Genomic DNA, 135,367 nt, shown 5'->3' on the forward strand with positions numbered 1-135,367 from the left:
AAGAAGCACGGGAGTCTTTGAGGAAGTGTCAGGATCCAGTCCCCACCTCCACGACTGGGCTGGCCCGCAGGGTGAGTCCCAGTCCTGCGTGCCAGACATGGGAGGAGCCGGCATAGGCTTGGGGAGGCAGGCTGGGTGTGGGAGGACAGGACCCAGAGGCAGGGCAGAAGGCGAGCCCCCGGGTCACTCAGCAGGCGGTGAGTGGTGTGGCGGCCTGACCCTGGGGCGACAGGCCTGAGAGGCCGGGACAGGCCATTCTGTGCGTGTGATGGAGGCAGGCCCTCAGAGCCAGTGGGCCCAGCCTCTGGGGTTTTCATCTGGTCAGCGCTCTCCCCAAGGGTGCTTCTCACAAAGTCACACACGTGTGCTGCCCCCTGTCCCAGGTCAGAGTGTGGCAGGGGCCCCCGAGGTCTGGGGGACATGTGGGGCCCTAAGAGCCATGCAGTTATGTGGGAAGGGGAGGCTCTGCTTGGGCCTGAATGGTCTCCCGGGATGGCACGGGAGGCCATGGGGAGGCGTGGCTCTGGGGGTCCCTCTCCCCGAGCCCCCTTCCAGCCTAGGAGAGGATCCCCATGGGTCGTAGGCCAGGCCAGAGGGACTGGGAGATTGTACAGGGAGATGGCGCCAGGGAGACCCTTGCAACAGGAGGGCAGGGGCCCACAGGGAAGACTGGGCACCAGGTGTGGGTGGCAGGGGTGCTGAGGGGGGGGGCGCATGGAAGGGGGGACATGAGGGCAGGCTGGGGTCATGGACAAGAGGCACAGGCATTCCTTCCAACACGAGGCGGGTCTCAGGCAGCTGGTGGTGACGGGGGCCTGGGACAGGATGACAAAGGGTTGGGGTTCCCTCTGATCGGCCAGCTCTCAGAGGATGCAGGGGCAGGAGGGGGCCCCTGCCTCAGAGCCAGACTCCAAGAGGGGTCCTGGAGGGCGGGTCTGCTCTGCTTCGCCTCTTGGCAGATGGCCAAGTTGAGGGCAGCTCTAAGCAGCGAGGCCAGGAGTGGCCCTGCCTCCTCTCTCCCGCCTTCCTCAGGACCAGAGCTGCTCTGTGGGCAGGGGGGTGATGCCCCTGGGGGCTGGCAGCCTGGTGGGGGGTGGTCTTCTGCTTGCTGGGTCAAACTCCGAGGCCTCCCCTCCTCCCCAGAAGCCAGAATCCCCACAGCAGGCTGCGTCCTTTAATAGACATTGGAATGTGGCTGGGATGCAGGCAGGGGCTGGCCAGCATTGCAGTCTCACACACACACACATGCACGCACACACACACACTCACACGCTGGTGTTTTGAGGAAAGAGCGGAGATGCCTACGTGCTCAGTTGCCCTTTGCCCATGGTAGGTTTCCCCCTCTTTTCTTTCCTGACACCAGACCCTGAAGCTCCAGGAATGTCCGGCTCACAAGTCCAGAGCGCAGCGTTTTCCTAGTTTAATGGGTGAGCTCAGTTTCACAGACAAGGCCCGTTCCAGCCTTCCCCGGATAACCTCTTTCTTCCCAGTCCAGAATCGACCACCCCACCAGGCCTTCTCCCTCTGAGGATGTGTGGGAGGGGTCTTTGAAGATGAAGACAGCATTTGGGATTTAATGGGGAAACGCAGAGATCCCCTGGAGATGCAGCCACTGCCGTGTAAAGGGCGTGTCTGTCTGGAGCTGGGTGAATTCCATATGGGGGGCCCTCTGCGTTCCCGCACCAGCAGGGAGGCCCCATGGTCCCGGCGACAGAAACACCAACCTCCCTGGAGAGACGTGTTTGGTGAAGACCAGAAACTGGACAACACGGTCAGTCTCGGCACACGAGGACAGACGGAGAACCCACACAGACTGGGTCCCGGAGCACATTCCTGGGTGCATGCCGCACACACCGTACCACGCAGGATGGGGCTACAATGCCCACCCTTGCCTGACAGCAGGGGGGTCTTTGTCGAGAGTCCCGTACCCTCCCATCGCCCTCCGTTTCTCAGGGGGATTATCCCCAAAGGACAGAGCTGGGGGCCTGGGGGGCCTGAGGCTAAGGCTAACAGGGGTTGAAAGGTTGGCGCCTGGAGAGGAGGTGGGGCTGGCCGCACCCTGAGTGGTCTCTGCAGCTCTTTGGGGGCCGGCCCATCCCCTCCTCTCCACTCTAGCCCCCACTTCTGTCTGCTGGCACAGCCAGAGACGTCTCTAGCTGCAGGTTACACGCTGAGCTCTGGTCCCCTGACTGTGCCGTCAGCAGGCAGGTGAGCCATCTGAACCCTTCCTGGCCTCGGGCACCTGCCAGCACGGTTCTCCTGGGCCACAGGGGTCCCTGCGAGCTGCATCCACCCACTAGAAGCAGCAGATCAGGAGAGAGGGTGACTTGGCGGGCAGCCCCAGGCAGAGGCAGCCTGGGTTTGAGTTTTCCCCTCTCCTATCTCATCTTGATTTTCCCGCCAAGGGCATCTCCAGCTCCTGCCCTGGCCTCCCTGCCACCAGCTCTGTGCCGCACCGCCTGCTGGGAAGAACTTCTCCCCCAGCCCCGAGCCCCAAGACCCTCTCTCTGAGCCCCGGCAGAGGCACGCAGGTGCCTGCTGCACCCTGCAACCGGCAGGACCTGGGGCCGTGGCACATTTCCCCCAGAAGAAGATGGAAAGTCTTCACAACCCAACGCCTCCTGTCCACTGGCCAGCCCTCAAGCAGAAACCAGCGCATCCAGGCTGCGAACAGCTGCACATGCCTGTGCCCCTCCCCGAGGTCCCTGAGCTATTGGTGGCACCCAGTGTGCCAAGGACGCTTCTGGGGTCTCCTCGACCATTCAGGGGGTCTTCCACATTCCCTCCACCCCCAGCGCTTCCCAGCCCCCTGTGTTGACACTGGGAGACCCACATGCTCAGCTCTTTCCAGTCCAGAGGTGTGTGTGTGAGTGACAGTGTGAGTGTGTGTGTGTGTGGGGGGGGGTGTCCCCGGCTCGTCAAAGAATATGCTGGAGGTGGGGCAATGGGGGTGAGACTCCCAGCAGGAGTGTGGCCTTTCAGAAAGTCTGGCCCAGCAGCTCAGGGCCAGGCTCCAGAAGTTAGGCCCTCAGGTGCATGAGGTGGGGTCTGGGGCCAGAAGTCTGTCCTTCCATGTTCTGATGTGGAGAGAGGCTATGGACAGGGCAGAGCAGAGCTCCCCACCTTCTCCACCAGGGGAGGCGCCTCCTCACCAGGCCCTCTGTACCTGGGCCGCCCACTCGCATGTCCTCCCACAAAGGGTCACTTAGAATGGCCATTGTTCTCCGGGTTGGGAGCAAACACTGCCCCCTCCCCTCTGGGCACCTCCGGAAGCGTGCTCCGGAAGTCAGGCACTTCTGAGAACAAATGGGGGTCCCTTGGGACTGCCAGTGGCCAGAGGGTGCTGGCGCAGCCAGGGGCGGGAGCCAAGGTGGGGGTGGGGGCAGGGAACACACTCAGAGCTCCTCTTGGGGGTTCCCAGACCTTTCTGCAGGCAGCCGCTGGGGGTACAGGGAGAGATTCCCATCTCCAAGAGGAGTGCGGGGGCCCTGGCTTCTCTGCCCCAGCTGGGTGGGTGAGAGACTCCCCACCCACCCCCACCCCCAGCCCTGGCCCTGCCCATTCTACGTGGCTTCTACCTCCCGGGGCGTCCGGTTGCGCTCTGCCTGTGCCCAGCTCTGGACCTTCTTACCCAGGTCCAGCCCTGCCCAGCTCTTGGCCTTGCCCGCCTTGCCCCGGCTCCGGGGGCCGCCCCAGCGCTGCCCCCCGCTGCCCGGGCCCCATACTCGCTCACAGTACTCGTCCACCCGGGGCAGGTTGGCAAAGCCGATGAGCTGCAGGATGTCCTTGTACCAGGCTCGGGATGGGGCGGCTTGCCCGCGGCCCCTCACTGGGGGCACCTCCAGCTTGGACTCCCGAGGGAGCAGGCTGTGCAGGCCTGCGGCCGGGATCACCTCCAGGGCCAGGCGGAGCACGGTTTGGGTGAAGCCGTGCTCCTGCGTGGTGCACCAGTAGGTGCCTGCATCAAAGCGGCTGAGCCGGCGGAACAGCAGCCCCTGCTCTGTCTGCAGAATGCGCTCGTCTGTCTTCACCTGCAGGGCAGGGCGGGGGGCAGGGAGGTGAGGGCGGGGCACACACACGCCCCTGGCTATCCCCTGCCTTCCTCAGTTTACCCTCCTCAGGGATGCCCGGCTCGCCCCTTCCCCAGTCTGCCCTCTAGACCATGTGTGAGCTGACATGCAGGCCAGACCCCCTTCCTCCTCTCCCAGGACAGGGCCACCAGCCCCGCTTGATCGTGGCAGCCCTGGCACAGATTCCCAGGGGGCAGGGGGTATTGGTGGCCTTCACCTGGGGCAGTGCTACACTTTTAGCATGAACACACACACACACACACACACACACACACACACACAGTTCACGTCCCAGTCTGTAGCCCTGACGCAGAGGCAGGCAGGCTGAGCGCCTATTCCTGAGTGTGGGGGGTGGGAGTGGGTTCCGACCGGCCCCTCTGGGGGGGGGGGCTAGGATTCTGGGCTTTTCCTCCCTGTTCTGCAGGGCCTCCCACTCCCTCTTTGCCCGCTCCTTCCTGGGAGCCTTCTCCATGCCAGCCCAGCAGCTGGACCCAGGCTGGCCTCCCTCAGTTCTCAGAGGGGAAGCCCCTCCTGTAATCAACCCACTCCCTTCCCTCCCTACCCGTGGGAGCCACTCCCCACCCCCCACCCCCTCAGTCCCAGACTGAAGGCATCCTTGGAGTTGACAGATCTTTCCGGAGCAGGGAGGAGAGGGTCTGGCAGACAGCTGGACTCCAGAGAGGAAGTGTGTGTGTGTGTGTGTGTGTGTGTGTGTGTGTGTGTGTGTGTGTGTGATGTCTGGGGGAGGGGAGGGCAGGGGGACAAAGGCCAGCAGTCAGGGACCCAGCCTGGGCCTGAGGACCAAGTATATAAGAAGGGGGTGGTGCAGTCTTGTGGCTCGGTCTCCATGCTGCCAACCGGCTCACTTCTCAGAGCTCAGCCCTGAACCTGGGCAAGTAGTGAGCACCCTGTCACTGGAAGAATTCCAGCCACCCCTGACCTGGGCAGTCCCAGGAGACAGGAATGGGCACCCCAAGGGTCTGATGCAGCCTTTTCTGTGGTTGAGAGTGGGCCTGCCCCAAGGGGTCAGGGCTCTGGATCTCCGGGGGATGCCGCCAGAGGTGGGGTCCTGCTCACCTGGTCGGGCTCCTGGGCCCCTGGCCTCTGCAAGAGCCAGTGCACGGTGGCCTGGGGGGACTTGGGCTGGCACTCCAGGAAGGTGCTGTTCTGCTCTGTGCCATAGACCTTGGCGGTCGCCGGGGACCCCACAGCCTCCCCTGGAGAAAGGTGGAGGTTGGCTCAGTTCGGGGAGCTAGGGACCCAGGCAGGGGGCAGAGGGGAGAGAAGGTACACACGGCCCCCACCACTCAGTGTGGCTGGGACCTTGGCATCCACTGGGTCACCAAGCCACTGGCCACAGCTGCCCAGAGAGGGCGACCCAGGACTGGTCACTCCCGCAGCATGGCCCAGGCCACCAGGCCCACTCACCCTCTGGGCCCTGGCACTGAAGGGCAGGGTTGCCATGCCGAATGTCCTGCCTGCGGAACCGGCGTTTGCCAGTGCCGGTGCCGGGCCGGTAGCGGGTGCAGGAGGTGCCATCCCAGGCGCAGTAGGGGTCCCGGGCCAGGCAGCACTCGGCGCAGGCGCTGCCATAGGTCTGGCACTGGTGCAGCCGCAGCTGGGCCACGCCCAGCGGTGAGCCCACATACAGCATTTGCTGTGGGGACACAGGGAGCGTGTAGGGGGCCCTGGCTGCACCCAGAGGCCCCCCAGCCCCCTGGTGTTTCTGAGTTCAGTTGAAGAACTGACACAAGTGCGACCCCTTGAAGGGACTCCCCAGAGGGGACGAGGCACACTGGGTGTCTGTCCTCCGGGCCCGCCCCTGCCCATCCTTGGGCTGAGAGACCACCTTTGTTCCCCCTTGCAGGAGCTCAAAAACAGGTCTGCCCAGAGACAAGCCAGGCGGGTAAACTCGGGGAGACTGTCCTTGCCCCTCACTAAAGGCGACAGGGGGCACCCCAAAGAGCCAGATTTTGTTGTCTGGCGTGGTGCTGCCTCCCCAGGGGGGGCTGGCCTACACACAGCCTCTCCTCTCCTCATCTGACACACACACGTGCACAGGCACACACACATACTACACATTCATACACACCATACACACATGCATACACACCACACATACACATAGAGACAGCACACGCATACACATGCTAAACACATAAATACCACACACACCACACATGCATACATACACCACACACATAAACACACCATACAAACAAATATACACACCGTACACGCATACACACACCACACACATACATGCACACGCCACACACATACATACACCACACACATGCATACACACCACATACATACACACAATACATATACACACACCACACGCACACACATGCAGAGCCTCTGGGCTTTCACTGCACAGACCAAGGTGGAGCAGCCCCAGGACAGGAGCAGGTTCAAGCCCACAGCAGGTGCTGAGGGGTAGGCGTGGGACAGAGGCAGGGGTGGGGAGGGGACAGGGGTGGGGAGGAGGTTGGGGGAGGGGCACTCTGTTCTTACCCTCTTGACAGAGAGCTGCATCTCAGTGATGGGTGTTGGCACCTGGGGGGGGGAGGCAGGGTCTCAGCATGGTGTGGGGCCACCTCCAGTTGGGAGAGCGTCCCAGCTCCCGGTCTGGTGAGTCAGTCACACAACAGCCAATTGCAGGCCCCAGACGTGGGGCTGACGAGGAAGCTCCTTCCCCCCACCCCACCCCCGACTGACCCCAGGAGGCGGCGGGGCAGAAAGTACCAGCTCCCTCAGCTGGTCCCCCTGCAGTGTGGGCACGCACCCCCGGCCATGCTTCTAGGCCGACCCACAGGACAGGGCAGCTCTGCGTCTGGTGGGGGTTCTGAAACTGTCGCTCTTGACGGCACTAGACAAGCCTGCTCGCTCTCCTGTGGAGCGCCTGGTGGTTTTGAACCTCCAGTCTTGGACTTGGCAGCACAACACGTGGCTCACCATGCACCGGGCACTTCTAATCCTCTCGACTCAGATCCCCCATGCCCGGAACTGCAGCAGGACCCCCGGAGGACTTGGGGGACTCAGCCACAGACGCCCCACTGGGGTCTTTCCGCCCAGGCGTACAGTCCTGCAGACCCACAGACCTCTCCCAGAGCAGCACCCCGCGGCTGTTGGTCAGTCAGAGATGGCTCCCGGTGTCAAGCCCAGGGTTCCAGGGATGCTCACCTTAAACACCTGCAGCTCCTCCAGCACCACCTCCTCGGGCTGGGCCGCGCCCTCCACATGCAGGGCGATGACCTTGAGCACAGAGCCGGAGTCTGGGTTGGGGAGAGGGGTCAGGGGTTGGAGGGAGGGAGAGGGTAGCCCGACATCCCCCTCCCCACACTGGCCGGCCCACCCACCAGTGCCCAGGAAGATGACGTCGTAGACCCCATCCTCTGCACCCACGCGGTCCACCGCCACCTGGCGCAGCTGCTGGGCCAGGTGGGTTTTGACGAGGAGGGGACGGCCATGCCGGGGCCTCACGGGCTGGAACATGAGGGGGTGGGCCCTGGCAAACTGCAGCACCTCGTCCGGGTAGTCCTTGGTGCTGCCAGATGGCCGGCCAGGCTGCGCCGTCACCTTGCTGGGGCACTGCGAGGGAGAGAGGGAGAGGAACCCCGCTGCGCACCTGGGCCCTGGCCCCCACCCCGCTGGCCTCAGGAGGGGGGTGCCCTCTCTGCAGGGGGCCCCATAGGGCACAGAGCTTTCTTCCCACAACCCCTGCTCACAGGATACCGGCTCTTCTAGCATGGCGTCTGCCAGTCCCCACCTGGCTGGCTCTGCAGACTCACCACGCCTGGCCGGGGAAAGGGCACCTTTCCTGAGTAGGGCCCCCATGGATGCTGGGGACCTTCTCGGTGTGCAAAGGGCCCGTTGAAGACCTCCCAGATGTCAGCCATGCGGTACACACAGACTGCGGAGCCCTGGAAAACAGCGCTGCGGGGACCCGTGAGCACAGTTAGGCTGGGCCGGCGGGTGGGGGGCAACAATGTCCTGGGCCAGCAGGATGAGGAACCACCCAGTCAGAGCCTGAGATGGATAGGGGACAAGCGGGTGGAGGCTCAGGCGGGGTCCGGGTTGTGGTGCGGGGTGGGGTGGAGTGGGGTGTGAAGCGGCCCACCTGACGGTGCTGAACAGAGCGTACACCTCCGGACCCTTCCCCGACTTGGGCCACAGCAGAAACACGTCTTCTGCGAGACACAGGGACACAGCGGCATCAGGCCTCTCCCACGCCCCACAGGTCCTCCCTCCTCTGCCCCGCCCTGCCGGGCCCCCTTACCCAGCTGATTGAAGTGGGTCTCGGCGCCCCCAGGGCCCGGAACGGAGCACAGCAGCCTGGCCTTGAGGAAGGTGCTCCACTTGTTCACCAGCACCCGCTGCCCGCCCGCGTCGTTCTGGGTGGGGGTGAGGAGGGCAGGCAGTGGGCACTCGGGGTGGGGGGGCAGAGGGGTACTCGCAGGCATCCCCACCACTGCCCATGTGGGCCGGCCCCTTCCTGGCCCTCACCACGCAGACTCGGCCCACGCGGCTGACGGTGACAAGGCCCGGCCCGCCATCGGGCGAGGGTTCCATCTCCGAGAAGAAGAAGTAGACTTTGTCGTCTGCCGGGTCGGGGCCGTCGGGGATCCTGGAGGCCGCCACAAACCGGGGCTCTGCAGGGGCGACAGGGCGGGGCTGGGGATGAACCATGTGGAGAACGGTGGGGTGGGGTGCGGGGGTAGACCCCACTGCGGGCTGGAGGCCGGGGGAGGCGCGCAGGATGGGCTGGTCCCCGGGCTCACCGTGCAGGAGTTCGGAGCCTGAGCGCAGGGCCGGCCGGGCGCCCCCACTGCGGAAGATCATGGCTTCTCGACCCAGGAAGTCGGCCACCAGGCCCGTGTACAGCTCGCTGTCTGCGGCCGCGGGGCAGAGTCAGGCGAGCAGGACGCCGCAGGTCGTGCCCGCCCACCCTGTGCCCACCACCAGGCGTCACCCACCTACGAAGGTGCTGGCGAAGGCCCTGCTGGGTTCGTGTGGACACCGGCCACGCCCGCCTTGCACGGTGCTAGGCTCCAGGTGGAGGACGTGCTGGGGGCAGAGAGGGCACGCTGACACCTGGGAAGAGCCCCCCCCTAGATGCCCCAGAGCCTGGCCATCACATGCAGCAGGGGCGGGGGCGGGGCAGGCGGCGCCCGCATTCCAGGACTTGAAGGGTTGGTTCCTGGCACAAAGGCGCCTTTCAGGGCCCTGCCCCTGTCTGGCCCTGCCAGAGCCCTTTGACCCCTTGTTCAGTGGGAAGTATTCAGGCTTGGGGTGGCGGTCCTGCCCCCCCCCACTCACCTCCCCGCGGTGCCCGACAGCGATGAGGGCGCAGACGGGCTGGAAGGCCCCGGTGCCGCAGGCCAGCAGATGGGTGCGGTTGTGGGGCTTCAGCACCCGCACAAAGTTGGCACAGTCCGTCTGGCAGGGCGGGAGAGGGTGGGAGGCTCAGGAGGGGGCCCACGGTCTGCCCAGCCCCCAGCCTCAGCCCAGCCTGGCTCTGGTCTTAGGGAAGGGAAGGGTGGGGGGGGTCATCTTTACTGACCTCCCCACCGCCCAGGATCTGTCCCCAGCGCCCCAGCAGGACACCCCAGGGCCCTGGCACCCCACCAGCACTCACCAAGGGGTCCCTTCCCTTGCGGACACACTCTTCCCTCTGTCCGGGCTGCGGTGGCCACAGAACCTGAAACGCAGCTGGCTGGCCCCAGGGAGCTCTCCACGCTCACACGCTCCGTGACCCCATGGAGACTCCCACTGTGAGGCACCCAGACTCTTCCCCTCCCTCCCACACCCTCCTGGCCCACCAGGCTCACCTCCCGGGGGTCTGGCCATGCCTGGTCCAGCCGAAGAGAGTAAAGGGCATCGCGGCCCCCCAGAAAGAGGCGGTCCCGGTACTCGTCCAGGTACATGGTTCGCAGGTCCAGCGAGCCGCGGGGGCCCAGGAAAAGCGAGGAGCGGTTAGCGGTCAGGAGGTCTGCAGGAGCGCAGACTAGGGTCAGGGCACCTGCCCAGCCCACTTCCCCAGCCGGGGGTGGAGGAGGTGGAGGTGGGGGTGGAGGCTCCAGCCATGCAGTGGTCTCCTGCCTGCCCGCCCCACCGCCCAGCCACACCCCACCACACACACGAGCACACACACACACATGCACACTCACACACGTGCATCCTCACACACTCAGATAAATGCATGCACATACCATATATACATGCACCACACAGGCACACTTATACACACATTCACTCACACGTGTACATATACACAGCACACTCACATACACGTGCACACGCGCACACAGAGACACAGTTAAAACACGTTTCCACCCGCAGGGCAGTGGCAGGGCCTCAGGGAGATGACTCCTGGGGAGCAGGGGGCACTGAGCCCCCTGTAGGACAGGCCCCCACCCCTCCCCCCTCAGACAACATCGCCTTCCCAACACCTACAGCTCTACCCCCATCCCTGCCACTGGCAGAATGGCAGCAGCAGCCGGCAGAGAGCAGGCAGACTGGGTCGGAGGGTGACAGACAGGGGGCTGGACTGGACTGTGAGTGTCTGGCAGGGGTGTAGAGGGCCCAGGCTGGGAACCTGCAGTCCAGATCCTGGCAGGGTCCCCGGACTCTCACTGGGGAGTTAGTTGTGGATGACAGGCAGACACTGGGACAGGAGACAGGCCTGAGGGACAGTAGCCTGTCCTCTTATCCACCCCCAAACTCGTTAGTGGCCTCCTCCAGGAAGCCCTCTGTGGCTGACAGCACCTTGGCGGGAGAAGTGGGGACAGGGGGTGGTTTTCCCCAGTGAGCCTTTCCTTCCAGTGGCCTGGCCGCACCCCTGCTCCCAGGGCAGGACCACATCTCCTCAAGCACCCTCTCAGAACCTTCAAGGAGAAGCACATCTCCCCACGCAGACTTTCCAGGGCAAGCTGTTTCCCTTCCCTGGCTGGGGCTCCCAGGGGGACACAGTCACCCCTCTGGCTTCCCCAGGAAGAATCTTCCAGAGCCTGGGTCTTGCAGACCTTTCCCCACGGCCCATCCCCACAGACTCAGAGGCTTGTGCTGGCTACAGTACAACACATGGAGATTAGACCTGAAGAGGAACTTCCCGGGCCGGATTAGAGTCTTCTCTGGGCTTTGAAGACCTTCCAGGATGGAGAACCAAACCCCACCCACCCCCTGCCACTCAGTGATTCCCACCCCTGTGGGTTTCTGAGACTGAGACCTTTCATGGGAGCCTGCAGCCCACACATCTTTGCCCCGCAGAGCGGCTGGGGGTTCAAACGCCCCACAGCCCCCGAATGTTGCTAGGATGAGGACGAGGGTGGAGCAGCTGATGCTGGGAGGTGTGACGTGGGCACTGGTGAGGGAGGGCAGGGATGACAGGGCTATGGAGACAAGACCAGGACAACCTGTAGGGTACCTTCCGGACCTGGAGACTCCTCCCCAACCTGTGGCTTCAGGACCTGAGGGACACCATGCTCACCAAGCTCAGCCCGGAGAGACCTGCAGACCTGCCCTTCCCTCCGGTACCCTGCCACCGCTCCCTCTGCCCCCATCTCTACTGGCTCTCTCTGCTCTCCATCTGTCCCCGCCCTTCCTCAGCAGTCCCCTTGGGTCTTTCCTGCAACCTGGCTCCATTTCTCCACCCCATCCTGGTCACGGCGCCCCTAGGTCCTGTCCCTGCTCCGAGCCCTCCTCCCAGGCCCCTGGTTGCAGGAGCATCCAACCCTGACCATGAGCTCCTCGCTGGGGTAGACCAGGGAGTGACACCAGCCCCTCCAGTAGCAGAACACCCCCTCCCCCAGGCTCTGAGATCCTGGGCACCTCCCCCCCTGCCAGTACCTCTGTAGGAGAGTCTCAGGCGGGGCACACTGGGGCCGGGGCTGCCCTGGCAGAGGCAGAGCAGGAGGTGCCCCAAGAGGCAGCAGGCGGTCCAGGCGGAGAGGGACATGCTGGGGCCCAGGCCACCACCACGGTCCATCTGACCCTCCGAGGGGCCGGGACGGAGCCGCCCTCTGGTGCCTGCCTCAGCTGCAGTCTGTTGTGTGGCCACCAGGCCTCCTGTATTTATAGGGCGTCAGCTCCACCCTGTCCCAGCCCGGAAGGCGGGAGGAGGTGGAAAGGAGACCAGAGGAGACTAGGGGCGGCCACCTGCAGCCACTCCCTCCCCCTTGGTGCCCTTGGGAGCCTTTGTGCTCGGCCTGCTGGGCCCCTCCATGGAGGAGGAGACGGTCCCGGGTCCCCGACGGCCTGTGGGTGGGGTTTGCAAGAAAGGTGCCCCCAAACCCAGACCCCAGTCTCCAGCAGAATGGCAAGGGTCAGAGTCAGAGGTTGATGGGCTGCATGGGGGGTTGGCTGGGCAGTTTTGCTCCCTGTGTGGCCCTTGCCGACAGTGCCCATGCCAGGGACCCCTACAGACTGGCCTTGGCCCCAGATCCCCCACGCCAGGGTGGCCCTTCCCCTTTGAAACCTGGCCAGACCCCCCAGCAGTTCCAGAAGGCCTCCCAGCAGCCTAGGGGCGGGGACTCTCTGCCCAGAACATGGGGCCCCATGTTCTGGGCGGGAACCTGAGGTCTGGAATTGGCAGGGCCCACCCAACCCTGTCCCCGTCTGGCCTCCAGGCCCCATGGCTCTCCCCCAACATCTACCCAGCCCCGGGGGCATCCAGGCAGAGACCAGAACTCCACAGCCCTAGAAAATCAGGGCCCAGAGTATCTCTCCAGTGGAGGGCCTGCTGCTCCCTAAGCACTGGAGGGGTGGGACAGGAAAGCCACATGGGACAACCAAGGTGTGGGTGCGTGGGGGACAGAGCCCATGAAGGTGCCCCTGTCCTGCCCTCAACATGCAGCTCTCAGCAGCAGTCCCTGCAGCCCCCACCCCCTCAGACCCCACACTCAGACTCTTTGGCCCTGGAGCGGGAGTGGGGGAGGCGGGAGGGGGAGGAACTTGAGCTGGAGGTGCAGCCCCCATTCCTACAAACTGGACCCAGTAAATGGGCCAAGCTGGACGCTCAGAGAGTGGTCAGGAAAAGACGTGGAGACTCAGAAACCCAAGGAACTGGCTGAGGGTGGTCACACAGCAAGCAGGGCGCAGGTCCAACTCAGGCTGGCCACTATTGGGCCATCCCTGCCTGGGGGCTGCTGGGAAGGAGGCAGGTTGATCACAGGACCCTGGAACTGGGGCCCTCTGACCCCATTTCCTCTCCTGACTGGCAGTGGGTGAGGAGTCAGAGGCCGGCAGCTCTGCTGGGGGACACTGGCCAAGGCTCCCCCTTCTCCCCTCCCTGCCCTGGGCCCAGAGACCAGAGACAGACAGCCTGGGGCAGGGGAGGACCCACAGGGAGGTGGTGGGAGCTGTGCAGGGGCTGCTATGACGGTGATTATGTCCAGATGAAGCCCCCTGACTCAGTTTCCCTGGGAGATGCTTTGGCAGGTAGCGTGGGCTCGGGGCCAGTTTCTGGGTGGGGATTGGGCCTGGCAGCCACTCTGTCTGCATGTGGTCACCAGCTGTGGGTGGGAGGCTCGGGCACGCCTAGGCTGACACCCCAGCCTGGGGGTCTCAGCTCAGTCAGGTCCCCAGCTGGCTGGCAGAGCGGGCAGGCCTGGGTCCTCTGAGTCACTTTCGGGAGACAGCTGTGCCCAGGTACTTCCCTCGGCTTACTGTGGGGCTCCCCTGGAGCCCAGTTTCCCAGTCTGGGGGCAGGGGAGGGCGGTGGTGTGGGGTGGGGTGTGAGCATCCTCTTGGAAGGGAAATAGGCGCCAAGGCGCCCTGATTCCTAGGGCACCAGAGGCCCAGCCACGAGCATCTTATGCCATCTAGTGGTAACTGCAGGCAGCCCCAAAGCAGGCAGCAGTGAGGCCCTAGAAACTGCGGCCAATGGGAGGGGTGGTCGCCAGGGACCCTGATGCAGGGGGGCAAGGGCAGCGGGAGAGGCAATTGGAGCTTTCCTCGACGCACGGCACGCACGCAGACTCCTCGTGACTGCCTGTGAGTCGGGCAGTGGTGATCACTGTGTTCAGAAGTGGACGGACAGGCCCCTCTCTCTCCAGTCTTCCTCTAAGCTTCCTCTCAGCATCACCCCAACAGTCTGCCTGAATGGTGGTTGTGCACGAGGCTCCCGGGCCTGGGATCAAACCAGGATCTCTGCCCCTTTCTCTGAGAGCCAGCCCCAAATTCATGACCTGAATCTTACCCTGAGCATACGTCCAACACATTCAGGCAGAGTGAGATTCTATAGCCTCCTGGGACTCCTGTCAAGGTCGGAAGTACCAGAGAAGACAGAGACCTAGGGAGCGAGTGAGGCAGGGTGACCAGAAGCTCCTGGATTAGACACTGGTCCAAGCAGGGGTCTGCAGAGGGCTCAGCAGCGCTGTGCATGTCCTGGCTGTCCCATCTAAGACACTAGCACTTAGGGAAGCTGAGTGGGCGTGAAAGGGCTCTCTGTTCTCCTTTTGCAACATTTTTGCAAGTCTGGAATGATATCAAATGGAGAAGCTAACAGCAGTTCAAATAAATAACTAGCAAAAAAGGAACCTCCCATTCCCGGACGCCTCCAGGTCAGCCGCTGAACCACCTCGCCCCGTCTCTCACTCGGTTGTCTTCCACCGCTCAGAAAAGGGCTGTCGTTTGGCCCAAATCCACATTGAACCTTCCAGCAAGCTCTCTCCATTCTAGTTCCAAACACTTCAGGGAGCTGAACCCTCGCCCCTCTCTCCTGTCTCACCCCTGCTGGGCCCAGAGCACCAGGCTCTCACCTAGAACTGCCCTGGCCTTGGACTAGCCTGCCATGCGTCCTGGGGGTGGCAGCAGCTGTCCCTCTTAGCAAGTGCCCCACTGACACCTGCACTCCCCTCCCCTCTCCCTCAGAGCCCCTCACCCCTGGTGCTCAGGATGTTCGTGTGCCCCCTCCAAGCATCCTGTCCTGTGGCTTCCTTTCTGTTCCTGGGTGTTTGCCCAACACACTCCCACCCCTTTCCCTCCCATGGTTGGTGCCCTGTGGATCTTCGAACCTCAGATCAGAGTCACCTCCTCCAGGAAGCCTTCCCAGACTCCTCCTTCTCCAGACCCACTATCCTCGCCTGCCCCCCACCCCCCCCCTCCGAACAGTAACTTCCTCACAAAGCAAGCCCACTGTCCTGGAGACCCCCCCTGTGGTTACATAAGGGGGGACTGCTCCCTGGGGAGACAGGCAGCCCTGTCCCCTACTATGCTAAGTGCCTACTCTAGGCCAGCGGTCCATGTACATGGGCCTTGGTGCAGCTGTGGGGGCGTGGCTGGCCATTGCAGGGTGCACTGTGGCGGGGCCATCCTTTTTGGCCCTGTCTTCTCCCCGGAGATGTCCCCATCCCTGGACAGCGCAGGGTGTCCATGAATGCTCCCAGGGCAGGCCTGAGGCCTCACCCTTCTCCTCACTCCCAGTGGTCGCCCCAGGGACCAGGTTGCTCACACTAACTCTGGTCCCTGCTGAAGGTATCTCTGGAATCCCAGGACCGTCGGGAATGTCTGTTGGGCTGAGGAGCAGGTGGGAGGTCTAGGCTCACTGGGCGAGGAGAGGACAGCTGTGGATTCTGCGGGAGCCTGGGGGTGGTGGCAGCTGTCCCTCCTCCTAGTTCCCCGCTGACACCTCCACTTCCTTGAGGCCCTGCTGTCCCCAGGCCACCGTCACTGGCTGGACTGCAGCTCTGGCCAGAGCTGCACGGAGCCCAGGGCCGCCAGCCACCCGGACCTCCACTCGTTAGCAGGGAGGCAAACTGTCACTGGAGGCACCAGTTTCTAGGCTCACAAAGCCTGGCTCACCTCTCCCCAGACACACCTGGCTAGGTCCTGGCACCTCTCTGGCCCCAGAGGCCTCACCTGCCATGAGACAGAGCAGGGCAAGCTAACACTAGGCCCCTCGGTCCCTGGGAGTCCCTCTTGGTGGTGAGACTTCCAGGGGAGGGGCGGTGGGCTGGAGGACTTCACCATGCCCAGGCTGACCTCCTGCCTCACTGGGTACTAGAGCCAACTGTGCTCTGCAGAGATCAGGCCCCAGACTGCCAAGCGGACTGACCAACACAATAGCCCCACAGGGCTTGTTTCTGCACAGGGCCTGGGCCACCAGTCTCCCAAGGTTGACCCACGGGGGAATGGAGCCTTGGCTCCAACCAGTGTGCAGGGAGGCCTCTGTCTAACCCAATGGGTGCCTGCAGGAGCGTACAGACAGCGCTGGGCGGTGCCAGGGCAGGAGTGGGCCTTGGCAGAGAGGCAGCTGCAGCAAACAGCAGGCATCCAGGAGCAAAGTTTTATTTCCGCTGCCCTGGGTGGGTGGGGGCTGGGGCGGAGGACATGGCCAGGTTCCATGCAGGCCCTGGGAGGCTGGCCCTCTGCCCTCTCCCAGGGCCCCGCTGATGTGGGCACAGGCAGGTGGCTCTGGCCAGGGTCAGCTCCTACTCCACTCCCTTCATGAACTCCAGGAACTCTGGGGAGAAGAGAGGTGTGGGGTCGAGGGGCAGAGTTAGAAGGGGGCCGGCGGGGGCAAGGCAGCCCACGCATGCACATGCATGTGCGCCTCTCACCGTCGTAGTCGATGCGGCCGTCGTTGTTCTTGTCGCCGTCCTTCATGAGCTCCTCGATGTCGTCCTCCGTGATGGTCTCGCCCGTGGCCTGCAGCATCATCTTCAGCTCCTCCAGGTCGATGTAGCCGTCCGAGTTCCTGCGGGCGGGCGGGAGGGGGCACAGCGGGGGCCTCGGAGCCAGGTCAGGCAGGCACCCAGGGCCAGAGAGCAAACAGGGGTGGGGGGCGGGGGGCGCGCCCACTCCGTCACGCAGACTGGCAGACCCCGGCCCTGGAACCTGGCCGCTGCGTGGGTGTGTGTGGCTGTGTGTGCATGAGTGACAGGGTTGAGGGTCACGGCTCACTTGTCAAACATTCGGAAGAGGTCCGAGAGCTCCTCCTCAGACTTCCCTTTGCTGTCATCCTTCATGCAGCGGACCATCATGACCAGGAACTCATCGAAGTCCACCGTGCCGCTGCCTGGGGCGGAGCAGCAAGGGCCCATGTCAGACGGGCGGGGGGGCGGGGCCAGCACAGGGCTGCTGTCAGACGGGGTGGGCCGGAGCAAGGTGGCAACACTGGGGCGCACCCACCAGGGCCTTGTGCCAGCTCAGGGAAGTCCACTAGATCTTTATGCCCACTTGACAGATGGGAGGACTGAGGTTCAGAGAGACTAACTCAGTCCTCGAGCTGGGGGTGATGTGCAGGAGTGGGGGGCGGGCGGGGGCTCACCATCCTCGTCCACCTCATCTATCATCTCCTGCAGCTCCTCAGGCGTGGGGTTCTGGCCCAGCATCCTCATCACCTTGCCCAGCTCCTTGGTGCTGATGCAGCCGTCCTCCGCCCCCAGCACGAAGATGTCAAAGGCCGCCTTGAACTCTGGCCCATAGGACAGAATCGCTCAGGGCCCGGGGGGAAAGAGCCCTGGGGCCCCCTGCCCGCCTCCCTGCAAGGTGTTGGAGGTCACCAGCCTGGGCCCTCAGGCTGGTCTGCAACCCCCATTCCACTGGGCCCCCTGTGTTAAAGGGGTCTCACCATTTTTCTGCTCTTCTGTCAGCTGCTCGACCTGTCAAAGATGGAAGGTCTCAGGCCTTAGCCCAGTCCCTCCAGGAAGTCAGCCCATTCTACAGGTGGCCGGCTCCTCTCTGGCCCCAGGTACCAGAAGCTGATCTCCCTGAGACTGGGCTCAGGGTCATAGACACAGGTGGGGACCCTCCCCAGGGCCAAGGTGACCCTGAGTAACAATAGCTGGAGGCCAGTCAATGCGCCCCATTCCCCTGCTGAAACCCAAGCTGGGTGGACCAGGGACAGCTGTCTCTCCAGTCGGGACAATAAAACCAGCGGGCCTTTGCCCACCCACTGTAACCTGACCAGGGCGGCCACTGAGCTATTTTTAACGGGTGACAAAGTTAAACCTGGTGATTGTTCTGGGAACACTGGCATGCAGGGGTGGGGGGTGGGGCAGCGTTATCTGCACCCCTAGCCTGCCTGTGCTGCCTCAGTAGCCAAAATTAGCCCCCAGCCCTGCCAGGCCTTCTATGGGCACAGGGTGGAGGGCTGCTTCCCCACCCAGTTTCATAAAGTCCTAAGGACAGCCAGCTGTGTCCCCTCCTTCCCCAGGATCAGGTCTCACCCTGGAGACTGAGGGAGGGGTTCCTGTGGGGTGGATGGCCTTAACCTGAGGAGGGGTGGTCTCTGTCCCAGGTGGAACAGCACCGGAAGCCCCTCAGTAAGCCCGGCAAGGTGCAGGGACTGAGGTCAGCCACTTCTCAGTCTGCCCGTCCTCATTCTCGGTCTATGCCTAGTGAAGCCACGGAGCATGATCGGAGCCTCCAGGCCAGATGTAACCTGGGTCCCTGGGTGCCCCTTCCCTTGTTCCCTCCTTCCCTCTTCCTACAGCTTGTGCCAAGCCCAGTCCTCGGTTTCAACGTCCAAGCCCCTTATTAGCCCAGGGTTTCTGTTCTGTGGCCCCCTCTTCACTAACCCCCTCCAACTCTCCAGCCCCTTCAGCCAGCCGAGGGGTGGGGGTCTGTGAGCGAGAGAGGAGCAGGGTGTGAGGAGCAGGAATGAGGGGCCAGGAAGGCTGGGACAGGGGCTCAAAGACAGGGGGAGGGGGGGAAATGACACAAAGAGGCTAAGGACAGACCTGCAAAGACCCAGACACACTCCCTGACAGTGAGTGACACAGGGGGTCATGACAGCAAGGTGACAACCTCCTCACTTAACACCTCCTCCCCAGACCCAAACAGTTCCCTGAGGGAGGAGGCATGAAGGTACTCAGGTACTGGATGAAGGTACTCAGGTACTGGGGGGGGGGGTGGCTTCCTCCTGGGTCCCCACCACTTCCCTCGCCCCCATGCCCAGCTGAGAGTCCAGGCTCCTCACTTAACACCTCCTCCCCAGACCTGAACAGCCCTGAGTTCCCTGAGGGAGGAGGCATGAAGGTACTCAGATACTCAGGGCTTCCTCCTGGGTCCCCACCACCTCCCTCGCCCCCATGCCCAGCTGAAAGCCCGGGCTCCTCACCGCGGCCTTGTAGATGTCGTCCATGCTGGCAGCAGCAACTCCTGCCGGGCTGCCAGTGCCTGGGCTTATATAGATAGCCCTGCCCCACTGCATTCCCACCACTGGGCCCAGCCCACCCCTGAGAGCAGCATCCCCTCCCCCCAGTGATCTCACTCCCAGGTCTTCTGCCCAGGACAGTGAGCAGAGAAGGGCAGCGAAGACCAGGTCTCTTACCCTCTGCCATGCGCCACCCCCCACCCATTCAGAGGGCCCCCGGGACTCTAACAGGAAGCAGTACAGAGCAAGCACCCATACTCAATTAGGGAAGGGGCATTACTGCCCCTACTCTCCAGATAGGGAAACTAAGGCTCCGGAAAGGGCGAGGACTTGCCCTAGTTCTGGGCCACGCCTGTGGGGGTGGAGGCGGTCTGCAGGGAGAGGCTGGGAGTGATCGGCCAGCAGGGCCCAGAGGAGCCCTAAATGCCAAGCTCGGAGTATGGGGCTAGAGTTGGTGGAGGAGGGAGGCACTGGGTGCCTTAGTGCACAAGGTGATGGAGCAGCTTTTATCCAGGTGGGTGGGAGAGAAGCCCCCCTCCCCAACGCCGACTTGCCCCCTCTGCAAGGTTGAGCTTTGGACTTGGGTCCAAAAACACGCTGCCACCGAGCCAGTGCTGACTCACAGCAACCCTATAGGGCAGAGTAGAGCTGCCCTGTGGGGTTCTGAGACTGTTACTCTTCACAGGAGTAGAAAGCCTCATCCTTCTCGCAGAGAACAGCTGGTGGATTCCATCTGCTTGACCTTGAGTAGCACATTGTGCTGCCAGGGCCCCTGGATCCACTGCAGGCAGTCAACACATTGGATGACAGCCCCCTCTTCTGGGTCTCGTCTTCTTCTGGGCAGGGGCTGTGCTCTGCGGCTTGCTCGCCTCTCCAGTCCCTGTGCCAGGCCGGCCGGTCTTCCCCCACCCACGCTGGAGACCTGGTGGTGTACTGAAGGGTCAGCAGTTCGAATCTGCCATCCTGGGTTAGCACTCCAGCAGTGGCAGAGCTCTGCGCTTCGAGAGGTAGTGGCCGAGAATGGCCCTGCCCCCTAAGCTGGCGTCTTTCCCTTCACCCGCTCCGGCCAGCAGTCAGAGGGATGCGATTCCTGATGCCCTGCTGTCCAGAGGGGAAACTGAGGCGCAGCGGCGGAGGGACTGGCTTTGGTTAGCGAGCACAGCGGATCCCTACAGTCTTCCTCCCCGCGGGGCACCGTCCAGCGACATCCCCGCCCCGGGCCTCAGTTTACCCCAGCCGCAGGGGAGGTGCACAGCGAAGGTGGGCGGTGTCACGCGGCTACCGGTTACGCCAACCTCTGCGCACGCGCCCAGCCGGGGTGGCTGTCAATCACCGGAGACGGGCGGGACGGGAAACGGGGCGGGGCCAAAATGGCGGGGCGGGGCGGGGATGCTGACCCCGCCCCCTGCTGCTGCCAGTCTGCGCCGGCCGGCGGCGGCGGCGGCCGTGGAACCTGGAACATGGCGGCGGCGGCGCGCAGCTTCGCGTGCGAGCGGGCGGCCGAGCCGGCCAAGGTGGCGCGCGTCGTGGGCTCCGAGCTCGTGGACACGTACACGGTGTGCTGGCTGAAGGCCCGGCGCCGAGCCGGGGGGCCGGGGGAGGGGCCGGAGCCGCAGACCGAGTCGGGGGAGCTGGGGAGGGGTGGGGATCCCCGCCGGGCGGGGAGGAGACGGGGAGGGGGCTCTGGGGAAGGTCTGGGTCCCGCGGTCCGGGACCAGTGTCCTCGGAGGGCAGGGGGCGCGCTCGATCGGAAAAGGAGGCTCGGGTGGGGCTGGGGGGGAGCGCAGGATGAGGCCGGACCGCGGGGGGGGGGACACCCCGGGATGGGGCAGGGCCCTTCAGGCTTGGAGCGGAGCGCCGGTGGCGTCCGTGGGCCTGACAAGGGGTCCTGGAGGAAGGGGCGGGGGCGGGGGCGGGGGCGTCTTTGATGAGGGGCTCGGAGCAGGGTTTGAGAGGGCAGGGCCTGGAGCCTGGCCTCGGGGAGGGGGGCTGCGGGGCTGTGCGCGTGCGGGTTGTGCAGGGGGGAGGGCTCGCGGCCCTCAGTGTTAGCAGATGGGGGAGGATGCGGCCCAGCAGTGGGCGGGAGGGGGCTTAGGACCGACGCTCAGCACCCTGGAGTCCAGGGGCTCATCTCCTCAAGCTGGAGACACATATACACACATACAAACGCGCACGCACACACACACATACACAGCTTCAAGGCTACGGAGGAGGTGCAGGGGGGACGTGGGGGTTCCCTGCTAGACCTGGAGGCTTGCCTGGCAGGGACCAGCCCTGGGGGTGGGCGCCCCTCGCCCCCTCCTTTGTTCCGCGACAGTGGGGAGTAGGCTGGGGGTCTTGCCCCTGCCTGGGTATCGCCTGCCCCTTCCCTCTTAGCCCCCCTCTGAGCCCCTGTGGGGGCCGATCTTTCGGCTCTGAGCTTTCCTGAGGGCCGGGGAGGGGCTGCCCAGGGCAGATCCCCGAGCTGCCGGACCCAGCCCTGGAGAAATGGCTGCTCCTGCAGCCTCAGCCCGCGCGGTTCTCCCCGCCCCTTCCCGGCTGCCGAGGGGGCGGGAAACTCGCTGCAGGTGAGGTTGAGGGCCGCTGCACTCTGCGCAGGCCCAGGGCGCCCCCCAAGAGCATTGCTAACCTCCCTTTCTTATTGAACAGCTGGTGTGTGTGTGGATGTGGGTATCTGGGTGTGTGCATGTGCATATGTAGGTGTATATGTGCGTGGGGGGTGTTAGGGTGGGTGTATATGTATGTGGGTGTATATGTGCGTGTAGGGGTGCATGTGGGTTTGTATATGTGTATATTGCCTGTGTGGGTGTGTATGTATATGGGTGTATCTGTGCATGTAGGTGTTAGGGTATGTGCAGCTGTGGGTGTGTATGTATGTGTGGGGTGGGTGCATCAGGCGATGCACAAGGCAGTTAAAATGTTTTACTGTGGTGATGTGGCAACGTGGGTGCTGTGTGTCCATGCCACTAGGTGCCACGTGGTTTTCAATGACTGGATTCTCAGAAGCAGAGATGGTTTGCACACCTTTCTTCGGAGGCACTCCTGGGTAGATCTGCATGCCCACCTCCTGGCTCGCAGCCAAGCTCTTTTGACTGTTTGCACTGCCCAAGAACTCCAGTTGATACTTGAACCTGCAGCACCGACAACATTTGAAGATGTGGGGCCTGGGGCTCGTACAGCGTGTTGCTGACACACCTGCCTGAGCCTGGGAAGTGGCGGAAGCGGGTTTGGAGATGGCCGCCTTGATTCCGAAGCCCCTCTCTCTCAGGGTTACACCACATGGCCTCCCCTGTTAGGACACCTGGTGCCCCATCACTGCCAACTCCCGTCGGCTACTTCTTACCTTGATCCCAGTCTCGGCGGCAGAAACCACACGTAACCGTTAACATGGGGAAGGAAGTTACATTCAGGATGTATGTAGTCAGGGAACCTGGGAAGAAGTGCCGTAGACAAACTGATGCTGCCAGGCCTGGGCCTGCTCTGCCTGCCACGGAAAGAGTGGCCTTGTCTGAGGCTGGGCTAGCCCTGAATTACCTGGAGGCAGGAGATGCACAGGAGGCTTGACAGGTGCACCTGGGCCAGTACACACAGGTGGATGGATGGACGGAGCCCGGGGCTTTCTTGGTCAGGCATCAAGGACACCCTGGCTGTGGTGCCCTGCAGCTGGCTTGCATGGCGGGGCTGGAGGGGCCTCCCAGCTGCATGGCTCCCCGTGCCACCGGTCGGTTCCCTTTCAGGTTTACATCATCCAGATCACTGACGGCAGCCACCAGTGGACCGTCAAGCACCGCTACAGCAACTTCCATGACCTGCATGAGAAGGTGACTCCAGTGTCTGGGCTGTCCGCTGTCCGCGGCTTGGGGGCTCTAGACCCAGTCTGCACGAGTGCTTTTGTGGTCTTTTATGGCCCAGCTTACGAACGCAGGTGTCCAAGAGCTGGTGGGTCCACGTTCAGCCCAGCTCTAGGCAGCCCCTGGCAACGCACTCCCTCGCCTCGGGGTTGCCACTCTGGGGAAGTTTCTGGGAAGGAAGATTTGAGCAGACCCCTCCTTGCTGCCTCCTCCGGAGCCTGCCCTTCAGCAGCGGCAGGGGCGGCGTTTCTCTGCCCTGGTTTTAGAGAGAACGGCCTTATCCTGGGCCCTCCTCAGCTTAACGGTTTTAAAAGCCCACCACTTCCCTGCTCGTTTCCCTCTAGTGGCTTGGAAGGTGGCGATTTCGGGGGCCCAGAGCTGTCACTTCCCTGAATGTCCCCCCCAAATCTTTAGCCGGTGTGTCTCAGCTGGAACTCTGTTCTGACACTGATAGACTTTGAAGAAGCCAAATCCCCACTGCGTGGCTTGCCGCCGCTCCTGGGCCTGTAGGAGCCGAGGCGCGCTGGCCTGAGGTGGCCTCCTCTTGTTTCCTTTCAGCTTGTTGCCGAGAGAAAGATCGATAAGAATCTGCTTCCGCCCAAGAAGATCATCGGGAAGAACTCGAAGAGCTTGGTGGAGCGGCGGGAGAAGGACCTGGAGAGCTACCTACAGACGCTGCTGGCCATGTTCCCCGGCGTGGCCCCCAGGGTGCTGGCCCACTTCCTGCACTTCCACTTCTACGTAAGTGTCTCCGCAAAGCCAGCCCCTCTGGAGCAGGAGACGGCACCCACCGCAGCGGGGGCCTGAACGTTGAGGAGAGATGGGGCTGGAGGAGGGTAAACCCTCCCCTTGCCTCGCCCTGGCTGGAGGACCGGCATGCTCATGGGCAGGTTCACCTTGAAGAAGCCTGACTGGAGCCCTTGTGGCTACGTAGTTACCAGTCTGGGACCAACCCCGGACCAGAATATTACTGCTGCTGTCTTGGGGCAGGCGGGCAGGCTCCTCACGGCCTGGGGGCCGAGCTAGACCCCATCCTTCCTCCGATGGGGTGCCTCATGGGCAGCTCCACGCCCCTTCTAGGAGAGAACCAGTGGCCATGGGCAGTCGGTGGCCAGGTGAGTGGTCACGAAGCCCCCAGGTCCTTTGCCAAGTGAAACCAAGTACAATCCATGCACCTGGGGAGCTCCAGGCGGCCTGCCGCCATGCGGGCCCGAGGCAATCCCAGTGTCCGATGGGGACGTTTGAAGAAGACCAGCGGTGGGGGGAGGGGCAGCCACGTCCCTGAGCACCCTGCGGCCGTGGGAGACGTGTGGAGAACAGGCCGCCCAGAATACGGCATGGAACATAGTTCCGTTTGCCTGAAAACCGTGCCCACTCGCTGCTAGGCCACAGTTGTTGGACCGAGTTCCAGCTCGGCATGGCCTGTCAGGACAAAGCACAAAGAACTGCCTTGGAGTTCCCTAGGCTGCCCTCTGCAGGGAGCTCCCTACCGCTCTTTCTCCAGGCGTGGCTGGCGGCTTGGACGGAGTAACAGGAGCAGTGCTTCCCTCCGGGGTCCTGAGACTGGGAGGGAGGAGGTGGGAGGGAGCCAGCAGCCGCCTTCCCCGGAGGAAAGGCAACGGGTCAAACTGCTGACCTGTGGTTCACAGCAGCCCAGGGGTAGCTCAGGACCTCGCCTCCCTACCCACAGCTGCCGTGGGGATCCCGAGCCTGTCACTCTGTTCAGAAGCCAAGCTATGGCCTGGCCTTTCCCACGGAGGGTTTGAGCCAGTGACCTTGCAGTGAGCTGCTCTCCCAGCACTAAGCTCGGGGAGAAGCCCCGCCCCCAGGCTCACCTAGGAAAGCCCCGGGCGTTGCGGCTCTGCTTGTATTTGGAACACAGCGGTCTACAGCGTTTTTCAGACTGAGGCGGCCAAACCTTTCTTGGAGTGAGAGCTACTAAAAGCCACACTCGCCGCCCTCCTGTCCGCTCTGGCGCCTGACACCCGCAGCAGCCCGTTCTCCCTCCACTCACTGCCACCAGAGCTCGTGGCGCGCTCGGTCGAGCCTGGGGTTTCGATGGGGCAGGCCCCGCGGGCTATTGCACCTGGAAGGACCACCTGGGGAAAACGTGTTAGTTCCACATGGGACGGACGTGTCTCCGCCTGGAGCGTAAGCACGGACCAGCAGGCTGTGTGCTCGCGTCAACGCCAAATGGCCATTCTCAGTGTTTCCTTTGACGTCGTCTTCCTCATCAGAAGAAAAGTTTACATCTCTCATCACGTCTTTTAGGCGTCGGTTACAGGTTGGTAGTTTACAGATTGCTGCCTTTTAAAAAGCTTTGGCTAGCCATTTGAAGATGAAACTTGATCCGTGCCCCTTTGAAAGTATGAGTCATTGCTTAAAGCTGGTCCATGAGGAGACAGTCTCCCCAGAGGCTGCGTGAGGAAAGGCATGCGTGCTGGTCTGCCTGCCAGGGGCCTGGGGCCAGCCCGTGTGGCGGGGACTCTGGCTTGGGGCACGGTTCTACTGTGTGGAGCCGTTTGAGGTTCCTGTCGTCCGGGAGCTTCTGAACCCTAGTGGATGGAAGGGTGTCAAGTAACTGAGCCAGGTGTCTCCCAATCTCAGCCCTATTGGCCTCTGGGGCTGGGTCCATCCGTGTTGTGAGCAGGGGCGTGGGGGTCTGCCCCGCACACGGTAGGATGCTTAGCAGCATCCCTCCGCACCCCCTCCCGACAATTGTGACTGCCCCAGGGGCTCCCGGTGTCGTCTGCTGGCCCCTGGCTGGCGTCTTCAGATGGAGTGGGATCAGCAGGGCCCAGCAGATGTGCCAGCCTCGCCGCAGCTGCAGCCGCAGCCCTTGGAGTGTCTGTTCACCTCGGTCCTGGGCGGTTCTCCCTGAAGTGGCTCCGGGTGGGCGCCGTGCGCGCAGTGTGCGGTTCCCCTCCAGTGCTTCATCTCGGCTGAGCTGTCACTCACGGGCCCTGACGCCTCCCTGTATGTCGCACATGGACGAGGGGTTTTCTTCCCACCATGGCCTGCACCCAAGAACATTGCTCATCGTCCCGTCCCAGCCATTGCTGGCCTGTGTTGTTTTCATTTTCTGCCAAGAGGGACTGCTACCTGTTCCGTGCTTTCCCTGCGCAGTCTGCAGACCCGTCCCGTCTTGACAGCAGCCCTGTGCTTCTGGTCACCTGCTGACAGACGGCAGGTCGCGGCTCCCCTTTAGCTCTTACAGCCCTGCTGCTGGGAACCTTGGCGGTCCGGAGTTTTGTTTTGGGGGGCTCTCCCTAGCGGTGGGGTTTTGAGGCCACCTAGTGACGTGGGGTCTAGCCTTGCGTGGAGCCGTGTGGCACTTCTCCACGCCCCACCAACTCTGTGCGAGGCCCCTCCCATCCTTGCCAACACCTGTGGTTGTCCATCTGTCTGACCACAGCGGGAGGGCAGTGGTGCAGTGCTGTGATCGGCATTTCCCTGTGAACAAGCGCAAGGAGCCTCGTGGTGCCTGCTCATGCCGGCAGACCTGCAGTGAAACCGCCAGCAGCTCCCGCAGGAGGAAGACTGGGCTTTCTGCTTCCTGCGTCCAGCAGGGCCAGTTCGGCCACCCTGTCCTTCGGGGGCCCTGTGGGTCCACACCGACTTGACGGCAGGCAGACAGGTCATTACCAGCAGTGGCGGACATTCCCTCGTGTGCTGCTTGGTCTTTTGTACATGTTTTGGAGAAACGTCTGTTTGAGTCTTTCACCGTGTTTTTTAGTTGTTTTTGATGAGTTTTGGTGATTTGTTTTTTATCTTTCTAATCGGGGTTTATCGGGTCACGTGATGTGCAAATGCCCCTCCATCCTGTGTGCTGTCCTTTCACACTTTGCTAGCGTCATCTGTGCTGCTGTGAGATTTTAGGAAAATGCTGGTGTTCCGTTTAGCTCTCTTTGTTGGAAGGTGCCGCGGCTGAGAAATCGGTCTGAGCCAAGGCCACAGAGATCTCCCCTGGTTTTCCTTCCCTAAGTCTGCTCACCATGCACGTCTCAGGCCCCTGCTGAGTAATACTGTGTGTGGCATGAGGTCGTGGTCCTTCTCAGCCTGGCCAGCGACAAGGTGGGGGACCCAGGTGCCTGCTCGGCCCCTGCTGCGGCTGGAGGACACACTCCCACACCGGGGGCCTCGTACTGTGCTCCTCTCCTGGGCCCACAGGAGAGGCCCCATCCAGAAGCCAAGCCTTGTCATTTATGCTCTGTGCCCAATTGTTCCCTCTCCAGGGAGCTAGAGGGCGCCCCTGTGCCGCCGCAGTGCTGCCCACCCAGAGAAAGCACTCGATCCTCAAAGTTCCCGTTGGTCTCATCTTCTGCCTGCACAGCCAGACGGGCAGAGCGGGGAAGCCCTTCGAGATGTGTGTCAGGAACTGCGGGCCCAGGCTGCAGACCAGAGCACCCCGTCCTTGCTGCTCTGACTTAGTCTGAGGGTCCCCTTCAGGACTAGGTCCCAATCCCTCGGTGGGGAGTTTTTGCTTGAAGCTGAGCGTCGTGTGTGGCTCCCACTATAGCGTCACATCAGAGGCGCCGCAGACAAGGTCCCCAGCATCCAGTACGTAGTTGTAGGTCTAAATCCCCCCCCAGCGGCAGATCGTGAGTCCTTTTGGGAAAGCACCGTGCCTGGGCTGGTGCCAAGCAGAAGTTTTCAGTTGGACACTCGCCTCTCTGCTGCAGGCTGGGCACAGCATCTCGGGCTTGGGCTTGCCCTGAGCTCCATCAGTGTGGAAATTGGGAGGCACCCTAACTGATTTCGTGGCATGTTGACGTAGCCAGGCCCACGGCTGAGCATGGCTCCTGAGATGTGGCGGGGAGGGGCCGGCCGGGTGACTAGTATATCTTGGGAGAGCATTACAGCTTTCAAATCCAACTTGGAAGACTTGAGGCGGGTGCTAACTGGGGTGTGCATGCACGCTCACACTCATGTGCTGAGACTCCCTCCCGTGTGCGTGTGCTGAGACTCGCGGGCACCTGTGCATGTGTGTGCTGAGACTCCTGGGGCGTGTGCGTGTGTGTGCTGAGACTTCCATGTGTATGTGCTGAGACTCCTCTGTGTGTGTGTTGAGACTCGCGTGTGTGCGCTGAGACTCCCGTGTGTGTGTGTGTGCGTGTGTTGAGACTCCCGTGTGTGTGCGTGTGTTGAGACTTCCGTGTGTGTGTGCTGAGACTCCCTTGTGCATGTGTGTTGAGAATCTCGTGTGCGTGTGTTGAGACTGCCGTGTGTGTGCGTGTGTGCTGAGACTTCCGTGTGTGTGTGCTGAGATTCCCGTGTGCATGTGTGTTGACAATCTCGTGTGCGTGTGTTGACTCCCGTGTGCATGTGTGTGCGTGTGTGTTCAGACTCCTGTGTGTGTGTGTGTGTTCAGACTCCCGTGTGCGTGTGCTGAGACTCCCATGTGCGTGTTTGAGATTTCTGTGTGTGTATGCTGACTCCCATGTGTGTGCGTGTGCACTAAGACTCCCATGTGCATGTGTGTTGAGACTTCCATGTGTGTGCGTGTGTGTGTACTGAGACTCCCGTGGCCTCCATGCTTGTTTTCTGTGGGAATTTCAGTCCCCTCCGTGTGAGCAGCCCTGGTGGGCTGGGTCACCGCGAGGCAGCCAGCCGCCCCTGGAGAAAAGCAAGGCTCTTTCTGCTCTAGTGGGTTTTCAGCCTGGGGAGCCCACAGGGGCATTCCTTGGCATCTCACAGGGTCGCTGCGTGTCAGGGTGGGCCTGTGGCTTTGAGGGGGGTTGTTCTGGGTTAACATTGGGGTTGGGGGTGCCTCCTAGGAGCACAGGCGGCTCTGCACACCTTTGCTCGGCCCAGATCAGCAGAGCCCGCCCTCTGAGGAACGGTGCAGCTCTCTGGAGCGGCTGGCTGAACATCTCGAGCCGGGAAGAGAGGAGACCCTGGTGTCCCCCACTGCCTCTGTGCCCATGAGCTCGGGAAGACAAGCCTCCCAGTTTGTTCCTTGGATCCCTGCAGTGGGAGCATGCTTCCTGCCCAGCCAGCCCTTGGTGCCCCCACCTGGGCTCTTTCTCAGGATCCCGGCCCAGCAGGGCTGGGTTTTCCCGTGTGCTTCCTGAGCTGGCACCAGCTGCCCAGGGAGTGCCATGTGGAAGGCAGGACATGCTGGACAGTGGACCCTCTCCCCATGGGAAAACTTGCATGCCCTGTGTCCATGGGGAAGGGGGCAGGGGACCACCTGGAGGAGTTGAAGTTGGTGAGAGACTAGCAGCCTGTGGTGTTCAGGAATCTACCTCGCGGCTGCCCACCCCCACCTCCGGGCAGCCCTGACTTCCAGGCGGTGCCAGTTTGTAGTCAGGGTCACTCCAGGCTTCTCAGCTGCAGCTGCCAAGGGAGATGTTGGTGAGTTTCAGCGGTCACGAGAGGCGATGACCTCTCGTGGCACCCGTGGAAACCCTTCCTGGTCCCTCTGGCCATGCCTCTGCTCCCCACCTCCTGGGAGCTGGGTCTGCTTGCTGTGCAGCGGCTAACTGGTCCGCTGCAGGAGGGGCACCGAGCAGTCCCCCAGGATGAACTGTCCTATGAGCCTCTGAACCCCGGGGAGCCCCCAAAGCTCAAGTGGTGTAGAGAAGAAGCGCATTCAGTTTGGAAGAAAGTTCAAGGAGTATTTCTATCGCAGGGGCGGGGTGATGTCGGAAGTCACACAGGAAAGCAGCACAGAGACAACCCGGTGAACTCTGAGAGCCAGTCCTGGTCCAAAGACCCCAGAACAGAGATAGCGGCTGTCATGGGCTTAGCCTGCGGGGGGCGAGGTCAACAAGTAGTACCATGTCCGTCTTTACAGAAGGATGTCAGAACAGACAAACACGCCACGAGGAAAACAGGAAGGGACACTCTGTCTCCTGTAGCGGCTGCTCCGAGCCCCAGGCTTGCTCGGGCTTGACCTGATGTTCCTGCACCTGTTGCCAGGAGGCCTGTGAGCTGCCGCCCACCCGCCCCTCCACCCCACTGCTGGCTGTGCAGACGGAGGGGCCCCGGGCCGAGCAGCTGAGCAGGGCTGCCCGGTTTGCTGAACCAGCTGCCAGTCTGACTCAGCTGTGACTCACCACTGGCCTGTCCCACGGCAGCCCCTCTGCCTGCCCGCTGTTGCTGTGATTCCTGGGGGCATTTATGGCATATCGGGGTCTCTCTGGCAGTTCTTTTATTTTATTTAAATAATTTATTAGGGGATCATACATCAATTGTATAAAGCACATCTGTACATTCTTTGCCCTAATCATTTTCTTTTTTTTTTTTTAACAATTTATTGGGGCTCATACAATTCTTATCACAGTTCATACATATACACACATCAATTGTATAAAGCACATCCATACATTCCCTGCCCCAATCATTCTCAAAGCATTTGCTCTCCACTTTCTCTGGCAGTTCTTAAGCATTTGGTCTAGTATAGTGGGTTGCAGTCCCCTCCCCCTCAGTGCAGAGCAATACTTCTCAACCTTCCTCACGCTGCAGCCTTTTATACAGTTCCTCACATTGTGGTGACCCCAACCATAACATTACTTTCATTGCTGCTTCATCACTGTTATTTTGAATTGGGCGGCCATGGTGAAAGGGTCGTTCCATCCCCCCACAAAGGGGCCGCCACTCCCAGGTTGAGAACTGCTGGTGTAGAGCCTCTCCCACTTACCCTTGTCCCTGCCCTGCTCCAGGTCCTCTGGGGTGGTCATCTCAGGGGCCTTCCTGGCACTTGGCTGGAAGGTAAGCCTCGGGGACGCCATGGGGCTCCCCACGGCTCGTGCTTCCGATGGAGAGGACCAAGCTTCTCCAACTTCAGCCATGGGCTGGTGCTTCCGGGGCGGCAGCCCCAGCCGGGCCTCTGTCACAGCACCCGGGGTAGGATGGCTCTCTAGCAACATGAGGTGGGAAACACCGTGTCTCTCCCCCCAGCATGTTCCTTTGGGTGTGAGGTGGAGGCAGGGTGACATGTACGAGCCCCGCCTCAGCTACAATCGGGCTGAGGTCTGTCCTCACCAGCATGTACTTCAGGAGGGACGTCTGCTCTCCCACCTCCTTCCCACGACCTTGCTTCTGGCTGCCCAGACTCCATGCTCTCCTGGAGCGTGGCCTGTCCTGGGAAGGCCCTCCGCTCGCTCACCTGGCTGTGGACCCACTTTCCAGGAGAAGGGACCATCCTGGGCAGTGTGGAGGCTGTGTGGGCAGGCCCTGCCACCTTCTGGCTGCAGTGCCACATGGACCTAGCACTGCAGTGTTGGTCTAGACCAGAGGTGGGCACCTTTTCCTGCCAAAGGCCATTTAGATACAGGATCAAACTAATCAAACACTTCATTAACTCACCCCAACGTGACGGCACGGGAGGCCTGATGGTAGTGTGGTGACGTGTTGAGTGTGATGCATTTGCTCGACAGATCAAAACCACCAGCAGCTCCGCGGGGGAAATACGGGGCTTTCTGCTCCTGTAAACAGTCTTGGAGGGTCCCCTGTCCAGCAAGTCTTGCCTTCCACATGGCGCTCCCTGGGCAGCTGGTGCCAGCTGGCACTCCCGTGAGCCAGCACCTGTGCTGATTTCCCAGCTGTGGGCAGCCGTCAGACAGACATGGTCTAGACCACAGTGCCTAGCCTGGCTGGCCCTCCACCCCGTTGCACAGCCCCTGTCCTGTAGCCCCTTGGACACCAAGTCTTGTGTTGAGGCGCTGAGTTAGGCTCTCGGTGAAATAGACATGTCCGGGTCCCTTGGCTCGGCGGAGGTGTCCCAGCACTGCGTCACAACTAGGGGTGGGGGCCGGATAGTGGGCAGGCCCTCTAACCACGGCTCTGCTCTCTCTCTGTGCAGGAGGTGAACGGCATCACCGCGGCCCTGGCTGAGGAGCTCTTTGAGAAAGGTGGGTGGCGAGATAGGCACCTCTGGAGTGCTGGGCGCAGCCTGCCAGCCCTGCTGGGGGGTGGGAAGAACTATGGCTATTCATCTGAGATCGCTCCGCAGCCGTGGTGGAGGTCCAGGTAGCAGGCCACAGCCAGCCCTGCGGAGATAGGGGTGGAGTGGTCGCCTGAGCTGGTCCCTTGTCGTCCAGCCTGGTGCTCAGCATGTTGCCAGCACCCCGAGGCAGGCTCAGCTGAAGGCCAGCACTGGGCCTGCTCTCAACCCCTGCCCTCCTCTGGCACTGTGTCATCGTCATCGTCCCCCCCACACACACTGACACACACACAGCACCGTGATGCTGTTCCTCAGCCTTTGCCAGCCTGGAGCCTCAGACCCTGACACCCCTGTGCCCCAACTCTGTGGGGGCAGCTCCTCGGTGCCTAGGCTCACCCGAGGCCTTGGCCTTGCAGGAGAGCAGCTCCTGGGTGCCGGCGAGGTCTTCGCCATCGGGCCCCTGCAGCTCCATGCCGTCACTGAGCAGCTGCAGCAGGGGAAGCCCACCTGCGCCAGTGGGGACGCCAAGACCGACCTGGGGCACATCCTGGACTTCACCTGTCGCCTCAAGTACCTGAAGGTAGTCCCAGGAGCTGCTGCCAGCGAGCTGGGCCAGGCGTGTGGGAAAGAGCGCAGCAGAGGGGACTCTAGGCATGGAAGCCCCTCTGCTTCCCTTGAATTGCACTGCTGGCTCTGAGCTCGGGGTGGGGTGGGAGGTGCCTCGGGGATGCCCCTGGGCCTCTCGAGCTGCAGACAGCCCCACTGGGAGTCATGCCCGTGGCTGCAGGTGTCCGGCACAGAAGGACCCTATGGGACCAGCAACATTCAGGAGCAGCTGCTGCCGTTCGACCTGTCCATCTTCAAGTCTCTCCGTCAGGTGGAGGTGAGGCCCTGGTGTGCACACGTTGGGTGCACAGCCCATCGGGGGAGACCGAGGAAGGGGGCATGCGTCCCTGCTGGGCCAGGCCCGTGGCCCTCGGAGCAGTGGGAGGTAGAGACCCAGGACGTCTACCTAGGCCAGGCAGAGCCCACTCCAAATCTGCGCTTCCTGAGACTTTGGGGGGCTCTGCCCCCCAGGGTACCCCCTGTAGTTATTCCTGAGACAACTTTGTTTCCACTTTAAACAAGGAAGGGCTCTGGGTCTGCGTGTGTGGTGGCCCGAGGGCAGTGCTGTGGTCTATGGGGCCACTGTCTTCTGTGCCCTGGCTCTCCTGGTCTACCTGCCCAGCATCAGCAGCCCTGTGAGAGTGGCAATCAGATGGCTTCCAGAGTGGACGCATTGGCGTTCTGAGGGTCTGCAGGGAGACTGGGGAAGAGACTGAGTTTGGGTGGGTCTCACTGAGACGCAGGCCTTCCTGCTCCCAGATCAGTCACTGTGACGCGAAGCATATCCATGGGCTGGTTGCGTCCAGGCCGACCTTGGCCACCATGAGCGTCCGCTTCTCCGCAACCTCCATGAAGGTGAGCAGGGGCCCTAGGGTTCAGGTCCAGCTGGAGACCCCCCAGGGTGGGTGTGGGTGGCAGCACGGCCTTCTCCGTTTGAAAGCTAGTTCTGGGGTTTCCATAAAACTAACACCACGCCGCCTCACACTATCTGTCTGTCTCCTTGGGGATTCCTCCTCCCTTTTGGCTTTAACTCTTTGTGGGCCTTGATCGTGTAGGAACCCTTCTCAGGGATAAGGGGCTCACCTGACGCAGTGTCTGGTTGGACGGACGGACAGAGGGCCCTGTGGTCAGGCCGGCCCCTCGAAGGGGCCCCGCCATGATGCAGTGAGGGAGGGAGAGAGGGCCAGGCCCAGGAGGCCACCCCTGCCCCATGAGAGCCCTTGGCTTTAACCCTCTGAAGTCTGAGTCACTGTGGTGGGCCCAGCTCCCACTCCTGTGCACACACACACCAGTGCAGCTGTGTCTGCATGCACAGCTCAGTGACACCCCCACGTGCCACATGCACCGCCAACACTTAAGTCAGTGGCTCTCAACCTTCCTCGTGCCGCAGCCCTTTCATACAACTCCTCGTGGTGGTGACCCCCAACCATGACATCATTTTCATTGCTATTCATCACTGTCATTTGCTGCTGTTAGGAATCGGGCGACCCCCGTGAAAAGGTTATTCGACCTCCAAAGGGGTCATGGCCCACAGGTTGAGAACCACTGCCCTAAGCTAGCCACCCCCATGTCCCTCTGACCACTGAGCTGGCAGTCGTGGGGCTTCGGGAAGCAGAGCGCCAGGCCTCTCTTCCGAGACACTGACCATTGGCAGGCCTTTGAGAAGGAACGATAACAGCGCCCTGGCCCTCGAGGCTACTACCCTTCATAGCCGGCACTGCCGGCACGCCCCCACCACGCACTTATCTGCTGAGCTGCCGTCGCCAAGTGCAGCTCATGGGGTTCCCATGCAGGAGGTGCTGGCCCCCGAAGCCTCCGAGTTCGAGCAGTGGGAGCCAGAGGGCACCGCCCCGGAAGGCCCAGTGGCGGCCGTCATCCCCACGTGGCAAGCACTGACCACGCTCGACCTGAGCCACAACAGCATCTCGGAGATTGACGAGTCCGTGGTACGTCTGCCCACCCACTGGAGTCCCACGCTGCCTGTCATGGGCTCCCTGGAGCCTGAGAAAGGAAGTTCGGGCTCGGTGCGCGCATGGCTCTAAGTCATGTCCAACAGGACTGTGTCAGCTCCCAGAACCGGGTCGCGCGTAGCAGTGGTGTGCCCCTGCGATACAGCGGCCTGCTAGGTGACAGACAGCTGTGCTCGAGGGACCTGGCCTCGGTTCTCCAGGGGGGAGGAGGGTGGGACTCCACTGTTGGGCGTTCAGCAGGGAGCTGAGGCTGCGTTCCCAGAGGGTCTGCACACCCCGCCGCTGTGCTGCTGGGGCGCTGGTGAGCCTGGGTCTGTGGACAGGAACAGGGGCATGTCGGGCCGCACAGGGTCAGCTCTGGTGTTTTCTCTCTCTCTCAGAAACTGATTCCAAAGCTGGAGTTCCTGGACCTGAGCCACAATGGTGTACGGGCCGTGGACAACCTGCAGGTGACCCCCTGTCATCTCCTGAGAGAGAGGTCACTGCCTGGAGGGGCTTGTTTGGGTCAGACCCCCTCTGGTCCCAGATGAGGGGAGAAGTCAGCAGCGGTCCCGCCTGAGGAAGGGGGCGGCGCTAAGTTCTCCCTGTGGGCTTTGCTGCTGCTTTCCAAACAAACGCTCGTCCGAGGAGGACAGAGCGGCCGTGCAGAACTGGGGGTTTTATGTGTGAGGCCCGCTCCACACTTGGTGCCTTGCCTTTCTGGGGCACCTTGACCTTTGGCCCTGTTCTCTACACCGACACAGCACCTATACAACCTGGTCCACCTGGACCTGTCCTACAACAAGCTCTGCTCCCTGGAAGGCCTGCACACCAAGCTGGGCAACATCAAGACGCTGAACCTGGCGGGCAACCTCCTGCAGCGCCTGCAGGGGCTCCGCAAGCTCTACTCGCTGGTCCGCCTCGACATCAGCGACAACCGCGTTGAGCAGGTGGGCCACAGCACGCACCCCGGCTGTCCTGTGGATGGGGGACAGAGTGGGGTGCAGGGATGGGTGGGGGCAGCGGTGCTCGTGGGCAGGGGACAGTTGTGCTTACGTCTTGCAGCTGGAGGAGGTCCGCAGCGTGGGCTGCCTCCCGTGTCTGGAGTATGTGGTCCTGCTCAACAACCCTCTGAGTATCATCCCCGACTACCGGACCAAGGTGCTCGCCCAGTTTGGGGAGCGGGCCTCTGAGGTAGGCCACCGCTATGCAGGGCGCTGTGGGTCGGGGCCTTGTCTGCCATCAGGCTGCTCCTGTTGATGTCTGTCCTTGTCCTTGGGCCATGCCTGCCTCTAGCTCTGATGGCGACCCTGGGGCTGTCTGCTGTCCTGCCCTTCCCTGCCCTTCAGTTCTGGGAAACCCCTGCCCCTCCCATGCTCCCATCGGGCTCTGCTGCCCAGCAGACAGCACAGGCTCTCACGTGAGGAGCTGCCGCCGACTCTTTACAAGAGCGTAGCTAATGATAGACACGGAGGGGAGGGGAGGGGAGCCTGTAAGGTCGCTTTTCCTGGCAGTCTCTGGTGACTGCTCCAAGAGGCCTCTGCCGGGGGAGCCAGCCTGCTCGGTTCCTGGAGCATCCATTACCAAACTCCAGGTCACAGACACGGAGTAGCCCACGTGGGCCCTCCTCCACATTGCCACCCAGTTCGGCCTCACTCTCCATGTGCCATCTCCTCCCGGCTCTGGGCCCCAGGAGCTGCCAACCCACAGGCCCCCAGGGACTCTTCCCTCAGCCTTTGCTCCCTGCCTCCCCCACTCCCTCATTCCCTGGGCATTTGCCCTGCTGTTCCCCTGCCCCGAAAGCCCTTCCCTTGAGGCCTGCGTGTCCTTGGGAGCTTGTCTCCAAATACTGGCCATCCTGCAGACCAAACACAGGAGGGGCCACCCTCAGACTCCGGGCTCCTCGCAGGGGTTCACACCCACACCTCAGCAAGCCCCTGCTGTCTTCTGTCGCCACCCCTGGGCTGAGAACCATGTCCGGGCTCCCTGTAGGTCTGTCTGGACAACACAGTGACCACGGAGAAGGAGCTGGACACCGTGGAAGTGCTTAAAGCAATTCAGAAAGCCAAGGAGGTCAAGTCCCGGCTGAGCAGCTCAGAGAGGAAGGTGGGTCCCTGGGGAGGTGGGCATGGCCACGGATCCTGCCTGCACCGCAGGGGCCAGTCCCCTGCCCGTGTCCCTGGGAGATGCCCCAGGGGCCGCTGTGAGAGAGCCTGCTCTGTCAGAGCCCGAGCCCCGGCCAGGGGACAGTTGCTTCTAGAAATGTCTCGTCTGCCCTGGTTACTTGAGCTCTTCTCCTCAGGCCGGCGAGGACTCCCGGCTCTCAGCTGCCCCTTGCGTCCAACCTGGCAGCTCCCCGCCAACCGTGGCTCCCACCTTGGCCTCCCTGCCTCAGCCCATCCTCTCCAACCAAGGTAACCGTGGATGTATCTTGTACCAGGACGGGTTGTGTGGTACACCCCCCCTGCAGGGGCTAGGAGCGGAGACTTGTTGCTGGACCCTGTAGGGGCTGAGGGAGGGGGCTTATTGCTGGACCTTGCAGGGGCTGGGGAGGGTGCTGGACCCTGCAGGGGTTGGGAGAGGGGGCTTATTGCTGGACCCTGCAGGGGCTGGAGGAGGGCGCTTATTGCTGGACCCTGTAGGGGCTGAGGGAGGTCACTGGACCCTGCAGGGGCTGGAGGAGGGGGCTTATTGCTGGACCTTGCAGGGGCTGGGGGAGGAGGCTGGACCCTGAAGGGGTTGGGGGAGGGGAGTTGTTGCTGGACCCTGCGGGGGTTGGGGGGAAGGGTTGGCCTGATGCTGGCTCTGCATTGACTTAGCAAGGACTCCGATTGTTCGGATCCCCACTCCTGGTTTTCTGGGGCACCATGGGCATTGGTGGCATGGGCAGGGCTGCCAGCTCCTTTCTTGTGACGGCAAAGTGCTCTCAGTGGTCTTGGTTCACCTCCGCGACGACTCTTGGTCGGGCTGGGCCCAGGAGGGTTGTCTGTTGCTGGCTCCGAGTTTTCAGAGCTTTTGCTCCAAACCAGGCACCTCGGAGCTGAGTGAGTGAAGCGGGCCTGGGGAGTCTGCCGGCCTGACCCCCACGGAGGAGGGCGCTCGCCGCCCACCAGGCTCCTGGAGACGCGGAACTTGGTGTGAGGTCCTGGGAGAGTGACCTCTGTCTCAAGAGCCAGAAAAACAGTTCCAGCCCTTGGCCTGGTGACCCCACAGTGGGCTTCCTCTCAGTGCTGTCGGTGACACCGTGGGGGAGGGGTGGGGACAGGCCTGCAGGCAGAGGCGTGAGCAGAGCCACAGGGCCGGCCTGGGGCTGCTGAAGAGGGTGGCGGTGTGGGCTGTGGGCGAGGAACCCACGGACTGCCTGGCTGGGACTGGGGTTGGCTTGTCTTCCCCGGAAGGGCTGTGGATCACTGTGGCGTCTCGGCCTCTGGGGGGACTGGCCTTTCCCAGGGCTGCGTCCCTGCACTTTCCTGCCTGAAGGCACACTGACCAGGGCCCTGGGTCCCATTGTGCGGTAGGCTTCTGGGGCCCAGGAGACTCGCACTGTTGTCAGAGACAAGACACGGCTGGTCGCAGTCAGCATTGAGGGAGCACGGGCAAGCCCAGGGGTCGAGAGCGGGCCTTGGGCAGGCAGATGGAGGGAGGTGTCCAACCAGGCTTAGCACCCTTCACACCCCCATGATGGTCAAGTGGCCCCCTTCCCTTCCCAGGCACTGGACTTGAGCTGTCCCCAGCTGCACAAATAAACTTCATGGCTATCTGTGTGTGCACATCTCTTTCCTTCTTGTGAGAGACAGGGCTGGGCTCCTGGCAGGCTCCTCCCGACAGCCCTGCCTGCCCTCGGGTGGCCCTTCTCATTAAAGTTTGTACAGACCACAGGCCAGCCGGCCCTGTCCATACGTCTCACCTCCCAGGAATGCTGGGGCTTTCCTTACTGATGTCACCATGGTGGCTCAGCCGTGTGCCTCATGGCATGGGATTTCGCCCATGTGGGAGTGACGTTGCCTGCAGTGCTGTTGTCCCCCACCCGGTTCTGTGGGCAGTGAGCCCCCTAGTTCTCTGGGCAGTGAGCTCCCGGTTCTGTGGGCCATGACCAGACTCGGGAGTGACGGGGTGCTGTCGAGTGAGCTCCTCTCCAAGCCCTGGCAAGTGTGAGTGGTAGAGACGCATTCGAGATGGATTTTCCTGCCGGCCAGACAGAGGATGCCGTGTGTGTGCTTGCATGCGTGCAGGTGGAGAGCAGCAGGCACTGGGGCTTCACAGCCAAGTTCAGGTGTGTGTGCCACATGCCTCCAGGCCAGCTGCCACCTCTCCCAAGCCCCGAGTGCGTAGCCCCTGCATAGTCGACTCCGATGCACGCAGACGAATGGGACTTTGTGCTCACGTCAGCAGCGGCACTTCCTTGCTGTCAACCCAGTCGGGTGAAAGCCTCCAGACATTGCTGCTAAGTCCACGATGGTGCCCCAGCTTGGCATCTTAGCCCGGGTGGAATGTGCCATGGAAGGACACTTGGACACATGTAGCTTGGCCTGTGAGTCCCTGAAAGTGACCTCATCTGCATCCTCTGGGGGGGGTGGGGGGTGTTGCTTTGAGACTGGGCGGTCAGCACGGCCCAGCAAGGACTGCAGGCAGTGGGGCGAGGCTGTCGACCAGACACGCTGTATCTGGAGCACAAAAGGGGGCCAGAGTCTGAGGAGACGGCGCCTGGGAGCCCCGAGAGCAGCATCGGGGAGCCCAGTGGGTGCTCTGTGCTTGCTGTTCACCCACCCCTGCTGCCAAGCCCTGTGGGTGTTGGGCCGAGCCGACTGCAAGCCTAGCTGGGCCTGAGGGCTGGCACTGAGCTGCCCTGCCCTTGGCGGCAGCAGGGCGGAGAAGGGCTCGGACTCTCGCTGGCCGTGGTCTCGCTGGCCGTGGTGCCGATCAGCACAGCAGCTGCAGGACAAGCCCTCTGCCACACGGGCTGGTGCCTGGGGACCTCCAACTGCATATTAGTTAACACCAGCCTGGAAATTGTCCCCAGTGAGGTAGCAGCCCCAGAGGTGCCAAAGCACCATGTGTTTCCGGGGTGCGTGACAGTGCAGCTGTGGGGCGTCCAGGGGAAGCAGGCCCAGGAGGAAGCGGAGGCCCACAGGAAGGGCCAGCCTCCGGGGGCAGGGCCCCATGCTGACTCTCACAGGGCTGCAAAGGATGCAGAGATGCCAGGCAGGTTTTGGCGGATGTGTCACCCACTGCCCTCCCAGCAGCCCCCTTCCCTCCTCAGGCCATGCACTCTGGTCTCGTCTCAGCCAGGGCGGACACGCAGGTGCCCACGTGCGAGTCTCAGTGGCTCCAGATATGAATATGTTAACCTCTGCCCTGTCCACTGGCCTTCTGACATCTGTGGGGTGTTGGTGCCCACAACACAGCCTCCTGGCAGAGGGACTCCAGCCCCCCACCACACACACACACACACTTTTTTGGAGCCTTTAAGGGCATCTTTTAAAGATAGCCTTTGGTCGAAATCTATAGGGTGCTCTTCTTCCAGTGTGATTTAGCCTCTCTCAGTTCTGTTGGTTCTTTTGTCCACGTGACACATTGTGAGCCACACCGGCTGGGTGGTCAGGTGCCCTGTCGCCTTGATGGCAAGCTGTGCTGTCCTGTACTCGGTGTGACTGAAAGGCTGTTCTCGCTCGCCCCGCCCGGTCTCTAGGGATCATGTTCGTACAGGAGGAGACCCTGGCCAGCAGCCTCTCGTCCACAGAAAGTCTGACTCCTGAGGACCGGCCCCTCTCCCGGGACTGCTCCGACTCCCTGGAGTCCCTCCCTGCGGGCCAGGTAATGTCCCTCTGCATCCGGGATGCCATGTTCCCAGGGCTGGCTCCACTTGGCGTGGCCCGAGCGAGGCTCTAAGGCAGCCCCAGGACTTAGGTCTGTGTTGACTGCTGCTCCCTCTGAGTGGGAAAGCGAGGTGACTCCCCTGGAGAAGGCAGCCCAGAGGGCCCCATGACAGAGGCTTATCTCCACTGGCTCACGGGCTACTGCGGGGCCATGGCCGTGCTATACTGGTGGGTCACAGCCCTCGCTCAGCCCAGCAGCACCCACGGTTCTCTGTTCCTCAGCCAGTGCGAGCAGGTGCCCTAGCCCTCTCAGAGATAGGGGTGGTACCAGGGCTGCCCGTGTAGACCCTCCATGTGACGCATGGACGGGCTCAGGCAGACATGGGTGAGAACCCAGACATGCTCTGGAGCCAGGGGTGAAGCCAGCATGGGGCCAGGGACATGGTGACAGATGGAGGCTGACTCCGTCTCTGTCCCCTCAGGCAGCTCCCGACCATGACGTGAGAGACGTGCAAGGAGCTGTCGGGGGTGCCAGGTAGGAACCGTATTGGGGGTATGAGCTGCACCCGAGTAACCGGCCCGCCCACGGCTGCCTGTGGACAAGTGGACTCTGTTAAAAACCTGCTGACAAGCCCTTCAGAATTGTTCCGCTTTTAAAATAAGCATGTGTGGACTGGGCCTGGTCTGTTTCCACTCGCTTTCCCGACTCCCTGCCTGAAACCAGCACCCCGTGTGGCCGCGCGGGGTTTGCACTGCAAAGGCCTGACCTGAGGCTGCTGCTTTCCGTTTCTAAGACCGACACAGGGACGTGATGGCAGCCACACCTACCACTGTCACCCTCTGTCGCTTCCCACACACAAGCATTCCAGCCCCTCCTGCACACTGCCCCGGGCAGGGAGGGGGGGTCTTGTCCACAGTGGAGCACATGGGCTTATGGCAGCCGTCTGAGTAATTGGAAGGACTGTGTGCACCTTTGGGGAGGCCCTTGGTGGTGGTGTGGTTATGTGTTGGGCTACAATCCACATGGTCAGCGGTTCGAACCACCAGCAGCTCTGCAGTGGGAACACGGATTTCTACTTCCGTGAAGTTTCAGCCTCTTAAAACCCACAGGGAGCGCCATGAGTCAGCACTGACTCCATGGTGAGCGAACCCACAGGGGCCTCCTCCATGAGTCAGAACCGGTCCATGACAGTGAGAGAGCAGATGGAGGTGTGGTAGCTAGGACTGAGCCCCAGAACGTGGATGGGGCCACCTCAGCTCCCCCCCTCCCCGTGGCTGACGCTGTTCAGGAGTAGTGGAGACTCGAGGGCATAGGACACTCGGGCTCCAGCTGAGCAGCCTCTCCCTGCGCAGCCCAGAGCCCGCAGAGGCCGAGGTGCAGGTGGTGCCCGGGTCTGGCCGCATCATCTTCCTGCCCTTCACCTGCATTGGCTACACGGCCACCAACCAGGACTTCGTGCAGCGCCTGAGCACGCTGATCCGGCAGGCCATCGAGCGGCAGCTGCCCGCCTGGATCGAGGCTGCCCACCAGCGGGAGGAGGAGGAGGAGGAGGAAGATGAGGATGCCGCAGAGAACCGCTACTTCGAGATGGGGCCCCCGGATGTGGAGGACGAGGAGGGCGGCCCTGGGGAGGGGGAGGAGGCCGAGGCACGGGAGGCGGCTGCGGCGGGCGAGGAGGAGCGGCTGGCCCTGGAATGGGCGCTGGGCGCCGATGAGGACTTCCTGCTGGAGCACATCCGCATCCTCCGGGTGCTGTGGTGCTTCCTGATCCACGTGCAGGCCGCCATCCGGCAGTTCGCCGCCTGCCTGGTGCTGACCGACTTCGGCATCGCAGTGTTCGAGATCCCGCACCAGGAGTCGCGCGGCAGCGGCCAGCACATCCTGTCGGCCCTGCGCTTCGTCTTCTGCTTCCCGCACGGCGACCTCACCGAGTTCGGCTTCCTGGTGCCCGAGCTGTGCCTGGTGCTCAAGGTGCGGCACAGCGAGAACGCGCTGTTCATCATCTCCGACGCCAGCAGCCTGCGCGACTTCCACGCCGACCTGCGCTCCTGCTTCGCCCCGCAGCACCTGGCCCTGCTGTGCAGCCCTGTGCTCTACGGCTGCCACACCAGCCTGCAGGAGTTCCTGCGCCAGCTGCTCGCCTGCTACAAGGTGGCCGGCGGCGGCCAGGAGCGCAGCCAGGGCTGCTTCCCCGTCTACCTGGTCTACAGCGCCCAGCGCGCGGCCGCCGGGGCCGACGCGGGCGGCATCGAGTGGGCCAGCTGCACGCTCTGCTCGGCCGTGCGGCGCTCCTGCTGCGCACCCTCCGAGGCCGTCAAGTCCGCCGCCATCCCCTACTGGCTGCTGCTCACGCCCGGGCACCTCAACGTCATCAAGGCCGACTTCAACCCCATGCCCAGCCGCGGCGGCACCCACGCCTGCCGCCACCGCAACAGCTTCAAGCTCAGCCGCGTGCCGCTCTCCGCGGTGCTGCTGGACCCCACGCGCAGCTGCACCCAGCCGCGGGGCGCCTTCGCCGACGGCCACGTGCTGGAGCTGCTCGTGGGCTTCCGCTTCGTCACCGCCATCTTCGTGCTGCCTCACGAGAAGTCCCACTTCCTGCGCGTCTACAGCCAGCTGCGCGCCTCCCTGCAGGGCCTGAAGAGCGTGGTCATCAGCAAGGCCTGCGGCCCCCCGGCCCAGGGCGAGGCCAGGTGAGATGTGCGTGTGAGTGTGCGAGCCGCCCCAGGCAACCGCCGCCAGTCCCTTGGCTCCTCAGCCCTGCCCACTCTTGACTGCTCCTACCTCCAGGACTCAGAAGGGACCTACAGGGCCCTCCACGGCCGGGCCCCACTGATACACTCAGGCTGCCCTCTGTCCACTGCATCTGGTGGGGGGGTGGCTCTGCAGTCCCTCTCCGAGAACTTGTCCGCAGCTATAAGCAGTGAGGTCCGAGCATGGGGGCAGGGGCCCTCAGGAACCCATTGGGTCTAGAAGCCACGTTTCTGGGTGCAGAGCAGGGTGGTCACGGATGCCCCCTCTACAACAGCCAGTCATCCCATCACCCTCACCACAATGCCTGGCCGTTCTCTGCCGGGGCTGCCTCAGGATTCACCCCTGGGGGTGCCCCATGGTTCCCTGGGCCTCCTTTGTGTGAGGACTTACACCACAGGGGTGTCCCTAGCTGGTGCTCAGCTGCTACTGAAGGGCTGGGGACTGACCCCAGGAACCAGGCCGCACAAAGGCTGCCCACCCTGGACAGCCAGGCAGAGCACATCCAGTATGCGAACAGCACTCTTGGTCTCTACTGTGCTGTGTGTACATGTACACGCACACATGCACCACACACAGGGTGCAGAACAGCCCGGGGTCTGCTTGGGGGATCAGATGCAGGGCCAGTCAGACAATGGTTAGTCCCATGAGGGGGGCTGCAGACTCGGGGTCCCCAACCTCAGGGAGCTTATCTAGTGAGGGGCCCCGTGAGCCACACGTGCACTGGCCCTGTGAGGGGCAGTTGCAACCTCTGGTTCATGTTTCCACAAGCACCCACCAGACCCCTGGGGCACCTGCCCATGTTCTAGACCCTCGAGGGGCGCTTCCCACACCTCTGCCACCGCCTCCAAAATGCCCTTCAGCCCACTGACCTGGGTGCCTGCTGGGTCACCGACGGAGCCAACCTACCCTGGCTGTCTGACTCCCTGCTCTTCCAAGAGTGGTGGCTGTGTCCCTGGGTGAGCCTGAGGGAGGGCTGTGCAGCCCACACACCTGCACTGGGGCCGGGGTCCACCTGTTGATGTTGTTTTTTGCGGTCTGGGTGATACAGAATTGACCAGTATCCTGAGAAGGCTCCCAGCCCAGCAGAAGTCCCAGCTGTGGCTCCAGCAGAGGCTGAAGTCCCAGACACAGCAAAGGGCCCAGCACTGGCCCCCTCAGAAGCCGGGACCCCGGCACTGGCCCCCGCAGAAGCCGGGACCCCGGCACTGGCCCCCGCAGAAGCCGGGACCCCGGCACTGGCCCCCGCAGAAGCCGGGACCCCGGCACTGGCCCCCGCAGAAGCCGGGACCCCGGCACTGGCGCCCGCAGAAGCCGGGACCCCGGCACTGGCCCCCGCAGAAGCCGGGACCCCGGCACTGGCCCCCGCAGAGGCTAAGGCCCCCACCCAGTACCCAAGCGAGCAGCTGCTGCGGTCCACGTCCGAGGAGAATGAGCTCCCCCTGCATTTGCCCGCCTGCCCATCACTCCGGCACATCGCCAGCCTGCGGGGGCGCGCCATCCTGGACTTCTTCCATGGCAGCATTGCCGAGGTAGCCGACACGAGGGGTGTGGCGGGCCGGGGGCCTGGGTCCTGGCTCTGGCAGCAGTTGGCCTGAGATGGGGGCTCAGGTTCCTTTCAGCTGAGTAGGGAGATCCTGAGTGGGGGCGTGGGCAGTAAAGGGTGCTCCCCACCCCCGCAGGTGGAGAACGAGGAGCTGCGGCACCTCGCTTGGTCATCCGTGGTCTTCTACCAGACGCCGGCTCTGGAGGTCACCGCCTGCCTGCTGCTGTCCACCCGAGCCGTGTACTTGGTGCTTCATGACAGCCTGCGCCACTACCACTCGGAGCCGCTGCAGGGTACGCACGGCGGGGAGGGGGGGAGGACGGGTGGCCCGGGTCCCGGTGAGTGCTGGGGACTGGCCTGCAGGAGGGCAATGGGCAGCCCTGCTCAGCGGCCTCTCCCGGTGCTCCTGGTGACACGTTGCCCCCCCGCCACCCTGGTCCCCTTCTGCCCATCCCAGACTTCTGGCATCAGAAGAACCCTGACTATGAGGGCTGCCCCTTCCACGTCTCCCAGTGCTTCGTCCTAAAGCTCAGTGAGCTGCAGTCGGTCAACGTGGGGCTCTTTGACCAGTACTTCCGGCTGACGGGTGAGTGACCCCTCCCGGGGGGCCTGGTTGGGTGAAGACCTTGTCGCCCAGGCGCCGCTTTCCACATGGGAGGGAGCACGCTGTGGGGAGCCAAGTTATCTCTGCTCGCCAGCCCGCAGGCCGGGTGGCCAGGCCAGGGAGAACTGCTGAGAGTGCGGGGTGTGCAGACAGGCAGTGGGGCCCTGGCCTCGGACCGGCAGGATGTTTCTGACTCACTTCCTGAAGAGAGAAAGCTCAGCTCTTTCCCTAGTGCCATATCCCCTTCCAGGGACACGTCACGGTCACGACCCTTCCGGCCTAAGCAGTGGCCTTCCAGACCTTGTGCTGAGCCTCACTGGAGACTGGAATTGGCTCCGGGGTCAGGGAGTGGCTGGAGGAGTGGTGGGCTGTGACAGTAACCAGCCTCACCCCCCTCTTGTTCCCTGCTCCGCCAACCCCCCCACCCCAGGCTCCTCGCCGGCCCAGGTGGTTACGTGCTTGACGCGGGACAGCTACCTGACACACTGCTTCCTGCAGCACCTCATGGCCGTGCTGTGCTCTCTGGCACGCACGCCCTCGCCAGAGCCTGCTGACAGGGACTTCTACTCCGAGTTTGGGAACAAGAGCACAGGTACCCAGTCCCAGGCCTGCTCTGCACTCTGGCCAGGGTGTCGCGTGGGCTTCTGCGCAGCCAAGTTTGCACCCCCACCCCCACCCCCACCCTGAGCAGGCTGTGCCGGCCTCAGCCAGTGGCTCCCTCCACAGGCAAGTTGGAGAACTACGAGCTGATCCATTCCAGCCGAGTCAGGTTCACCTACCCCAGCGAGGAGGAGCTCGGGGACCTGGCGTTCACCGTGGCCCAGAAGGGGGCTGCCGAGGGGGAGCAGGCCCCAGCCCTCAGCCTCCTGCTCTGTGTGCAGGCCTTCCAGGTGGGCCCACCCCCACCTGGGCACTGCAGGGCCGTGCTGCGGCCCAAGACGCTGCTGCTGACCAGCGCCGAGGTCTTTCTGCTGGAGGAGGACTGTGTGCACTACCCACTGCCCGAGTTCGCCAAAGAGCCCCCACAGAGGGACCGCTACCGGCTGGACGACAGCCGCCGGGTGCGGGACCTGGACCGCGTGCTCATGGGCTACCAGCCCCACCCACAGGCCCTCACCCTGGTCTTTGATGACGTGCAGAGCCATGGCCTCATGGGAAGCGCCACCGCAGACCACTTTGGGGAGGAGGGGCCCGGGGGCCCGGGCAGGGCTGGGCAGGGCCGTGAGGTCCAGTGGCAGGTGTTTGTCCCCAGCGCAGAGAGCCGAGAAAAGCTCATTTCTCTGCTGGCCCACCAGTGGGAGGCCCTGTGTGGCCGGGAGCTGCCTGTGGAGCTCACCGGGTAGTCTGCCCTGACCCCCCGGGATGCCAGCCTTCTCTGTGCCCTATGCTCTCTTCCTTGTGGGCCCCTTCCTCGGACCGTCGGGTGCAGAACTGAGCACCCTTGTGCTGTTGACGCAGCTGCCCCCGAGGGCTGGCCGTGCCCCCCGTCCAGGGCCTGATGCCCGCCCAAGGGGTGGCCTAGCTGGCTCGTGGCGGCGGCAGCGGCAGTGTTGTCTGTGTCTGTCTGTCGGACTGTGCTAACGGGTGGCGCTGTGGCCTGTGGTGCACCTGCATCTGTTCTAGTGTCAAGTCCAGTCCCTTGGTGGTGGCGGCTGTGGCCATTGGCCGCCCATCATGCGCTGGTAGCAAAAGGCCCCTGGATTGCTCCGGCCCAAACCCTTTCCCAGCGTGGCCTCTGTTCCCAGGGTGAGGGGCCCTGGAGCTACCAACTCTGTGCCCTTTTCTTTATTCCAATAAAGCGTCTCACTCAGCCTCCATTTCTGATTCCCAGGTGGCATGGAAGTGGGGGCCCTGGACCCACAGGGGGGCAGAGGGGAGGGGAGGGGAGGAGGTGGGGCAGAAGACAAAGGAAGTGGCCTCCCCTGCCCAGGGAGGTGTTGGGTGAGAGTGGAGCCCCTCTCAAGGCCATGCCAGCTGTACCTAAGCCACCAACTAGGGCCAAAGAGCTGTGGAAATCCTCAGGGCACTCCCACCTACCGCAGCAGCCCTGGGTTGGGCCCACAGGCTAGGTACCTCACCTGACCCTGCTGCCCGTGGTGGTGTCAGGGCTCGCCAGGAACAACTGTTAATCGAGGCAGTGGCCCCTGTAAGGTGCAGCCAAGGGAGGACATGAGACACGGGCACCTCAGGGAGTCTGGTGAAGGAAGGATACCAGAAGGGACAGTGACCCCCAGGGGCCTGTGTGGTTGAGGGATGCGCAGACTGGGGCCAGGTTCTCGGCACTGGTCAACACCATGGCCTTAGACTCCCCGTCCCCCTGGTAACAGAACAAGCAAGTGTGCCACCTCTCACATGCACATGCAGGCTGAGGTCAGTGGGCCAGCCGGCCTGACACAGCCCCCAAGTCCGCAGGGCTGGGGATGACCTGTGTGGCTGCCCTCATGCCACTGTCAGGGTGGACAGTGGCAGAGGGGGGCAGGCCGTGGGTCCCCATGGGAGGCACACCCAGGGGCCCAGTGGGCAGGAACATCTGTGGAATGCACAGGGCAGGTGAGGGCTCACCAAGGCACTGGCAGAATTCCAGTGTGCTCTCTGCAGTTAGAAGTGGGCCCTCCTAGATATCTGACAGACCCCCGGGCAGACCCCCTCAGGGCCTCGGAGAGAACAGGACTGGCAGGACTGGGGACAGGCAGGGCTGAGTGAGGACAGGCAGGACTGAGCATTTGCCTGTGTGTTTGTTTGCAGCTCCTCAGCCCTCAGCAGGCGACCACCCCTCACTGCCCACTCAGCCCACTCACCGGGCTGGGAGGAGGGTCCAGGCCGTCCATGGGGGGGAAGGGAGGGGGCAGGGGCAGCGCCTTCCCTTCCGCCTGGAGGCTGCTGATAGGCAGGAGGAAATCCTGTCGGGGGAGCTGGCGGGGCTTCCGGGATGCTTTTAAGGAGATGGCCCGCCCCATGCCTGCTCCTAGAGCCCATTCCCCCTCCAGCCGCCGGACTGCCCCAGTGAGCCCAAAACCGCGGAGGCCATGGCCAGGCCCCGGGGCCGCCTGCTGCTCTGCCTCCTGGCCTTCTGTGTGGCAGGCTCCAGCTGCGTCAGGGGGCAGAAGGTGAGTGTGAGTGGCCGGAGGGCACGGTGTTCACATCCTGCTGGCCAGGGACCACAGCTGGATGGGGTGCAGGTTGGTGGGGGACACACGGGACAACAGAGCAGGTCTGGGCAGGAGATGACTGACAACCTGTGTCCCCCAACTTCCCACCATCTTGTTGTGGGGCATGGCACCTGTGCCAGGGCTCCCCAGCCTGAGGGTGAAGAACTCAGAGCCAAGCCCCCTTCTGCCCTGCGTGCCCAGACTGAGGCCCAAGCCTGAGTGCAGGCCTCACCTGGGACCAGAGAGGTGCTGACATCCTGTCCACAGAGGGGTGACCTGCTGGGGGCATGTGCACCTGAGGCAGCGGGCCCGACAGTGCCTCCGAGGCTGGCCGAGAGCAGTCAAGGCTCACGGGTCAAACATGCGGCACCGGGCACAGCTGGGTTCCCGGCGAGCATGCCCAGCCCAGGGGAAGGTGGAGGCTGGCCACACAACGAGTCTGTCTGTCCCAACCATGCTGGTACCACCCAGACAGGCTGCTGCAGGAGGGACAGTGACAGGGACCCGGTGTGTCCCCTCTCCGGTCTTCCTTCCACCCAGGCCCCTGGGTGGGGTGGGGTGGACACTGTCCTTCAGAGCCTCTGCAGACAGAGTCCCTGGAGGGGCTGTGTGACTCCCAGGGCGGGGAAGACCTGCCCAAGCCCTGCCGGCAGCAGCCCGGGCAACAGCTCCTGTGGGCTCTGTGCAGGGAGGCCTGGGGCATAGGGCTAGGGCCGAAGACACAATTTGCAGGGCAGTGCTAGGTGGAGCCCTGGAGGAGTGTTCTGGGCCCCTCTGTGCCTCAGTTTCCCCCTGTGCACATTTCAGAGGAATGTCTTTACAGAGGGGACAGTGCACGAGGGCCTTAGCTGGGGTCCACTTCTGGGCGGCAGCCTGTGTCTCCCACCCCTCTCCCAGAGAGGAGGCCCAGGGTGGGGGCATCCTGGTGAGGTGCCCAGCCTCATTTCTCCCACCCTCATGGTCACTCCTCCCTGGCAGCCCCAGCAAATGGGAGACGGAGCCTAGGGAAGGGTGTGTCCCTGGGCCACAGTCAGAAAAGGGACACTAGCAGGACTTGAATGTGGCTGGGGTGGGCTTCCTAGAGGGGGGGTCCCAGGGGGTCACTCTGCAGGCTGCCGAGCAGCACCCATTGTGCCCCAGTCCAGACGGCCCTTCCTTCTGCTCTGGGGAAGAGGGAAGCAGCTGGAGGGTGCCATTCTCTCTTCCCGGTGTGTGGGGAGCCCAGGAAGCCCTCCAGCCTGGCTTCAGGGGAAGTTTCTTCCACTGCCAGGCTCAGGGTACGACTTTCCAGGCAGCAAAGGTTGCTACAGATTGGTAGGCACACGACCGTCTGTGCCTGTTTGTTAAGTCGCCCTGGGGCCCCCAGCAGCGTCTCTGTGGGAAGCAGACAGGTAAGATCCAACTCTCAGAATGGCGGGGGAGACGGGACCAACACCCGCCCAGGTTCCAGCAAAGGGTCTGCTACAGCCCCCAGGCCCTGACCCAGCTCACTGCACCCAGGCAGCTCAGGAGGGCATCTGGGCTGATGGGTGCGGCGAGGTGCTGGCTGCAGGTCTACCCATTACCATTTCATGTGCTCACCCAACGCACCTTCCTGAGAGCAAGTCAGGCCCAGGCTGGGATGCCGTCCCCTGAGTCCTAGCTGCCCACAGCCCTTCACGCACCCCGAGCCTCATCTCTCCGGGACCCACCTGTAGCTCTGTCCAGGGTCCACATGGCCCTCAGGGGACCCAGCTGCCCACTGAGCCTTTGCCCTGAGCCAGCAGCAGCTCAGCCCCCGTTGACCCCGCCTGAGTTACCCAATTCCCCCGTCTTCCCTTGCTCAGCAAGGCCAAGGCAGTGCAGGGCAAGGGAGTGGGGGGAGACCGCAGCCCCCAGTCTCCTGTGAGGCACTGCAGCCGCTCTGGACAACTTCCCTGTTTGCTGACCACAGAGGCCTGGGCGGAAAGGTCCCAATCACAGCAGCGGCTAGCCCGCAGCAGGGGCCTGGACACTGTTTCTCCTTTTTCCCATCCCAGCAGCCGGACATCTGCGGCTCTTCTAAGAAGAGCTGGTGTGAGTCCTCTGCTGTGGGGCCACACTGTGCTCAGCGGTTTTTGAGAGAACAACTCAGCAGCTGCCCTTGGCGGGGCCTCAGGTCCAGCCTCCCCACCCCTACCCCCTAGCCTCTGCCTCCCCTCCAGCCCCACCCTGCACCGCCCGTGGATGACACCATAGGCCCATGTCGGGTGGCAGGCCCCACCTCCCCACCCTTCCCATCAGTGCCCACGGGACACCCCAGAGGTTAGTGCCTCCCCCAACCCAACCTCACCCTGGTCCCGTTGCTGGAGCCTCTCCCTCCATACTCACTGCCCAAGCCTCCACGCGGACCACCCCAAGGCCTCACCTGGGCCACCTCAATCGCCGCCCCTGGTTACTTGGAGGCAAGCGGCCAGTGGCCGCAGAGAACCCACATTGAGCCCCAACTCTGACTTGCCCAAGCCTGGGTGTGCTGCCTGGCCGCTGGCACCTCTGGCCTCTCCTCACACGGTCAGTTGCTCCTTTCCGCTTCCTGGCCTCAGTCTCGGCTGGGGCGCTCCCATGTCTTAGTCAGGCTCCACTCGAGTGTCCCCTCCCACTAGAAACCACCTAGCACTCCCCCACCCCCAGGCCCGTTGGTTCCCTGGGCTGTGGGCATCACCCAGCCCCAGGGTCCTGTCTGTGTGAGGGTAGCAAGTCAGCCCTGGGGCCCCTGGAGCCTGCCTGTGCTGGATAGGCAGAAGGACAGGGCAAAGGGACAAGGGTCCACTTCTCGTCTATAGATGACAGTCTCTGGCCTCACCTGCCCTGTCTGCTCCATCCAGGTACGCTCCAAGCGCTGCGATACCAAGACCAGGTTTCACAGCCACACGCCCTGTACCCACTGCGCGGCCGTCAAGCGGCGGGTGTGCCCCTCCGGCTGGGCTCCGGAGTTTCCGCAGCAGATATCACGGGACTGTCGGTGCGGACCCCAGCCCCCTCCTCACCCTCCAGGAGGAAGTACCTGGAGCCCCACAGTGGGACAGAGGGAAGTAGGGAGGATGCAGGTGGAGGCAGAAGGCAGGGTAGGGGGTGACTGAGCCTCTAAGGCCCTGGTGGCATAGTTGGTTCTGGTGGGGCTGCTAACCGGAAGGTCAGCAGTTTGAAGCCACCAGCAGCCCAGCAGGAGAAAGGGGAGTTAGTCCGGGAACCCCGCAGGGGCTGCTCTGCCCTGTCCTACTGGGTCCCTCTGAATGGGCCTCCACTCAATGGCCGTGAGTTCGTTTTGAGGTTGAGTATCTGCCAGGCCCTGTGCTCGGCTCTGGGCCAAGCAGACACAGGGACGAGGGGGGCTCACTCTCAGCCCCCTGCTCGCAGCTATGAAGTGAAGCTGGGGGACTCCACGCTGTCCATGAGCGGCTGCAGACAGGAGTGCTGGAAGGAGGTGGTGCACAAGGCCTGCTGTGCCGGCTACTGGGGGTCGCAGTGCTACGGTAGGGGCGGGCTACAGTTAGGGGTGGGGTATTACCTTAGGGGCAGGGCGAGGTGCTATGGTAGGGGCAGGACTATGGTGGGGGCGGGGCATAAGGTGGGGCATTGGAGCACTACCTCTGGGGGTTGCAGGGGGCTACGACCCAGCGGGGCGGGACGAGGTGCGGGGGTGGGGGTGGGGGTGGGGGGGTGCGGGCGCAGCGCAGCGGAGGAGTGCCAGCAGCCCCTGGCCCCACCTACCGAGCGAGTCTTGGGGAGCCCTGGGGCGGGGCAGGCAGGGCTTGGGGGCAGGGCTGAGTGTGGTGAGTCCACAGAGTGCCCTGGGGGTGCTGAGACCCCTTGCAGCGGCCAGGGGACCTGCCTGGACGGCCTGGACAGGAATGGCACCTGCGTGTGCCAGGTAAGAACAGGGGAGGGGCAGGCGGGGTGGAGGGAAGGCAAGGGGGCAGGGTGGGGCCTGGCTGACTCAGTGCCCCCGCCAGGAAAACTTCAGTGGCTCAGCCTGCCAGGAGTGCCGAGACCCCAACCGGTTTGGGCCGGACTGCCAGTCTGGTGAGGGCTGCGGGCAAGTGGCAGAGCCGGCATCCACCTGGGGGCCCTGTGTCCACCCCCACCTGCCCCTTCAGCGCCCCTTTGCACCCTCAGATCGGCCCCCCTCCTCCAGGGGCGCGCCGGGCCTCTCCCCCTCCCAGTCTTAGTGCTGCAGTTCTCTCCCGGGAGGGCCCCCCAAACCGTCCCAGGGAGGGCCTCCCCAACCGTCCCAGGGGGGCCATGCACCCCGAGTTCCCCCAGACACACATCCCTGGTGTTCCTGAGCCGCATTCCGTGTGCCCCAGTGTGCAGCTGTGTCCATGGAGTGTGCAGCGGCGGGCCACGTGGAGACGGCAGCTGCAGGTGTTTTGCTGGGTTCATCGGGCCCCGCTGTGATCAGGGTGAGTGAGCATGTCGGCGGGACAGCCTGACACGGGCCTCGCTGGCCACAGCTGTGATGGCAAGCTCCAGCGAAGCCCCCTGCCCACAGTCGCAGGTCCTTCTAAGGAGGGGGAGGTCTTCCACCACTTGAGCCAGGTCCAGAGAGGGCAGAGCTCTGCACAAAGTCACACAGCCCACCCAGCTGAATCAGGATACCTATAGGCTGAAACCTGGCCCCTGGGCTCCCCCACCCCCCAGCTGGAGGCTGTGGTCCTTCCAGCCCTCTCTCCTCTCTGCCCAGAGCTGCCAGTCTGCCAGGCCCTGAAGTGCCCGCACAGCTCCCAGTGTTCTGCTGAGGCCCCTTCCTGCCGCTGCCTGCCTGGCTATACCCAGCACGGCAGGGAGTGCCGAGGTGAGCCAGGGGCCCGCCTCTGAGCCCGCAGACAGGCTCCGGGTGGGGGTGGGGGTGGAGACGTGCTTTTAACCCACTGGGCCATGACATCTGGTCGTGCCCAGCAAGGGGGTGTCGTTCCCGAGGGAGGGGGTACAGAGGGAACTCTGGAGGAGACTGACCTTGGGGTCCAGCTCTCCTGGACTAGTGCTGCTCTCTACCCTGGCAGCCCCCAACCCCTGCCGGTCACCCTCACCCTGTGCCCCGATGGCCCAGTGCTCGGTGAGCCCTGTGGGGCAGGCCCAGTGTCTCTGCCGAGAGGGATACCATGGTGACGGCACAGTGTGTCAGCCCCGGGACCCATGCACCGCCAACCACGGGGGCTGCCCCAGAAACTCCACCACGTGCCTGTACCAACGGCCGGGCGAGGTGAGCGGGTGGTGGGAACCCTGCTAGGCCCGGTCCCCTCGGAGGAGCCCAGCAGCCCCATGTGTACAGTCGGGAGGGGGTAGGAGCCCTTTCTCACAGGGCAGTTGTGTGTGGAGCCAGCCCCAGGGCACCATGTCCCCACCACACGACTGCTCCTCCTGTGCCCGCGGCTTAGGCCACCTGCTCGTGTAAGCCTGGTCTGGTCAGCATTGGTCCCGTCACCACCGGCTGTGTCCCCCGGTGCTTCCCTTTCTCCTGTGACCGCTCAGCCACCTGCCAGGTGACCACCTACCAGAGGACGAGGTGCGCACAGGGGTGCTGGAGGACTGGGGCAGGGCCGGACAGAGGTCCTGGCTGCCCGGGTCCCTGCCCTGACACTGCCCCTGTACTCCCAGCTGTGTGTGCAAGGAAGGCGAGGTGGGGGATGGGCGTGCCTGCTACGGGAACCTGCTGCAGGAGGTCCAGAAGTCCAGCCAGGCGGGCCTGATGGTCCTGCGTCTGAGAGTCGCCCTGAGCATGCTGGGTGTGTGAGCTCGCTGTCCGGGCCCAGTCCAAGCCCTGAGGGGTAGGGGATGGGCATGCTACAGGGACCCTGGGTTGGGGGGTGCCTGGCGGGGTAGGGCCCACTTCTCCCCCAGGCCCAGGCCCTGCTCCTCCCCATCACGATGCAGCTGGCCATGGCTCTTCCCAGCCCCCAACGTCCATCCTTCTGACCCAGCGTCCCCTGCACACAGGTCAGGGCTGCCGGGAGCTCCTCAGCACATCAGGCCCCTTCACCGTGCTGGTGCCCACCATCCTCAGCTCCTCCTCCCCCATGACCATGAACGTGAGCCTGTGGGACCTGCCCTGGGTGCCCGGTCCGTCCCCTCCACTGCCTGGGCAGGGCGCAGGGGGAGGCCCCAGCCCAGGGTTCACCGGCCTTGGGCCCACAGGCGTCCCTGGCCCAGTGGCTCTGCAAGCAGCACGTGATCGCGGGGCAGCACGTACTGGAGGAGGAGGGTCCGCAGACACGCCACTGGTGGACACTGGCCGGCCAGCACATCACGGTCACCTTCAACCGTCTGATGGTATGGCAGAAGCGGGCCCTGCCCAGTCACAGGTGGGGCTGCGGCCCAGATGGTTGCGCAGACGGGAGGAGGTGCCCAGGGTCTGAGCCAGCCTTCTCCGGCCACAGCGCAAATTCTCCTACGTGTATGAAGACCAGCCGCAGAAGAAACTCACCATCCAGAGGCCGAACTACCCGGCCTCCAATGGGGTCTTCCACCTGGTGACCAGCCTGCGGACCGAGCTCCCCGGGGGCATCCCTGGGGACCCCGAGGTGAGTTGCGTGCTCCCCGTCTCTGGCCCTGCAAGTTCAGGTGGGGGGGGCAGGGCAGTTCCGGGAGGGACTTCTTCCTCCCCTGGGGACCTCACATCCGGCCTCCCTCGCCCCCCAACAGAAAACCGTGGGCAGGATCCTCGCCTCCACAGACGCCTTCAGCCGCTTTGAGACCATCCTGGAGGTCAGCGGGAGAGGCGGGCAAGGCCCCCCCATTCATCAGAATCTGTGCCCCCACCTTCTGTGGCCCCCACAGGGCTGAGGTTCTGCATGTGGCCCCCTACTTCCTCTCTGGTGTCAGGACCTGGGTGGGGCTCGGAGGTGGGGACTTGCCTCAGCTCCCCCTGAACCTGCCTCCTGTCCCCCCACCTCAGAACTGTGGGCTGCCCTCCATGCTGGACGGGCCCGGGCCCTTCACAGTCTTTGTGCCAAGCAACGAGGCCGTGGACAGCCTGCGTGACGGCCGCCTCATCTACCTCTTCACTGAGGTAGGCTGGGTGGGGTGGGGGGTCGCTGGGGTGGACTCTGGGGTCACCAGGGTCCCTGCCTCCAGGAGCCCAGCCCTGTCTCCCCTGCCAGGGTCTCTCCAAACTACAGGAGCTGGTGAAGCACCACATCTACAGCCACGGTCAGGTGAGCGCTGCTGTCCCTCCCCCAGGTACCTGCTCTTGTGCTTGCTGTTGGGGGCGCTGTCTTTGGCTCCATCTTCCCAGGGGCCCCTGCTCCTCCCTGTCTCCACCCCCACCCTCTCCTGGGGACCATTACAGAAGAGGCCAAGGACCGGAGGGGCAGTTGGCTATGAGCCACCTCTCTAGGGCTGGGCCCGGCTACCAGAACAGTCAGTGCCCAGCCCAGGCCACTCTCCCCCTGTACCCCCCCCCCCACAGCTGACCACCGCGACGCTCCTCTCCAAGGGCCGGGTCCTCACTATGGCCAACCAGGTGCTGACTGTGAACATCTCTGACGAGGTACGGCTGGCTCTGTGGGCACTTGGGTGAATGGCCTGAGATGGGGGGAGGGCAGAAACCACGGACCGGCTGAATGGCCCCTTTTGTCCTGCCTGCATGTTCTGTGTCCTGTGATGACATCCTTCAGGGTCCTAGGGAGTCACGAGAGGGGCAGGCCTAATCCAAGCCTTTCCATCAGGGCTCAGTGGGGCAGGGCTGCTCCCAGGGGGGAGGATGACGCTGTCTGGGGAGGGTCCACCCTGCCTGGGCCTGGGCTCGGGCCAGTGAGGACCTGCTGTGTCTCTGCTGCAGGGGCGCATCCTGTTGGGGCCTCAGGGGATCCCCCTGCGACAAGTGGACATACTGGCTGCCAACGGGGTGATCCATGTGCTAGAGGGGGTCCTGCTTCCCCCCACCATCCGCCCCATCCTGCCCAAGCACTGCAGCGAGGAGCAGTACCAGATGGTGGTGGTGAGTGCAGTGGGGGCACAGGGCACAGCCCACCTTTCTGTCCCACACCAACGGGGCTGGGGACCAGCTCCTCATGTCAGCGGCTGGCTCATGGTGGCTCCCGCCTGTCCACACACCCAGTCGTGCCCCCGCCCTGCAGCACCTCCACCCCTGCCTCCTCCTCGCTCTCCAAGCTCCACCTCTGTCCCGACCCCCAACCCGGGCGACCACTGGCCTGTGACTGACATCCTGCACCTGGTCCCCCGGGACACTGTTGCCCCTGGAGTTGGATGTCCTATGCTCTTCTCCCCTCTGTGGCAAGGCTGTCACTGGTCTCCACCCAACGTCTCTCCCTCCTCCCACCAGGGCTCTTGTGTGGACTGCCAAGCCCTGAACACCAGCACGTGCCCCCCCAACAGCGTGGGCCTGGTGAGCACCCTACATGGAACCCTCAGGGAGGTGTCTGCCCTGGGCCAGGCTGGGAGAAGGGGCCAGCAGGCTCCAGACTGCTCAGCCCTGCGGGGGTGGGGTGGGTGCTGGACCCCGTGGCTGAGGCCCCTGTAAGGGGAGCGGGCTCAGCACCCTGACCGTCCCTAGGACGTCCACCTCTCGGAGTGTGTCTATGTCCATGACCCTGCCGGGCTGAATGTCCTGAAGAAAGGCTGTGCCCGCTACTGCAACCAGACTGTCACGGTGAGCCCAGGGTGCCATGGCTGGGCCGGGCCGGGAGCCGGGGTGGCGAGACCCTGCTCTGACAGGCTCTGTCCCACAGAAGCGTGGCTGCTGTAAAGGGTTCTTTGGGCCCGACTGTGCACAGTGCCCTGGGGGCTTCTCCAATCCCTGCTACGGCAAAGGCAACGTGAGTGCTGTCCACGCCCACTGAGTGGGGGGCAGGGGCCACGGCCTCCGAGACCAGTCGGCCTTGCTCTGGCCCTGAACGGAAGCCCAGCCGCGTCCCGCCGCAGGCTCTCCTTAGGACTTGTCCACAGAGGCCGTCAGCAGTTTTGTCCGCAGTTTTGAGCCATTTTCGGATGCCAGGGTGACTTTCCTGTGGAAGGGCAGGCGGGCAGACATCGACCATGCAGTGCCCTGGGGTCAGGCGCCTTTTGGGAGGCGGGTTCTTAGGCAGTTCCGGTGGAATTGAAGTCCGAGCGGGCAGCACCGAGGTGCTCAGATGTGGAGCCTGCCCATCCCGAGACGGACTGTCTTCGTCCCACCCACAGTGCAGCGATGGATCCAAGGGCAACGGGGCCTGCCTCTGCTTCCCAGACTACAAGGGCATTGCCTGCCACATCTGCTCCAACCCAAAGAAACATGGCGACCAGTGTCAGGAAGGTGGGTGGTCTCTCGGGGAAGGGCTCTATTCTCCGGAGAGGGCTGCGTCGGGTTCCTGAGAAGGGAAGGGGTCCCAGGAGGAAGGTGAAGGCCGTGGGAATGGCTGCTTCCTTCCCCCTTATTGGGAAGAACACCACAACTTCATCTGAAGCACGCAAGGTTCAGTGGAGATACACAGAAGAACCTCCTGCCAACGGTCGGGGAGCAAAACGGTTAGGGCAGGGTGGCTGGCAGGCTGGGCTGCCCCTCTCTCGTTCGCCAGGACAAGCTCAGATGTTGTGAGACCCAACTCCAGCCTACACTGACTGCCTCCTCTGAGCCTGCCCTGGTTCCCTGCCGGCAGGGCTGCCCCTGCCCACGTGTCAGTCTGCGTCCATGACCCTGCCCCTTTCCAGACTGCGGCTGCGTGCATGGGCTGTGTGACAACCGCCCCAGCAGTGGAGGGGTGTGCCAGCGGGGCACATGTGCCCCTGGCTTTAGCGGCCGCTTCTGCAATGAGACCGAGGGGGCCTGTGAGTCCGTGGGCCTGGCCCAGCCATGCCACCAGCAGGCCCGCTGTGTCCTACAGGGGGGCATCCCCAGGTGAGGACTGCCTTGGTCTTGGCCCTGTCTGTGAGCCTGCTCAGCCTCTAGCCTCTGCTAGGGGCTCACTGGGTCCCACCCCTGGCCCCCAGGTGTCTCTGCCTGGATGGCTTTGAGGGGGACGGCAGCACCTGCTCACCCAGCAATCCCTGCTCCCACCCTGACCGAGGCGGATGCTCTGAGAACGTCAGTCTCCCCGTCCTGCCCATCCTCACCACGCCCTGCCCTGCCCCGCCCTGGGGGAGGAGGGCAGCTCCGGCACTCAAAGCCAGGGAGCGGTGGGAGGCTGGCCTCTGTGTCCTCTGCCAGTGACCCTGCGTCATCTCTCCCCCACAGGCTGAGTGTATCCCCGGAGCCCCAGGCAGCTACAGCTGCACTTGTCACAAAGGCTGGAGTGGGGACGGCCGGGTGTGCGTGGCCATCGATGAGTGTGAGCTGGACGGGCGGGGGGGCTGCCACGCTGACGCCCTCTGCAGCTACGTGGGCCCCGGGCAGGTACGGCTGGCCGGGGTCCCACCTCCCAGTTTTGGGAATCTCTCTCCCCACCCTGCTGAACTCCAGGAACAACCCCAGAAGGACGCGAGCTTGGAAGCCAGTCCTGATCTGCTAGGTCCCCCTGGGGTTGTCCACTCATCTGTCACCCCGGCCCAGGGGGCCCCCGTGTGAGGTGTTCAGAGGCTGTGGATCTTGATGGGAGCAGAGAGCCTTCACCTGTCTCCCTATGAGGGGCTGGTGCATCTGGACTGCCCACTGTGTAATCAGCAGTCCAGCCAGACCTCCTTCCAGAGTCCATTCTGACTCAGCCGCCTGGTGGGACAGGGCGGCACTGCCCCTGTGGGCTCTTGAGACGGCAGTGGGCGTAGAAAGCCTTGTCTTTCTCTGGAGGAGCAGCTGGTGGTTTTGAACTGCTGACCTTGGGGACAGCAGACCAGCCATAACCCGGGATTCCCGGGTGCTTTCCCATCTCCGCGCTAACCAGGACTGGCCCTGTGTAGCTTCCGAGATGAGATGAGACCAGTACTGTTCAGGGTGGGCCCGCGGTCTCTGCTCTAGACGTAGGGCCTACGGAGACCCTGCTGGGGGAGTGGGGGCCCGGAGGCTGGGGCTCTTGGAAGCCGGCCTGGCATGTTGCCGTCAGGGTCCTCCGTGGGCCACATAGGCTAGGCAGGCATCAAAAACCCAGACCCGGAACGCTGGAGCACTTGAAGCCCATTTAAACCCACTGCCGTCCAATCGATCCTGACGAACGCACAGCGAACCCCTCCCCCTCACAAGGGGGCACGAGCCGTTCCCACCCGAGGCGGGATTTCCAAGGCTGGAAGTCTTTCTTCCGGAGGGCAGCCTGCCTCCCTTTCTCCAGAGGAGTCTGTGCCTTTGAACCCCTGGTCACCACCAGAGCAGACCCCGTCAGGAGCCTTACATTCCAGATGCTGCGGCCTGGATGGGCAGGGTTAGACTCTCCCCAACTTGCCAAGAGGCCACCTGGGAGCCAGGGTGGGTTGGGGGTGGTCCCCCAGGTCACTCACCAGGCAGTGCGGACAAGCCCGAGCACCTAGCCTTGAGCAGGAGCAGTCAGGGCAGACGCCCGGGGGGGCCTGGTGGAGGCCTTGGCAGACCCTGATCCACTTGCCACAAGCTGTTGACTGGACATCGGACAAGAAACCAGATCACGACCTCCTCCCTTGACCTGTGTGGGGGGCAGTGAAGCCCAGGGGTACTTCCCCACCAGTGTCCCCAGAGCCAGTCCTCTCTCGGGCCATGGTATCCCCACTTGGAAATGGCCCTCCAGGGTTGGGGATGGAGGGCCTCTCTGGGACCTGGGCAGGCTTGGGGGTGCAGGGGCCAGACAGCCGAGGGTGGGACAGGGGAGGCCTGGACACTCCGGTGACACGAGTCCCTCTGCCCCCCCCCCATCCTGTTCAGAGCCGATGCACCTGCAAACTGGGCTTCGCGGGCGATGGCCACCTGTGCAGCCCCATCGACCCCTGCCGAGCCGGCAACGGAGGCTGCCACGACCTGGTGAGGGGAGGGGCCTGCGCCCAGGCTGTGGCTATGTCTGTCCCCACAGGGTGGGGAGCCCCCTCATCCCAGGTCTAAGCAGGCCCTCCCTGGCCCCTAAGATAAAGCCTTCACTTCAACCTCACTTTTGCTGAAGGCCCTGCACCACCCCTCCTTGTACCAGCTGTGGAGCTTCTGTGGACCCGCACCCCCCACTTCTCCCCCTTTGTTGCCCTTCCCCCTGCCCTGGGCTAGCCTCCCTCAGGCCCAGCAGTGCCTCCTGGGTGCACCAGAGGGCCCGTCTGTCTGTCCGTCATCCCAGGGTGGGCTTCTTGTCCCTCAGATACCCAGTGGTCTTGGAGGGCTGTGCCAGGCACCCCAAAGGAGTTCTAGAAACAGACCGGGGTGTGTGACTGGGCAGGCAGTTGGCAGGGCCGTGGGAGACAGGGAGGAGGGTGGATCCAGTGTGGGTGCTGAGTGGTCTCTTTGCCCAACCCACCCCAGGCCACCTGCCGGGCAGTCGGGGGAGGTCAGCGGGTTTGCTCATGCCCCGCTGGCTACGGGGGCGACGGCCTCAGCTGCTATGGGGACATCGTGCAGGTCAGTCGGCTTCGCCATCTCTGCTCCCTGTGGGGACGGCTCCTTTCCTACGCCTCCAGGCCCGGGGCCTTGACCCCCGTTCTTCTCCCTTAGGAGCTGGCGGCAAATGCCCACTTCTCCGTTTTCTCCCAGTGGATCAAGGTAGCCTACCCACCCAGGCATGGCATGGGGCCTAGGGCCCCAGATCCAGAAGACCCCTTGAGTGCAGGGCACGGTCAACCCCAGAGTTGGGGGAGCCGGGATGTGGGGACCTGGCGGCTACCCTCCTTACGCCTCCTGTCCCCCTGCACACCTCGTCCCAGAATGCCGGCCTGACCCTCCCTGCTGACAGTCATGTCACAGCCCTGGTGCCCCCGGACTCCGCCGTCAGCCGCCTGAGCTCCCAGGACCGGGCCTTCTGGCTGCAGCCAAGGATGCTGCCGCTGCTGGTCAGGTACTGGGGCATCTGAGAGCCCCAGGCCCTCCCAGACGGGTGGGGATTGGGTCCTCAACCGGCCCAGGTGGGCCCCAGGCGCAGGGCCTCCCTGGGCTGCACTGACCTGGGCCTATGCCCCCACATTGCCCCCGTAGGGTCCATTTTCTCCAGGGCGCCCTCTCTGAGGAGGAGCTGGGGCGCCTGGCCGGGCAGGATGTGGTCACCCTGGAGCCTGGCACGCACTGGGAGATTCGCAACATCAGTGGAGTACGTGGCACCCGCGTGGCAGGAGAGTGGGGCCCTCAGGGACCCCGAGTGAGGTCGGGCCCTGACCCTGCCTCGGGCCTCCCCCTGGAGTGGGCACAGGGCACGTTGTCGAGGGACACTGGGCTTCAGATGGCCGCCTGGTGGGGGGTGGGGTGGGGTGTCCATTCTTGTAGACACAGACTTATCAGCCTCACACCCAGGGGCCCTGCTGGCGGGGGCTCCCGAGTCTGAGTATGTCTAGGCCAGGCTGGGAGGGACCTGTGGGTGCCAGCAGCCTCGGTAGGTGGTCTACCAGTACAGACATCCACCTGTGGCTGAATTTCACCTGCTGCCTTCCAGAGGGTGTGGGTGCAGAACGCCAGTGTGGACGTGGCCGACCTCCCTGCCACCAATGGGGTCCTGCACATCCTCAGCCAGGTGTGTGCCCGGACCCTGGGCCGCTGAGGGGCATGAGAATACTTACAGCTCCAGGCAGCTGGGGGGCGGGTGGCAGTGCACTGACAGAACACCCCCACCTACCCCACCCCACCCCCGCTCTGCTCCACCCAGGTCTTGCTGCCTCCGCTGGGGAACAGGCTGCAGGGGCAGGGCCTGCTGCAGCAACTGCGGTCTGTGCCCGCCTTCACCCTCTTCCGGGAGCTGCTGCAAGTAGGAGAGGCAGGGCGGGGGCATCTGGCCAGAGGCCTGGTGTGGAGGGAGCTGGTTGGCTCCCAGGGTCAGGACTGTGGGCCACACTGCTCACCCCTGAAGCCTGTCTGTCTGTCTCCGGCCTCTAGCACCATGGGCTGGTGCCCCAGATCGAGGCCGCCCCTGCCTACACCATCTTTGTGCCCACAAACCAGTCCCTGGAGGCTCAGGGCAACCGCAGCATCTTGGTGAGGCCGCGGCAGGCAGGGGCTGGGGCGGCGGGGGTGGGGGGACCCAGGGCAGGGCAACTCGGGGAGACACCTTGGGGCCCCCTGAGCTGTCTCCGTCTCTGTACTCCCAGGACTTGGACACAGTGCGACACCACGTGATCCTGGGGGAGGCGCTCACCGTGGGAGACCTGAGGAGAGGTGGGCACCGCAACTCCCTCCTGGGCCCTGCCTACTGGCTGGTGTTCTACAATCACAGTGGACAGGTGTGTGTGTGGGGGCAACACCCCCCAACAGTGCCCCTCACCCACTTGGGAGCCTCCAACCTGTGCTCCAGGGACACACCCATCCTAGGGGTGCCCCCACCCCTAGAGTGGCTCCCAGGCCGAGGGGGCCACTCAGCCTCCTCCCCCGCCCACCAGCCTGAGGTGAACCACGTGCCCTTGGAAGGCCCTGCGCTGGAAACCCCTGGCCGCTCCCTGCTGGGCCTGTCCGGAGTCCTGAGGGTGGGCTCCAGCCGCTGCCTACACAGCCACGCCCAGGCCCTGCGGGTGAGGAGGGGGACGGCCTGATCCGGGGGTGAGGGCCACCCTGGGCAGGAGGGTCATTCTGTACCATTCCCTGCCCCCAGGAGAAATGCGTCAACTGCACCAGGAAGTTCCGCTGTTCCCAGGGCTACCAGCTGCAGGTGAGACATCCCTGCCCACTGCTGGGCAAAGCCCAGGGATAGGGGGACAGGTGGGAGTGGCTGCCACGGGTCTCTGGTAGAGGCCAGGGGGCCTGCTCCGAGGAGGCCTGGTTCCCACGGTCAGCTGCGACCCCTGACCTCCACCCGGCCCCACCTCAACCTCCTCTCTGTCTGGGACCCTCCCTGACTCTGCCCTGTCCCTGCCCAAACCTCGGGTCACCCCACTGCCTGTCCCCGTCCCAGGAAACACCCAGGAAGAGCTGTGTCTTCCGCTCTGTCACCGGCTCTCTTCCGACCTTCTCCCGGGGCTGTTCTTACAGCTGCATCAAGAAGATTGAGGTTGGCCTGCAGCCCCGACACCTCCAGATCATGGCCACACAGGGGGCTCCAGGGAGGTGTCTCAGTTTTAGGCCAGTGCCACGACTGGGGTTGGAGTCAGGTCAGAGAGGGGGGACCGAGGCTTGTGGTCAGAGGGGCTAGGGCTTGGCCCTCTATCTTCCCTTAGCTTAGCTCAAGGGAGAGAGGGGCTTAGCTCAAGGCTGGCCCAACAGCCCAGCCTGAGGGGACCAGGCCTGGCCCTTGCCCAGGGAGGGTGTAGAAGGTGTCCTCGGGGCCCCTTCCCATCCTTGAGCTCCCTGCTTACAGCCCGAGGTGGCTGTCCCCTGTGTCCTGGCTCTTGTGGCAGCCCTACCCTGCCCCACAGGTGCCGGACTGCTGCCCCGGCTTCTTTGGCACACTGTGCGAGCCGTGCCCGGGAGGCCTGGGCGGCGTGTGCTCTGGCCATGGGCAGTGTCAGGACCGGCTGCTGGGCAGCGGGGAGTGCCGCTGCGAGGAGGGCTTCCACGGCACGGCCTGCGAGACCTGTGAACTGGGCCGCTATGGGCCGGGCTGTGCCGGAGGTGAGGTTGGGGCTGGGGCTGGAGCTGGTGGGCCAGGGGCTCTGGCCGGAGGGCAGGGAGAGGGGTGCTGGAATAACTCCCTCCCTTCTTGCTTGCTTGCAGTGTGTGACTGTGTACACGGACTGTGCCAGGAGGGCCTGCGTGGAGATGGCAGCTGCATCTGCAACGTTGGCTGGCGGGGCCCTCGCTGTGACCAGAGTGAGGGGACCACCGGTGGGGGAGGGGCTGTGACTGGGGGAGGTGGTGCCTGGGTCCTACTGACCGGAACCATTCTCCTGCCACCGCCTGCCCACAGATGTCACTGACCCTGGGTGCTCAGCGGGGTGTGATCCCAACGCCAAGTGAGTGAGCCCTAGGAGGTGGGCTGGGTGGGGTGGGGGGCCGGGCCAGGAGGCCCCTCCCAAGCTGAGCCCCTGTCCCCACCTGCCTCCAGCTGCATGCAGTACTCGGCCGGAGCCCAGGTCTGCGTCTGTGCTGCAGGATACGCAGGAAACGGCACCCACTGTTCAGGTCCAGCCTTGCCCCACGGGTGTCCTGGGTGCCCCCCACCCAAGAAGCCTGAGCGGCTCTTCCCACAGACCATTCCCTCCCCTCAGTCCAGTCGCTACCGCCAGCCCAGTCAGGCCTGTCTCTTTCCCTGCCCTCCCCCTGACCCGTTTGGCTCTCCAGAGGTGGACCCCTGTGTCCAAGACCACGGGGGCTGCTCACCCCATGCCAACTGCACCAAGGTGGCTCCTGGGCAGCGGACGTGTACCTGCCGAGAAGGCTACACAGGCGACGGGGAGCTGTGCCAGGGTGAGGGGCCCCCAGCGTGGCATAGGCTGTTGGAGGGGGAGGGGACTGCAGGGGTCAGGAGCAGGGGCCGAGTCTGTACAGGTTCCAATGATATAGGTGGAGGAAGGGGCCGCCCCTCATGCCGGTGTCTCTTCCCTCAGAGGTTAACAGCTGTCTCCTCCACCACGGGGGCTGCCACATTCACGCTGAGTGCATTCCAACCGGCTCCCAGCAGGTCAGTGGGGCAGGGCGGGGCCTCCCCTCAGAGCAGACCAGGGGGTGGGATGCCTCCTTGTCCTGGGCACTGGCCAGCCCTTGGCTCCTGGCAGTCCCACTGATCAAGAGTTGGGGGCACAGGTGTCTTGCAGTTGCCGTGAGGGGTATAGTGGGGATGGTGTCCGGACCTGTGAGCCCCTGGACCCCTGCTCCCAGGTCAGGCCCTGTTCCATTTCAGGGGGGTAAGACCCAGCCTTGGTTGTCCACTGCAAGGCTCCTAGGGCCCCTGAAGACTGGGCTCTGGGGCTTGGGGGGCTGGGCAGGCTCCTGCAGGCCCCTTTGCAGGGTCCTGGGACCAGCCACGCCTCTCCTGTCCTCCTCTCATCAGCGCAACGGCGGCTGCAGCCCCTATGCAGTGTGCAAGAGCACCGGGGACGGCCAGAGGACCTGCACCTGCGACGCAGCACACACAGTGGGCGACGGGCTCACCTGCCGTGCCCGAGTCGGCCTGGTAACGATGCCTGAGTCTGGCCTCTGTCCTGACCTCGGCTATGCCCCATGGGCCTGACCCACAGTTTTGTGAGACCCTGGGCCTGACCCCAGCTGGGAACTGTCCCTGTCCCACCCCGGCTTTCCTTTCCTTGTCTCTGCTTGGGCTCAAGGTGCTGGTCAGGCACCAGTCCCCAGATGCCCCCCAAAATCTGAGCTGACGCTCACTCTCCTCCAGGAGCTCCTTCGAGACAAGCACGCCTCCTTCTTCAGCCTCCACCTGTTGGTGAGTACCCAGCCATGCCCATGCCCCACCCAGGTGTGCTACCTGTACGCCTGCCCACTCTGGGGGCAAGGGATAAGCTGGCCTGGCCTCTCAGAGCCTAAGTGTGGGCCACAGAGGTTTCAAGTGGGCTCCAGGTCCCTGGGGGGGGGGCGGGGGCGCAGGGAGAGCTCCCCTTCTGGGCCAATTTTCCCTCCTCCTGCCCTGTGCAGGAGAGAGCCTCAGGGTGCAAAGTGGGAGGTTCAAACCCAGCTGCAGCGTCACTGGGCAGTGTTGTGGCCCTCTCCCTCTGCAAGAGTGACAGCCCTGGAGTCGCGATGGGGCTCTCCTGGGGTTGACCTGTCCGGTAGAACCTCTAGGGGTGCTATGAACCGGGGTGGACTCCACGTGAGTGGGTGGGTTTGGTTTGATCTGCGTCCGTCCAGGAATACAAAGAGCTCAAAGGAGACGGGCCCTTCACCATCTTCGTGCCACACGCGGACCTCATGACCAACCTGACTCAGGTAGGGCTGAGAGGGCGCGCACACCAGCAGTGGGGGTTGCGGGCCTCGAGGCGGCGGCCGCTAGCCGCCCATGCCCCTCACCACTCCCACTCCAGGAAGAGCTGGCCCAGATCCGCGCGCACCACCAGCTCGTGTTCCGCTACCACGTGGTCGGCTGCCGGAAGCTGGGGAGCCAGGAGCTGCTGGACGCCCAGTACATCACGGCGCTCTCCGGGCACCCTCTGCGCTTCAGCGAGCGGGCGGTGAGGCTGGGCCAGCCGCGCCCCGCCCCGCGCCCCGCCCCGCGAACCTAGAACCTGTACCCAGAGCGCGGGAGTTGTACCCCTCAAGCCCCGCCCCGCCCCCAGCCCAGGACGCTATCCTTCAAGCCCCGCCCCAGGACGCCTACTCACCCCGCCCCCAGACCCGCCCCCAAACTCAGACCTCTCAAGCCCCGCCCCTGACTTCTTTCTTCCCATCTCCACCCTCCGTCCCGCAGTGAGTCCCTTCTCCGGGGCTGGGGGTTCAGGGCGGAGATGAGGCCTACCTAGGGCCACTCTCTTACTCTAGACCCCCACTGCCCTGAACCACCGACCTGCTGCGCGAGGGAGGGAGCTCCGCCCCCTACCTGGGCCCCGCCCACACCTCTTCCGACCGCAGGGGTCGCTTGGGCTACGCTTTAAGGCTGGCCCCGCCCCCAAGACTGACCCCACCCAGGGCTCCGCCCCGCCTCAGGCCCCACCCAGCTCCCGGGCCTCCCTCACGCGCCCGCGTCCCGCTCCTAGGGCAGCATCTACATCAATGACTTCGCGCGTGTGCTGAGCAGCGACCACGAGGCTGTGAACGGCGTCCTGCACTTCATCGACCGTGTCCTGCTGCCGCCCGACGCGCTGCACTGGAAGCCCGGCGCCGCTCCAACCCCACCGGTATGGCTTGGGCCCGGACTGGAGGCCGGGAGGCAGGAAGGCGGCTGGGAGCCTGGCCGGATGCACCTGGTTGCTCATACGTGCCTTTCCTCAGCGAAACGTCACGGCTGCTGCAGACAGCTTTGGCTATAAGATCTTCAGTGGCCTCCTGAAGGTACCGCCCCATGGCACGCAGCCCACTCGGAGTGCACGTGAGCACGTGTTGGTGTGGGTGTGTGACGTGTGTGCAGCGGTGTGCACGCACCCCCTTCAGTGTGCACGCTGCCATGCATGAGGACATCGTGTGCCTTGTCTGTGCAGGCCCACATCCGCACCTGTGTCTATGGGGACGATGGGGGCCCCTGGCAGCCCCTCCTCACTATGCCACCTGGCCCCTCCCACCCACCATCCTCTGGCTGGGTTGTGACTGGCCCACCCTTGCCCGATCCCACCAGGTGGCTGGCCTCCTGCCTTTGATTCAAGACGTGTCCCACGGGCCCTTCACAATGCTGTGGCCCACAGACTCGGCCTTGAGAGCCCTGCCCCCAGAGCGCCAGGCCTGGCTGTACCACGAGGCACATCGGGACAAGCTGATGGCAGTTCTGCGTGGCCACGTGATCTACAACATGGAGGTGAGTGCACCCCCAGACCTCGCCTGCCTCACCCCTGCTGTCTGGCACCCGCTTCCAACTGTGGCTCACTCTGTCGTCAGGCCTTGGCGTCCGACCTGCCCAACCTGGGCCCGCTCCGCACCATGCACGGGACCCCAATTTCCTTCTCCTGCAGCCTCGCCCGGCCCGTGAGTCTGGGGAGCCCCTTGATGGGGAGGAGCGAGGCCAGGGCTCTGGCGGTGGGTCAGGGCACAGGCGCATCTGTGGCCCCCAAACACCCCACCCTCTCCCAGCACAGGGTGAGCTCCTGGTGGGTGAGGGCGAGGCCCAAATTGTGCAGCGGTACCTGCGCTTCGAGGGCGGCCTGGCATACGGCATTGACCGGTTGCTGGAGCCCCCCGGCCTGGGTGCTCGCTGTGACCGCCTGGAGAGGCAGGTGGTGCAGAAGGTGAGTGAGATCTTAGGCCCTGGGTGGAGGGGCAGGAAACACAGACCACTTGTTGGTCCTGGCCTTCTGACCTTGACATATGACCCTCCAGGCCTGTGGCATCTGTGGGATGGAGCCGCCTTGTCCCCAGGGCTGGAAGGAACAGGTGAGGACCTAGGGGGCTGGGCAGGACCTAGGACCCCCAAGCTCTGTCTGTTGGCACACTGACTTTCTTCTTGGCCCAGGGCAGCCCCGAGGCCTGCTGGCACATCTATACCAAGTTCCGGGCCCCCTTATCACTGCGCCCGTGGGCCCACAGCAGCCTCTGGGGGCGGCCCAGCCTCTGGGGTCAATCCCAGAGCCTGGGCCGGGGCTGCCGCCGAAACTGTGTCACCACCATCTGGAAGCCCAGCTGCTGCTCCGGCCACTACGGCAGTGAGTGCCGAGGTGAGGGCCCCAAGGTCTCTGGCAGTGCTGACCTTTGTCCCTGAAAAACGCTCGAGGTGGCCAAGGGCCAGCCTGGAGGCCCAGGGGGTTTTATGGGGAGGGCGTGCTCTGCACTGGGTGGGTGAGTAGCAGTGCAGGGCAGGGCCTGGTGGGTCTCTGGGGGCGGGTCCTGGGTGTGCTCCAGGTCCAGGGAGCCTGGAATGTTCTCAGCAGGTGGGGGTTTGGGTGGGCTGGTGTTTCTGGAAGAGCCTTGATCACCCCTGGGTGGAGGGTAGAGTGTGCGGCGGGGAGTCCTGATGAGCAACAGCCGCTGGCTGCTCCTGATTTCCCCCCCCCCATGTCCCAGCATGCCCTGGGGGCCCCAGCAGCCCATGCAGTGACCGTGGAGTGTGTGCAGATGGCATGAGCGGCAGCGGGAAGTGCCAGTGCCGCCCAGGTTTCGCTGGGATAGCTTGTGAGCTCTGTGCCCCAGGTGCTTTTGGACCCCTTTGCCAAGGTAGGCCAGCTCTGCCCTGCCCTGCCCTGCCCCGCCCCGCTGATTCCCTGATCCCCTCACCCACGGAGTTCCATGCCCGCAGCCTGCCGCTGCGCCTCCCATGGGCGCTGTGACGAGGGCCTTGGGGGCTCCGGGGCCTGCTTCTGTGATGAGGGCTGGACCGGGCCCACCTGCCAGGTGCAGCTGGGTGAGTGGCCTCTAGGCCTGTGTCCCAGAGGGTGCAGGCTCAGGGGAGGCACTGTGGGTGGGGAGAGGGAGGGCCAGGAGGCCAGCAACTGACCTGGCTGTCTGGGGCTGGGCGGCGGGCACAGTGCTGCAGCCTGTGTGCACGCCCCCCTGTGCCCCCCAGGCCGTGTGCCGCGGGAACAACAGCTGCGAGTGCAGCCTGGGCTATGAAGGGGATGGCCGAGTGTGCACAGGTGAGCGCACAGGTGACCCAGCTGTGGAGGTGGGGGTGCCCTCACCTTCCTTGGGTTGCCTGGTGCAAGCTCCACCCCGCTCCCATCCCCAGTGGTAGACCTGTGCCAAAATGGGCATGGCGGCTGCAGTGAGTATGCCAGCTGCAGCCAGGTGGGCACAGTGGTGACCTGCACCTGCCTGCCTGACTACGAGGGGGACGGCTGGATCTGCCAGGCCCGCAACCCCTGTGAGGACGGCCACCGTGGGGGCTGCAGTGAGCATGCTGACTGCCTGAGCACTGGCCCGGTGAGCAGGCAGGAAGCCCAGTGGCTGGGGGTGGAGTGAGGGGGTGCCCTGCAGCCCCACTAGGACGCCGTCTGCTGCCCCCTTACACAGAACACTCGGCGCTGTGAGTGCCACACTGGCTATGTGGGGGACGGGCTGCAGTGTCTGCCGGAGCCCGAGTTGCCAGTGGACCGCTGCCTGGATCAGCCCCGGCCTTGCCATGCCGATGCTACATGCACTGACCTGCACTTCCAGGGTGCGTTGGTTCCGTCGCCCACCCCATGCCCGCTCTGTGTCCTGGTGCCTGCCAGCTGACCGTGCACCCCTCCCTCTGCAGAGAAACGGGCTGGGGTCTTCCACCTGCAGGCAAGCAGTGGTCCTTACGGCCTGACCTTCTCTGAGGCAGAGGCGGCTTGTGGGGCCCAGGGGGCCGTCCTAGCGTCCTTGTCCCAGCTCTCTGCTGCCCAGCAGGTGTGTGAGGCGGGCAGAGGGCCTCAGGGTGCAGTGGGGGGCCCCCAGAGCCTGGCTGCATCTCAGTGTCCCGCCCTCCCCCCCTTCAGCTGGGCTTGCACCTGTGTCTCGTGGGCTGGCTAGCCAATGGCTCGGCTGGCCACCCTGTCGTCTTCCCCGCGGCTGACTGTGGTAACGGTCGGGTGGGCGTTGTCAGCCTGGGCACCCGTCAGAACCTCTCAGAGAGCTGGGATGTCTACTGTTACCGCACACAAGGTGTGTCCACCTCTGTGCCCTGCCCCTCCCCCTCCTCCTCTGCCTAGCCACTGACCCGCCCGCCCACCTGCCTTCCCAGATGTGCAATGCGAGTGCCGGGACGGCTTCGTGGGTGACGGGACCTCCGTGTGCAATGGGAAGCTGCTTGATGTCCTGGCTGCCACTGCCAACTTCTCCACATTCTATGCGGTGGGTGGGCCGCTGGGGGGAGGCTGGTGGGAGCTGGCCTCCGGGAAGTGCATCTGCCCTCACTCCTACCCTCCCGGCCCCCCAGATGATCTTAGATTATGCCAATGCCACCCAGAGAGGCCTTGACTTCCTGGGCTTCCTGAGCGACGAGTTCACCTTCAAGACGCTCTTTGTCCCCGTCAACCAAGGCTTTGCAGACAATATGGTAGCAAGGGACGGGGGCAGGGTTGGGCCTGCCTCTGCCCCCTTTGGCCAGCCCAGGCCAATAGGCCTGCTTTGTCCCCAGACACTGAGTGGGCCGGACCTAGAACTGCATGCTGCCAACACCACCTTCCTGAGTGCCAACGCTAGCCAGGGGGCTCTACTCCGTGCCCACTCGGGCCTCAGCCTTGTCATTGCCAGTGGCGGCAACAGTTCTCAGCCCTCTGTGGTGAGTCTGGCAGCTCTGCCCCTGGCCCTCCCCTACCCCCATCCTCGGCAGGCTGGCCCACCAGACGCTGGTCCTTCCCCAGGTCCCCGGAGTGGTGGTGGTGGGCAGTGTCATTCAGTGGGACATTGTGGCCGTCAATGGCATCATCCACGCTCTGGCCAGCCCCCTCCTGGCCCCTCCACAGACAGTGAGTCGGGCGAGGGTGGGCAGGGCCTGTCAGGTGGTGGGGACACCACTGGCCAAGTGCCTAACCTTTCCGGGTGCCATAGAGGGCAGTGCGGGCCCCAGAAGCACCTCCCGTGGCAGCAGGAGTGGGGGCTGTGGTGGCTGCTGGAGCCCTGCTCGGCCTGGCGGCTGGGGGTCTCTACTTCCGGGCCCGAGGCAAGACCCCAGGCTTTGGTTTCTCGACCTTCCAGGTAGGGTAGGGCTGGGCTGGGCTGGGCTGGGGGTGTGCTCAGGGAGTCCGGCCCCTCCGCCCTTGCTTAGGACCCCTTCCCGCCACCAGGCAGAGGCTGATGCCAATGATGACTTCTCACCGTGGCAGGAGGGGGCCAGCCCTGCCCTGGTCTCTGTCCCCAACCCTGTCTTTGGCAGCCCCGACGACGTGTGTGAACCCTTTGATGTGAGTGGGGGGCAATGGGGTGCAGGGGGCATGGCAGCGGACCCGGTGCCCACCAGCTACAAACAGCCCTCCACCCTCAGGACTCGCTTCTGGACCAGGACTTCCCAGACACCAGGAGCATCCTGGCAGTCACGTGACGTGAGAACTAGCAGGAAAGGGCGTGACCTTTATTGTGCAAGCGGCCCTCCCCTACCCCCCCCCAATAAAGGTGGCTACTCAGCGGATATGGGCCATGTCCCCGAGGAAGGGGGTCTTCATGCAGCCGGTGCAGAGCTGGTCCATCCAGAGGGGCGCCTCGTGCTGCAGGGGCGTGCGGCGTGGGTAGAAGGTGAAGTCCACGCGGTAGTTGAGCAGGCAGCTGAGCGAGGCCATGTACAGGTCGGAGAAGCGCACGAGGCGCCGGGAGAAGTAGGTGGGGTTGTGGAAGGTGCGGAAGATGCTCCCAAACTGCGCGTTGAACAGGGCTTTGGTGACGCACCTGTGGGCGGGCCGAGGGGCAGGGTTGCAGCAGTGGCACGGGCGGGGCGGGGCGGGGGCTCCCCTGGCTCCACCCTGCTCACCTCAGCTCCTGCCGCTCCTTCACCCAGGCTGCCAGCACCTGCCGCGACTCTGCGTCCTCGTAGGTCTGGGGGACAGTGGGGCTGGCTTGCTGGGCGTGCACAGCGTGGTGGCAGCCGTGCCCCTGCACCCCCCGCCCCACCCCCGCACCTGCATGCGCTCCAGCAGCCCCGTGAGCGCCTGCTGCCAGGTCAGTGAGTGCATGTACTGCTCCGTGTTGATGATGCGGATCTCCCGCGCCAGCTCGGGGATGATGGCGCCCGTGCGCCAGCCGTGCCGCAGCATCAGGTCCTGTGACGCGCGCGCGCACACAGACTCAGCGCCCGCGGCAAGGACCCACACCTGTCCCCGCGGCCCGCCCTGCTCCCGCTCACCGCCAGGTCACTGTAGAGGTGGTCTCCAAAGTAGAGCACCCGAGGCCCCCGCCACTCCGTCAGGCGCAGGAAGTCAAACAGGTTTCCCTGCGGGGAGGGGTGGCACTATGCGGCTGCTGGAAGCAGGCCTTGACCCCCACCCAGACCGCAGCTCCCCACACGCGGTGAGGCCCCTCTGGCCGGATGCGGGCTGCCCTTTCCCATGGCCCCGCTGTGCTCTGGCTACACTGGTCCTCTTCCCACCCAGGGAAGGAGGGGGGCCGAGGGCCTGCCCTGGAAGGACCCTGTCGCACTGGCACAGTGTCCTGGGCCTCAGAGGCCTCTCCTTCCTGGGGTCTCACGCCCACCCGGGCTGGAGGTCAAATCCACCCAACATGGGAAATGATGCAGAGGTCCTAAGGGAGGGGCCCTGACCCCAGCTCAGCGGGAAGTGGCTGATAAAGGGCCAGGCAAGCTCCCAGTGGGACCAGCCCCCTGCCCCAGGGCCACAGACACCACAAACAGTAAGCAGGCTTGCACACAGGGGTGACAGCTCGATGGGCCGATGGGGGACCAGAGCAACAAGTGAGCAGCCAGCAGGGGCAGGAGCCCACTCCCCAGGGTGAGAAGAACTCACAGTCTGCGTCCAAGAGGCTCAGAGGAAACCCCAGGGGAACACAGGTGGTCTTGAAAGAACTTAACTGTTGGAAGGAGCTCAAGTTGAGAGGCTGAGGAGCAGGTGGGCCTGCTGAAGCGGGGGGTGGGGGGGGGTGGGGGGAAGAAACGCCAGAGACACGCTCCACTGAACCCAAAGAAAGCACCTTGAGGGGCAGGTGTGAGCCAGGCCAGAGGGAGCCTGGGGCTCCCACAAGAGCCGAAGGCAAGGCAGGAGAGCAGCACCCAGAGTGAGGGTCCAGGGAACCCACATGCCCATGCGTGTGTACACACACAGAGACGCTCAAATTTCAGAACAGGTATAAAGGAAAACCTACAAGCTGCCACGGGAGAAAAGACATTTCCCACAAGGAGGCGGGGCTGCCACAGCCAAGAATGCTGAGACAGGAGAGCGTCAGTCCTCTAAGCTAGGGGGAGATGGCACGCAGGGAAGGAGCTGGTCAGAATTGGAGGGGGTGGGAATGTGCTCCTTGAGTTGTGTCCCTGCCCTAACTGCTGGCTCCCCTCCCCTCCCCTCCCCCTGAGGCCTGAAACCCTCCTTCTCCCAAAACCCACCCAGCTTAGCCAGGATTTCCGCATTCCACCCAAGGTCTAATGTCCTAACCACCTCTGCAAACCTACAAACACCTGCTTCTCCTGTAAGCTGCCCCAGCAGCCCAGCTTGGGGGGAGGGAGGGGGCATACATGGGTTCTGGTTGCAGTACTGGGCCGGCCATGTCCTGCACATACCGATTTCAGACGCTAAACAGGGTTGGTGTTACTGAACCTCTTTGCAGACAGGAGAGCCAGGCTCAGAGACCAGGTGACCACAACTGCAGCTAGGATTCATACGCCAGGCAGCCTTCTGGATCGCTGCCTAGACCACCACCTCCCTCTACCAGCCTCTCTGTGGTGACCCCTGGATGGCAGGCAGGTGTGGGATGCTGCTTTCCTGCTGGGCCTCCGCACTAGCTCTGGCTGGGCTGGCTCTCACCTGCCGGTAGATCTTGCCCTTCTCCAAGCTGGTGATGCGGTCCCACTGCAGAGAACCCATTTCGTCAAGCTTTCTGAACGGCCTGGCAGAAGAGGCATGGGAGCTGCCAGGGGGGCCGGCACCTCCCTGCTCTCCCACAAAGGCCCACCTGCTCCAGTGGGCCACAAGCCAGCAGGGGGTGTCCTCCCACAAACACCAGGGCCACCCTGGCCTTCCGCCTGAACTTTCCCCATCCCCACTGCCCAGCCTGGCCCAGAGCCCTACTTGCGCCGGTCAGTGAAAAAGCTGGGCTTGTCCGCCTGGACGATGACCACATCAAAAAGCTGCCGCCAGTCGGGGCCCACCATGTGCCTCATGCCCTTGTCCCTGTGGAGGTGGCAGGGGGTCTGTGGGTGCCCGTGGGACCCCCCCCCCCAGCGGCCAGCCCTGCCCCCTCATGGCGTGGCTGGACTCACACGAAGCTGAAAGGGCTGTTGGTGATGAGGAAGAGCTGCTTCCCATGAGTGACCAGGCGGTTGAGGACGGCGAAGGTCTCCTCCCCTCGGAGGATGTACTTCTCTAAGGGAGGGGGCGCTGAGTGAGGGCCAGGCCGGACGAGGGAGGTCGCAGCTGTGGGCAGCACTCCCGTGCACTTACCCATGTCCCGCTCAATCCACTGGTACATGAGGCCCTTCACATGCACGTCTCGGATGGCATCCTGGGGGCAGCGGGGGCGGTGAGGGGCAGTAGGGCCTAGGCCTGCCCATGGCGTCAGGATCACACCTCCCTGCCCTCCCAGGGGGCAGGCCCGGCCTCACCGTCACGTCCTTGTAGAGGTGGGCCTGGTCAAACTCCAGGCCGTGGCCCAGGAAGTGGTCCACCACACAGGAGAGCAGCGCCATCTCGGGCAGGGAGAAGATGTCCATGAACTGCTTGATGGAGGGGCCCTGAGGGTGGGGGGCAGCATCTCAGCACCCCTCACCCTGGACCATAGGCTCGGGCTGTGCACGCCCAGAGGTGTGGTGGGCGGGCCGAGTACCTTGCCGTAGAAGCCACTCATCTGGTAGAGAGGGATGTGCTGGGTGCCCCCGTACAGGTCGACCACTTCGTCATCGGGCACTGGCTGCAGACCCCTGAGTGAATGCAGACAGATCAGCCCAGGGCACCCCTGAGTCTGGGGGATGGGGGGCAGCGCGGCCAGCACTGACCTGTAGGCCGTCCCCAGCTGCACGTAATGGAAGGCATCAATCTTCATCAGTAGGCTCTGGGGTAGGCAGTGGTAAGGGCTCTGAACCAGCCACTGCAGTCTCTCCCCCACCCGACACCACCAAGGGGGTCTTGTGCACACCACGAGGAAGCAAGGCTCTGAGGCCACGGCAATGGGCACCCAGGGAGACCCTCCCCCATACCTGGTGAGACTGGAGGGGCCCGGAAGCCGCCCTCGGCCCCCAGCTCACCTTCTGGATGTCATAGTGGAGACCCCGGATGGCAAAGCTGGGGTTGTAGTCATACTTCCGAATCCCTTCTGGGTACTGTGGGGGTGGGGGGAAGACAGGCTGACGAGCCTGCTGGCCAGGGGCCCAGGAGTGCCATGCCCCAGCTGGGTGCGCAGGCACAGAGCCGGCCTCAAGGGGGGCCTGGGCCCCTGCCTGGGAAGCCGCACCTTGTAGTGCTCAATCAGGATGTCGCGGGCGGCGTTGAAGATCTCGGGGTGCAGCACATCTGCATACTGGGCCAGTGTGTAATCGTAGTCAAAGCCGTAGACCTCAACGTCACTTAAGCTGATCTCATTGTTGGCGTAGATGGCGGCTGGGTTCAGCAGACTGCAGACCTCGGGGGGCAGGAGGTCTAGAGGAATGGGCAACAAGGAGGCAGTGGGGGTGATACGGGTGCTCACAGCCCCAGCAAGTGGTTGACAGGGACTTTGAGGCGCCCAGCCCTGGGAGCCCCACCAACCCTCGCCCCAAAGCTGGGCTAACTCACAGCTTCACAGCTGTGCAATCCTTGCTAAGGGATCCCTACAAGCCCCCCAGGTGAGCCCAGTTAGGCTCTGATCACCTGCCCTAGCGGTGCAGAACTGGCTGCGGCTGTGGGCACTGGCGGCAGCAGGCAGTCACTCAGGTCTACAGGTGTACCCTCGTCTCTGTGTGTTCAACCCCCACTAGAGAAGGCCCCACTCCTCAAGCGGCCACGTAAAAGGTGGGGTGATACCAGCCCAGGACGTGCTGCCTTTCTGGTGTCTCTGGCTCTACTTCGGGGCAGCTGCCCAGTGGGGAACTAAGAGAGGCCTCACTAAATCAGATTCCAGCTGCCTGCTAGCCCTCCTAATGCTGTTTGCCGATCTGGCCAGGGAACATTGCTAATTACGACAGGCGGGACGTGCGGTCAGATGCTGGCCTGCTATCCAGTGTCCCCTTTGTGATCATGTGGACACGACCACCTCAGCCATGGCACCTCCACTGCAGGGCAGGGTGCTCTGCAGGGGGCCTGGAACCCAGTGTGGCCAGAGGGACCCCAGGCTCACCAGCCTTGGTATTCCCAGTGGGAGAGATGGAGAGGGAAAATGGGAATGTAGTGGAGAAGACATGGACTCTAAGGTCAGCCAGACCAGATTAGCCCCCTATTATCACCCCAGGGAAGTCACCTTCCTGCTGATTCTCAGCTTGTCTCTAGGAGGCCCTCCATGGGGCACAGTCTTTGTAACTCCTGCCAAATGACAGGAGGGGCTTGTGGACAACCTGTTCATGTTGCCAACACAGTTCTGGCATCCTTGTGGGGCCCAGAGCACCATGCACGTGCGGAAGGCATCGGTCAGTGTCGCCATCCCAGGGCAGACAGGAAAACCACTGCCCAAGAGAAGGGAGCAGAGTGGTGTGCTTTGGACCAGGGGTCCCTGCACCAGCAACTTTCTAGACCCAGGAGACAGCTGTACCACCAGAGACAACGGAGACGGTGGGAAGCAGACCCAGGAGACCAGCAGGAGATAGTGAGGTGGGCATCTGGTCCAGGTGTACTGGTGGGGTGGAGCTCTCAGGCTTCAGGACACTTCCAGAGCAGGCACAGAGGACCACGCAGAGGCCGGTCTGCAGGGATGGCTAGAGGCTGTCCTGCGTGGTTTCTGATCCCCACGGTTACGGTCACTTCTCTGATAAACCTGTCTGGTGCTGCATGACTGCAGGCCTTCCTGGAACCCAGCGAGGAGGGGAGGGTGAAGGGATGACTGGTGGCAGCGCCCCAGGGCATGGATCTTGGCCTACTCTCCCCAGTGTGGAGTTAGAGGCCTAAGGCCCTCCACCGTGCTGTTTTTCACACTCTGCAGAAGGTACTCGGGGCAGCACCCCCCTCTGCACCCTTGGTGGGTCTGGGATGAATGGGTGGTGGGTTTCGCAGAGCCGAGGCCCTCCCTGCCTTCATTTAAGGAGCAATGGGTCGCGGGGAGCACAAGAGGGGCAGACAGGACTGGGTGGCCAGAGCACTGCCTCGCAAGGCTGTGGTGAGCTCAGTAGATTGTGGCCCGAACCTCCTCTGGGCGACAGCCTGGCCTGCGGCAGGCCCTCCTGGCAGGCACAGTGCTGGGCCCCAAAGCAGGCAGGCATCTTGTGAAAGGGCTCTGCAGGTGCCTGGAAGGCCCCTCTGGACACAGCACCCTCCCCCACCTTTCCCAGCCCAGTGCAGGGTGTGGGTGAGGGACCAGTGGGCCTGGTTGCTCAGCCTACGGGGCTGCAATGGCACACTCCCGCTTTGGGCGCACACCCGACAGCCGACCTCAGCCCATTAGCCAGCTGGACATGAGATGTCCCTCACTGGCCGCAGTCCCAAGTTCCTGGGTACCAATTCTCTGTGCAGTCTCCAGGGTGGGAGGGCTCTGCTTGGCACGGAGCCTACCATCGTCCTGGCCAGGCCTCAGCTGTCACCTCTGACCCTGTGGACATTTCAGGGCAGTGCTCCGAGGGAGTGAGGCAGGAGGGGGTGGTGGCACCCAGGGTCTGGCCTCCTGATCCAGTTTCCAACCTGGGGGAACCAGAGCCCAGGGCTCATAGGGCCCCCTCCAGCCACTGCCCTCCTCACTCGGCGTGGCCCCTGTCCTGATGCAGGCCCTGTGGCAGCTCTGTGACTGGACTATGGTGCCATCCTCCTGAACAATGCCTGTCGGCCCTTGTGCGCCAGGAACATTCGTGGCTCATCCGCGTCCAATCCTCCTGATGTACCCATAACCCCTTTCTCTGAGGGAGGACATGGGGGACCAGGGAGGCGGCAGTCACTTGCCCCAAACTATCCAGGAGCAGGCAACAGCGCTCTTAAATCACCCTGTTCCTCTGTCCAGCCTCCCAAGGTCCCCAGACTAAGCCTGGGGTGGGATGGGGCGGGACAGCGAGGGACAAGTGCCAGGAAAGGCCTGCTGCACCCCCGTCTGGACTTGAGGGCTGCTCTGGGGCTTAGCTCCCTGACACATACCTGCCCACAGGTACTGTTAGCCCAGGGTCTTCCCCGGCCAGTAGAGAGGGGTTACAGCCTGGGGACAAGAGGCTGGCTCCTCCTGGTCTTGCAGCACACCAAGGGAAGCAAGAGGTGGCCTCTGCTGGGCCCTGGAGGACAATGCCCAGCAATATTCCCCACAGCACCCTCCCCCACACTTGTAAGGCTGGCTTCTCCAGGCCCAGCATCTCTCCACAGGAGCCACATTCAGCACAGGACAACCCCCCACCAGCAGGCAGTGGGGGCGTGAGGTTGGTGGGGCTGAGGCAGGGCTACTTTGTTTCGGTGGTAGACAATGAGAGCCACGTCACCTCTGGGGGCTGCTCCGGAAACAGCCAGGACCAGCAGTGCTTTAGGCTGGACCCTGAGGAGCTGAGGGCCAGCCTGCTGGCCAGTGATAGGGTCACCGCCTGCTGCAGAAGCCACTCCACAACAGCACCCAGGCAGTGGACAAATGTGATTGCTGCGCCCCCCCCCCCCCCACGGACAATTCCCCTGAGAGGTGCCTCGGCAGCCACCAGCCTGTTTGTTTTCAGCCTGTTTTGCGGGACCCAAGAAAGCAGAGGGGTGAAGTGTTCTGACCAAGGCTGCAGAGACCCTCTGGATCCCAGATTCCGGGTAGGGCAGGCGGTGGCGTGTGGGAAACTTGTCCTCACTCCTCCCAACATCTCCCCAGCGAGGGGCCGCGGGGAGGGGGGGCGCTTTGCCGACTACGGGCCAGAGGAAACGAGGGATTGGGGGTGTTCCTGCTACGGAATGGAGACCGTCGGGGGGGAGACAGAGAGGGTCGCGCACTAAGGCGGGACCCAGGGCTCCCCCCCAGACAGGGCTCGGGGATATTCGCGGAGACCCTCTGGGCGCTTTCTTCAGGGAGCGGCGCCCGGGACGCCTGCACGCGAGGTGGAGGCAGCCTCCGGGCGCCCCGTCCTCTTCCACGCCGACCCCGCCCCGCGCCCTCGGCTCACCCACCGTGCACCAGTCTCCGCATGTCCTGGTAGCGCGACCACAGGTGCGCGCTGAGATCGGCGCCTCCGGGGGGCGCGGGGCGCGGGGTGCTCGGGCAGGGAACCCCGGGACCCGGGGGGCCGCAGCCGGGGCAAGAGGACGAGGACCAGTTGGCTCGCGGCCCGCCGTGGCCTCCGCACCACAGCCAGCGCCGGGCGGCCGCCCGCAGCCCAGCGCCCGCCATGCCCGCCGCCCTCCGCCCCGCGGCCAGTCCCCGGCCCTCCGACTGAGCGGGCGCCACCGTGGCCGCGTGCTGCTCCCCGTGGCCGGCCAATGGGACGCGGCGCGCGGCGCCCGGCCGGCCAATGGGCGAGCTCCTCGACCGGGGGGCGGGTGGGTCCCTCCCCGGGTGGGTCCTTCCCCCCGCTCTCCCCACCCCTCCCTTCCCCGCCCCTCTCCTCCCCTCCCCTCCCCCTCCTCCCTGGCTCTAGCGGCGCGGGGAAGGACTCTGCGCCCCCTGCGGCGGCCGCGATGGCGGCTCGTCCGTGGGTCCTGCCCGGGAAGTCCGAGGACCTGCGGCCGGACCCGCAGCGCCCGGCGGCTGAGGGTCCACGTCGGCTCCCCGCGCTCCGGGCCCCTCCGGTCGTTCCTCCACCCCTCCCCCAGCTCTCAGCCCCCGTTTCCGGAGCCCGGTGCCCACCCGCGCCTCACAGGTTTAGTCCAGCGAATAAAGCACCCTTGGCGAGGGCGCCTTTGGCCGGGGCTTCTGGAAGGCCGGAGCTCGCCCATTTGGTGACCAGGGCTGGGGGCGGGGGTCGCCCAGCGAAGTCCGAGCGCAGTCCAAGGCCGCGCCGGCCCAGCCCACCCCACCCCACGTGCGCGCGCCTCCCGGGGACACGCGCGGGCCCCTGCCTCGCCGCTCACACGCCCCCCTGGGACGTGCCCTTTGTCCGCGGGGTTTGGGTCCCTGGGATGGGGTTTTGGAGCCGGTGCCGGGCCCAGGTCGCTGGGGCGCGCTTTGTTCCCTGGAGGGGCTGGGGAGGGAGCGGAGGGCGCTGCGTGGGCCTAGGGTCCCAGTGCCCGCTGTGCCTGCTGCACACCTACAGTGTGCCAGCCCCTGGGTCCGGCGCTCGCACAGTGTCCGAGCTGAAAGCGCCCCACGGCACCAGGACCTCACGGCTGGGAGGTGGGCAAAGGATCCTCTTGTCCTCGCTCACCCGCCTGTCCTTTGTGCCCACATCTTCAAATCCTCCCACTGGTTCTAAGCTTCCGCGGATTGCCTTTGGTCGTCTAATCCTTCAGGCATGGCAGAGGCGAAGCGACAGCTCTGGAGCGCAGCTTCTACCCGACTCCACCTCTCACGGTGAGACCAGCTTGTGGGCATCCAGGTACACAGGTGACTGTCATCCTTACTGTACAACCAAACTGGTAGACTCTGCCTCAGGGCACCCTGTGGGACAGCAGAACTGCCCCACAGGTGTCCCAGGCGGTAATTAGAACCAGGGACCCCAGTGGACACAAGTCTGTGTTGGCCAGCAGTTGGAAACCATTGGCCGATGGTCAGGAGAAAGACGGGCTTTCTACTGTGAGAGTCACAGGTTCAGAAACCCACAGGGGCAGTTCTACCCTTGAAGACAGAGTCAGACTGGCCTCGATCTTAACAGCAGGGGACTGCTGGCTGTAGTGTGTGAAACACTGACTAATTATCTTGCAGTTTGGGGCTTAACCATTGTGCGACCAGGCTTCCTTCCTGTACATCCTGAAGGATGGTACCCATTAAATTCTCACAGCGTCTGAGACAAGTGCTTGCTGTCAACCTCACTTGATGGGTTAGGGAACTGAGAGGTTTCAGGTAGGTTTGGCCCTGGAAAGAGAGAAGGCAAAGGTAGAAATCGGTTTCAAAGGTTTATTTCAGAGTTCCTGGGTGAGGTTCAAGGGTCCCTAAATTGGGGCTTGAGAAGTCACAACGTCCAGGAGGGGAGTACAGAGAAAGGGATGGGAGCAAGGTGCTGAATTTTATAGCCCGGTATCGGGGGAGGGAGTAGCTGGGGAATTTTCCACTGCAACTTTGTTGTCTGCAGATCCGGGCTCAGCAACAATGTTCAAAGTTATCTGTAACAGTTATCTTTCTGCACCAGGGTCTGGAAGGCCACCGAAAGGGAGGGGGAGGCTGGCCTCTTGCGGCGTCCTTGAAGGGTTTTCACCAGCTCTGGGCACCCCTCCAACTTGCCTGCCTCACCAACTCCTGCTTCTGCCTGGCAAGAGGGACAGACTAGCTAAGTGAGTCTTGTGGAACTCTTACAAAAAACTCACTCGAAAAAGATAACAAACAAACAAAAAAGTCACTCGATGCCTGCCAGTGGATGCCGGCTCATAGCGAGCCTGTAGGGAAGAATTGCCCTGTAAGTCCCCATTCTGCAACTCTTTATGGGAGTAGAAGGCAGCTGTTGGTTTTGAACTGCTGACCTTCCGATTCGCAGCCCTAGCGTAACCACTTCACTACCGGCTCCCCTTTACCCAGAATGCTTCCTGCTATTACTGGGAGATGATCCTCAGAGTTCGTGTGCTGCCCGCGAACCTCGGCGGACAAATCCCATTCTTTCCGAATTACATTTTCCACGAGCTCTTTGAGGTCTCCTTGTTTATCAGCAAGTGTTCTGTACAGGAGAACGCTGTACTTTTTCACTGGCGGCAGGCTTGTTTGTACAGGACAGCGATTGAGACTTGTGGTAGACGTAACACTCAGCCTTCCTCAGCAACCAAGCATAGCCAATGCGGTCATTTTCAGACGCCTAGTTACCAGTCACGTCCCCGACGACAACGCGCTGCGTTGCGAAATTGCATTTCAGAGCGTGCTGCAGCACACAATATTTCGGCCGGGCTATTAGCAAAGAAGATGGCGGTGGCAGAGTAGGGGGCGCGGCCACCGACTCCGAGCCCACGCGGGAGCTGGGGGCACCCGGGCTGGGGGCGGGCGGAGCGGGTCACTCGGGGGTGGGGCCGGCGCCACGTGGGCGGCCCCGCCCCCTCGAGCCGGGCTCCGGGCACCCAGGCGCCTGCGCAGACTCCCCTCAGAGGCGACTGAGCCTTACGGCGCACGCGCGTCCTTCGGCACTCTCATAGGCGAGTCCGCGCGCCCCGCCGCTCGTGATTGGCGTAGCTGCTGCCCGCCCATCGGTCAGTGCCTGCGCTCCGGGCTCCGCAGCCGGCTCTCGCCCAGGTTGGGCCCGCTGCCGACGCGCCTGGCTCGGCTGCGCCTCTCTCCGGCCCTTGGGTCGAGCATGTTCTCCAGAGCCCAGGTGAAGCGACTTCTGCAATGCGTTCCCGGGAAGGAGCGACTCGGCATCTACAGGTTCCTGCCTTTCTTTTTCGTGCTCGGAGCCACGATGGAGTGGATCATGATCAAAATGCGCGTCGGGCAGGAGACCTTCTGTAAGTGGGGGCCCATTCCGGACGACGCGGGGCCCTGTTCTCCCGGCGGGGCCCTGGGATCGCGGGCAGCGTCTCCCCAGCGCCGTGCTGCCTTTGCCCTTGTCGCAAGGGCACGGGCCGTTCCGCTCGCCCGGTCATGGGGCCCAGCCGAGCTCTCGCTTAGTAGACGTTTACCTTAAAGCCTGGTGGTGCTGAGCTGTAGAAGTTAGCGTAGGATTTGAGAATCTGGGGGGGGGGGGCGCCTAAGGTGGACAGTGCTGCGTGAGGGGCTGATGCTGGGGGGCGAGGTGGAGGAGAGCAGGACGGTACAGAGGGCTGAAGGGCTTTAGGATGGCCTTTGGGGTGCACTGGGCTATGGGGCATCCAGGTCGGGGCTGGAGACGCCCAGAGGTGGAGCCAAGGGCATGGTGGTTACTGGGCTCACCTGGAGAAGGTGGGGTACAGGCAGGCCAATCTGGAGGTGGCGCCACAGAGCCGACCTCTTGAGGCTGAACAGGGATTTGGGGGGGGGGTCTTTCCCAAGTAGACTGGTGAAATGTGGGAGTGGGGTTTCAACTTGGCATTTCATGGGTAACTGAGAGTGCAGGAGGTAGATTCTCCAGGTAACAAACAGCCCAGGAAGGGAGAGAGACAAGCTGGAGAACCTCAGGCCGTGAAGTTCTCAGTAAGTGTTTTACCTCTGCGAGGTGGTGGTCCTGGTCATTCCATGGTCCAGGGTCATGGGTAATGAATGGGCAAGGAAAAAAATGGCTAGGCCGTGGGTCTGGTTAGATACCAGCTGCTGCTGGGGTCTGGAGGGAGGGAGGGAGGGCACGGAGTTCATTGTGGTAGAGAAACTGGATGTGTCAGAAAGTCAGGACACAGGAGAGCGTGAAGGGATTTGTCTTGGGCAGGAAGGCAGGACAAGAAGGGGCTTGAGGAAGGTAGTGGGGTCCACTGGGACGCCATCCACCAGTTTACTGGTTTAAAGGCACCAGCTGCTCTGCGGGAGTTGAGGCTTCCAGGTCAAGTTTTGTAGCCTCAGCAGCCCTAGGGAGTTGGTTCTGTCTAGGGCCAGGCCAGCAGGCTGCTGAAAGGACACGCCAGGGGGTGTGGTTCTGGAAGGGCAGGAGGGCAGTAGGCTTATGATCACAGGGCAGAATGCTTGACCGCATCGCAGAGGGGTTTCGAAGGATGGCTGCAGTTGGGGACCTGGCCAAGGGTCCAGTGGAGGTTGTCTTGTCCCTGTGGGTGGTGCTGCCTGATAGATGGGCGTGGATGGGGTCCAGGAGCCTGAGCTAGAATGCTTGTGTTCTCAGGACTGAGAGGGAGTCACAGCCATGTAGAGTTGACATAACGTCGGTGCCAAAGGAACAGGGAATGTTGCCCACAGGTGGGGAAGGAGTGTCAGAGAAAGCAGCTGCCCAATGGAAGGAAAGCAGTGCACCTGCCCTGCCTGCTCCCCGAGGTTCCTGGGCTCAAATTAGTGAGATGGAAAAAGAAGGGCTTTTAGGGGTCCAAGATCTCAGCGCAGGACACACATTGTAAGGCGGTCTTACAGGACTGCTAAGAGGTGTGGTAGGAACTTGGAAAGGAACTCATGTAGTGGCTGCAGGTCTTGGATGACTCACACCTCCTAACCTGGGTTTGCGGTTGTTTATTCCGACACGTGGACATTCAATGTTGAGATTCCGGGACAGTTTGGCCGGAGTATTTTTTACTCGTCAGCTTCCTGTGCCTCTAAGCAGAATGTTTGTTTGGTGCAGATGACGTCTACCGGAGAAAGGCCTCAGAGAGGCAGTATCAGCGCAGGCTGGACGGTGCACCGGAGTCCAAGTGAGTGGGGCCACGCTGCTCTCCAGAGCTTGATCGGACACAGCTGCACACACTTCCAAGAACCGCCTTTGGGAAGACTTACTCTAGGACTTCAGGGTGGCGCTTGAGGGAAGTAGTTTCCCCTGGAAATGCAGCCAATCCACTGATGTTGGAACCAATCAGTTCTGGGTCCTGATGGCCGAAAGATCACAGACTTGAGCCCCTCCAGAAACAGGAGAGAATCCCCCAGGAAGAGAGCGCAGTGCCAGCAGCCTGGAGACCAGCCAGAGCCCTGCTTCCGGGTCAAAGGGAGAGGGGAGGAGTCTGGCCCCCATCTCACAGCCCACTTGAGATTTGATGACCTACCAGATGGGTGTGCCCTCCACACTGGGCTTCCAGACTGCCCACACACCAACTGATCCCTTGGAAGGTGGGTGCCCCTGGGCGGGTGAACACCCAGGCATTCGTGTGCGCCTGGACTGAGCCCTCTCAGCTGATAACCTTCCTCTCTTTTGTGCGAGATACAAATTTAACAGGACGTAGACCGACTGTGAGCTCCCTGACCGGGGATGGCAGTCATCTGGCAGATGCTATTTCTGCTGGCCACCAGGTTGTAAACGTGACGCTGGAGTGGTGGGGGTGCCGGGTGGGCACCCGTTACCCTGTCAGTCGTGCTCAGGAGCAGAGATGCCCTTGTCCTCGCTTTGCGTGAGGACCGTGAGTGGCCGGAGCTGCGGGTGGCAGGCTGGGTGCACCTGTGGGTGCTGTCACAGCCACCACCTTTCTCTAGCAGTCAAAGCAAGCCTTTCTTTGCCCCCTCTCTCAGAACGCGACCTGCCCAGGATAAAGTGGCCAGACAGGAACAGGAAGGAAAATGGATGTCCGGGAAGACCAAGCTCCCGTTTGTCGAGTGCTCGAGTCAAGCCGTCAGGGGCCTGAAAGGCCACGGGGCATCTCACGCTATCGTGGTCACGGGTGTTTTCTGTTAGAATTTTTTCCACGTGAAGAACTCACTGCTGCCAGCCCAGGGGCCCTGTTGTCCTGTCATATTCCATTGTCACCTCGTTTCCTGCATGACCTGACAGACGTGTTGGCTGACTCTTGTGTAAGAAGTGGAGATTGGGGCCTGAAGGAACCGTTCTCAGGTGTGTGGTCCTCCTTCCTGGTCCCCTCCTCCCTCCCTCCCTCCGGCTTTGCAGATGGTGATGTGCACACATTGTGGGACTAGTGAACCACTCAGCCCATCAGGCACCCAGCTTCAGGACAAGGCATGTCCCACCTGCAGCCCCTGCACTGGGCTTGACCCCAGGCCAGTTTTCCTCTGCCCCCGACTAGCCAGTTCTAGGCGGGCCTCTGCGAGGGTCGCTGTCTCCATTTGGTTCCCATTTGGTGTTGATTTATTAAAGGGCAAAACCCTTTGGCCTGCCAGGAACATGTCTAGCAACTACCTTTCCCTGTGAAACTTGAGAGCGCATAGATCCTGCAGGGTGAGAGGTCTGCATTACTAGGTGTTCGCACTCCTTTAGAAATGTGAGGAGCGGTGTAAAGTGTGGTCATTTGGTGCGTGGCTGCTGAAGGGCAGGTGGTGTAGACTGTTAGGCGCTTGAGTAGGTGGTGGTTGTGGCCGTGGCCACGTGACGGCTTCTGTATAGACGGGGATGTCTCGGGCAGCTCCCCAGTGGGGAGAAGCGATGGTGACATGGTCTCTACTGACCAGTGTCAACAAGGGAATGAATTGAAGTGCGAGCGACGCTCCCTTGCTGTTGGAGGTTAGCAGTGCCCACACTGTTAACAAGGCAAACAGTTTTTCACTACAGGAGAACCTCAGGTTTTAAAAGGTAGCAATTATTTTGGAATGACAAGTATTCAACACTGATTGCTGTACATCTGCCTCTGCTGCCCTCAGGAAAGCACACGGGGTGTGTATGTACTCAGTGCGTTCTTACAGCAATAATAAATTGGATGGTTGCAGTTTCTCTAGCACTCCTGTTTTGGAAAGTCTCACTTAAATGCCTGATGTTAAAGCTTAACCATATTGGCCTCCTTTTGAAAATTACACACACGGCTAAGTGAAGGAGTACAGTAACCAGGTTCTAGTTCACGCGTCTGTGCGGACACGCCCGCGCCGAGAGTCTCTTCGGGTCCTTCATTGAGGAGGTCCAATGAAAATCGTGGCTTCTGAGGTGCTCCCCAACCCCAACCAAACTCCTTGCTGTCGAGTCCATGCCAACCCGGTGGCCCCATGGGACGGAGTAGGGCTGCCCGGGGGTTTCCGAGGCTGCCTTTTCCCCGAGGAACGACTGGTGGTTTCAGACCGCTGACCATGCAGTTAGCAGCTCAGAGCAGAACCACTATCCCACCAGGGCGCTGAGAAGAGACTGAGCCAAACGCAAGGCAAGAGGCACCAGCTCAGAGAAGAGGATGGTGCCTGTGGGGATCCCCAAGGTGTAGAAGCTCCTGTTTCCCTGAAGGAGACAGGATGATCATGAGGACATACTAGGAAATGGCCGTGGCACCAAGGACATTCCCTGCCCCACGGTGGCGATGAGGATGTGCCTGCTGGTTCTGCAAGGCAGGGAGTCTAAGAGTTCATGTGAGACACACTGCAGAACCCCTTGAGGGGGTGTCAATCACAAGGCATCCCATCTCGGGGGGCTGGGAAGGACGCTGCCTTCAGAGGGCTGCAAGGTCCATGTTGGAAGCAGAAGCTTCACGTTTTGTTTGATAAAGGCTTCTGTCAGCTTGGAGTAGTGCTTTTTGACCTCCATTCCCAGCGAAGCAGGGCCATGTCCAGTCTTCAAGTGCCGTCAGGTGCTGGGTCCTGGACCATCCTCACAGTTGTCCCTGCTGCTGCTGCAGCCACTGTGTCATCTCATGGAGGACCTCCCTCTTCACTGCCCCTCTGGCTGACCAAGCACGACGTCCCTCCCCTTCAGGAACTGGTCTTCCTGTGAGAAGTCTCACCATCCTAGTGCTTTGGCTGTACGTCCTCCAGGGCAGATCAATCCTTGAGCAATACGACTCAAATGCATGGATGCCCTAGTCAGTGCCCAGCTTCCATGTGCCTGGGCGCTCAGGGAACACGTGGCAAGGGTCAGGTGCTGCTTAAGCTTCAAAGGGACTCCCCTGCCCTGCTCTTCCCTTGCAGAAGGCCCTGGGCAGGGTGTCCTTTCATCCCCAGACTGCTGCTTCCCGAGCACTGGGCACTGCAAGTAAGACCAGACTGACGACGCCCATCTCCAGTTAACATGGTGCTGCCCACCTCTTGGGCTATTCCTGAGGATTTTGGTCGTCTTTACAGTGAGTTGGAATCCTTGGTCCTTCATCAGCAAGTGCTTCCAGTCAGGTTGTGTCTCCTGCATACGGCAGGCTAGAAGGCCTTCCTCCAACCCCTTGACGTAATCCAGCTGCTCTGCTCAGCGTACAGACCAAGTGTGGTGAGAGGACACAGCCCTGACACTGCTGTCTTAAACCATGAGTTCGCACAACTGCCTCTCAGGCCATGTTCCATGCTCCTTGTGAGCACCAGGAAGTACCCTGGGAGCCCCACTCTTCACAAGGCTATCCAAACGGACAGGCAAGTGGTAAAGCCATCAAGTCCATGTACTCGATTTGGCACTACTCACCACACACACAATACCACGTAACTGGGGGTTGGTCCAGCCTATTGGTCAGTCCTCAGTTTCCTCCAGTTGGTGTGGCACACTTCCGAACTGGAGATGGACAGTCACACTCGGCATTTTGTCTGCACACAGTGTAGTCCTGGTGCTCAGGAACAAAGACAGCAGCCCAGGCTAGCCGAGTGCTCGGATTTGCGGTGCTAGGAGAGGAAAACGTGGGTTTCTACCAACACTCTAGGAAAGTGTCTAGGGCAGGCGTCCTCAAACTTAGGCCCGCGGGCCACATGCGGCCTACCAAGGGTATTTATCTGGCCTGCTGGGTGTTTTTGCCCCATTTTTTTTACTTCAAAATAAGATGTGCAGTGTGCATAGGAATTTGTTTAAACTATAGCCTGGCCCACCAACAGGTCTGAGGGACAGTGAACTGGCCCCCTAGTGTAGGGGTATGTGCTTTGCTGTCATGGTTTTATTCACATAGAATCCACACACCATGCAGTTCGGGGGGTTAAACCATATACAAAAAGTGCAGTCACCACCTACCACCACTGTTTAAAGACACATGTAGGTGTCGTGAGAGCTTGGAGATACATTAGGACACGCCAGGGGCACCTTCTTTTCTGGACACAGACACGCTGACTGAATGGCGGGCACCCTCCGCCCTTAGGAAGTCCGCGTGGACCGGCATCTGACAGGTTGCCGGGGAGCATTGCAAACTGCACTCAGCACCCAGGTTACTGCGGCCCACGTCCCCAACACTAACCTTTGTCATCACCCAAAAAGCCGCCTTTGGTCCCTTAAAGTGGCTGCTGTGTCCCCTCACCCGAGTGAAGTCAGGGTGGGTCAGAGTTGAACCTGCTTGAAACTAACATCAGACATAAGCTTTTAACAGAACATCCAAGCCTGGTTAATCCAAATCATTTTGCAAACTCACTTTTTATTTGGATTAAAAAGCTTTAGGTGAACAAACATATGATACATACAAGTTATAAGACTAGTCACTACTCAAACCTTTGCGATACAGAAATTAGAATAAACCAAGCTTTGATCAGGTCTGAAAATGTTCAAACTGAAATGTCATCAACAAGAATTTGGGGATTTTATGCAAATGTCCACATATTCTTCCCTCAAGTCTTCCTCATAGGAAAGGAACGATGTTTTTTCTTAAAAAGGCTTTTAAAAATCAGTTGGCTGACAAACATTTTAAACCTAAAGTTTTTCTCCCCCATATAAACAAAAGGTATTTCCACATTTTACATTTTGAAAACATTTCGGCTGTGATACTCTCAGAACTAAGGAAGGAGGGAAGAAAAGACGTCAGTTCATCCGTACTCTCCCACTTTTTAGGAGGGGTGGGAGGGGTTAGGGATGGAATTCTAGATGGCAGATTTCAAATTGTGCATCCTAAGGATTAACTGATATATTCCAAGTTAATATACAGAAAGACATGATTATAAAATAAATACACACACATATATATATATAGTTTTCTTTTTTTAAACTTGATTAAGGCCTGCCTGGTGGCCCTGGTGCAGCGCTGCCTCAGGGAGACCCGCTGGGCCTTTGGATGGAGAGGAGCCTGCAGGCTGAGGGCTCCTGAAACCCACAGGGCCCCAAGTGAAGGGTGTTTAGAGGCTTCTCAGAGAAGTTTCACCCAGACCTTAAAAGGGAAATAAGATGAGTGAGATAAATAAATAACTTAACCAAAATGAGATTTCAGTTTCTTTGGTGTCATTCAGGACGGCTACAAATAAAAGAATCTGATTGTATTATAAAGTCCACGATGATCCAATGGCCCCCAATCATAAGGCGAGGCTTTCCTGATCTGGTTCAGTTAGACCAAAGGTACTGACATACAACTGTGACACATTCCAAAGGAAAAAAAAATTATTTCAAAGTCTTGATGCAAACTGAGCTCCAGTGGTTGACTACAGGCAATGAGGTTACAAGGGGCTCCTGACACACAAGACCGTTCCCTGTTCCCACTCTTATCCTCATGATTATCAATGGTAATTAAACATCTGGGCATGGATCCACATCAGATTAAAAGAAAAAAATGAATCTTCTCAATTTTCAAATAGCAGTGGGAACTACCATAAAGGCAACCCAAAGGTGACCCCTGTTCTCATAAAGCACACCCCCTTTCTCCCAATGAAGTGCTGTTCTCTGGTGGACACACTTCCGCCTGTCTGAGCTTCACACACTCCCCAGAGGTTGAGTCCAGGGGGCATGTACGGAAGCAAGGGTCTTCAAACCCAAGGGCTTGGGGTCTTAATGGTCTTTTTAGTTTCTCCTGACACTCCGCAACGTACAAACTCAATAATGGAAGTATTTTGGAAAGCCTTGGTTTCTGGTTGAGGATCACAACCCTGAAACTGGGAAGAAGAAAAGCACATGGACGAGCAAACAGGCTGCACAGCCTGTGGGGGAGGGGAGCACCTCGGCTAGCAGTCACCATGCTGCAGCTGCAGCTCACCAACAGGCCCTGCACCATGCCTTCCGCTGGGTCTGGGGTTTTTACAAGTAAAGCAACTCCTCACACACCTCAATGCCTTCTTTCAGATGAACTTCAGCGTTTTCAGTGTATCAAATGAAAAAAGTCTCAATCACTTAACATAAGCATACATTGCAAACTCAGTATAAATAGGTCAAAAGTACCCTTAAACTTACCTGCCAAGACTACATATAACTCAGGGTTGTGCACATCTTCTACACAAGTAACTGACAACAGATAGGCCACGTGGAGCATGAGTGACTGGGTTGGGCTGCAGGCGGCTGCACAGCACTGAGTTCTAGCTCCTGCGGCAAGCTGCAGAGCAAGCTGTCCCTGTCTGCCAAACGGCCAGAACCTAACTGGCAGCCTTTCAAAAGAAAGCACATCACGCCACTGGCAAGCAACAGCTCTTGTTGGGAAGTGGCTTAAAATACTCAGGCTTGTGGAACAGACACAAATGCACTCCCCTCTCTCAGGTGTAAACTAAGACCCACTGCACATTTCGATGTCAATTTAAACTAATCTGTAAACTGGTGAGTATTTTTTCCCCCATTTTTTTCCTCTTATAATAAAAAAATCTCAGAAGACATTAACCCTCAAAACCACAAGCCAAGAAAAGCCGCTCCACGGCCACACATCGACTGCCCATCGTGAAACTAGTTTCAAACAGGAAACATGCCAAAACCCCAAACAAGAAAACTGTGTATTTGATACTCAATATAACAAAAACACATAGAAGAGCTTATTAAAAGTGTCCTTATATAAAAATGGCCTGGCAATGTACAGTAAAATGCAATAAAAATGATCATTCTGTATGTTTCCCCCCACCCCGGCCCCCCACCGCCCCCAATGACTACAATGGCCACCGTCCCACGGAACGCTGTGCGTCTATAAAACAGACGGAGTCGGAGTGGTCACACGTCCTCCAGGTGGTACGCCTGGCGGATGTTCAGCGTGTCTCGGAGCATCAGATCCCGCAGGCGCCAGAGTGCATCGGCCATGGTGGTGTGGGCCCCTTTACTCTTCAGCCAGTGCGAGGGAAGGCGGCTCTCCTGCTCCTTGGACAAGTGGACGTCACGTCTTCTAGCTGGAAAGAAAGGCAAGTGCAGACGGTGAAATAGAAACTGGGATTTCAAGGTGACAAATCTGAGGTCTGAGCCATCAAAACACAGGCCCGACTGTTGTGAGTTGGACACGCTTCTCAAGTCCTTTGAGGAGATGGTCCCTTGTGGTCTGAGACCCTGCGCAGGCGGCCAGCACTCCTGACAGGCGTGCGTTTGACAGCTGATCCCCACTGGCCTCACAATGGCTGCACCCCTGAGGAGCTGACTGCTATCACGGGGCGGTGATCTCTGAGATTTAATAACTTCAAAGGTGTGAATGAAAACACACCTACTACTCTTGAAAGACATCGAATTTGGTTTAGAAATGCAAAATAAGTAGAAACTACCAAAGTCTCTGCAGAAATGAAGCAAGTACTTCAGTATGCATCGGAACAACATTAAACCTGTTGAATGAAATAAAATGTTTCTTTAAGCTACTGTGAACAGGTTTTCCAGTGCTTTCCCCCCACTGAGGTGAAACAGTTTTTAATTTAATTTGACCAAGAGTGGGTGTTTATCTGAAAACTAGTCAGGAACTCTCAGGAGTACATGTAAAAAGGTGGCAGTGATGTTTATGGTAAAACTCAGTTTTAAAATTTGTCTAGAAAAAAAAATTACAGCGTGTGATGTTAGTGCACCCAGAAGCTCCTAATCCTCCTCTAAAATGTTTTACTCTGGTAACGCTGGGGAATGCCCACAGCAACCAGAGGACTCTCAGGAAGCGTTATGTCTGCGAGGCCGACTCTGGACGGTCCCCTCCTTACCTGCCAGGGTCTGGTCCCACTGGCTGATGCTGGTGGACTCAGCACTGAGTCCCTCGATGTACTTCAGATATGCCTCTGAGTGGAGAAGGCGCTGGGTCTTCGGTGGGGGAGCCACAAACATGGGCGTTGTGGGCTGCTGAATAACAGGTGGGGCAGCTGGATGAGGGCCAGGGTATGGAGGGGGTGCCTGCTGTCCGGGAGGCCCCAAAACGCCCACCTGAAAGTGCATGGACCACATAGTGAGCCAGAAAGCTTCTCTGCACCTGCTTGGCAAGAGAAGAGTCCTAGAAAACCAGACTGGGAGGCTTACCTGGTGCCCATAGGGACTGCCACCTGGTGCTGGAGCCCCTACCACAGGGGCTACTCCTTGGTGCATCACACCTGTAATTCAGAATGCAATGCACAGTCAGAGTCTCTGCGACCGAGGGGCCTGAAAAACTACTCTCTGATCCAAGAAATGGTGCCATTTATAATGCAGACCCAAGGACCTCTGCCCTGGAGTCTCTGAGGACCGAACCCTAGCTACTCCAAAAGGGTGCAGGGTTCACCCAGAAAATGTGCATTCTCTTCTCTCACAGCCTCACCCTTGGGGTGCACAGCTGATACATGGAACGTGTTCATCAACTGAAGGCGATTTCAACCCCATGCCCAATTGGAGCAGTATCCCCAGGTGAGCTACAGCCTGAGCCCGATTCTATTCCAAGGTCCTTTGCTCTGACCAGACTCTGCTGGACCTGCCTCCAGCAGTCAGGGCACGAGGCAGACAAGCTCAGCAGCGCACACTGCACTCAGAGAGCAGGGTCCCTGGGAGAGGGGCTGATGCTGGAGGCACTTCCTTGCTGTCCCCTGGCAGGTTGCCAGCACCCCAGGCTCTAATGGGACTTGCTGGTGTTGGCAGGGAGGGGCCGCTTCCGGCTGCTCGAGCAGTACTTTGAGAGGGTCCCCTCAAGTGGGACATGATAAAAAGGCCTAGGAAGGAGGACATCGTGACCCCACTACATCTGTACTCAGCCTCCGTACTGATTGACTTCTCACAGGCAATTGTTGTCTCACAGGCCCTGGTTGACACTACCGAGATGACAAATACAGTGATGAGCTGACGCTCCACTTGCTGTCCTGGTGAGGACCAGCAAGAGCCTGGTCATGAGAGGCCTACAAAGGACAAAGGACAACTCAAGTCCAAAGTGCAGACAAGGCCCGAGCACGCTCACTTCCCATTCTAGATTCAAACCGTCGCTCCTCTGACCAAGCAGCGGCTCTGGCCCACTAGTCTAAGGTCTAAAATGGCTAGCAGCCATTTCCAGGAAGCACGAGAGGAAAGTGGCGCTGCTTACAAAGACTCTAATAGCAGCCCAAGTCCCCAGAAAGGCGCCTAGGCGGCTTCCGATAACTCTGTGTCACTGAACATAGAGGGTGTGGGGGTACACTATGGCTCCAGAAATAGAACCCCTGCCCCCCCCCAGGACCCTCCCCTTAGACTCACAACACAGCAGACTCCCTAAGCTGCCGCTGCCACTGCTTCCCATGGCCCCCACAGACATGCCAGCAGCTCCACCAAGCCCTCTGTACCCAGCGCAAGGGAGAGCTGTGGGAAGGTGATAGCTATCTCCAGGCAGCTCCCTGCCCTCACAGCACAGGCACCGAAGGTTCTCTCCTGTCTCCTGGCAACGACCAGGTGTGCCGTGCTCCTTCCAAAGATCATCCACAGACAAAACCAGGGGGAGGAAGGTCGCTGTGTCTCCAGAGCCTCAGAAGATAGCTGATATCAATCAAGAGGCTGCTGGCCTTGGTGAAGCTCCCATGGAGAATTGGGTGGCCCTTCAGCGGGTCTACTCACACCTGGTCTTACTGACAGAGAGACACTCTGTGCCCAAGTGAGAGGGCACAGCATATAGGCCAATTCTACCAGCAGCCACTTCACGAGGGAGCAAATATTTCTGCGAAGCTATGGTTTTCCTAGCAGCTCTCCCAGAGCAGCCAAATGAAGCTGCAGGCCATGTCCCTCCTTGACCCGCCTCTGGACAACAATGGTGCAGGCAAACCAATCAAGCTTCCATCTCTAATCTTAGCTGACATCCGAAGCATTAGCTCTGCCAAGTCCCTGAAGAGTGCCTTTCCCATCGTTCAAATTATAGCTGAGTCAGTGACGATTAACAGGAAAACTTAATTTTCCATTTAAAAATTGAAAAGCAGGCCAGGAGCACGTGGAAAAAAAAAAGGAAAAACAAAACACATTTCCCTCACTAATTTAAACCAAGTTAAAACTCATTGTAGCTACTTTTGGGCTCCACTTACATGTGTTTGTTTTCTCTGCAGAATGGCTGCTGAGCCTATGCTGACAAATCAACGAATGCCTCCGATTAGTAGGCAGGCTATGCTATTCTTTGAAGTGTGCTATCAAGCCTCTGCAGGTCTCAGAGAAGGAAAACTAGTTCAGTGTACTGCATCCCCTCCTTCCCTTGGGAAAGACTGACTAAGGGCTTCTTGAGAGCTGGGGACTTCCCTCCCCTTGTAGGCTGCTTGAGGAGCAGGAGATGGAGCAGCAAGTCTACGGAGATCCTGTGAGATAAGAATTGCACCAGAGGAAGAACCGCACCCAGTGCCCCTGAACAGGCAACGTGGGGCTTTTCACTCACTGGCACCAGGGCAGGGCCTTCGAGGCCGAGCATGGCGTTTCAAGCCCATTTCAAATTCATGAGTAATTATGGAATAGGGCGCCTGCCTCTTGGTCTGCTGAGTCTGGCCTCTGCCAGGTGTCCTATACTGCTGTGTGGCAGCCAGGTGTCCAAGGGCACAGGTGTCAACGAGCAGGGCAGGCCCTGCTGCTGACATCCCTAGGATTCTTCAGTGAAGGCCTGGCCACAATGGGTAGCAGGTGCCTTCTGGAGCACCTGGCTGAAGGAGGAAGAAGAGAACGTGAGGATGAGATTAATGAGTGAATGAATGAGGATGAAGTTCTTACCCGGTGGTGGGATGCCCGGGAGGCCGGGCACACCTGGTGGAAGGTGGTGGGGTGGAGGCCCCCCAGGGTGAAGTGGCTGCATGCTGCCCATGCTAACAAGGCCATCAACTGGGCCCTGCAAAGGTGGAAGGCTTGGCGGATAGCCACCCATCATGCCTTGAAGGACAACAAATTTCAGACATGCATCATTAACATGCAACATGAGCTAAGTAATAACAAAACCCCCACATGCACTATCAATGAATAAAGCACCCTTAGTACTGCATGATACAACAATTAGTGCAATTATTTTGTTGCAAATAATGAACAAAGTAAAGTTACAAACATGAAATCACATCATTTCTGGATGAATTAGTACTTAGTAGATTATTACGAGTAGTTATTTTTCCTGGGATACGTATGCTGCTTGTTTCCAGTTTCATAATAAAGAGGAGTTCCTGCAACAGCCTTCCCAAGGTGGTAATTATTGCCAGCTGTTCAAACAGAGTGACCAGTTCTGCTGACTGCGGTCCTAATTGAACAGTAGAAACCCCATCATTCCACTCTGCCACACTCGTCTGCCTGTCACGGGTATACACGGGGGAGAGGGTGCTAAGGCACGTAGTGCTGATCACAAAGCATGCTTCTCCAGCTTGGGGGCAAGCGTGTCCCGAGACTTCCACATCCACTCCTCTCTCTCCTAGCCCACCTCTGTTGGTAGGAAGGGGTCATGCTCGGCCTTGAGCTGGGGAATGGCTGCTAAGAGCCACCATAACAAAAATGATGTTTCCATTTCCACAAGGTGACAGACTAAAGAGATACAGCCTAAATCCTCTCAGCCAACCAAAGCTAAGGTCACTGAGAAATAGCTGGGGAGCCAGGCTTTGGCTGACATGAGAAGGGGCCCAGGGTCAACACTGTCTCCAAGCTCACAGAGCCCCTCACATAAGCTTCTAGTCAACAGGAGCATTTTAATGGAGGCGCTGAATTTCTGTCAGCAGAGACTTTTATACCTTATTTTCAGCACAAAAAACAGTATTTTGTGCTGGCTAGGGAAGAATTTCAGGAAAACAAAGCTTTCTAGCACAAAGGAGTCTAAGTAAGAATATACTTTCAGAAAACCACAACTCACCTATAGGAAGATTTTTTTGGGAGGAAGACTTTTAAAGCTAGGAGACCTTTTATTAAAATGAGAATTACTTGACTTTTCTGTGCTTGTGAAGATGGCAACAGAAACACGGGTTCTACCTGCAATGTAATCAAGCCCCTTGGGAGACAGCGTCTTACGTAAGAAGGGGAGGACTGAGTGGGGCCAAGCTTCTGTTCTGTAAAATACTCTTTGTCTTTAAAGGGACCACGGGAAATGGCAGAAATCTCCAGACTCTGACAATTTTACTCTTTGACTTTCCCCCAAGGATTATTTGAGAGAGATTTCTAAAAGTTTTAACCTTTCGACGCTACGAAATTGCCAAAAAGTTTTAGATGGATTCAGCCCGCTTCACTGGTCATCCATCAGTAATGACTGTACAGGACAAGCCGACTGTGGGGCTCATTTCTAAACATGAGCGCTCCGAGTCAACCATCACCTTCCACAAGAGGAATCCCAATGCCACTACACTGTCTTTGACCCTCGCCACCAGACACAGCAGGTGGGGACTCGAGACTGCTGAAGGCTTTGCTTGCAGTGACAAAGGCCCGTCGGAAGGCGGGACCCTCGTCCCCATCAAACTGCACTTTGGCATTTATATCCCAGTCACATGTTCAAATGAGCATCAATGCTTGTAAGCAAAGCTGGTCTCAGACAGCAACACAGCTAAGAACTGGCCCAAAGCAGCCAGCAGTCCTCGACACAGCCGCCTCTGGGTCACCCGCTCCCGTCGTGGACTCAAGACTGCTCACGACTGCGGGCTCTTCACAAAGGAGCACTAGTTTTCTGTCCAGAGGGCCCCGCTTCTCACCCAGCAGAGCTCTGGGCTGTTATTCCCTAACAGGGAGCTAAAATGCTGCAGCTGCTGTGTTTTGGTTTTTAAATGTTTGGATTCATTTGACTAATCAACGTGTCCCTGGGCTTTTAAACCCAGGGCACAGTGCTACCGTGTCCCACATCAGATAGAACAAACCCAATGCCAACAAAGGAGCCCTAACTTTCCAAGTCCCCGAGGCTCCAGGCCTGATTCCCAAAAACCGCTGGAACCCCATTAACCAAAATGGGCCATGGAATAGAGCAGGCAACCATGAGACTTGTTAGATCCACATCAGCCACACAGGAGGAAGTGGGCGCCGTGGCTCAGCTGTGCGTGGGCGAGTGCAACTGTGGGATCAGCGACAGTGCGATGGAGAACTTGCCACCACGAGAGAGGAGCGACAACAGAAAGCTATCCTTCACTACCCTAGCCTTCCTTGAGACAAAAGAAAGAAAGGAAGAAAGAAAAAGCCAAATCAAAAACAGCATCCCGACAAGCTGGTCTTTCTCTGGGTCCCCGAGAAAGAGGCCGGCTGTTGGCTCTTTAAGACCTCACCTGGCTTGTAGAGATCGCCAAGGAGGGCCCCCGAGGAGGGAGGGGTCTGCAGCGCTCTCACCAGAGACGGGGAACTAAGGGCAGGAAGGTCAAGAGGGGCCGACTGTGCTGTGGTGACCGAATCAAGAGACAACACACACAAGCAAACCACATTCATCATTTCCTTTCTTTCTGTTTTTTTAAATATGTGACTGGGATACGAACAGAAAATGCAGTTTAATGTAATTAAATAGAAAAGCATTACAGAGTGGGCACAATGAATTGAATAAGGACTTTGTATATTTCATTTAGCAGTCATGTGCATTGGTGACCAGAAAGGATTTGTAATCCATTGCCAAAACCCCTTTTCAGAGGTCAGTCTTGTAAGGGCGGCTGCAGCAGAACAAGGCAAACTGGACACTGAGAATAATGAGACAGGAAGACCAGCAGCACTGGAAGCTGGTTTTGCGTTTCCTCTTGGGAGCTCCCCCCAGCACAGAGCGCGGAGCCCGCGGACACTACTGTCTGTTACCGAGGTCTCTCTCAAGAGCAGGCTGGGGCAGAGAACGTCACCAGGCCGGGCCCACAGCCAGGGAAGAGCTAGCTGCTCCCTACCTGCCCCAGGGCTGGGCCAGGCCACTGCTGGGGTGGAGGGAGGCACTGTCCATATGGGAAAGTGATAGAGGAGGCACGGGTGACTTCAAACTTGGAATCTGTCATTAGAAAAGGCTGGACACTGTGGCCTACTCCTCATTGGAGAAAAAAAAAATGAAGGAATTTCTTAAAAGTGGAAAAAAAATGGTCTTAGCTCCTGTTTTTACCTGCAACAGGTGTCAACTGCTGATTGAGCATCCCCATTGGTGTTGGTGGTGGCACCACCCCCATGAGCGCCCCCACAGGGGTGCCTGCTCGGGGAGAAGCACTCGGCTGCGGTTGCTGGGCTGCTCGCTCTCTCTCCTGCTGCTCAGCAACTTTAGCTGCCCGCTCTGTAAAGGCATTTCAGATTTTCAATTCTGTTTTTAACCCAGGAATTCAAAACACCATCCATTGCATTCAACAGGACTAGTAAAACACAGGCAGCAGTTCTGTCTCAAGGGAAGGAACGGCGGATGCCAGTCTCCACACAGGAGGAGCCGGGCCCCTCTCTTTGGTAACCTAGAGTCCCATCTTGAGAGCTGCTCTGCAAAGATTTCAAGAATGTTAAGACTGCAGCACACATTCAGAAAGCACAGGTTTGATGTAAGCACGTCGCCAGTGGGACCGCCGTGGTCAGCCTCACGGGGCACCCTGAAGATGAGAAGCGCTACTGTTATTCATTACAGAGTATTGATAATGTCAACATGAAGCAATTCCATGGCCCATTATAACGTATGGCACAATTGTTACTTACTATAGTTCCTGATTCCTTTTGTCCCCAATTTTACTAAGATTTGCGGACTCTTGTCATTAGTGTCATGAGATTTTAGCAGCTGAAGAAAATTAACTCTGTAAGGGAAAAGTAGCTCACTGCCTTCTCCACAACATCTGAGGGCGAGACCACAGCTACCGTCTAGTGCTAATGAAGCCAATGCTTAATAGACCCCCACGGGGGAAAGCGTAGGATCCTCCGGCCACAATCGTCAGAAGCTGGGAGACATACACACATAGCAGTGACGATGTACTCAAAGAACCAGGTTGCCTGAAGCTGAGCAATTCAGTCATGGCCATAAATCCTTCTCAATCAGTAGAAATTCCAGAATCCACTCTGCAAGAGGAGCCCTGGTGTGTGCAAGTTCAGAACATGCCCTGCTACACTGCTCACAGCATCCAAACCGTCACCTTCTCAGTCTTTGGGCTCCAGGGGGATGGACCCTTCCTTCCGAGAGAAGTCTAGAGACAGTGTATTCCCAATGCTCCTACACGGAGAGGCTTGTTCTGCTTCCCAGTCGACACACAGGCAATCCTACTTCTCACACGGGCAGACGGAGGCTGGGGGTGGGGGGGGGTACACACACAGAGAGCATCAGCACCCTGCGGCCCCCGACTCTGGACACCACACTCCAACACAGGGAACTCAAATGGTGAGCGCTGACCTAAGCGAGAAGCACGACCTCATCGTCCTTGGACGCACGGATGTGAAAGTCAGGCAAGGCAAAGCTTCCTCGGATGCCACCGAGATGCTGCACAGCCTCGTCCCCTCGCTACCTCGGTGGCCCATTACCAATACCTGTATGCACCTACTTCCATGAGCTGGCCGTGAAAAACAAAACAAAAAAGGACCTAGACCCCGACAATGAACTCTAGGATGTTCAGAGTAAAAGAGGAGAGCACTCCCCCCCCCCCCCCCCCCAGGAAGCAGCAGAGAAACTCATGCTCGTGGAATGAGGGTTGGCTTTCTCTGGAAAGAAACTGTCCTGGGAAACAAACAGGGTTTTGACAATAAGGCAGTCACACTCCAAACTTGGGGGTGCTGGCGAGTCAATGGATTGATCAAGCACAACCCCACACAGTCCTATTCTGTGTCTCTGTGGTCACCCCGGCCCCCATTGAACTGTAAACTTTCCAGAAGCCATTGGCTTCTCCCTCTCTTCACAGCAGGGTGTCCCTCTCACTGGTCTCCACCCCAATAAGCTGCCAGCACGCAGAACTGGCCATGTCAGCCTTGGGGCAAAAGTTTCACACCCAAGATAGCTTCACTTCCAACACTCTTCCAATTGGGTGACGCTGTGGTCTGAACTTTCACTCAGGGGAGACAGAGAGGACTCCCCCAAAGTTCTAGGTTCTTATGGAAATGACTTTAGTTTCTTGAAGAGTATTCTATAAAATATTAGTTCTTCAGGATATTAATCGGTATTACATAAATACCTGGTCATGTTTCAGAAAATGTCAGGTAATACAAAACAGGTTTCTTTCCTGTAGGTCTTAGAGATTCTAACATAGGAAGAATATGAACTGTAAGTTTCCAAGAAAGTTTGGAGGGCTTCTCAAACTAGTTTTGCCACAAAATTATTTTTGACTGAGCATCTTGTAGGATTAGAGTTCTGCAGAAGATCCTTAGGGTAACCTGTCAGATAATTTCATAATAATCAATCATTTGTAAATAAAAAAAATTCTTAAAGTGTTTTTGAAAAGTTTCATAAAACTTTAGTAATAAAGGGGGCGATCTGAACAATTAATCTGCTTCCGGGGAAATAATGGATTTGGACTCAGCCAAATGGCACCACAGCTGATCACTGCAGAAGGAAGGCTGCACATTTACAAAATGAACCAGTATGTAAAATTTTACATGGACAAAAACATAACCCCACCGGCAACAGTACTTCCTAAACAGTTTATTACCCATTTCTTTGTGAAACACAAGGCTAGTGGCATAAAAAAGACGACAGAAAAAACATCTCAGCACTTGCCCCTAGTGCTGAAGCACTCCCAAGTTCCTGGCCGGATATGACTGTATTGCAGAGTAACAGCAAGGTGAGAAACAAGTGCCTTAAATGGAGCTCTGAATGAGACCACAGCACAGGCCAGGACTGGCCTAGGAAGCCTAAGGCTTTAGCCAACCCTGTGCCTGGAGTTTGGACACATGGCTTATCAAGAACCACAACAGGAGGTTGTGACTTTAAGGCCTCCTTTCAGATAAGGTTTAATCAAAATCACACTGGAACTCACTGTATAGTCATTCCCCAGCTCAACACGTGTGCTTACGGGTTTCCGTGAAAGAAATAAATCATGCAGTTTTCAATAGCGAGATATTTTTGTTTGAGCAATTTGGGGGGGGGGGTAGGGAAACAAAATAAACAAAACAAAATAACAACACATGAGGATCAGAGGCCAAGTCAGGGGCAGCACTCTGCTCAGTCAGGACAAAGCTGGCATCTAAACTGCTGGACAGGGCCCTTTGGGGACAGTCCCCAGCACAAAGTTCATGTGCAGATGGAAAGACCACAAGAGAAAAACCTATCTCTCTCTGCACGTGCATCCCTGAAAATACCCACTCTGCTCAGAAAGCCGCACCAGTTATGACAGTCTCTACTTACCTTCATATTCTGCCTTCTTGGCTGTCTCAAGGTTTCTCCATTCCGTCCCCACCAGTCTGCTGAGCTCCCCGAAAGAGTAGTCAGGGTGTTGGGCCTTAATCACAGCTCTCATCTCACTGCTGAACAAGATGTAGCCGCTCATGTTGATTTTCCGTTTGGAGCCTTCCTTCTTCCCACTGCCCTTGGCCGACTTTGGCGTGGACTGTAAGACAGAGAGCTCTTATAGTGCGTCAGCACGGCATGTGCCTCCCTGCCGCAGGGACATGTGGGGAGCAGCGACTGTTTGCGAGGCACGTTCAGTTTCACACCATCTCTTTCTTGGTCAAAAGATACCTCTTCTTGACCTCTTACCACACAAACAATAAATCGCCGTTCACTGGGTCCCATGACCACAAGCTGGAATGACCTCACAATGAAGTGTTGAGAAAAAAATTCCGAATGAGGGGAAAAGATCATCAGGGATCACCTCAAACAAGAGAAGAGCTTCTTTCTCTAGGAGGAGTGGTGGCAAGGAGACGGGCCTGGAGGCTAGACTAACAGCCGAGGTCACTCCTATGGTCTTTCTTAACTCAGTGCAGGGAGAGTCTTCTAATTAGACTTGCATTAAAAACAGTTATCTGCGAAACTAAGAAAGACGTTCCATTTAAAGATTTAATGGCAAAAAAAAAAAAAAAGATTCAATGGCACGGAGAAGGCAGAGGAGAAAGAACAAAGACAAAAACCAGTCCTCGGGGAAGAAAAGGACACTGGTTCTTCCCAGCAGAACCCTTGGTTGAGCTCACACACCACGTGGGGAACCAGGTGTCTCAGGACTGTGGTCTGGGAAAAGGACAAGTAACTGGAACTTGTCACCTTCACCTGTGGGGGTGTGTAGGGCATGAGGTCCAGCTCACTGGCCAGAGGGGTCTGAAGTTGAGGTAGAGAAGGAGGTTCAATGACCTCACTATCCTCTTCTCCCATCTCCTCCATATCATCATCTCCACCTTCTAACTCAGCAAATTTAGCTTCCAGCAATTGGATCTTCTTTTCCAATAGAGGCGAGGGCTCCTTCTGAGGGACAATTGGTTTCCTAAAGAGGAGAAAGGAAAAACCAGACAGAACCAAGCGATCAGGACTGTTCAGAAAGCAAGACTCTCTGCATGATGGTAATAAATGAGGACTTGCAGTCGGCCACATCAACACAGTGCAGTGTTCAGTCCATGGAGCTTCTACAACGAATAGGGAGTCTAAGCTCAGGGCCCTGCCAAGGTCATCGCCACATCTCAGGAGAGGAGGAAGATTTTCCTTGATTCGTCCATGGAATTAATATTTTCGACTTGAAATATATATTGCTCTAGTTGAAGATCTATTAAAAAAACCCCAAACCAACACTAGCCTGCAGTTTTGATACCAGTTTTACTATCAAGAGCTGGAGAAATCGTTCTTAATTTCTCACACTTTACCTGAAGTAATAAATTTCATCATCCACTACTTTAGCAGAGAGCGAAAACCTCTTCAGTCCTTTAAACTTCTTCATCTGCTTGTCGCTCTCATTGTAGCGGCTTTCACAGAGCAGAATGTCGTTTTCTGAGATCTCGGTAGGCCTGCAGGAGAGGAAGTCCTTGAATGATAACACAGCACACTTTCCTGAAACAGGGAATTGGAGAGAAATTAAAGGGGTAAACTATGTCCAATTAACAGCTGTTTAAAATTTTCACTGATTTTGAATAAATATATTCAAAATACTAAGGCTCTAAATGGGTATGCAGGCATCCAGATCAAGAAATGGAGCTGAAAGTTTAGACATGAACCCAAACATTCATGGATGCGTGATTCTGACAAGGAAACGGAATAATCTCAGTGACTGACCTTTCAGCAAGTGGTGCTGGGACAACTGAATATTGGAAAGCAAAAGAATGAAGTTGGATTCCTATCTCAGGTATGAACCGTACCTGCAGGGCATTATCAAGGAGACCAGACACGCTGCAGGATGGGGAGAAACGTCTGCATATCACATACGAGTGTCCCTGATAAGGACTCAGCACCGGGCCTCTAAGAGAGAACTGTTCGTTGGGCCTCCACTCAAGTATTTACGCAATTCAAGAACACGTTGTTCTATTAAATTGGCATTTCATGATGCACACCTTCCCTACGTGATTGCTGAAGAAAAATGGGTGCATAAGCAAATGTGGTGAAGAAAGCTGATGGTGCCCGGCTATCAAAAGAGATAGTGTCTGGGGTCTTAAAGGCTTGAAGATAAACAAGCAGCCATCTAGCCGAGAAGCATCAAAGTCCACATGGAAGAAGTACACCAGTCTGTCTGACCACGAGGTGTAGAAGGGATCAAAGAACTAAAAATCACATCAGTGGGTGCCCACCTTCTCGAGAGAACTGTTCGGACTCAGCAGTGATCCTGTGGACCACAGGACACGCCGCCTGGCCCATCCACAGTCCCGTGTGAGCTCATCATTGCAGCCACTCTGTCAATCTATCCCATCGATATGTGGATAATGTCCCTCCACTTTATCAAGCATGATATCCTTCTCCAGGGACCGGCTTGTCTCCTCAACTCAACAAAAATCCAATGTAAAGTGAGGAAAAGATTTGAATAGACCTTTCTCCCAAGGAGACATACTAATGGCTAATATGCACATGGAAAGGTCATCAGGGAGAGGCACATCACAGCCACGGGAACAGCCATTTCCCCCCTAGGATGGCTGCGATACAAAAGTGGACAAGGAAGTGGAGAAACTGTAACCCTCACACACTGCTGAAAGGGTCACGGAGTGTGAGTAGAGAAGTACTGTTAGTAGGGTCCCAGGCCACTCCAAACAAAATGTTTACGACAGGTCTTTGGAGGACTGCAGAAAAGCCCTTAGTAGTTTCCTTAGGGTGTCTTCCAAAAACCCAACTAAACAAAGCAGAATCTTCTGAGGAGATCTGCTGAGTCAGTTGGATTGTTAGATCCAAGGCCGACCAAGAGCTGTCCTCGGAAGGCAATGGAGGTACATTCTGGGACACTCAAGGGGGTCATCTTGATAAGCGTCCTCAGAGGACAGTAGATGACCACAGGACTCTTTAGGAAGGAAGTAAGGTGTACTGGTGAGAAGAAAGCCTGTGCTGAGAAAGGTGTGTGGAGGGTGCGCTGTGCTACAGCACTGGCCCCACATTGATTTTTCCTACCACCCCCTTTACAAATAAAAAAAACCTTATTACACACACCCCTCGAAATTATCAAAATTAGCAGCTTTTGTGCTGTAGTCCATACTCCCAAACAGAGTGCAGGCGTCTGCTCCTGCCGTTGCCCTAAGTCGTTCCAGTGGGAGTGCCCCTACGGACAGGCCTGCTGTTAAGTGACCCAGGTATCCGATGACCACTCTGCTGGGAAACCTGCCGCCATTCACCCTACAGTCCTGATCTGACCTCTTCAGACTGCATTCACTTCCCAAACTCGGTAGCACGGAAAAGGAACTCAAGCTGAGACCCTGGACGATGCTAAAACTGCTCAATTGTTTTGCCTTGGCAGAAATCTAAGAGCAGAGAATTCTTTGGGGGAAGGGAAGAGATGGGACATCAATTTCAGATGTGTGCACACCTACGTGGAGGTTATGTCAGGAGACAAAGCCTTCCCATCTTAACGTTTTATATTAAGTGTTCTATCTTCTCACTATGCTTTTCAGAATTTTCCCGATTTTTGATTTCTTTTCTTTGCCTTAACTTAAAAAAAAAAAAAGGTTTACTTAGTTGCAATTGTTCCCAAGAAAATGCTTACTGTTCTACCTACTGGGACTATGTTAAAGGTCAATTTGGGGACATGATTTTTACCATATTGAGACATCCAGTGGAGGACCATGGTATGTGTCTCCCCCCCGACCCCCACCAAATTTCCTTATTGATATTTAAAATTTTTCTTCACATCGATCAGGCACATTTCTTGTTACATTTATTCCACAGTAATTCATCATTATTATTGAATTTTGATTTTTAAAATTACTTTTAGACTTGATCACTTTGGGTTTTTTTGTTGTTTGCCATGCTTTCCTGTTTGATTCTCTTGAATTTCATTTCCTGAAAACTCACCATGTCCAGCAGGCCTTGGAATGGCTACAAATCGCAAGGTCAGGGATTCAAATCCACCAGTCACTCCCATGAAAAAAGATAAGGTACTTTTGTAGCCTTGGAAACCCTACAGACAATGGTCTTGGTGTCAGAATCATCATGACGGAGGTGGGTTTGGATTATTTAAAGTGCCTGTTTCCTACTTCGAAAGGCACTGGCTAGTACCTGTAGACAATGCTAAGTAAGATTGATCAGGGCACTTTTGTGGTGCTCTTCACCCTAACAGAATGTTCATGCTAATCATTTATCAAACATTCATATGCAAAATACTTCAGCAACCTGTAAGAAACATAACACAGCTATAATTAGGTATCAAAGGCTGGTCCATAAAGAAAAGGGACACTGACTCTTTCCTGTACTTGAAAGGAGAGGAGACTCAGAGAGGGCAAGTCTGCTCAGGGCTCATGCATGCCTGGTGGCTCGGGAATGACTGTGGCCTCTGCTCTGACTGGGCCCCTCTGAGGGCTCTAAAAGAGAGGGAACGATGTTGGGAAGTCTTAATGCATATAAACGTTTACAAAAACTTGCTGGCTTTTAATGGGAACTCAGTGAATCTAGTAGCTCAGTTTGAGGAGAAGTAAAATCTTACCATTCACAGGCTGGCTGAAATCTCACTATGTGACCACTCTAGACATTCTTGGTAATAGTGTATCTCCAAGATGAAGTGAGCATGCCTCACTAGATGCCTAGTGTTCCATCTAGTATCTTTACACTTCCTTTCATTAAAATGTGCCCAACTGGCTGAAACCCGGCTGACAACCCAGTCACCGTCACGATGAACACGTAGGAAGACCGCACGGGAAGGTTTTGGCCTTTCTCAGGGACAGTTACATCACCTTTGAGAATATGAGCATCTTCCTCACAGGGCCCTGGGGAGATTTCAATGAGAGCCTGAGAGCAGAGTACAACTTTTTCTAATACATTTTCCTCTGGAAAGGCAAATCCCTGGAAAAAGACATCATCCTTGTTCACAGAAAAAAAAAAAAAAAGAGCGTCCTCAAAGTGATGGGTGGACACAGGGGCTGCAATGATGGTTTAATGAAATCTAACACCCATGGTGAGGATGGCACAGGACAAGCAGTGTCCAGCTCTGTTGAGTGTCTGTTCTGTTGCTATAAGCTGGAACCAACTTGATGACCATAGGGGCCAGCCCCACCAGGAGACACGACATCCCTCACTAAAACTTAGCACTGTGGGGGACAACACTGGAGACACAGTGCGGGAATAGTGCACAATTTGGCAGGGGCGAAACACTAAGGACAGACAACAGAGCAGCAAGGTGAGAAAAATGATGAAATCCGCGGGGAACACCATAAACAGACTTTGTAGGCAGAGAGTGGCACCCCATCAGACTTAACTGGAAAACACTCACAAAGGCCAACAGACCTTGAACTACTTAAAGCTTTTCCATTTTTGTCAGTGGCTTTCTGTTATTTTTATTTGGTTGCTGTTATTGTTTGGTTGGTTTTGACTTCCTTTGTTGTATTTGGCTTTGTCTAGTTTTTGCATTTAGTAATGTATCTGCATTTATCTAGATTAGAGGCAGGATAAATAATTTGGAGATGAAAGACCGATGGTCCTGGGAAGATAAGGGAAAAGGGGAAGGGGAGAAAAGAAGGGGAGGGGTAGAACCAACTCAAGGGCAAGGGAACAACAATGAACTAAAATCAATGGAAGGAAGGTCATAGGATGCCTAGTGGGGCTTACTTAAGGGCCATGTAGCAGCGAGGAATTAGTAAACCCAAATGAAGGCCGAACATGAGGGTGGGACAGGAGGAAAGTAAAAGAAAATAAGAGGAAAGAACCAGGAGGCAAAAGACATTTTAGAGGTCTAAATACAGGCATGCATATATGTAAATAGATATATAACGAGAGGTGAATAGAACTATACACTCATATCTACATGTTAAGAATTAAGGTTGCAGATGGACATTGGGCTTCAACTTAAGTACTCCCTCAACAAAAGAATACTTTGTTCTAACAATCTGGCATTTTGTGATGCTCACCTTCCCGACACGATCGCTCAAGACAAAATGGGTGCATGGACAAATGTGGTGAAGAAAGCTGATGGTGCCCGGCTATGAAAAGAGATAGCAAAAAAACAAAACAAAAAAGGGGTGGAAAGGGAGAACTGAATACAAGAATCTACATATAACCTTCTACCTAGGGGATGGACAATAGAAAAGTGGGTGAAGATGTCGGACAGTGCAAGATATGATACAATAATTAATTTATGAAGTATGAAGGGTTTATGAGGGAGGGGGAGAGAGGGGTAAAAATGAGCTGATATTAACGGCTCAAGTAGAAAGCAAATGTTTTGAGAATGATGGCAACAATTGTACAGATGTGCTTGACACAATGGATGTATGCATGGATTGTGATAAGAATTGTATGAACCCCAATAAAGTGATTTAAAAAAAAAAGAAAAGAGATAACATCTGGGGTCTTAAAGGCTTGAAAATAAACAAGCGGCCATCAAGCTGAGAAGCAATAAAGTCCACACGAAGAAGCCTGTGTGATCATCAAGTGTCGATGGGATCAGGTATCAGGCTAAGACCCAGAATAAAATAATACTCAACGTGAATGGGGCGGGGGGGGGGGGACAGCATGGAGTGGAGACCCAATGCCCACCTATAGACAATTGGACATCCCTTCACAGAATGGTCATAGGGAAGAGATGAGCCAGTCAAGGTGCAGTATAGCACCGATGTAACACACATTTTCCTCTGGTTCTTTGGTGCTTCTTAGCCCCCACTGTGACGACCTCAATTCTGCCTTACAAATCGGATTACAAATACACACTGTTACAGATAAGAGTCCGAAACACAGGGAATCCAGGGTAGATAAACCCCTCAGGGTCAACAATGAGAGTACAGATACCAGGAGGATTAGGGGAGGGTGGGGGAGAAATGGGGAAATGATCATAAGATGAACCTAGAAACCCCTCCCAGGGGACAAATAATGGAAAAGTGGGTGAGGGGTCATGGAGGATGATGTAAGATATGAAAATAATAATCTATAACTTATCAAGGGTTCGTGAGGGCTGGCAGGCGGGGGAGGGAGCGGGAAGAAATGAGTAGCTGTCATCAGGGGCTCAAGTGGGAAGACAATGCTTTGAAAATGATGATGGCGGCATATGTGCAAATGTGCTTGACACACTGGATGAACGTATGGATTGTGATAGAGATGCAAGAGCCCCCAATCAAAGTATGGAGAAAAACAGAAAAAGAAAAAAGGGTGATGGATAGATATCAAAGAAGAAAAGCAAATGGTCAACAAACACATGGAGATACTCAACACTAAACCCAAACTAAACTCTCTCCCACCGGGCCTGTGAGACTCACTGTAACCCCCATACATGGTACCAGAGCAGGCAACCTTGTCATCCCTCCCCTGGAGTGGCTCGTGGGTGTGGACAGCCACTCGTGTGGTTAGCAGTCCAGTGCTTACTGATAGCATCTTCAGACTCTTCATCAGTCACCAGAGAAGTGCAAATCAAAACCAAAATGAGCTATTATTTCACACCCACTAAGATAGCTAGAATGAAAAACAAAGCAAGAGTGAACAACAGCACTGACATAGCTGTGGAGAAATGGAAATGCTCCTCCATCACTGGTAGGAGTGTAAAACAGTACTGCCACTGTGGGAAACAGTTTGGGGACTCCTCAAAAGTATGTTACACAATGACAATTTAATCTAGCAATGACACTCTGAGGTGGAACTCACACTCCACTGGTCAGTGCAGCATCACTCACAACAGCGTCAGCACAATGTGGAGTATCCATACTTGTACATGAACTTAGAGCACTCACGAAGAGAAATGAAGTCCTATGGATTGTGACAAGAGTTGTATGAGCCCCAATAAAATGATTTTAAAAAAAGAAATGAAGTCCTGATACAAGCTACAACACTGATGAACCTTACTGTGAAGTAAAACAGGGTCAGTACTGCATGATCCCACTTTAATGAGAGATCTAGACTAGGCAGAAGCTTACTAGTGGTTCCCAGGGGAGAAGAGGAGGCGGGAGGAGGGTTCCTTCAGTAAAGGACAACAGAAATATATGAATATACATAAACCACAAGAGGAATATGACTGCCACTGAATCGTACATGTCAAAAATGTTGAAATGATGTATGTAAAATTTTAAAAATGCTTATACCACAGTGATGTAAAATATGATCTTAAATGAAGAATAAGATGTGTCAACAATGTCTCAGATCTCTCTAAGCCACTAGTGATTTTTATATCAAAATAACAAATACCAAATTATACAAAGCCTTAAGTAAAGGAGTCACAATTTAAAAGAATAACTTAACTAAGGACAAATACGCTAGGATCCACTTCTATGAAATACACAGGTTGGCAATGGGCACTGACAGAAAGGCTATTAGTGGTCCCCAAGGCTTTAGAGAAGACGAGGAGAATGAAGAGTACAGAGTTTCTGTTCGAGATGGGGAAAAATTCTGGAAAGTAATAATGTTAGTTTTATAATACTATAGGTATAATTAATGCCATTAATTATAATGGCAATAAACTTAAATAGATTTGCTATTAAAATTTGTTTTAACTTTTAAGACAGCAATGAAAACAGTAATGTGCTCCCTCCCTCACAGAAACACGGAATAAATTGGCACAATGTCATAGTTAGCTTTATGGAAATTCTAATTCCTCTGCACCCCTCTCTCTGGGACTGCTAGTGTGCTGCTGAAGATGGCAGCTGTGTCCCTGGTGAAGAGTTCTGGTGACAGATGTGTGCTGCACACCATGGCTGCCTGTCTTAATGTCAGGTGGCTCCTCGACGGTGTTATCCAAGGGGCTTGCTGTCACCATTTTACCTAACACAGAATTATCTCAGGGGAGAGAAGCAGCTCCTGCCGAGGACATTTCTTTAAAACAGTCAGAGGCAAATGAACTGCAAGGCGCCAGCTGTGCACAGGTTATCAGCTGGGGCAAACAAAAGGCATGCATGACAGAAAGGAAGGAAAAGCTGCATGGTAAGATGCCACGAGGAATAACAGCTTCTGAAAAGTTGCCAAATATTCCTGGGAATGTAGTTCTGGAACAGGATGCATACTTGGAAAAGAGCTGAGAAGGTTTTCTGCTCTCGAGCTTGACCTCGAGTACGGGGACAGCAAAGGCAAAGCTGTAAACTGCTGATATGTGTTGAAGGCATGGTGTGGCAGAGCCCATTGCAAAGATGAGGAGTTTTCTGGCTGGCTTCTAGGTACGTAAGAAAATCTCTGCTAAATAACTAGCTGCTGAGGGAGCTAGGAGAATTCAGTGACCACACATAAGTAGTCTTTACAAAAAACTCACTGCTAAAGTGTTACATTTTGACCTAACCACATGTGCATTAATCTACATTAATAAGACTAATCACATCCTTGGACAGTGGTCTGAGGGATGCTCTGGAGGTTCAATCCATATGGAGCCTTAGAAACGGATTCATGGGCTTTTGTTCAGTCTTCTGCAAGCCTGCTGCTCAGAATTTAAGTTCTAACACAATTCCCACTGCTGATCTTGGGTATTACTATTTACAAACCTTGGATCACACAGGCTGGTGTGCTTCTTTCATGTGGATGCAGGTGACAGCTCACATAACTGGTTGCTGGTTTTAAGACAGCTTTTAAGACTTTTTTTTTTTTCTGATAGCTGGGTCTCATTTTAAGTTTGTTCTAGTTTTTGTTATTTTTGTTTTCTTTTAGATTGAAAGTTTTCTGTGTGTTTAAAAAATCTTTTTGGGCGGTACGCTTTTCTTCATATGAAATCTAGGATACGTCAATCTAGAGATAGTAATCAGATGAACAGTTTCTTAGAGTTATGGCAGGGGAGGCTGGGGAAAATAAGGAGTTAATAATGAGGACAAGAATGATGAAAACATTCTAAAATGAATTGTGATGATTGTACAACTCTTTTTAAATTTATTTAAGCAACTGAATTGTATGGCATGTAAATTATGTCAATAAATCCATTAAAAAAACCCCAAACCAAATATCATGAAGGGAAAAGTATCAGAGCTTACATTGTGAGGCTGTGGAGGGCAGTGGGAACTCCAAACCCACGTGCAAGTGTCCAGTCAGATGAAGCCTCTGGCAGATCCCCTCTAGCCACTCACTGGCCAGGGACTAGAACAGCTTTACTATCAGACACGAGATTATTGTAAACTTGATTACGGTGGATGGAACCATGGTACAATATGATACTTGGTCAGCTGATCTCCCTCCTCTCGACCCAAAATGAATTTGCTCTAGGCTTGCTCATTCCATGACAGAAATTTAGAATATTGTTGGTAGTCTTTTCTTTCTTACTCTTTATCTTTATTGTTATTTTCTTCTTTCCACTTCGTTCTGTCTCTGCTTTTATTGCTTCTTCTACCTTTCTCAGTGTATGAAGCACAGGAGTGGATGCATAGAGACAATGACTAAGGCAATGGTTTATCAGAGTTGGTGGGGTGGGGAGGGGAGGGGAGTTTGGGAGCAAACAATGAATGCGGGAGGGAGCACTAAAACTGACAGATGAGAAATATACAACTCTCTTAAAAAGTGGCTAAATCTGGAAGGGTATGATATGTGAATTTTATATTAAGAAAATCACTACCCACCCCACCCCCCAAAACCAAAGTTGATCAATGGTTACCATGGGGGAAGGGGGACGAGTTTTTGTTTAGGGACATTAAGTTTCTACTAATGGTGGCGGAGTAAATGGGAAAAAGATATCATTAAGGGTTGCCCACTATGGAGAGTGTAATCAGTGATACTGAATTATACATGAAAAAGTTGTTAAACTGGAGAATGTTTTATTGTGTAATTACACTAATAACAATAAGTACAAGGCAAGAAGAAAATGTTCTAAAATTGATTGTGGTAATGACTATACAACTCTCTTTAATAGGATTTGAGCTATTGAATTATATGATATGTAGATGAAGTGCCAATGTTACTGTTAAAAAAAAAATCCCAGAAGATGGACTGTAACATCTACACCAAAGAAGAGAGCAACTGCACTTGTGGGGTTCCAAGGCTGTGACTCTTGGCGGCATCAACAGAAAGCCTCAATTTTTCTCTCAAGTAATGGCAGGTGGTTCCCAAACTGCAGACCCCGTGGAACCCGTGGGGTTAGCAGCCCCATGTGCCCCACTAAGCACCAGAGCGCTGGTTTAGAAATACCGGGAAACAAAAAAAGAAGCAATATCAACAAATGTTGAGAAAGGATAGAGTCTGATTTACCTTCATTGTTATCACATTAAACATTTAAAATGTCCAGTTTTCAGTAAAACACTTCAAAGAATAAGAAAGTATGATTCAGTCACAAAAAAGAGGGAAAAATGAACAGAAAACAATTGTTCCTCAGGAAGTTCAGACACTGGACTTCTGAGGCAGTTTTAAACGTGCTCAAAGAGTGAAGGGAAACCAGGGCGAAGAACGAGCGGAAGCCAGTCCGTTCTCAACAAGTAAGGAATGTGATGAAGAGGCAGAAATTCTATAAAAGAATGAAATGGACATGATGGAGCTGAAACGGATAATTATTGAAATAAAAATTCCACTAGCAAGGGTGTTATCAATTGGACCGTGTCCTACAATAGGTGGAACTTAATTTTTTGTGATCTGGAGAACGCACCCTGTGATGAAAAGCTTACGAGACGCAACTAAAGGTGAGAAAGGAGCAGAATGACCAGCCGAGCCGAGGGACGCCCACCAGATGGAGAGCCCTTGACTCGTTCTCCCTTGCTTCCTACCGCAGTTTGCCTCCGAGCCAGGTGATTCCATAAATGCGTATGAAACTTGTTTTACCAGACAAGGGAACCCCCTCCCCAAGACTTCTTATTTATCCCAAACTCAGTACACAGTTTTTGTATTGCTTGTAAGGCTTACCACCTCAGAGAGGTGGCCTACTGCCTCAGAGAGCTCATCTCCTAAACACCCACTTTCTTGCCCGCTCTAGGAACCTGGCCTTGTTTCTTGAATATGCCCAGAATCTCTGCATTCGGTGCTTTTTGTGCCAGAAAATGATCAATTGTGCCCCCTCCCCAATAGGACTGACTGAACACATATGTAATCCATCAAATCAGTTCTGCTAAACACATCCCCTCCAAATAGGGCTTCTCCCCAACATTGATTTCTAGCCCCTCCCTCACTTTATTCTCATCATCACCTGATCTCGTTACTAGTGACCGACACAATCAGTGTCTGAACACGATCCAATGACATGCCACAGATACCTACCGAGAATACATGTCATGGGGCAGGTTTCTTCCAGATTGCTCAGAAACACTTCTTTCTTGTAGAACATTTTTGTGGGTTCATGCTCCGTTTCTTCTGGGTGAATGAAGATCGGGCCATAGAAATACGCGGCCCCATCTCGGACCCACACCTTTTCGATTCTTAGAGGCAAAAGACATGTCATTAAAATAGAATTCTTATGGGTTTCGTTCTTAGAGGGTTAATCAACAGACTTTCCTTTAACTAAACAATGTGTAGTGGCGTCTCATTGGTTGTTTTGTTAATAAGGGAAACGCCTTTGACTCTTTCTCCTCAAATAATTCCGGGAGAAGCTATGCAGAGACAACGTTTGACTCCTTCTCACCACCTGCTTGCTGTCATCAGCCTGGCCTGTGCCTCCTTCCTTCTCCTCTGGGCCATTGCAACATATTCCGACTAGATCTCCTTTACCTTTACACCTCCTCTCCACCGTCACGAGGAGAGCGGTGCGCCGGAGTGCTCAGGACTACGCAATGGCACCCTGTCTCCGGAGTCCGATCTGAGCTGCACCACACACCCTGGTCCTGCTGACACACTACCCTGACCTCCAGCCTCAGTCTTGCATTGCTCACTGTCCCAGCAATGCTGGTCTGAACAGGTCAGGTGGCCTATTTCAGACCTTTACAAGGCTATTCACATGAGTCACCCCCTCGCTTTCAAGTGTTACCTCAACATAGAGCTCTGTAAGCTTTGCAGGTCCCTGCTTCAATCACGGCACTCTCGGCCCCTTTTTGTCCACAGCCCTTATCACAAGCCCCAGTATAGGCTTGACTTACAATGTTTATCGACATCAGGTTTCATGGGACTAGGGATATTTGCTTATTTTATTTAGCACCAGGGCCTGGTAGATAGCTGGCACATAATAAACGCTCACCAATCTAATGACTAAATGCAATCAAGAAACCGAAGCTTAGGTAATCAGGACATGAAACTAGTGGAGCTGGGACAACATCAAGCTGCCCTGGAACCATGACATGCTGCACGCAAATACTCTGTTGCCTGGTGGGCAGTGGACTCTTTTTTTTCTGTGTGACACCCGCCCAGCCATCCTTCCATGCATTCATCAAGTATCTGAGCCCCTATATGGTTTATGCACTGTCCAAGGATAGAGGATATACAAGTGACCAAAAACAGAAGGTCTCTAGTTTCAGGGCAAGATGGTCTGGTATGGAAACATGACTATCAATCATCCAGTAAAACCACGATGTGACATGTGTGGAGAGATGTGACAAGAGAGGCTGGCTCAGTCTGGAGAGAACAGGGAAGCAGACGAGGAAGTGTCACCTCAGATTTAAACTACAGGAGTTCACCAAGTAGGCAAGGAGCCTTCTGAATTACAAGAACAGTAAAGGCAGGAGAGGACAGGCGACAAAAACCAAAAGCAGGCTCAGAAGAAGCATTTCCAAAAGAAAGTGCAGCTGAAGGCCAAAGAAAGCAGGGGCATCTGGTGGTGGAGGAGGCGTCAGGAGTTGCCCAGGAAATTATTTTCACCATGACTCTAAGAGTGCTAAGTTTCTACTGAGTCCTTTTCTCTGCAACGCAGCCTCATCCTCACCCCTCAATGGCACTCACCTGCCCACTCGAGGGCGCACCAGGCCGTGGGACTTGATGAAGACACAGTCACCGACCTTCAGCCACATGTCATTGTAACGGAGCTGCTCGAAGTAGTGGCAACCTGGTTCCCCATTGGACATTTCTACAGGGACGTCTTCCTTCTCCTGTAGTAAAGGAAACTGGTTGAAGAAAGGTAGCTGACAATCAAGTAGTAGACAAAGAAGGTAAGAAAGGAAAGCAGACGTTCTTTCACATCAACTTCAAGAGAAACCAAAACCAAGTCATAAATACAAGCTGTGATTAAGGTTAGAAATGACTAGACTCTTTAAATCAAACTAAGTGAAATGTTGTTGAAATATTATTTCTATTTGAAGTTCCCAGTTTGTTTTATGAAACAGTAATACCTTAACATGCTTTTAATTCCTCTCCTTCATTCCCATATCCTTTAGGTTAAAAAAAACAAACAAACAACACCTTGAAAGGATGAACCGGGAGATGATTAAAAGGTTTAGTATTAAGTTAGCAGATGGACAGTGGGCCTCCACTCAAGTACTCCCTCAATGCAAGAACACTTTGTTCTATTAACCTGACATTCCATGATGCTCACCTTCCTGACATGAATCCTGAAGACAAAACAGGTACATAAGCAAAATGTGGTGAAGAAAGCTGATGGTGCCCGGGCTATGAAAAGAGACAGCGTCTAGGGTCTTAAAGACTTGAAGATAAACAGGTGGCCATCTAGCTGAGAAGCAACAAAGCCCACACAGAAGAAGCACACCAGCCTGTGTGATCACGAGGTGTCGAATGGGTTCAGGTATCAGGCATAAACGAGTAAAAAAATCTTATCATTGTGAATGAGGGGTACTGTGGAATAGAGACCCAAAGCCCATCTGTAGGCAAGTAGACATCCCCTTACAGAAGGGTGTCGGGGAGGAGACGAGCCAGTCAGGATGCAGTGTAGCATCGATGAAACATACAACTTTCCTCTAGTTCTTTAATGCTTCCTCCCTCCCACTATCATGATCTCAATTCTACCTTAAAAATCCAGCTAGACCAGAGGATGTACACTGGTACAGATCAGAGCTGGAAACACAGGGAATCCAAGACAGATAAACATCTCAGGACCAATAATGAGTAGCAATACCAGGAGGGTAAGGGAAAGCGGGGGGAGGTGGGGCTTAGAAAGGGGGAACCAATCAAAATGATCTACATATAACCCCCTCCCTAGGGGACGGACAGCAGAAAACTGGGTGACGGGAGATATCAGACAATGTAAGACATAAAAAAATAACAATACATTATCAAGGGTTCCTGAGGGGGGGGGGGGAAATGAGGAGCTGATACCAAGGGCTGAAGTAGAAAGAAAATGTTTTGAGAATGATGATGGCAACAAATGTACAAATGTGCTTGGCACAATGGATGGATGTATAGATGGAGTTGTATGAGCCCCCAATAAAAAACATATTTTTACAACAGTGAGATTGAACTACAGGCTTTGCTTTTTTTCATCCTGTTTGGAATCAAGATTATTTTGGTTTTGAAAAATGAACGGGGGAATTTTCTTTGTTTTCCATTTTCTGGCACAGTTTAAACAGCACAGCTATAGGTCCATTATAGTTTCTTCTGGGTTGCTGTCTATTTATGCATCCTATCTCTTCCTGATTCCATTTTGGTAATATGTATTATCATAGAAAATTAGTCATTTTACTCAGGTTTCCAAATGTATTTGCAGAAACCTACTAGTTTCAAAGCCGTCTGCACATTTTGCGTGTTTGAGGCTAGCTCTCATTATGTGTGACATTGACTATAATGGAGTCACGCTCAGATCTGCTTTGCTGCCTGCGGCAGTGCTGTAGCCGGTCTCTGGCTCCTGTCTTGGCAAAGGTTTCGTGTTGCCACTCTTTTTCTAGCTGATTTTAAAAGAATTTAGTTTTCTCAAATAGCTGTGTTGGGACGTGACATTCTGCTGCGTAGCTTTTGTGTACATACCTTTTCCAAGTTAAAACTGTCTTCTGCTCGACCGTCCTCCGAGCTGTCTGGGTTCTTCTCATCACCCCCTTTGTCAGCGTTGGCAAACACGGAAGCTACTCGGACCACAGGCAGCGGCATGTCCCGAGGGACGAATCTTACCGAGCTGACAGGCATAGTCCAAAGCTTAATTTTCTTAAAAGACTTGGTTTTGGCAGAATATCGTGATTCACACACAAACACATCCTCATCTCGAAAGTTTTCGGGGCATAACTTAAAGTATTCCTAGGAGAACGTGAAAACAAATGATTTTTTTTTTTAGTTATTTGGATTTTCTGAGACCAAAAAGCAAAAGTAAATCCTAGCCACCTGAAGCCTCTCTGGTAGCTAACAACAAAAGGTGAATGGCCAGGCATCTATGAGTCTTTCCTGGCTGTCAAGTGGCCTTGTTATGTCCACAAATCTTACCTTGTAAACAAGAGTAGTTTCATTCAGCGTTTTGAAAATCTGTGGTCAGCAGTCGAGTGCTTTAACCACTGTGCCACTAGGGCTCCTACATATATCCATATAGACACAGCTTTTAAAAAGTCACATCGATTTTATGCCAAAACAGACCTCTAAGACAGAATTCTTAACTTAGTCAATTGGGGAATAAACGATGTTTTGGGGAAGCAGTAAGTTTCTTACCTTGACAAACATAACCACACATTTGCCTAGAATTTTACTAACGGGCACTTTATTATAATAGTCACTTTTAAAAACTTCTTTTTCTAGAAATTTTCGTGTAGCCAGATGGAATGTTTCATTTGGCCGATAAAACCAACAGCCATATAACCATTTCTCACCTTAAAGAGAGAGAGAAAACGCACATCATTACAATAAACAGAAAGCATACACGCATTTCAAGATGTGGTCACACTTCATTTAAGCCATTATACCAAGGCCTGAACTTAACAATGTGCTTTTTGGGCCACAGCTTTTAGTCCGAAATAATGAAATGCAACAAGGCCTAAAAACACTACTACTTTCCCTTTTATATTAAGTGTATGAAGATAATGAGACTTCTCTGCTAAGACTAGGGCCCACCCCTAAAAGCTACGTGCTCGGCACAAGAACGCAGTCACACATTTCACCCTCTGGTGGAAGGTCCCACACTGATCCCTATGATACGCACAGACCGGGATTTCCTGTCACGCTGCTTCTTGCTCGGGCTTCACAGACTCCTCCTCCTCCAGCCCTCAACTTGAAAGCACAGGCTCCTCCTGAATCTGCTCCCCCACAGCACTCAAGGGCGATTTTATGTTACCTGAATGCATTTCTTCTGGCTTAGCATTGTCTCACTGCCTAGATGGTGGATGTCAAATTAAACGGGACACCCTAGAGAGCAGCTACTGCTGGCAGGAATGTCAGCTGTCTTCCCATCATCTCTCTCCTCATGACCAAAGAGAAGTAAAACATGACATCTCACTGCTTACCAGCAGCGTCTTCCCACAGCCTCTCAATACAGACGATGTGTGGCTGCAGGTTGGCTTCCGCAGGCTCCACGTAGACGTAGTCTCCCACGTGGTACATGCTGTTCTTAAAGCTGCAGTCCTGGCTGTACGTGCGATGCAGGCCCGACAGCCCCGCAGCAGCTGAGGAGTCCTCACTCTTTTCCGCTTCTTAGGTAAAACACAGAAAGAGGTGCTCACCAAAGGGAGGTTAAAGTCAGATGTGGGCACAAGTGTATTTCATTCTCTTTTGGACAGAGGCAGAACTCAGAAAAGATCTTTACTTTCTCAATAATCTGTACCCCAAGCTGTCTTCTGAGTGCTAGCTGAGTGACTATTTGGAATTGCTAAGGAGCCCTGGCTGCCATGTCAGTATTCCTATTTCAGAAGTAGCTCATGTCCTAATCCACGCACCAGCGTGAGGAAGGAATTGACCTGTTCAAGGTCTTCAACCACTTTTGGCATCAGAAAAGTACCGTATATACTCGAGTATAAGCTGACCCGAACATCAGCTGAGGCACCAAATTTTACCACAAAAACTGGATTAAAAATGTGCTGAAAAACTCGGCTTATACATGAGTATGCATGGTATCTGCCCATCTTCCAGCTGCCACACTTTTAATAGCCATGAGCTCCTCTTCCATCTTTCCTCCTTTTCTATGAAGGTGATGGGTGCTTTGTTTATGCCTTTTATTTCAAAATCCTTTTTCTATGATTCAGAACTTTTTGGATAGAATAACAAGAGGCCTCTGTGTCTAATCTCCCATGTTTCACTGAAAGCCCTCTTACATTGTATCAGCTTTTCACTCTAACTTTGAGTGGGAGCATGTTATATTTAATAATAATACACACATCAGACAAATAAAGGGTCCTAGCTGTCCTCAACTTCCACTTGGTATTCTTAGAAACTTTCTCTTATGACTTAAAGACAGTGTGACATCCACAACAGCTACTGGGTATGTCTGCCCCCGCGCCTGGACCTGGGCAAAGTCAAGGGTGAGTCCAAGAGGAAGACCCTCCCTCAGGGAGATGGATCGACACAGTGTCCACAGGCATGGACGTGAGGAAGGCTGGGGACTATTGTTTGTGCTGGAACGGACCCGATGCCGTTTAACAACACCAGCAACAGGGGATCGATAGGCCTCATGTAACTTCCAATCTTTCCCAGCATGATGACGAACTTCATGATAAAGTCATTTCTATTTCATTGTATTTACTGTGAAAGTCAAGATCATGAATAAAAAATTTACACTGAATTTTTCTTCACAATTAATTATGACACCAGTTAGCTTAGAGTGTACTATTTCTTCAAATTTAATAGAATACAAAGAAACCAACCTCTTTTTTCTTCTTCTCGTTTTAGCTTATCTTCTTCTATTTCCTTGGGTAGTTTTTCCTTTTTCTCTTTCTCCACATCGTTATGCAGATGTTTCGTTGTGTAGCTGAGTGCTGGTGACAGCAGGATCTCTCCATTTTTACAGAGCTCATCTCGGATTTTAATAAAAAACTGCTCAAGTTCCACTGCATCTTCATAGATTTCCGAATCTGTCCTGTAACAGCATTAAGCGCATCTGTTGGCATACAAACTACTTATTTCATACACCTTACATATTTGATAAATTTGTTAACGTGTTAATTAACACAATAGTACTTCAGTTTTAATTAAACCTCAGGTCCACTAGCGAGGTCTCAACTCTCTGTATAGATCGTGGAAACGGAAAGGCTTCATAGGCCCCCCGCAAGGTTCAGGGACCACACAGCAACAGATTCTAGCAACAGACACTTACTGGCACCTAATCTTCGGAGCAGTTTCCACTTCCCTTTAGGGGGGACCAGCATAATTTAGAGAGTGCTAACAAAAGATGCAGGCCATGTTCATTTTCTTCTCTTTGGGATCTGATCCTGGCTGGTGCGGCCAGTGGGGACACTGATTATTTGAAACTCATCTGAGGAGTCGTGAAGGTGTCTCTGCTGGTTACAGGCATTAAAAGTCAGTGTTTAGTTTCTCAGAAGTAACTGCAGCTCTGGGGAATCAGCACAGGAAACCCACTGGACGAGGGAAAAAAATGGTCCGTACCTTTTTAAGAGCTGTTCTGAGCCTCTCCCTCAGTTACAAAACCAGGAGACTGGGCCAAAAGAAACGAGAGAATTTAGGCTGCATTTGATCAGTGTCTAGTTCGGTGGGGTCTGAGGACAGGTATGCTGTATTGGATGACTGGGAGCCTTGGCTGGCACAACACTGTGGTATGGTATCAAACACTGGCAGCCTTCCAAGCCCTGCTTCTTATCAGCAAACTGGCAAACACCTGAGTGAACTGCCAATAATGTCAATGGATAGTTTTTGAAAACAGTTTTAAAAACCTACACAGACTACAGAAATGCTAATACTTGTGGGAAAACAGTAAGAAATAAAACTTAAACACCTAAGACACATTTTGATGCCTGTTTTCTGAACAGCTGATCTGAAGCCTCTCCATGTGAAACATCAAGTGGTACTCCAATTTATAATGCAGTTTTCAAAATTAAATTCAAAATGAAAACAGATTTTATGGCCTAAGTTCAGGTATTAATTTGTTAATTTCACTGTGTCATGTGGTTTAGTAAAGAAAACTTTGTCCAAGTGTCACTATACACCTGACCCATTCTTTTAAAATTTGCATTATGTGAAGAATTTGTCCGTGTGAGAGGGGATGTTTTCTACATGAATAAGAGCGGTCACTCAGGATGTAAGACAAACTCTCACTAACCTCAATGACTGGGTAATCTTTTCATTCAGAGCAGACGGTCGGCAGGAGACAAGAATGACCATGAAGTGACCTTTGAACCAAGTTTCTTGTCCCTGTCACTCCAAGGGTAAGTCAGTCTTTCACCTAGTCATCCTGCCAACAGACGACAAACAGTGGACAACTGGTGTGTTGGCACCAGACTGTGACTGACCACTGCTGACGGATGGACAGGTGGAAAAACCCACCTTCACCTGACCGCACATTTTTCTTGTGCTGCTGTGTGCTTCACCATACAGACTCTTTTCATCTCAGGGTGAGACGTTTTAGGTGCTATTAGGTAGCAGTGGTGGGTAGAGGTGGAGAGAAGATGCAACATGAACTTTGTTAGAGAGCAACGGGGAGATGTGCTGCAATGTGGGCTTCAATGGATTCGCGGACATTAATACTTCCAGGACAACCACCTTTTTTATCAGAGTATTGCAGATAAGTCAGTTTTATCACTGCCACTGAACTGATGCATTTCTCAACTCCGCAGCATGAGGTTAGTTCTTACTGACTACCGTAAGCAGTTAGAACACTACCTTCATCGACCAAGGGAAGAATGGCTTTTCTTATGTTCTGCAACCATGCTCTGAGCATAGGAGTGAAATTACGTGCACCTTGGATCCCACCTCCCAGGGCTCAAAAGCAAAAATCACTGTCAAAAACAGAAAAACGAGGGCAGTTCACTTCCTAACAATACAGATCTGCTTAACTCTTATAATATGCCATCTACACAAGTCACAGCTGATAATAATATAAAAGAACAATACTCTTTGGAAGAATTACAGAGCGAACCCCAGAATGGAATGGGAGCAGGAAGAGCGGCTGTAGACTTGGGGAGTATTGAAGTAAACTGCTCAGTGAAAGGAGGGGTCCTGTCTTCTAGGTTAAATGGTGTTTCCAAGCACACAGACCATCATCTGGAAACTTCTCAGGGAACACTTGTTTTCAAAGAGTTCCTGTAGATTCTGACTTTGTTTATTTCCACCTCCAATGTCTGAGAATAAGAATTATTTCCTGAATGTGCCCACTGAGAACTCCCATGCCTCTGCTCAAAAGGGTGCTTCAAAAAGTCTGTGGCAAATTAAAGACAACAGAATTTCCCCAGGAGCTTTTTAAAGTCTCCACCCCCTCCCCTCCCACATATCTGTACTCCTTTCCCCACTACTCAACTGAATCACCTGCCTCCTAGTCTTCTTCCCAGTTTATATTAGAGTTCTTATTCCCCACGATGCCTGCCACCTTTACCAAGTATCCGCTGGTTACACATGTCTGGAGTCTGCAATTATCTTTTTCCAAGGGCTCTGTATTGTCTATCAAGACTTCAAGTTCTCAGAGGGTGGAATTCAGGCCTGCTTATCTCTGGCTGTACTCCCTAACTGGTGTCTGAGTGCCTGGCTCAGCAGCGTGGGAACAAGATGAGCTGCAACATTTACGATGAGACTTCAGGGGGAACTCACTTCTCTGCCTATGCCTTGAGTATTACCTCTGTGGAAAAAGGCTGTAATAAGGATTAGAAATAATTTCCAGAAAGTGCCTCTCATGTGATTTACAAAGAGCAGGTGCTTAATATGAGCAGCAAGTGTTGCTATTCATATTTTTTGGAAGACCCACGAGTGCCCCTTAATGGACTTTACGACTCCTTAGCTGGAATTCCTCCACGCTTCCAAGCACGCTGCCTAAAGGTCTAGACCTTAGCATGACAAGGCTAAGAGCTCCAGGATCCTCAACTGTTTACACTCCCCACGGGCACGTCAAAGACATACTGTCATTTCTGGATTGAATGAGCCTGTTCTAACTGGTGACTATACGATTGATGCAGCCAAGATATACCAGAAGTCTAAGTTAAGAGAAACTGAAATCTGATGCAAACTTCAATGTGCTTATTTCTGGGTTGATTCCGTCAGAGCACTGAACATCTTCTCTTCAAAAGAAAAATCTGAAGGAGCCTCTATAGCAGCGGTTCTCAACCTGTGAGTAGAGACCCTTTTGGGGGCCGAATGACCCTTTCAGAGGGGTCGCCTGATTCATAACAGTAGCAAAATTACAGTGATGAAGCAGCAATGAAAACAATGTGATGGTTGGGGATCATCACCACATGAGGAGCATTAGGAAGGTTGAGAATCACTGCTCTATATTTTCTTGAAATGGTTGTCAAATAGTGTTGAATTGCAAAGGTACCGTATATATTCGAGTATAAGCTGCTCCGAATACCAGCTGAGACACCCAATTTTACCACTAAAACTGCATTAAAAATGTGCTGGAAAACTCTGCTTGTACACAAGTATATACGGTATCTTACTTCAAGCATTCTTGGATTCAACTCTAACTTTAAAAGTTATGCTACTGTTTTTAATTACTAGCATTTTGACCTTTAAAACTCTGCAAAAGGTTGTCTTTTAAGCGTTGATCCTTTTGAACAGACCTTCGATCTTGGCTTACTTTTCACCACAGCCTAATGCAAAGCGTCAACTGAACTGCAAATATATCGGGCAAAAAGGGGTCTCAGGTGGCAACAGTCTAAGCAGCCCTGAGATGATTCAAAGTGGTCCTCCTTCCTTCCCACCCCCAGCACGTACTCCCCACAAGTGCTGGCCCATCAGATTTCAGAATCGGCACCACTATGAAAGCAGGTCACCAACACTGCCCTTCTGCTTTGCATTCAACATCACACCTTCTCAAAAAGAACTAGCTTTTGGAAAACGTACCGATTCATCCTTCTTGCTCTTTCCAGTACTTCAAACATATGTTCTTGAAACAAATCAAGCCGCCGGTATCGATTATTTTCAACGTTCTTCCTAATGATGTCAAAGGTAAGGGGAGGTTTGTTGGGAAAGTTGGGGTCCACAGCAGGAATTTCTGCTAAGGAGTCGCTGTAGCACCTTCCCTCGTCATCCTGGTGACTCATGACGGACACAAAAAGATTGTGAATCAGCTCTTGGATCAACAAGGTCACATTTGGAACATGTGAGTCCTCATCCCCCTCTAAGTCTCTGCGAGTTTCCAGGAGGACCTTGTGTAGGACGAGGGCGTCTTTGTAGATGAGGGACTCGGGCTCATTGTATGTGCAGGCATTGTTGAACATCATGACAAAGTCCTCCACCATGGAGTCCATGTCCTGGTACTTGTTGGCCATCATGTGGCTTCGAATTTTCTCCATGTCCATGGGCTTCTTGATGGTCAGGTAGTAGTCGGGAAGCTCGGACCTGGAGGGAAGTCTCAGAAATATGGCGCTGAGGCGGCGGCCCCTCTTATCGGTGTAGTTCTTCACAGCCTCGTAGACCTCATTCAGTTTCTGCTGCATGGGAGTCATGTATTTGGACTTTTTAGGAGAAATGCCACTTTTCCTACCTAAAGAAAGAGACTTAATGTCATTGGACAAAACTGAAGAAGTGATCCTAAATTTTTATATGGCTGACGGCACAGACACTACGAAAGGAACTATTCCAGGTAATCTGTAAAACCCAGTAATTCATGAGCACACGTCTAGTGGAAAATATCCTGAACGAACACAAGAACCAAAAGGAAATTTAAGTTTTCAATAGTCATTTTTGTTAGAAGAGTAGTGAGACAACTGTGAATAAGGTGAAATAAAGCAAATGCGTAGATTTATGATATTCTAACAAAACTGATACAACTGTTAAGTTAGAGATTGAGTAAAAGCCTGCAGCCTTTTACTCTATTAAGTTACACAGGATTTTATGTAAAGACACACACCCACACCTCTTATCTCTGTTCACTAAAAACACCTGGGAAATATGACCAAGTTGGTATTAGGTACCTAGACACAAGTTCGGAAACACTAATTTCCAATAAAAAGTCAGAGCTCCGTGGTAAGTATCTGTTTCCCACTTTACACAAGGTGAGCCTGGTATCTTAAATAAAGAGTCTATCAACAAGTTACCATGTCAAAAGGACATAGGAGCCAGATTGGGACAAAGCGAGCATCAAAAAGGACAACAACTATAGGGGGTCAGGTTCAAGAATATGGTTCATTCTGGGAGTTCTTATTCATACATAAAAACTAGGTTAATGCCACCGTCCCCTCGGAGTAGGAGAAAGAAGTGTCAGTCGGCTTCTGTAAAGACAATGCCAAGGAGACACTCTGGGGCCGCTGGACTCTGCCCTGCAGAGTCCCCATATGTGGGATACAGCCAGACCAGGTGTATTTCTTTAACCACCGAGGGATGTGTCATGGAGGGTCGATTCAGACCTAATACAGAAAAGAAACCAATATAAACAGTTTTTTAATGAAAACAGAGGTCACTGATAAGCAGTTAAGAATTCAAATTGGTTGTATGGAGAAAGGAAAGAAGAAATTGGGCAGGGAGAGGCAGGTGACTGCCGTTGGATTTTTTTGAACTACATGTTTCTTTGATTAAAAATTCAATACATCTCCTTTTCAGATTCCCTCTAGATAATTTCAGTGTACAATGTTAGTTAGTTAGTTAGTTATGAGCCACTAGAATGGGACTGCGTTTTTTTTGGTGGTGGGGAACAGCATTTTTAATTCAAGCAGACCTCTGTAGTTTTGTAGTCTTATTTGAGCCTATTAATCTAAACAGTTTCCTCAACTGTTAAATGTCTGTGAAATTAGAAATAACCCCGCCTTAGTACACAGTAAACTAATTTTGTGTATGTGTGTGTTACTACCGAATACCATGTTAAACTGTGAATAAAATTTTACACATGTAAAAATTAAAAAGGGTTAATGTTAAGAGGGCTAATTAATAAGCCAAACAAAGAAAAGAACCAGGCCTTTATTTTCCTTTCTAAAAAAGACAAACAAAAATACCCTGGTCTGATTGGCTATCCACATTTGGATGAGACAAAGTTTCTCTACATGAGCAAGAAATGATAAAAGGGAACAGCCAGCTGCCAAGTGTCCCCCAAGAAAAGAACGCACACCACCGTGAAGTTGTCTTTTGTGCCAACGGAGGGAACAAGGGATCAAGCTAAATATGATCAAGCCTTTGGCTTCAACTATGGATTTTCAGGAGAAAACAAAGGGCAGAGGAACCAACGATGGGGAAGCAAGCTGTAAAAATCCAGGTTGAGAATCTACAGTTAAAGCCAAGTAACAGATGACCCCTTCAGGACCAGTGCTGAGAGTGGCGATACTGGGAGGGCAGAGGGAAGATGAGGGAGGAAGGGAACACTGATTATAAGGATCTACATATAACCCCCTCCCTGAGAAATCGACAATAGAAATGTGGGTGAAGGGAGATGTTGGACAATGTAAGACATGTCAAAATAACAATTTATGAGTTCATGAGGGAGGGGACAGTAGGGAGAGTGGGGGGATGAGGAGCTGATACCAAGGGCTCAAGTAGATAGCAAATGGTTTGAGAATGATGAGGGCAACAAATGCAGAAATGCTCTTGACACAATAGATGGATGGATGGATTGCAATGAGTTGTATGAGCGCCCAATAAAACAATTTAATAAATCAATCAATCCAAGTAACAAGTAAACTTTAGTGGGGGGGGGGGGAGAAGAGGGGAAGAGGAAAAGGGAGTTGGCAAGTAAGAGACACTTAAAAATCATCATCAATTAAATGCAATGAATGGACCATCTTCGAATCTTCTCCAAGATAAGATGTAACCTAAACAAAAAAAACTCAACCCCGTGCCAGAGTGTCCACCCTGACACACATACTGACCCTACACAGGAAACCTCATCTTCCTTCTTTGGAGTAGCTGGTGGCCTTGAACCACCAGCCTTTTGGTCAGGAATCCAACATTTACCCCACAGAGCCAACAGGACTCCTCGCAGTACAATTTCTTTTTTTTTCTTTCTCGCAGTACAATTTCAATGCAGTCAAGCGCATAAGGTATCCTTGCCAATCTGAAAATGCACTTGTCAGGTCTGAAGAGATCATGTCCATTTACAGTAAGGGAGGTGTAGAGGCACAGGACTACTGTCTGGAGGGACACTAAGGTCCAACTGACATAACAGTCAACAAAGTCTACATCCTATGTTGGTGATTAACCACTGAGGTCTGTCATCCAAGGTGCACCTGCTGGTCTCCCTATCCGAGCGATGGAGAGAGAAGACACATGCAAACAGGGCAACCGCACTCATCGCCATCAGGTTGACCTGACTCATAAAGACCCGACAGCACCGGCAGAACTGCCTCTGTGGGTGTCTGAGACAAGACAGACATCTCTACAGGGGCAGACAGCCTCACCGCTCTCCCTTGATGCAAATCACTATGCCACTAGGGCCATGGAAGCAGTTAGCCTAGGGAAGTAACAGCCCCCCTGAGCAGCAGTGTGCATGACTCCAGAGGAGACAAACAATATTGTGCCTAGCTGCTCTGAAAAATCTCATTAGACAATCCTGGATAGCGAGCGCGTGTGTGCACACGCACATGGGAATGTGGAACAAAACTCAAAATCAGAACTAAAACCTGCAAAAGGACCGTTTCCAGGTCAGACAGAAATGGGTGACACCGCTGAAGCAAAACTGGGTTCTGGAACTGAACTCTTGTGTGTGGCTGAATTGCAGGCAAACCAGGTAGAACTGGAGAGGGAGCAGTCGCATTCCTGAGGCTTCCCATCTTAGACAGGCTGGGACAGTTTACTCAAGGACCCAAGTCAGAAGGGTTAGGAGAGGAGATGAGCTATGTTACAAGGAAGGGATTGAGTAAAATGTAATAGAATGTGGGTGATTGCTGAATGCAAACCTAACAATTACTCTGTAACCTTCATCCAACTCACCATGAAAAGTTTTCCAAAAATAGAAGGGTGATAAAGGAAAAAGGGAATTATAAGGAAGAAAAAAGCCTCATCTAAAACACGGGACCTTATATAACAAACACATTGGTCCAGTTTCTTCAATCAGTCACTGGTGTGAAAAAATGAAGGGAAATGGAGAGAACAGATGGCTTTACATGAAAGGAGATCATGGGCATAATAATCAAATGTAATATAGAGAACGTTTAGGTCTGACTTGAAATCAATTGTAAAAATACACCAGACAATCAACAAAATTGGAAAAATGTTAAAATGAGATAAAACCAAAGAATTGCCAATTTTGATATCATGACTTCATAGTTATCTGAGAAATGTCCTCCTTTTAACAGATTAAGTCCTGCATTATGTAGCAACAAAATGGCATGATTGGACTTGCTTACAATAATTTAGGAAGGAAGAAAAGGGGGTACAGTGTGGTGCTAAGTATGGTCACAATCTCGATCGATGTTGAGCCTTGTTCTACTGTTCTTTACATGTTAAATGTTCACCATCATTATAAATATAAATAACGAAAACATTCCAAATCAAAACTCCTTTTCTTTGCACTTTTCAAATATAATTATATGTGCTTATGAAAACAAATACATTGAAATAGCTATTGTTAAATTATCTACCAGCCTCTTAACTGACGAATGAGATTTCATTTATTTGGGGAAGGTCAATGTCCCTACGAAGTAGAGCAAGTAGAGGTCTGTACTTGTGCCAACGGAGCTCTGTGAGACTATGAAATTCCTTGAGAAGATGAGGTGCATTACTAGTAGTGAACCCTAACAAAGCTAGAGTGAAATTCAGTTTATAGTCACTGCACAAGAAAACTGCAGGGTCTATTGGACCCCCTACTCCTTCAGTAAATATGGCTCTAAAAACCTTACCTGACACCATCAATATCATTTGCTTAATAATTCTCTTATTTTAAGTGGAAACCCCTTGTTCAGCTCAGTAGCATTCATGATTTTACCTGCATCCCTGTCCTTTATAGCTGTCCAAGAAAGCACTCTGAGGGCAGCTAAGATGACCGACAGAAAGTGGTGGGACATCTCTAACCTCTCAAATCCTTAGTCTAAGAGTGGTCGGGATTCCTTCCTAATTATGATATTGAACAAACACACATGTGGCAAAAGAAACAAACGATAGAGAGAGAGAGAGAGTGAGAGACAGAGAGAGAGAGAGACAGAGACAGACAGAGAGAGCGCGCGCACACGCTACCACTGTCTCATAAACTTCAGGGTCTCATATAAAGAAAAAATCCCCACCCCTCTTACTTAGCAAAATGCTCCCAACACAGTAAACAAAACCTTTTGACAGTAATACTCTATTCCCCAGAGCTAACTATTTAAGATTCAAGAGTGCTTGAAAAGAAGGAAAAAAACTCCACATTGGAGTTTAAATCGCTTCACCAATTAATTACATCTTAGTTCAGCAAATGAGCCCGCCTGAGCTGGGTAGCCAAGGGCGAAGCTGCCTTACTCAGCTTGAGCTTGGGAGAAGCCATGTCATCCTCATCAGGCAGCGGGCCCAGCTCTCTCCTTTTATCCTTGAGCAGCTTCTCCAGGATGTGTGCATCATTGTATACCTGTGTCCACAGAGAGATTGAGTTATTTTCTCAATGAACCTTTTCTGGTACACATGTAACTCATTCATAAGCAAGTCTGATTCTGACTCATCAGGAGGACAGAGCAGAGCTGCCTGTGGCTTCCATTCACAAGTTGACGTCACCTCTCTCTCTCTCTCTCTCTGAAGAGCGAATGGGGAGTTCCAACTGACCACCTGGGGTTAGCAGGTGAACCCTTCATCGCTGTGCCCCCAGGGCCCTTTAGGCTCCCTACAGAGTGACAAACCATACTCTCTATGGGTGGGTCCAGAAGGTTTCCCAGATGACTGACTATGAGGTGAAGACATGCACGCTCATGTTTGAGAACACTGTAGTAGATCTTTGAGAGTTTGAATGGAGTTTCTAGGACACATTTGCATGTAGTGTGTTCTTGATAAACTTATCTCCTCCTGCAGACTCAGCCCTGGCTGATAGCTGACGAGCAGCATCCCAAATCTGTTCTCAGAAAGAGTGTTGTCTGGAACCTAACCTGTGGCAATGGCAGCGATTATCCCAGCTGTGGAGTCAACAACGGGACTATGCGGCCAGAAACAAGGCGACTCACCTAAGGGCCTTGTCCCACACCTGCCTGCCCCCATTTCCCCAGCTGAAACGCTGTCCCTTCCCTGACTGCCCACCACACCAGGTGGGCTGTGGACATCTCCCTTTAGTGTGGTCTTTTTTCTATCGGTGATAGGTAAGTGGCATATTAGTCAATGATACTGAGCACAGTGAATACTCCTAAAACAGAGAGCCATTTATGTGTACCACAAGTACCCTCAATGCCTGTTTTATTTATAATTCCAGTACAGCAGCAGATAAAGGAATTAAGTGATTTGAAAATGTGATTTAATTCTGGAGATTTAAAGTATACAAAAGACATCAGAAAAATATCAAAGAAGGAAGCATGTATTTTATTATACTGATAAAAAACTGAAAATCCATATGCTTCATACCAAAATTAGCTGATTGGAATTTTTAAGAATATCATGCCAACTCTTACATAATTATACAACTCTCTGGCCTAACCTTAAAGTATGGACACTGAGGATAGTGATAATAATTATAATAAAAGATTTTAAAGCTATTGGCTCTCAGTTGAATATTTGACACTATGCTAAATTCTCTATCACCTCATTAAAATCTTACAACCTACAATTAATATCCTTAATTTACAGATGAAGAAGCTGAAGCTCAAAAGGGATAAACTGCTAACACAAGAACTGTCAAAGTAGGGTTCAAATCCAGGATGTCAGGTTACAGAGAATGAACTACTAAATCAATTAAGAAATGACAGTTTTAACTCAGTCACTGCAAAGAATGTCCTGTAACCTGCCTCTATAGGGTGGGGCCTCTCACCACACATTCTCCCGCCAGCACCCAAAAGATGTGCCTGGCCCACCCCTCAAGGTTCTCCAGGTCCTCACCTGGGAGCCCTCCTCGTTGTAGTGCCTGGCATTCCGGAACATCAGTTTCATGTCCTCTATCATTCCCTCTTCTCCAGAGTATTTGTCATTGCGAATGTTATGTTCAATTATTTTCAAGTCCATTGGCTCCAAGATGATTTTATAATAGTCTGGGTAATCCTTTTTAGATGGTTTAACCATAAACAAATCACAAAGTCTTCTGCCCGAACCTGGTTCTCGAGCTTCAAGAACAACATTGAATAAAATTTTCATTCGCTGTTTCCGTATGTTCTTTTTGCTGTTGAGGGAGGAGGCAGAGAAGGGCAACAAGGAGATGGTGTTCAGTTTTCCTTGTACCAGAAGGAGCTCCCCCACGACGAGGACTCACCGACTACAGACAGCGCGCACACACTATACAGACTGCACGCTAACCTTCAAAGTGGCTAAACCCTGACAGGTACAGCTAATAAACACAAACCTGTTGATAAAAGATCTCAAGTCTGACGCTCAAAGAAAATGAGTCTATTGTCAATGGAAGCCAATTTTTAAAGAAGAATGGAACAAAAGTACAGCAAGCTAGAGATTCCCAACCATTTCTAAACACCTTTACTTCCAAAACACACAGCCTCCCTTCAACACCTGTGCATATAATCGTGGCTAAGGGAGACTGTGCTGGACCAGTCTCTGCAGTGTGGGTAAGCCTCATGTCGCATTTGCTGTCAACTCCATCTTTGCTCCCTTCCCTTCATCAGCATTATTCTACCATTCCTTTAAGTCAGTGGTTCTTGATCCTTTCATGTGGTGGTGGCCCCCCCAACCATAAAGTTATTTTTGTTGCTACTTTATAACTGTCATTTTGCTACTGTTATGAAGCGGGTGACCCTTGTGAAAGGGTTGTTTGCTGCCCAAAGGGGTCACTACCCACAGGCTGAGAACTGTTGCTTTGCGCCAACCGAGCTTGAAGAATAAATGATTTAAAAAGAAAACAAAACAAAAATGAACAAGAAATGATTCATGTGGCTCATCTAAGGACTCTGAGTACATTTTCATACTTCAGTGCGAATCCATTTTGTCCTGCGAATCCCTCCACTGCAATGTGACTGACAAACAGATGGGAGTGACACAGAACAAAGCACAGGGGCCACAGGGTAGAACCAGCACCTAAAAGGTACCCAAGGGAGCAGATGGCCAGTCTAATCTCCTTTCGTTGAAGAAACTGGCTTAGAGGCGGAATGACTTGCCCAAGTGCCAGTGAATTATAAGAAATGAGCTAGTCTTGTTGCTGGTCCACTTGCGCTGATGTTTTCAGAACCAATAAAGGCATTTTAACCAGAAGGGAGCAAACAGTATACAAATGCAAAGCCAGGTACATAAAAAGAAATAGCTTTTAACTTAATCTCTCTATTTAACACACATTCACTATGACCATAAGATCCTACAATGTAGTACTGAAGAGAGAAAAAAAATTAAACCCCGTTCTTGTCCTATAAGAACAAAGTGCGTCATGAAGCAAACTATGTGGCTGATATCACCAGAAATTGGGTGGTGGTGTCTGCCTACAATTACGTCAACATATTGACCAAAGATGGTATAGAAGAACCCTGTCCCAAAGGGAAAAACACAGAACAGAACTTAAAATTATCAAGGAACCCAGACTTCAAGTGTGGATGAACCCCCAAAGCTATTGCCCTGGGATGTCCTTCAAATTTTAAAAGTATCCCCTAAACACTTCTTAAAACCAAATAATCAGTTAGCCTGACTAGCAAAAGAGGGCTCCCTTGAGCACTGTGAAGTTTGTTTAAAATCGACATGGGATCTGACTGACAACAGCAACTTGAAAGATGAACGAGAGGCCCTAGAAAGCACTGAGTGTGTGTTCCTGGGGAGGAACAACGTGGGAGATGAGAGTGAAACTGGATGTAACCAATGCCAATGAGTTGTACCCGCAGGGACAGGAAACTGGTGGATATTCTGCTGTGTATAAGCTCAACAACACAACAAAATCAATAAAATTAAAAAGAAAACCCTAAAAAAATGTGGCTGTTAAGAGTCTCCTAGTCTAATTCCCTTACCACTCAAATTCAAAGCATGGCTTTAAAAACAGAAAACTAAACAACAATTAAGGTGGCGGGGGTGGGGAGATCTATCTATAGTATCTGAAAGCGTCTCAGAAAATTCCTATGACAAATCTAACAGTCTAATTAGGGAGGGAAACTGCCAGCACAGGGACTGTCCGTCTCCGAGCGCACAAGCCTTCTCCTCTCCTGCCTTCACTCTGCTCAGGCCCTTCATGGCCATGGAATTCTTCCTGCTACCTTCTGCTTCCAAGAGGCATCCTGGGCCAGGTGTGAAAGTGCTCTCCACCCCAGCCTTGAGAAAGTGGGCCAGGGAAGGGGCTCCTGGGGCAGAGCTCCAGTTCCAGAGCTCTATGGCGAGGCTGTTTAGAGCATAGGTGACTTTAACTCTCAGGAAGTCTCTAAAAGGAAAGTTTGGATTTATATTTGATATTCTAGGAATCTGTACTTAACACTGTTTCAAGGCAGATATAGTTTCCTTAAATCTCACTTGTGAGGGATGAGCTTCAAAAAGGAAGAATTAGGAATTCAATTTTGAATCTCTAAGCTTAAGAGATCTCGTCAACACCACCTCAGAATGAAGCCACACCTCCTCCTGGGAATTTTAAGCAGCTAAGCAGTCCAGTTTACACTGGTCACCTCTCTTCCCTCTTGGGTCGGCAGACTCCTTCCCAGTAGTCATGATGCTTTTCTATAGGAAGCTCTGTCTGGGGGATGTAGGGAAGATTTTCCTGAGATCACCGCTCCAACTCCAGTAACGTGACACTGGGCAGCTTTGAATGGGGCATGGTCCAAATGTGAAACCTGACTGGACCTAAGAAACTGCAATCCGTGACTTTAGAACTCATACGGGGCATCAGTCAGTCCATACGAGGGATGTGTAATGTGGATTCCATCCTCACATGCAAGTCAACTATACTGGGCTGAGGTCATTTCCAACCTTCTACTCTTCCTGTGTGTACATTCCTCCCCGTTGGCCGTGCCCCACATCCCGCCCCCCATCCTTACATCGCCTTTGAAAACCAGTAAGTCCATCAGTTTTAATCTGGTTGCCAGAAAAATTTCAGAGCAAAACTTCATGCTCATTTATG

General features: G+C 56.9%; 7 protein-coding genes across 22 annotated transcripts in view; 3 read left to right on the forward strand and 4 right to left on the reverse strand.

Annotated features, from left to right (window-relative positions):
* Nucleotides 1-3,563: 3,563 nt before the first annotated feature.
* On the reverse strand, nt 3,564-12,033 carry SEMA3G (semaphorin 3G). The gene is made up of 16 exons (XM_075549004.1): nt 11,925-12,033; nt 9,908-10,068; nt 9,715-9,777; nt 9,396-9,515; nt 9,053-9,143; nt 8,858-8,968; nt 8,583-8,728; nt 8,356-8,470; nt 8,197-8,266; nt 7,868-8,012; nt 7,436-7,667; nt 7,260-7,351; nt 6,591-6,632; nt 5,499-5,727; nt 5,148-5,287; nt 3,564-4,031 (listed from the first exon to the last, which is right to left on the reverse strand). The coding sequence occupies exons 1-16, from the start codon at nt 12,031-12,033 to the stop codon at nt 3,564-3,566; spliced, it is 2,334 nt and encodes a 777-aa protein (XP_075405119.1).
* Nucleotides 12,034-16,386: 4,353 nt separating this feature from the next.
* On the reverse strand, nt 16,387-18,006 carry TNNC1 (troponin C1, slow skeletal and cardiac type). Its single transcript, XM_075549005.1, has 5 exons — nt 17,650-18,006; nt 17,347-17,493; nt 16,980-17,094; nt 16,637-16,773; nt 16,387-16,539 (listed from the first exon to the last, which is right to left on the reverse strand). Exons 2-5 carry the CDS (start codon nt 17,414-17,416, stop codon nt 16,508-16,510), a joined length of 354 nt encoding a protein of 117 aa, XP_075405120.1. The 5' UTR covers nt 17,417-17,493; nt 17,650-18,006; the 3' UTR covers nt 16,387-16,507.
* A 2,593-nt stretch (nt 18,007-20,599) lies between these two features.
* NISCH (nischarin) lies at nt 20,600-47,007 on the forward strand. 2 transcript variants are annotated; one of them, XM_075547479.1, is made up of 21 exons: nt 20,600-20,732; nt 22,914-22,997; nt 23,586-23,768; nt 31,837-31,885; nt 32,334-32,497; nt 32,705-32,800; nt 33,283-33,378; nt 34,317-34,469; nt 34,874-34,942; nt 35,237-35,422; nt 35,538-35,666; nt 36,465-36,578; nt 36,775-36,886; nt 40,162-40,286; nt 40,771-40,823; nt 41,642-42,982; nt 44,092-44,572; nt 44,723-44,879; nt 45,044-45,172; nt 45,621-45,782; nt 45,917-47,007. In XM_075547479.1, the coding sequence occupies exons 1-21, from the start codon at nt 20,637-20,639 to the stop codon at nt 46,531-46,533; spliced, it is 4,596 nt and encodes a 1,531-aa protein (XP_075403594.1). In that variant the 5' UTR covers nt 20,600-20,636; the 3' UTR covers nt 46,534-47,007. The 2 variants fall into 2 exon arrangements, with proteins under 2 accessions (XP_075403594.1, XP_075403595.1); XM_075547480.1 differs by lacking the exons at nt 40,162-40,286; nt 40,771-40,823; nt 41,642-42,982; ... (3 more) ...; nt 45,621-45,782; nt 45,917-47,007 and adding an exon at nt 37,502-38,232.
* A 1,209-nt stretch (nt 47,008-48,216) lies between these two features.
* On the forward strand, nt 48,217-72,040 carry STAB1 (stabilin 1). Its single transcript, XM_075547481.1, has 69 exons — nt 48,217-48,297; nt 51,183-51,319; nt 51,715-51,830; nt 52,143-52,228; nt 52,311-52,380; nt 52,665-52,760; nt 53,042-53,152; nt 53,361-53,560; nt 53,736-53,863; nt 53,956-54,083; nt 54,295-54,386; nt 54,493-54,627; nt 54,735-54,878; nt 55,000-55,062; nt 55,253-55,366; nt 55,458-55,511; nt 55,766-55,846; nt 56,138-56,296; nt 56,642-56,704; nt 56,873-56,968; nt 57,048-57,134; nt 57,499-57,610; nt 58,006-58,192; nt 58,285-58,378; nt 58,529-58,687; nt 60,116-60,211; nt 60,695-60,790; nt 60,884-60,931; nt 61,093-61,223; nt 61,361-61,472; nt 61,812-61,889; nt 62,022-62,120; nt 62,249-62,347; nt 62,461-62,592; nt 62,749-62,877; nt 62,958-63,014; nt 63,258-63,353; nt 63,718-63,913; nt 64,016-64,111; nt 64,209-64,254; nt 64,347-64,423; nt 64,583-64,708; nt 64,849-64,922; nt 65,045-65,119; nt 65,292-65,414; nt 65,631-65,678; nt 66,101-66,178; nt 66,274-66,420; nt 66,943-67,083; nt 67,178-67,237; nt 67,518-67,694; nt 67,775-67,861; nt 67,972-68,121; nt 68,213-68,266; nt 68,346-68,547; nt 68,894-69,043; nt 69,126-69,230; nt 69,355-69,462; nt 69,555-69,748; nt 69,839-69,983; nt 70,065-70,198; nt 70,288-70,453; nt 70,533-70,642; nt 70,728-70,847; nt 70,929-71,072; nt 71,155-71,259; nt 71,342-71,488; nt 71,578-71,694; nt 71,775-72,040. The coding sequence occupies exons 1-69, from the start codon at nt 48,217-48,219 to the stop codon at nt 71,829-71,831; spliced, it is 7,725 nt and encodes a 2,574-aa protein (XP_075403596.1). The 3' UTR covers nt 71,832-72,040.
* Nucleotides 71,848-79,944, reverse strand: NT5DC2 (5'-nucleotidase domain containing 2). Its single transcript, XM_075547496.1, has 14 exons — nt 79,678-79,944; nt 75,896-76,080; nt 75,690-75,764; nt 75,441-75,496; nt 75,272-75,365; nt 75,051-75,179; nt 74,890-74,950; nt 74,709-74,811; nt 74,518-74,619; nt 74,254-74,335; nt 72,627-72,713; nt 72,403-72,543; nt 72,255-72,319; nt 71,848-72,172 (listed from the first exon to the last, which is right to left on the reverse strand). Exons 1-14 carry the CDS (start codon nt 79,895-79,897, stop codon nt 71,911-71,913), a joined length of 1,662 nt encoding a protein of 553 aa, XP_075403611.1. The 5' UTR covers nt 79,898-79,944; the 3' UTR covers nt 71,848-71,910.
* Nucleotides 79,945-82,928: 2,984 nt separating this feature from the next.
* On the forward strand, nt 82,929-96,204 carry UQCC5 (ubiquinol-cytochrome c reductase complex assembly factor 5). 3 transcript variants are annotated; one of them, XM_075547504.1, is made up of 6 exons: nt 82,929-83,085; nt 84,831-84,900; nt 85,706-86,024; nt 91,890-92,089; nt 93,436-93,527; nt 95,174-96,185. In XM_075547504.1, the coding sequence occupies exons 1-3, from the start codon at nt 82,935-82,937 to the stop codon at nt 85,866-85,868; spliced, it is 384 nt and encodes a 127-aa protein (XP_075403619.1). In that variant the 5' UTR covers nt 82,929-82,934; the 3' UTR covers nt 85,869-86,024; nt 91,890-92,089; nt 93,436-93,527; nt 95,174-96,185. The 3 variants fall into 3 exon arrangements, with proteins under 3 accessions (XP_075403619.1, XP_075403618.1, XP_075403620.1); XM_075547503.1 differs by having other exon boundaries at nt 85,706-92,089; nt 95,174-96,204; XM_075547505.1 differs by lacking the exons at nt 91,890-92,089; nt 93,436-93,527; nt 95,174-96,185 and having other exon boundaries at nt 84,831-85,309; nt 85,706-85,841.
* PBRM1 (polybromo 1) overlaps nt 89,414-135,367 on the reverse strand; it is an 82,069-nt gene continuing 36,115 nt past the window's right edge. For 4 of the 13 annotated variants that reach the window (XM_075547485.1, XM_075547482.1, XM_075547483.1 and 1 more), the window contains 17 exons: nt 132,223-132,499; nt 130,672-130,777; nt 125,155-125,797; nt 121,017-121,228; nt 119,664-119,849; nt 118,876-119,033; nt 118,210-118,473; nt 116,239-116,384; nt 114,631-114,788; nt 103,752-103,935; nt 103,168-103,378; nt 102,310-102,511; nt 99,118-99,282; nt 95,820-95,975; nt 93,168-93,238; nt 92,858-93,074; nt 89,414-92,077 (listed from right to left, as the gene is read on the reverse strand). In XM_075547485.1, the coding sequence (XP_075403600.1) occupies nt 91,905-92,077; nt 92,858-93,074; nt 93,168-93,238; nt 95,820-95,975; nt 99,118-99,282; nt 102,310-102,511; nt 103,168-103,378; nt 103,752-103,935; nt 114,631-114,788; nt 116,239-116,384; nt 118,210-118,473; nt 118,876-119,033; nt 119,664-119,849; nt 121,017-121,228; nt 125,155-125,797; nt 130,672-130,777; nt 132,223-132,499 (3,529 nt within the window). In that variant the 3' untranslated portion in view covers nt 89,414-91,904. The remainder of the gene's footprint in view (nt 92,078-92,857; nt 93,075-93,167; nt 93,239-95,819; nt 95,976-99,117; nt 99,283-102,309; nt 102,512-103,167; nt 103,379-103,751; nt 103,936-114,630; nt 114,789-116,238; nt 116,385-118,209; nt 118,474-118,875; nt 119,034-119,663; nt 119,850-121,016; nt 121,229-125,154; nt 125,798-130,671; nt 130,778-132,222; nt 132,500-135,367) is intronic. The other 9 variants (XM_075547495.1, XM_075547492.1, XM_075547491.1 and 6 more) reach the window with 5 other exon arrangements.

This window comes from Tenrec ecaudatus, chromosome 4 (genome assembly GCF_050624435.1).
Source record: "Tenrec ecaudatus isolate mTenEca1 chromosome 4, mTenEca1.hap1, whole genome shotgun sequence".
Classification (NCBI taxonomy): Eukaryota; Metazoa; Chordata; class Mammalia; order Afrosoricida; family Tenrecidae; genus Tenrec; species Tenrec ecaudatus.

Bases quoted from the DNA above. Each gene is read 5' to 3' on its own strand.
- NT5DC2 (XM_075547496.1), bottom strand. From the start codon at position 79,897: ATGGCGGGCGCTGGGCTGCGGGCGGCCGCCCGGCGCTGGCTGTGGTGC. The intron at 76,081-79,677 runs GTGGGTGAGCCG...CCATTCCTCTAG, and splicing joins CATGCGGAGACTGGTGCACG to ACCTCCTGCCCCCCGAGGTC. The intron at 74,951-75,050 runs GTGAGGCCGGGC...CGCTGCCCCCAG, and splicing joins ACCTCTACAAGGACGTGACG to GATGCCATCCGAGACGTGCA.
- TNNC1 (XM_075549005.1), bottom strand. From the start codon at position 17,416: ATGAGGATGCTGGGCCAGAACCCCACGCCTGAGGAGCTGCAGGAGATG. The intron at 17,095-17,346 runs GTGAGCCCCCGC...GCTCCGCCCCAG, and splicing joins AGATGAGGTGGACGAGGATG to GCAGCGGCACGGTGGACTTC. The intron at 16,540-16,636 runs GTGAGAGGCGCA...TCTTCTCCCCAG, and splicing joins CGGCCGCATCGACTACGACG to AGTTCCTGGAGTTCATGAAG.
- UQCC5 (XM_075547503.1), top strand. From the start codon at position 82,935: ATGTTCTCCAGAGCCCAGGTGAAGCGACTTCTGCAATGCGTTCCCGGG. The intron at 83,086-84,830 runs GTAAGTGGGGGC...TGTTTGGTGCAG, and splicing joins CGTCGGGCAGGAGACCTTCT to ATGACGTCTACCGGAGAAAG. The intron at 84,901-85,705 runs GTGAGTGGGGCC...CCCCTCTCTCAG, and splicing joins GACGGTGCACCGGAGTCCAA to AACGCGACCTGCCCAGGATA.
- NISCH (XM_075547479.1), top strand. From the start codon at position 20,637: ATGGCGGCGGCGGCGCGCAGCTTCGCGTGCGAGCGGGCGGCCGAGCCG. The intron at 32,498-32,704 runs GTAGTCCCAGGA...CCGTGGCTGCAG, and splicing joins GTCGCCTCAAGTACCTGAAG to GTGTCCGGCACAGAAGGACC. The intron at 35,667-36,464 runs GTAGGCCACCGC...GGCTCCCTGTAG, and splicing joins TTGGGGAGCGGGCCTCTGAG to GTCTGTCTGGACAACACAGT.
- SEMA3G (XM_075549004.1), bottom strand. From the start codon at position 12,033: ATGTCCCTCTCCGCCTGGACCGCCTGCTGCCTCTTGGGGCACCTCCTG. The intron at 6,633-7,259 runs GTGAGCATCCCT...TCCCCCCCCCAG, and splicing joins AGGAGCTGCAGGTGTTTAAG to GTGCCAACACCCATCACTGA. The intron at 5,288-5,498 runs GTGAGTGGGCCT...ACCTTTCTCCAG, and splicing joins TCAGTGCCAGGGCCCAGAGG to GGGAGGCTGTGGGGTCCCCG.
- STAB1 (XM_075547481.1), top strand. From the start codon at position 48,217: ATGGCCAGGCCCCGGGGCCGCCTGCTGCTCTGCCTCCTGGCCTTCTGT. The intron at 52,761-53,041 runs GTGAGTGAGCAT...CTCTCTGCCCAG, and splicing joins CGGGCCCCGCTGTGATCAGG to AGCTGCCAGTCTGCCAGGCC. The intron at 61,473-61,811 runs GTACGTGGCACC...GCTGCCTTCCAG, and splicing joins AGATTCGCAACATCAGTGGA to AGGGTGTGGGTGCAGAACGC.